The 144,179-nt window shown below is 39.6% G+C and overlaps 4 protein-coding genes across 5 annotated transcripts in view; 3 read left to right on the top strand and 1 right to left on the bottom strand.

Moving 5' to 3' along the window:
* The first annotated feature begins 13,241 nt into the window (after positions 1–13,241).
* Positions 13,242–21,048, top strand: vax1 (ventral anterior homeobox 1). Its single transcript, XM_076743349.1, has 3 exons — positions 13,242–14,198; positions 16,090–16,277; positions 19,898–21,048. The coding sequence occupies exons 1-3, from the start codon at positions 13,985–13,987 to the stop codon at positions 20,441–20,443; spliced, it is 948 nt and encodes a 315-aa protein (XP_076599464.1). The 5' UTR covers positions 13,242–13,984; the 3' UTR covers positions 20,444–21,048.
* A 20,246-nt stretch (positions 21,049–41,294) lies between these two features.
* On the top strand, positions 41,295–80,312 carry atp6v1ba (ATPase, H+ transporting, lysosomal, V1 subunit B, member a). Its single transcript, XM_076742832.1, has 14 exons — positions 41,295–41,520; positions 58,887–58,942; positions 59,180–59,278; positions 59,592–59,685; positions 60,317–60,394; positions 61,465–61,604; positions 66,138–66,239; positions 68,160–68,257; positions 68,453–68,576; positions 72,524–72,674; positions 73,484–73,566; positions 74,591–74,695; positions 74,917–75,046; positions 78,980–80,312. Exons 1-14 carry the CDS (start codon positions 41,412–41,414, stop codon positions 79,120–79,122), a joined length of 1,512 nt encoding a protein of 503 aa, XP_076598947.1. The 5' UTR covers positions 41,295–41,411; the 3' UTR covers positions 79,123–80,312.
* A 970-nt stretch (positions 80,313–81,282) lies between these two features.
* Positions 81,283–114,048, top strand: shtn1 (shootin 1). Its single transcript, XM_076743351.1, is given in 17 exon segments — positions 81,283–81,337; positions 81,742–81,849; positions 83,647–83,699; positions 86,838–86,898; positions 94,466–94,560; positions 102,948–103,107; positions 104,791–104,888; positions 105,953–106,034; positions 106,257–106,351; positions 106,489–106,635; positions 107,645–107,798; positions 107,989–108,103; positions 108,224–108,306; positions 110,328–110,431; positions 112,873–112,923; positions 113,354–113,474; positions 114,017–114,048. Coding segments are annotated over 17 exon segments (1,614 nt in total).
* A 12,235-nt stretch (positions 114,049–126,283) lies between these two features.
* The window catches only part of eno4 (enolase 4), an 18,630-nt gene continuing 734 nt past the window's right edge, over positions 126,284–144,179 (bottom strand). The window contains exons 2-13 of one of the 2 annotated variants that reach the window (XM_076743552.1): positions 141,449–141,577; positions 139,534–139,718; positions 137,341–137,480; positions 133,753–133,922; positions 133,538–133,666; positions 133,217–133,285; positions 132,519–132,683; positions 132,233–132,358; positions 129,796–129,970; positions 128,188–128,249; positions 127,187–127,304; positions 126,284–126,636 (exon numbers count right to left, since the gene is read on the bottom strand). In XM_076743552.1, coding sequence (XP_076599667.1) covers positions 126,506–126,636; positions 127,187–127,304; positions 128,188–128,249; positions 129,796–129,970; positions 132,233–132,358; positions 132,519–132,683; positions 133,217–133,285; positions 133,538–133,666; positions 133,753–133,922; positions 137,341–137,480; positions 139,534–139,718; positions 141,449–141,577 — 1,599 coding nt within the window. In that variant the 3' untranslated portion in view covers positions 126,284–126,505. The remainder of the gene's footprint in view (positions 126,637–127,186; positions 127,305–128,187; positions 128,250–129,795; positions 129,971–132,232; positions 132,359–132,518; positions 132,684–133,216; positions 133,286–133,537; positions 133,667–133,752; positions 133,923–137,340; positions 137,481–139,533; positions 139,719–141,448; positions 141,578–144,179) is intronic. The other variant, XM_076743550.1, reaches the window with a different exon arrangement.

Raw genomic sequence — 144,179 nt, 5'->3', positions numbered from 1 at the left:
TTCTCTGCAGGTTTACTGTCAAACCAGTGACTAATGTTGGTCTTGATGTTCTGAGCCTTTGACCGACCTGAGGAGCATTACCTTCCAAGACCACATGAGGGCCCCAGAGGCTCAATAGTCAGTAATCAAATGATTCTTAAACATTACAGAGCTGTCCAGCAATCTGATTCTGTGTTCCACAAACTTGTGTTTAATGGCCGTTGGCACAAGAACTTTGCCTTCATATGCAAATAAATGACTGACATGTTTTCCAGCATCATAATTTATAGTGGCGAACTGGCCTTTTGATTATGGGCTGGGGGAGCAGCAAATCAGAATATGATAACATGTAAATCCAAGAACATGTCCGCTCATCCATTGATATAGCAAATTAGATGGAGCAAAGGTTCAGTTCTTTAACAAAGTTCCTGTTTTTTTGTTTGTGGTGAGTAAACATTATAACTTGTGTAATGTTGTGATCAGGTAGAAAAGTTAGCATCTGAGTCTGCTCGGTGATTTTAAATACCTTCTTGACACATTTGAGGTATGGTCAGGGTCATCACTACAATCAAGAACACAGATTTTATCTCCTCAGTATTGTGTCTGAAGATTTGTTGGTTTGAATGATCTGATAGGGCTGATTCAGATATTTCCTTCAGACAAAAAAATTAAAATTGTTCAATTGTTTTCAGACAAAAAAAAAAAAAAATGTTCTATCAGTTTTATCTGTTTTTAATATAATGATTCGTCCTCCAGATTTAAATGAAGGCTGTCTGGAGGCTTCAACACAGCATTTAGGGAGATAACATTTACACAAAATGTGACATGAATGAAAACATTTAAAAAGCTTGCTTTTTTTGTGGGGTGGTGCTGAGGTGATCTGGATTCATGACCTCAATGTTTTTAAAATCCTGGCTGCAGCCCTGGTTATGGGATTCTTATTAGAAGAGCTAGGAGAATTAAATGCTAATAATAAGCATAATTGTGACACTGTAAAATGTCTGTCTTATTGATGTCGTCATCTAAACATTAGTTTGACATTCCAGAAATCAGTACATACTGAGGCTGGCACATACACCCAACGATATTGTGCTTCAAAATGTTTTTGTTGCCTCTAACTACACATATTCAGTGGCTGAGGTGGATTTGCAGTGATCAACTATTATTTTGGAATTTCGGTTACAACTTCTGATTATTAGCATTACTGATTAATCTATATATTGGTCTATAAAACACTGAAAAAGAGTGAAAAATATGGCTTGGTGATGCCTTCATATTAACTGTGTTGTCAAACCAAATCAAAGATATTCAGTTTGCAATCATATATATCAGACAAAATCAGCAAATTCTCTGATTTGAGAAGCTAAAACCAAAGGTTTTGATGATTAATTAATTATCAAAATTGTTGCTGATGAATTTTCTGTACATCATCTCTCAATTGACAAATGGTTTCAGCTGTTTGGAATGTGCTTTTCTATAAACTTTCAAAACAGTCATGTGGATTTTATCTTCATCCTTCAATAAACAATGTATGGACATACACATGCTGAATACTGACAGGTCTGAATGAAACATGTAGGCTATTTACACCAGTTTAGTCTAATGGAGATATTTAAACCTTATACAAACTTTGGTTCAGCACATCTGCAAAAAAACAGCTTTTTTTTCTTTTTTTTCTTTTTTTAATACTGGAAGTTTAATGAAGCACCAAGGACATCTTTTATATTGCAGAAGTGAAATGAAAAGGATGTTTTGATTAGACGAGACATTACCAGACTGAATCACTTTACTTTGTTTAGGATGTATGAGAATGTGTGAACACTTTTACTTTTAGGTAAATGATGCACTGGTATAAAAGATCATAAAAGTGATATATCTTTTCGTCCCTCAGTCAAAGTCAGTTACAACCATTGACTGTGACCACTTCTACCTATTCTTCAAGTATGATTCCTTTTCATCTCTCAGTAAGACTGTTATTTTCGCTTTGATCTGAGCAACCTGACATAAAGATAGTTCTTAAAAGTCCCACTGATTGATGAAAACCATCTTGTAAAACGCTTGTCAAAGCTGTTGGTGCAATTGAGAAGCACAAAAACAGACGAGATGAAGGGCTAAAATGTTTTCATGCCTCATTTATTCATCTAGGTATTCGCTGTTGCTTGTATGTGACTACTGTTTTGTTTCGGAATAATGTGCTGCTGTATAACATTATTGATTTTTTTGCTTTGATGTTGAATGTCTGCAAGAAAATAATTGACCACTGACTGTATGACGGTGAAAATATGGTCATGTTTTCATGCACTTGTGGATCTTCCAAGCGCTTTTAATTGTTGTGCTTGTGCAGCCTGTCATCTGTGAGGAGACTGCAGTTCCTATTGCACCTAAATTTGGGTATAAGATACAGTATCTGAATCTCTTTATCTTGCCCACAAATTTCAATACATAAGAGTGAAATGCGCTCTTCCAGACACGGTGGGCCAGTTTTACGCTCTTGCCTGAAATGATCAAAGGGGTGCTGTCACTCATTGTATTTGCCTCTTCCTTTAGATTTGCTGTGCAGCTGTGTTTGCTTAAGCCATACACCACTTCCTCATTAACTGACTTGCAGTGTGCTGTAGATGTTCTGGAGGCATATCATATAGACCTACTGCCTAAAAACGATCAGTCCTCCAACAAATGCAGACAGACACTTTGATTTCATGGAACAGCAGAGGACTCTTAGAAAAATTGTGGATGCTTCATCCAGACGTCTCTGATCTTGGTTCTCCTCTTCCCGGAGACTTTGCCGGTGTTTTCTCCATCTTTGCTTATAACTGTTCTCTCACCATGTGTTGATGGCAATGAGCCGCTTTATCCTCTCTTCAGTGTCTATTGTCCCTTCTGAATGATGTTTCTTGCACTTTGCCTCTTTTGTTTGTGTGGTCTGTCCTCCTTGTGGGTCTTCGTTGTTCAGTGGAGGTTTTTTGGATCCAGGTCTTATTTGCTTGGTGGAGGTTACTCTGTGTCTTCTCTGATACTCCTCATACATATTTGCACATTAAATATATAATATTGTAATTGTTTTGCTCATTGATAACACAACTTCACTACTGTTATTTCTGTCCACTGTGTAGACACGACAAAAAGCTTGTTTTTTTTTTTTTGTGGGGTGGTGCTGAGGTGATTTGGATTCATGACTTCAGTGTTTTTTATAATCTGGCTGTAGTCCTGGTTATGGGATTCTTATTAGAAGAGCTAGGAGAATTAAATGCTAATAATAAGCTCAATTGCGACATTGTAAAATGTCTGCACTATTGATGTCGCCATCTAAACATTACATTATGTGGTTATATAAATGATGTTAACTTCAGCTTCAAGACCTCAGCTCGTATGCAACAGTAGCTGCTAAACTATTGATTTTTCTAAAGATTTTGGTGGCTATGGTTAACTTTGTGTTTACCTTTTACTGAGAGCTGATCATTTTATCATTATCATTTAATATCTAAATGCTATTAAGTCCTGTAAACACATTTGTGCAATAGCTACTAAATTTACTAAAAGCTAGTACTGTCTGGTCATCTCATATTAACAGCACCATTGGTTGCACTAAATTAGTGGTGCCCAACCGTTGTCTACTTGTGACTTCTTGTCCCAAGTTGTATTTAGAATTCTGTTAGTAATGCCAGTCCTATTCTGCATAACAATATTACAAATTTATATTACTGTTGTTATTTATCAAATAATTATTTTGGTTCAGGGTAAGAGTGACATTTTCATTCATTACCAGGAACATGCACACTGTAGTTTATTATGACTGGCACATACACCATCCTGCTGCCCCAAATACTCACTACAGCACCAAATGTGGATTAATCCACTTCTGAATATAGTCCCCAACAAATGCAGTATTTCTGCTGTTTGAGTAACATTTGCTTATGACCACAGTGACCAGCTGTTTTGGGAAATTGTTTAGAATTTTTATAAAAATGTACATTCATGACACATTTTTTAAGATGTGTGTCTTCAGTAGGAACCAATGGGCATTAGAAAGTTACAAAAAGAAGGTACTGAGAGACAGGCTAACATTGGTGGTTTTGGTCTTGCCATGACAGCTGTTGTCAGTATCAAAGATATAAACACCTATCCCTTCAGGGTTAATGCATGTATCTTTTCTCTGGGCTTTCCATAAGTTATTAAACAGGAATAAGTGCAAATAATTTCACCCAAATTATACTGTATCCTTGTAGAAGGGTACCATTTTGTGCTCTCATTCTGAGAGCTTGGTGCAGAGACTGAGAGAGAAATAATACGACAGAGACTAAGAGCTTGAGCGTGACGGGTCCAATGCCAATACATAGTTCCTCACTCCCAACATGCTGGCTTCTTAGAGGTTACTGTTCAACAGCTGTATACTACTTAATTGCTACAGCTCCCAGCAGGAATAATCTGCTGCAATTCTTTACCACCCAATGCAGTTAAGATGAGGTTAAACAGAGAGCAGCGCAGCTTCACAGTCAAGCCTGCAGTGTTTCCAAACACTCCCAAAAGATTTGCCCTGATAAAAAAAAATCCATCTGTGTACTGACAAATGGTGGACTGAGTGGTGAGAGAGAGGAAGAAAACGACTTGATTTATTTTCCAAAGCTTTTATGATGCTTTCCATTGTTCCCCTCACGCTTTCGTCTCGATGCACACTACGGCTGCCAATGGGGACGTAACTGTTGCAGACACAAAGGAACTGCTCAAATTACACCTGTGACAATTACTACAGCAATGTGCTGTCTGCGGGACAAAAGAGTGTTATCTAAAACTACTCACAGTGAATGTACAGAAAAAAAAAATCAAATACTGCTAAGGCTTTGTTGCAGGTTTCAGTCTGTCTGGTATGGCACACTTAAAATTTTGTATTACCAACACAAATTAGTACTACCACGCTGAGATATTTTCTATCTTTAAAGTTACAAAATTATGTGTAGTGTGTTATTAATAAATACAAATGATACCTAAGGTATACATTTGTCACTTTTCTACAGTCATAAAATATCTTTATTCCTGCTCATAAGTTGATGTAATAAGATAAGACAATTTGCTTTGACCTTCATGAATTCCAGCAACTTTGCATAGGCAGCCTAAATCTTCTCAACTCCTTTTGCTAAGCTACAAGATGGAAAACATCAAAAAAAGACAGAAGCCTCTTTGAGAGTTAGATGAGGATGTTACTGGCTGCCACTTAAAACTATAGAACCTAGTTAACCTAGATGTTACACAGAAATATTAAACAAAGTGAAAAAGTGCAAAAAACACTGATTTGGTGGGTCATGTCCAGAAAACTGGACATATCTGGAAAAGCTTAACATTTCTGAAAATGCAGCATTGGTCAGTCATCTGGTGCACAGCCACATCGAAAAAAACAAATGCCTGTTGAGCTTTACCAAACCTGAATGACAGATGCAAAAAATTACAGGAATTTGGCAAGTATTGAATTGTTAGTAACACTACACCTTCAGTGAAACCAGTGGAATTAATTTCCTTCCATATTATTGGATGCCAGGTAGGACAATAGATGCTTGAGACACTGTATTTACATTTTGTCAAGACTGTCCATGAACTAATGTGAAGGGATATGTATGTTTTACTTTCACAAAACACACACTTTATCTAATAATTTGGTGTCTAACCCCACTGATAACAATTTAGCTTTTCATTTCTACTGTTCTCTGTATCAATAAGTCAATCAGTCCATCAATTACAAAGCTATGCAAGCTTTGCAAAGCTTTCTGTAAATATGGCTTCCTTTCTTCCAGTTGTAAATGTTTTCAGTGAGTCCATGGAGTGTGGTTCCTTGTCAACCACTCTAACACAGGTTTCAGTCTGTCTATTACTTATAAAAGGTAAAGACCCCACCAATTGCAGCTCCTATTGTTCAATATCCCTGAAAATACTGGTGAAGGTGTTTGTGACCTGTTTGAAGACAGACTTCATCAGGGGGAGACACTCTGTCTAACATTTGATTGCTTTTGAACATTTTTCACCCTAAACAGACACCTTTTTAAATGCAAAGAAAGCATTCAACTGAGTCCAATGGAGATATTTATTCACAGTACAACAAAAATTTAGTTTTTAGTAATAAGTTCTGTGCACGGATTCATCTTCTGTACTGTTCCCCTGAAACATCCATCTGTACCAATAACACACAGTCAATGCTGCCAGAGGGTTGTCCCCTATCTCCTGCTCTTTTCACACTGGCTATCATGCTTCTGTTAATTGTACTTAAGATCTCCCCTTGTTCTCCATGTTATAAACGTGAAGGAACACAATATAGGATGTCCCTATATGTGGACGATATTTTCATTTATGTGACTGATCCAGTGATAAGCATGCTGGGGATCCTCTCTTTTTGGGAAAACTTTGACTCTATTTGGGGCTACAAATTAGATCCAACTATCTAACATACTTTTCAATCTGGCTAAATCTGCATTCACATATCTCAGAGCTGATGTAATCCACTCTCTGGACTCTCTTCTTAAAGCAAATTTGACCTCTTAATGCCATCTCCTCCCGAAGGTTGAATAATTTACCTCTGTCACTGGTTGGTAAAATACAGTGATATGAACACCTTGCCTAATCCCCATACTTCTTTCAAAGTCTTATTCTCTTCACACCAAAATCCTATTTTGCTCTATAAATCAAGCCATTGCAGCCTTTAAATAGAGCAGCAGGGTCCCTTGGATTGGCAGAGTAGTGCTCCAGAGGAATCAATCTAGGTGGGCTAGCCTAACCTGCCTTTTTGTATTAGTACAGAAACTGACAGTCTGGATGGAACTGATGTCTACTGGAGGCCAAATCCTTCCAATCAACTTTACTTGGCACTTACTAGCTTTAATGTGCCTGTCGCTGTCTCTATCAACATCTCGGCATATGTCCAACCCAATAGTACTTTCTGCTCTTAAAATCTGGTCTCAGGTCTGGCAGCACTTCAAATTTAAAACCTCATTCACACTGGCCCAACTATTTAACAATCATATGTTCCTTCCTCTGTGATAGACTGTGCTTTCCTTTTATCGGATAGAAAGGAAATAAAGTCTATTCACTATTTTCAAGTAAGACACTTTGTTCAAGCCAATTCCCATCTTTTCCACATCTGCCCCCAAACTACCTTGGGACAAATATCTGAAGATTCTGCCCAACCAAAAGGACATAATTTCATGTCATCTTATGACATTGGGCGCAAATATTCCTTTTAGAACAAAATTACCTTGGGAAGCTGAATTGGGGTCAGCATTTACAAATGAGTTCTGGGATGTAGCTGTTAAGAGGATATATTCATCAACATCCTGTGAATCTGGATATTCTGCCCAACCAAAAGGGTAAAATTTCACAAATGCTGTCATTTTTTAGAACAAAATTACATTGGGAAGTGGAATTGGGGTCAAAATAGGACATATTCATCAACATCCTGTGCATGCCTCTGGCTTATACAATCTAAGGTCCTACATTGTACCCACCTTAGTAAGGATTCATCAAGATCTACCTGAATGCGGACGATAGATGTGACTGGAGCAACAACACCCCTGCAGACTTAGCTCATACTCAGCTTGCGTCCGAAACAAAAAAATCTGAGCTTCTATTTTTGTAACCTCATCAAAATTCTAGATATTGATTTGAGAACCAGCATCCTTATTACTCTGTTTAGGGTTCCAGTGGCTCATTGCATGAGCTATACATAAGCTACCTGTTAAGCTAAGATGCAAAGTCAACACTAAACCATATGATGAAACTAGCTAATTTGATACTACAGCTTGTTTCATTGCACCATGGAGACATAAGGTTTGTGTTAGCTAATCTGGCATAAAATCCAAACTGAACAAAATATTGTTGCAGAAGATGACATTTTCACCTCCCATGGTCAATCAGTAAAAAGCACTATTCTTGATGTTGTTTATTACTGTGTTGCTTCTCCCACTTTGCTATACAATAGCAAAGAAGCTAACAGCTAAAAATAGCTCACTTTAATCATCATACAATAACAAAAAGAGTCTGTATAGGACAAAGCATTATAATTAGGTGATAACAATATAACCTCAATCTACAGCGAGTACAAAATAATAATAGTGACATGGAGTGGTGAAACCATCTACTACAACATTTGGTAATACAGCAGTACCCTGTTATTGGGCAGATTAAACTATGATGTGATAACAAACACTTAATGATAATTAACCTACATTAGCAAACTGTTACAAATTAGTAGTTATCAAATAAAAACTTATCTTACCCTACATATTTGCTTGCCAATACTACAGTGTCTGATGTCAAATTAACAGCTTTGCTAGCCTCCTTTATTGCAGTGCAGTAATAATATTGTATATTTGTATATTTAGGTAAAATTAATTATTTTTCAGACTCTCCATACAAAATTCAATGTTACCAGAGACATTATTAGAAGCCATAGACACCAATCTGTTATATTGCCTGATGTTCTCAAAGAACTGCCTGGATTGCTGAGAGTCTCTGTTAAAAAGAGACCTTAGTGTGGGAGAGGGGTCTTTGAAGGGCTTGAGCTGGAATCTTTCATAGCTGCAACATGCACTCAAAAATTTGTGATAACCATGAGCATTAAACGTCTTCCAAGCGAACATGACAGCATTGCAGGAATCCATCGTGGTTGTATGAAACTGACCTGCATTTGTGACTTCTCGTCGAGCTGTGTATCCTTTGCTGTGTTGGCTGCAGTGGAGTATATCCTGTGAGCTCATGCCGCATGCTCAAAAATTCTTGCTAATCTAGTATACATCCATCAATTTCTTGCCGACACAAAATCCACTATGCACTTGAAACGCAATGCATACTCAATTTGACATCATTCTCCATATGACTGGTGTGTTAGTACGCAATTCCATCCATAGGCTTTGTGTGGTATGGTGGAAAAAGTAGTTCCAGGTGACAGGAGTTCAGGATTTCAAAATAAAGGATTCAAAAGTAGATAGCAAAACTGCAGAGTATTTCTTTAACATTAAAAATGACATGAAATGACACAAAAACACCACCAACAACCACCAAAAACAAAGGCCACCTCCCTGAACCTTTTTTGGAGCAAAGTTGGAGGGGATAGGATGAATGCGGACTGGAGGAATGGTGGGATGCACAAACACACAAACAACTCCTTCAGTGACAGTGGCCTATTAACTCAGAGTTAAAACCTAATGTGTAAACTGTAGCAGCTCCGATAAAGGTTAATTGGTAGGGAAGTTTGTTTTCACCATCAGTAACATCATCATCAACCACAAGCACTCAATATTTAGAGTATGAGGTACCAAAGGGAAAAAAGCAGGATAAAAATTCAGGGCTTGCAGAGAAAACCATCAGTGCCCAATCATTTTTAAGCTCAGCTGCCAGTGTAGCCCTCCGCCATAGATGGAAACAAACTCTTTATTTAGAGGGTTCAAGAACAGCTTGCTCTCTTACTGTGGAACATAATCACCACATTTATAAACGTACAGCAGGGCTTTGAATGTAACCATTCATCTTGAGTTACCATGTTGTCGTTCCGACATCAAGGCTTGCCAAGGCCTGCGCTCTCCACAGCAACCTACCTTGTATTGGGGAACCTAAAAGGCTTTGCCACAAAGTGCCAAGTAGCCCTGGGTCCTAATAACAGGACCACAAAGAACCAACTTATTGCAACTGCAGAAGGCAGTAATAGTGCATTAGGCACACAGTCATTTGCTAGTTTGCTTTGACTGTGTTAACTGACTTTTTATATATGTCACAGCAAGAAGAGAAGACATAAAACATAAACATGCTGGCATCTCAGCAGGTCCTGCAACAAAAGTGACCATTTCCTCCCTTAAATTAACTTTGAATTTCACCCCTTGTTCTATTTGACTAGGTAGGGTTTGATTTGATTTCCTGGGACACATTTAGTTCTAACCAGACATTAAAAGTATTAAGAAAACAACTCCAATTTCTGGAACTGAAATACTGAAAACTGGGCAGAGCAGGGTCACATTACAGCACAGCACATTGTTCAGTATTTTGAAGAATGTCACTCAAGCCTGGTTTGTGTTAAAATGATGACTGTAATAGTGGTGATTTGACCACTGCAGAATTCTGTGTGTGTGTGTGTGTGTGTGTGTGTGTGTGTGTGTGTGTGTGTGTGTGTGTTGTCTAGTTTAAATACACACTGAGGAATACTGTATATGAAAGTGTATTACATTATGGAGGGTTTTCTGCAGTCTCTCTGTGTGTGTGTGTGTGTGTGTGTGTGTGTGTGTAAAATTATATATATATATATATATATATATATATATATATATATATATATATATATATATATATATATATTATGTTGGAAAACATCCGTACTGCTGAAAACCCTCCATATAAAAATCCAAAGCTGCAATCCTTTCGAGTTCAACCTCCAACAGGAGAAAAGCCAAGACAGTTTGATTAGAAATTCTACATCTGGTCTGTCACTGGTTCTATATCTACAGATATATGGCATTAGAAGGACGAAACATGATTAAGTACAGTTGGTAACTTAAGAATAGCTACTGGTGTATTCAAATAATAAGTTAAAAACTTCCAAATCACTGAAAGTTAACTCTGTGTGTGGCTCTGTGTTTGGCCCATTTGTGTTTATTTTGTGCAACTGATATTTGTAAGCTTTCCAAAATAGTAACGTTGCTTTATTTGCAGATGACACAAATTTATTTCACAAGAACTGGAAAAAAACATTTGTATAAAATAAAAAAGGAACTGAAACTTCCAAAGATTTTAACAATCTACACATGTAACTCATTTTGAGATTGAATTAAATGCATAGTCTTGGGTAACCACATAAGAAATTCACAAAGAATCATTCTCTCTGTATGCATAACTGTGACTGTCCACACGTTGTTAATGTCGTTATATGCTCATGTCCGTGCTGATCTGTGTAGACATCCATGTGCACCTTGAACTACATGAGTGCCCTCCCTGTATGTTTTGGATTACATCAGGGTCTTTAGAGCCCCTAAGATGTTTAAACTGTTTGTACTAATTACTAACTTTTGTTGTCAAACTATTGAATGGCATCATTGTAAATCCTAGTAAAGGTCACCTCACGTGTCTATAATATTAGAAATCCATCCTTTCAATAAATTAAGCCAATGGTTGACTCAGAATTAACAGTGGGGAACATCCTTCACTATAGTCACTGGGACCACTGTGTTCTTAGACCTAAATCCCCCACATAATCACACTGTCTTGCTTTCGCCAATCGTGAAGTTGTAAATAAGGAAGTATAGTATAACACGATCACTAATTCCTATGTGTACTTAGTTGGAACACACAAAAAGCCTACTTTTTCAAATGTAAAAAGGGTCAGTCAAAAGCATACTAAGCTAAACTAGCCACATTTTACAGCAGCAAACAGTGAAACTCACCACAGCAAAATACCTTAGTACTGTTACTATTGCATCAGCTGGATCTTTTTAGACAAATTAATAAACTGGTAGACTTACATCCTCCTGGCCTGCTGTAGCTGACTGTCCGCCTGTGTTCCACATGCTACCCATGCATTTATACTTTCTGAAGTCAGTCTCTGCAGATTCTCCAAAGACAGCTATTTTAAGAAACAGGTAGCAGACTGACACCAGCTAAAGGCTGTAGGTTTCATATTCAGTCTGTCTAGTGTCATGACTGACAAAAATTTAGCAGCACACCTTCCTCAAGACTGTAAGGATAATGGCTGCTCATGGTGTTAGCCAACAAATTTATGTTGGGATTTTTCCCTTTTCATATGCCTAATTTAAAGCAGTATTAAAATTGATTGGTCTTTACAGCACCAAAAAGGTTCCGGCTAAGATATGAGCCTAAAAGGTAACTTTCTGCTAGTGTAAAGAACATTTTTGTTATGAATGTATGGATCTCAGCTTATAGTGGGTGCCTGGAATAGAAAATTTGGTGGTTGTTTCGGGTGTTTAATATACAATTCACATTTTCTGCAGGATTTGTCACTACAATGCTTGTGCTGGTATGCATCATAGACAAGACTGATATAATGAGGAATGTCCTTTTTAATTCAACTGATATAGCAATTGAAATTCCATAAATAGTTTGATTCTAATCGCTTGAAACACAGTTTTGGTCATTCACCGTGGGAAAATCCATGTGCTGTAAAACAGATTACATTCTGCTATACAGTATACATGCAGTATTCTTTGCACATTGTGGTCATGAGTGTGTGATATTTTGGGGGATCTAGGAACTGAACACATCAGTCTTTTCTCCTCCTCTGCCATTGTGTGCAGCTGAGAGGCCAAGATGCTGCGTCCTCAATCTATTTCCCAGGCTGGGGCTCTGCAGCACAGCTTAAGAAGCCCAGGTCCCCTTTAGTCGCTCCCTTTTTAGCCTCCTTTTTACCTTTCTCAAACAATGGATCCTGCCCCACTCTAAGCAGCAGCCCCCCAAACACTCAGTGAATAAAGTTAGTCCAACATGCAGCCCTTAAACCCACCCCGAGACTGCTGCCGGGCAGCCACACTCGCAGAATTGTTTGTTAATAGTCCAATTAGATAATTGCCATCTTTCACTCCTTTTCCTCTCTGTTTCCCATAAAGGCATGAATGGCACTCAGGGAGGGGGGCAGCTTGAAGAGGGCTTCTGGCCAGCTAAGGTGACAAGAAGGGCAAGAGAATGCTCCTTGCACTAGGCCACAGGTTTGAATTGAATCATTGTGGCCTAATCAATGGTCTTATTGGATTACTGGCCACTGCTGTGTTCAGAGATATTGTTGCACTGACAATGAAAATAGCTAAGAGTTGGTTGGGTGGGTGGGTAGTAGGCTGGAAGGCGAGTGGTGGAGAGAGGTAGGGGCCATTCCAGAGGCATGCATGAGTGAGAGAGACAGTGTAGGTAGCCTAAGCACTAAGGACAAGTTTTGTTCCCCCTTTTTGTCTTTTTCAAATGCGCAGGTTAAGATTATGAGAGCTGAAGGTGGCTTCTGGTGTGCAATCATTTGAATACTGGAGAATGTGGCATTAGCAACCAGGACCTCGCTGGATTGCTCTGCGTAGCTCTCTGAATGATCACAGGACAGCAGGAAACTTACACACAATTCCCGTTAAAGCAGAGCATGGAGTTGATCTAGTGCTCAAACTGGCTGGGTCATTGTCTTCATAAATTCTGATCGACGTGGATTTGTTCATTATCCCGTTCACCTGTCTCTCTCTCTCTCCCTCTCTGTGGCTCTCTCCCAGTTTGTCTTGCCTACAATAGCGTAGTGGTGAGATCCGCACATTGCAGAATACCGTTGATTGGTGAGAGAGCCAAAGGGAAAAGGGGATCAAAGTTCGTTGACATGCTGCGACAATCAGGCGCGCTGTGAAAAGTCGGGGGAAAAAAGTCTGGCTGTTTTCTGCGGACAGAAGAATGAAGCACCCAGGAACTTTTTTCAGGTCTGGAAGAGTCGTACCCCTGTGATTGTGTGCGTTCATCTGGGGTTCAGGGAGGCTTGGTTGCGAGACAAGACCAATCATTTGTCTTGATTCTCTGGGCTGAGAGCAGGCAAACTGAGGGGGACGGGACGAGCAAACCCCTCTATCAAGACCTGATCTATTTCCCCAAACAATTTAGTGTATTCATGAGGTTACGCAAATGTGGAGGCAGCAAAATTACCGTAATCAATTGATACAGCGAGTGCGCATCCATGGCTCTGATTATTTGGAGATCGTCTATCAGCCTGATGTCTATGTAACGAGGAAAGGGGCGCATTGAATTACTGTTGAGTTTCACTGAGAAGTCCATGATCATTGGGCAAGGGAGTTTGGTCAGTGATAATAGGGCTCCTTGGTCGGGCGACGGAAGTATTTCACCAAACATTAGATAGCTGACTCTGCCCTGCTGAAAGGTGCTGTTTTGAAACTAAAACCCACACTGTCCAGACGATCTGTGCGCCGCGTTCTCCGTAATCTCCTTTTTTTTTCACCTGACAAAGGAAAAAAAAGAGGCGGACAAGCTGCAGGTCCAAGAGGATAAACTGAGCATGGAGGTCAGGTACAACCAAGAGCCGGAAGGGATGGGGCTGAAGAATGGACCAAAGAAGGGAAAAGATGACACGGACTCCCAGGGCAGCTTGTCCAAAAGCTTCCTCAAGGAGCAGCAGGGCTCCTTTTCCCCCTCTGGAACCGTGGACAGCTGCGAGAAGAACATGGGGAGCACGGGGGACCCGGACTACTGTCGGAGAATACTAGTCCGAGGTAAGGCTTGTGGTCTTTCTTTTGTTTTGTTTTTTTTTGGAGAACTTGCAGCGTCATACTCAAGAGATTGTCCAGATTAATTTTAGGAAACCGTCTAAAATGGAGTGAGATTACAAGCATTTTGGAATCAGGAATATGAGAGTATCCTCAAGAACAAAGTTGACAAATGAAGCCTTTGTAACATCAGTGGTTGTTGATACAAAAAGAGTAAGCTGACCATTAATCTATTTTATCTTTAAATTAGGAGTCTCACACTTAACTTTCAACTTAATAGCAAAACGTACCCTTAAACAAAAAATCAATTATGATGATGGTTTGCTTCATTTTCATTTATGAAGCCTATTCAAAATAAAGAGGAAGACCCATGGGATTTTTTTTTCCAGTTTCAGTACAATTAGTGTACAGTTACAGGAACATAATATTGTAAGAGAACTAAATGATTTGTCATGAAAAACAGCTAATTGTTATCAAATAAATATATCTTTATTTTTAGGCCATGCTGAATGACCACAGAGATTTGAGATTTTTTTTTTTTTTTTTTTTTTACATTTTGGTAATTTTTTTGTGAACACTATGAGGAGCTAAATCTTTCTTCACATTTCATACTTACAGAATGTTCATGTTAAATGTGCCAATTTTAAATGATTAAAATATTGTTTAAAGTCCCTGAGTCAATTTAAATGTGTGCAAGGTCATGCATTTAAAGAGGAAACGCCTACAGGGTTTATACTTTATGTACTGCAATAAACTTTATAGATAATAAATATTCAAATGATAAATATTACACAGAACACAGAAAAAAGAAAAGATAGGAGTTTGGTTTTTCAGATATTTTATGTCAACAAATCAAATGTGGAATTGTGTGTCTGACTGTCAGTTGCCCAGGGAGTAATTTACGTAATTTCCTTCATGCAGTGTTGGCCCAACACTGTGTATGAAAACAAACTATAAATATAACTTCACCAAAAACAGAGGATTAGTTACGCAAGATTTAATGAAACAGAGCATCATCACAACCTAAAATGGAGGTAAAAGTTTGCCATTGAAATAATTCATTATTAGTGTGTTTGTTAAGAATTAAAATAATGGGGAAAGAATTTCTTACAGCATTGCAGCTACTTTTATTTAACATGATTTGAAATTATAGTCAGTGTAATACTAGCTGTAAAAAATGTCAGCAGACATTGGCTGCATTTGAATATCATTTTGACAGCAACACCCATTGTTGTCACTTCTCTTTTGTGCTGGCATAGGTATAAATTACATGAATGAACTGAAATGGAACCACAAAATATTTTTGTCAATATTTATTAAATATGTTTTTATGTAATCTTCATTTATTTGGTAAACACATTCATAAATACATTGTATACATATAAATATATATTTTCAAAGACTTCTTGATTGAGGTCGTAACAAATAACAATATTTGTTTTTGTTCATGGGATTTAATCTGGGTTGATATATTTCAATTTTATATATTAAAACAGGGTTTGTAAACTCATAGATGTAATACATAATTTTAAACAACATTTGTCTCTAAGTACAGCATGCTGCATTTAGTCCACATACACTTTAAAATGCAAAATAAATAAATAAATAAACACATTAATAAATACATAAAATAAAGTTACATTTAGTAAACAGACTCAGAATATGACTCACAATGAGTTTGTAGCACCTCCACTACTGGGCCACCAATAATAATAATTAATAAGAATCATCATAATAACACTAATAATAATTCAATGTGAATTATGTGAATAATTCACATAATTAGCAAAGTAAATCCAGCCTCCACCTTGGAATATATTGCATTTATCTGCTGTAATTGTTACTCACTTCTGCTCTTCGCCTCAGCGTCGTTAATTTAAAGTGCTCACTGTTGCAGATGCTAAAGGCTCTATCCGAGAGATAATCCTGCCAAAGGGTTTGGATTTGGACCGGCCCAAGCGAACCCGCACCTCCTTCACTGCAGAGCAGCTCTATCGGTTGGAGATGGAGTTTCAGAGGTGCCAGTATGTGGTTGGGAGAGAACGGACAGAACTGGCCCGCCAGCTCAATCTGTCTGAAACTCAGGTCTGTATGGATTTTACTACTACATTTAAAAATTAGGAATTTATTCTGTACAAACTGAAAAATCATCATCATACAAAAAGACATGATAGATGTTTTTCTTTTTTTATTTTTAATAATGTGCAATGTGAATTTAAAGCCATTTCCTTTATGTATTTATGTTTTTACAGCAAATAATACCATATATTTTGACTTAAGATAATCATGTTATGATCTGTTAGAACGTCTTGCTTTTTCACAGAAGAAGGTGAATTTACCCATGTAATCAAATGCATTTCATCTCTAAGCCCTGACACAAATAAATCATTAAGGCTGTTTCAGACAAAGCAGTTTATTTATTTTAAAGGTGCAACCATTTTTTTTACCCATATAATTTAAAGAAGTATACTAGAGATAAGATTTTTGTGTTTTTCAGCTGATCATTATTAAAAACATAGGCCTGTTTGGTCATTAGTCATTAAAAACCTGTAGCTGTTGTTGAGTGTTTGTATTCACAGACCTGTCGGTTAATTAAGAAGTGCTCGCAGCTTCTATTTCAGTATTTTGAATATGAGCGCTGCAGTGACCCACTGGTTTACTTTTGATCATGGATTGCACCTTTAAGGATTTACCTCAGATATATTTTTAACTGTATGCATCCCTTTAGATGTAATCAACTGGACTTTTTAATAAGTCTGACGTTGTGTTGATACAGCTCATGGAGGGTTTGACATTATTGCCTGAAGCTGCTAAAATTAAAGCTGCGATGAGAAAAGGCGCAGACGTCCTTCTCATGTCATATATGTGGGGTCAGCAGTGGGTCATGCAGTGTCCGCTGTGAGTGAACTGCATTTGCACTCTGTCTTTGACACCAGATTCCAAAGCAAATCACCCAGTCGACCTGTGTGATTTGGACTCAAAGGCACTCGTGGTTGTCCGCGTCAAAGTTTTGCTCTATTTTCAGCTGGAGTTTCATTCATCTGTTTATTTATTTTTGAAAATGTGCAAAACGGCTAACGGCGCCATGCGCTTGGTCTTTGGTGCTAATGTGTTGTGGCTTTCAATGTGGCTCTTGCAGACCTCCAATCAAGGTCAACATTTTCTCACAAAATGACACAACTTACAGCTTCAATCTGTTTGTTCAACAAGGTCATTGTTACTTTTATTAGCAGCTGTGTAAATTTAAGTCATTTATTTGCTTTAACTTTTTACATTTTAAATGTTTTCATATTACTAGTTTTCACTTGATAAACACAATAGCTGCTTTTCTTTTTTTCATATGAATTCAAAACAAGTTAATTAAGTGTATGAAGATGTTACTTTGCTCACATAAAGGTAATATAGAAAACAACCTTTGCTCCCTATTGAGGCAGGACAAAGGCTACAGGATTTTCTTCCAGTGTCTGCTTCTTGTCCTGATGAAATGCCTTTTAATGGCAACATGGTGAAATTAACATTTTGTTCCCTGGCACTCACGGGTTGTTACATTAAGGCCATTTGCTGTGTGCACAGCGAATCATCTTTGTTTGAGCTACCAGCTTCACCTTGTTGTTTTCTTTGCACTGAAAATGTAACCTCTAAAATGAACAAAATGTTACTTCTGAGCAGTCTTTATGTCAAAGACAGAAAATATTGGATTGAGCAGCAGGGCTTCTTCTCTGGGCATGAAATGGTTAATAGCCAGTGAAGAGTTAAACCACCTACTGTAGTGAAGGAAAAATATTCAAATGTGATTGGACTAGCAGTGTGATTGAGCTGGTGTCTGGCTGCTGATTGGTACGTGTACAGTTTGTTCCATATGAAAGCACTCAGGTGTGAATACAGGAGACTTACAGGTACAATTCATAGAAAACCCTGTTTGTTTCAGTTTTCACATTAACTCAATTAAGAAGATTACGTGAAACCGAACAATGGATATGACAAAATAACTAAATGGATCTGTTGAACCAGATGACTGATTGATTGAGTGTGTTAAATTACAAGGTTTGTGCTCTTGCTACCGTTTAATAAATTGTATCACCAAGAGTGTATATATATATATTTTTAACCATCCTGAATGAGGGTTTTTTCACTTTATCTGGACACTCTGGACATTTGCTATATACCATACTGTAGATGTTTCCCACAAAATCTGAATCTCTTCATTCAAATTAAGTGGAGCTTTGGAAATCGTTGAATTACATTCTCAGAAACTACAAGAATAACCAATCAGATGCTGTCATTTTCCATACGTTTATATTGTTTATTGGTTTTATTGCTTATTGGTTGTTGCTAATTATGTTGCAAAAATGTGGTATGATGTTATTTATTGAAATATTTATTTAAAACAATGTTAGTAGAGCTTTGGAAATGTTTGCTTCACATTTTCAGAAACTACAAGAATAACCAATCAGATGTTGTCATTTTCCGAGATGTAATTATGGCAGACTTCTGTGAATTTTACAAGGCAGGCTTACAATTTGGGTTTCTTAATTTCTATTGTCTATTCCATGTATTCTGGAAGCGGAATCTACCTTTTCAGGGCCAGGAGGTCCAGTGGTGATAATTAAAAGAAGGTATGGTGGCCATGTTGAACATGGAGGTCAAGAGAATGAAATTTTGCAGGAACAGCAGAATAAACTTTACGTGAATGTGTTGTTCAGGGTTTTCAGCCATTCAACTCTGTTGGTTATCTTGAAGTTTCTATTGTATCCGAACAAAAATAGGAATTATTTTGATGATCAATCAATATGTCATATGTCAGAAAATAGTGTGAAAATGCTGAACTATCAGAAGTTCCCAGAGCTCAAGATGACATCTTGATGTTGGCTGTTTTCCCCAACCTAAAAGTCTGCCAGGATATTCAATTCAGATGCAAAGCAGAGAAAAGCTGACTCATGCAAACATGTTTTTTTTTCTGATAATTGAGTGACACAATCAAACAATTATCAGAATATTGGTGATTAATTTTCTGTCAGACTTAACTAATATTGTCGGCGTTAAATAAATAACATCATACCATATTTTTGCAACATAATCTGCAACAACCAATAAACAAGAGAAATTTTATGTGGTTCATGTGTGAACCTTTTGCAGTGTAACAGGCTACGAAAGTTAACATATGTTTCCATATGAACAGCTTTCTTTGAGCACGTTTTGATGGAATTAATCTCTTGCTTCTCCTCCATGACTGGATGAAATCACTGCACCTTTGGATTAATCACAGTTGATCAATCATTACCTGGTGGACAACTTGTATGTGTGTGTTTTAGCATCTGTGCATATAAGGCTGCTACACATTAGTGTGATCAGAACGTGCATGTGCAATTGGTCGGGGGGTGAACAGACACTTTGCTACTTTTGATTTGAGAACAAAATCATTGGGTAAAAGCTATCAGCTTAATCTGTGAAGACACATTTGTACTGTACACCTCATGGTGCAATTATCTCCAAGTATTGAGATTCCCAGATTATGATCATCTTTTTTACAGCAGGTAACAGTGAATGGGAATAGGAACTGTTTTTCTTAATGTTGTTTTGAGTATTTAGATTCATATTTTTTTATTCCATACCGTAAACGTATAATGATACATGAGCTATATATTACACATTACAGTTAGCATGTGTCTCTAAAGGCTCTTTCTGTCATTTGTGTTCCTCTCCAGGTGAAGGTCTGGTTCCAGAACCGCCGCACGAAGCAGAAGAAGGATCAGGGGAAGGACTCTGAGCTGCGTTCAGTGGTTTCAGAAACAGCTGCAACCTGCAGTGTCCTCAGACTGCTGGAACAAGGTCGGCTGCTGACACCTCCGGGCCTACCGGGCCTCCTGCCCCACTGTGGCAGCGGCACGCTGGGCTCTGCTCTTCGCCCTCCCTCCATGGCCATGGCCAGCAACGGCAGCAGTAGCAGCAGCAGCAGCAGTGGCGGCAGCACCGGCACGGCGGGCAGCAGCCCTCCTCTACCTGCCGTCACCAGCTCAGGAACAGTGGCGGGCCTGCAGAGCTCACAGGCAGCCCACAGCCTCTTCAGCTTTCCCATGCCCTCCTTACTCAGCGGCGTCGCCACCCGCATTTCCTCCAACCCCCTGTCCATGGCTGGCTCGCTTGCTGGCAACCTGCAGGAACTTTCCGCCCGCTACCTGAGCTCCTCTGCTTTTGAGCCTTACTCGCGGACCAATGGCAAAGAATCCATGGACAAGAAAATTCTGGAATGATGCTTTGTTTTTACATAGACGGATTCCTGTTTCCTCTGGACACGTTTTGGCTTTTGCTGTCTTTGTTTTGTTTTGCTCATTCTCTTTCATCTGTCTGTCATGTTCTGTAGCAGTTCATGTATTCCAGTTGCACATCTGGTGCCTTGTACCAGGAAGTAAACAAAGACCTACACAAGCTCATCTAACAAAGACAGGGTGGCAGTTGAAAGATTTTGCACAAAATATCCAGTCCATACAGGACTTTGTTACAGAGATTTAGAGAGACACACTCAGAGGAGATTACTGATATCTTTCAGGTTTCTGTGAAACAAATGTCCTATCTATTAATCCAAAATAACAATATACACAGGTGACCAGGCCACAGGGCAGCCATATTGGCTGCGCCATACAACAAAAGCTCTATTGCTGTAAGAGAAGTGGTACATAATGTATAGCAGGAAGTATAGGACTGGTGACAGAAAGTGTAAAGTGATGGTACCTTTCTGAATTGTGTTTTATTTGATTGTGTTGGGTAGATGCATGTCACTACAGTGAGTAGATGTAGAGAAAGAAAGCGAGATATCAAACACCTGAGCAGCAGTTTGTGAGCCCCAATCAGCAAATCCAAAAAAAAAAAAGAAAAAAAAAAAAAAACTTCAAATGCAGGATTATGAATGAACGAGCAAGGCCGATTTCTCAGCACAGAACTAGGCTGGAAAAAATGTCTCTCTTTGAAGGTCACTGCAAGGCCAGTGTCAGCACCAAACCCCATGCATTTGACGCGTGAATGCAATTTGCTTATGCAGATGCCTCGCAAAAATTTAGCTTACAAAAAGGTCTTTGTGTATCCGTTTGTATTAAGTTTGGACCAAACCAAAACATAATCCAGAGACGGTGTTGTCATACAGAATGATGGTTCAATTGTTCAGTGTTGTTTTTCTCTATGGTTTGGTGGGGATTTTAACATTTTACAGCAGAAGTCTTCACTTTGTGGCATTTTCGTCTTCAAGATGCAGTACCTGATTTTTATTTTTATTTTTTTTTGTCTGTGATTTTAATACCACTGTGAGTTCTCAGAGTTTTGGTGTACAGTTTCTATTCCATGTTGGAGCTAAGCGCAGGAATGAGATGCTGAAAGGGGGGGAGTCCTGAAGAAAAGCTTTTCTGCCTTAGTAAGCCACTTGCTTTGTTGAATACTACAAGGTAACAGGTTTTTCAATCATTAAGACAATATAATAACCTTTCCTCCTGTGTGAAATTTTCGAAATCCACAGCCTTCATAAAAGATGTAGGCAGACTGATGCATGTGGAAACTGAATGGAATTATTGTAGTATAAAAGTACTGGAAATGAGAATTGTACCTTAAAATTGTTATTTTATTGTAAATTATTCACTTCTATAATTAATAGATTATTAGTATATCTGTAAAATAATGAATGAATGAATGTATTAGTGGGGTTGAGGAATCAATCAAAAGCTCTTTGGTGCTGTTGTTGTGAAATATCTTGGAATTTGTGAAATGTGTGGTACAAATGTGCATATATATTATGTATATGGCTACAGACAAAGACAAGCGTGTTTTTAATTTTCCTTTCATACATGTTGCTATGAATTGAGTTGTGATAAATTTCATGACTGTTATACCTCATACATCATGGCCTGATGTGTATGCTCCTGAAAGGGTTTTTTTCCCCCACTGCTCTGGTATTATGACTTATGAGGTAATTGCTACTATTCTTTGACTAAAGTGGAACGATATGCATAACTTTCGGTTAAAAGTCAGACTAATAATAGCCGCAGTACAAACTGGAATGAGAGAAAGGCAAATATATGAGCACTACAATTCAATATTTTCATTTTCAATTAATCTGCTGATTATTTTCTCATTAATGATGCGGCCCATAAAATGTCTATAAAATAGTGAAAAATGCCTGTCCCAGTTTCCAGAGTGACATCTTCAAATGTCTTCTTTTTTTCTGACCAACAGTCCAAGTTCCAAAGATATTCAACTCACAAAGATCTAGACGGGCATTTTCGCTTAAAAAACAGAACTAAACATATGATTCATCAAGTAGCCAAACATCAATGAAATGTCTATTCGTATCACTTCTAGATTCAATATTTGCCAAAATGGTATTGCAACTAGTCTGTGACCGGTGGATAACAGATATGTGAGACAGACAGGTTAAAATTCCACTGGGGATTTCACTTTTTTAAAATATCGTATTTGTCGGCCCGGTGCTTTGTGTCACGTTGATTTCCTCAGTAAAATCACTCAGCTGTATTTATCCAGACGACAGATGATTGAGTTGACCAATATATTGACACCCTCGTGCTCAGTTATTACTGTGAGATCACAACAATAAGCTTTATGAGTAGTAGTGAGTCCTTCATTAACTTTTTTTTGTCCTAAATTGTGCTTCTCAGGCAGGTTGCCCAAATCCTACAATTGGTAGGGGCTGTTGTTGATGTTGCATGTTTTTGGGATAAAAAAAAAACATGTAATTTATATTTTAATTTAGAGTTAATTTCCTCCAAAAAATACACTAGAACTGAACATCAGTTAAAGATAAGGAAGTACAGGAAAGTGTTATTTTTAGTAGTCAGTACCAGGTCTCTGTCCGTTACACTAAATGTGATTGTAAGTTACTGCATTACGACATTTTCCATCAAAATTCTTTCTGTTTATTTTCTTTTTTTTTTTATTTTTTTTTTTTTTAAATTTTGGTTGGAAAATCATTCAAGAAAAGGCCCAATTTCATCATAATGTATAATTTAATAGATTGGTGTAAATGAATACATGCAAGAAATATCATTCACACAATTTAACCAAAAAAGCTTTCAACCACATCTCATGGTCTTAAATATTAGCCTCCATGATGATGAAGACTGTGGTTGAAAGCTCTAGAAAAAGTTAGTAGTTTTAGTAGATTAGTAGATTTAAGATATATCTTTTTTTTTTTTTTGTCAAACTACCTTTTCTAATGTCGATAATGCACAGCATTTGAATATTTTTAAAAAATATTTTTTCAGTTTGTTTAGCTTTTTAGAGGGTTGGTGGGGGGAATACTATACCCACCTAATCTGTACACTTCCTTGGACTGAGGTAAGTGGCTGTGAAAGGACAATCCCTTCTGAAGTGTGTAAAAGGTGCTGGGGGAACCCGGTGTGCCGTGGCAGAGGTGTGCAGTGGGAGAGCTTTACTGGTTCCACCATTAAAAACACAACACCTCCCCTGGACCATGAAAAGACCGAGTCCTCTTTCAAACATGCATAAAAGACAGTGGAAGTGAAAACAACTTGCAAAAAAAAAAAAAAAAAAAAAAAACCCAGAATCTAGTGGTAATTTAATAATCGACAGTCATAAATGAATGGCAACACTAGTTCTCATCAGTATTTGAGGATATGGCCCAGAAGCACTGGTGTAGTAGTGTACCTTAGTGAATTATGATGTGTATCTGCTGATGCCACTGGTGGAAGCACTGTAGTTAAGCATAATTTTGAAGTACTTCACATTCAATTTATGCTACTTTACTTCAGTTCCATGGCATTTTAGAGGCAAATATTGTGCTTTTTATCCATTACAGTTTGACAATCTGACAAGTACACATAATTTACAGATTAAGATTCTACATATAAAACAAATGATCATCTGTAAAAACACGACAGTCAAGATGTTAAGAAAAAAACAAACATGTATCGTTAAAGATTAAATTACCCTACAGTATTTAAGTAGTTAAAGCTTGCACTGCTGTGGCCAGGCCACTCAAATGCATAATGAGTAACGGGTATTTTACTGTTACTACTTAAAGTACTGATTCAATTAAACTAATTAAAGTTTCATTTTGCTGATTATACTTCCATATGTTTACAACAGCAAAAGTTGTTACAGGCCTTTCACATGTACAATGTGGCACTGGAACTGTTACCTAGGCAAAGGATCTAAGCATGTCATCCACCCCTGGCTGTTGCTGTGAATGGACTAAATGGACTTCAGAGCAATATATGAACTTTGGGGAAAGAGAACATATCCCACTACTGCGCACAATGATTTGCAAAGATACAACCACAAGTTTAACCTTGTTTGTAACATTCAGACAATTTTGTGTTCAGGTCTGAGTTTAGTTCTGCCTCTTCTGGCAGACTAATCACAGTAGAAATGCAGGGACTGTCCAGTAAGAGAGAAAACTGAGGCTCTTTTGTGAGCAGACCCAAAGAAACCAATCCTCCCCACTGTGTCTTGGGAATCTCCCCAGAGGAAAAAAAAGGGTCACATTTACGCCTCCTGCCCACTCACCAACCCCCACAGCCACCCCCACCCATTCTCTCCCTTCACCCTAAGTCCAATTAGAAAGAAGGTCGGGTTTTTTGTAAGTGAGGGGTTTTGGTGGGAGTGTGTGTATGTCTGTGTGTGTATGGACGTGCAGGGCTGTCATAGCTGCAGACCACCAACACATTTTCTCCCATCACATGGTCCGGTTTTAAAGCTCTTAGGAGGTGAAAGAAAGGCTACATCCTGCCTTGTTTTCAATATCTGTTTTTTTAGCCTTGTCCTTTTTGTGCCATACGGTAGATCTGGGATTAATGTGCTAACAAGTCTTACTGAAGAAGCGACCCTCTTCTAGCACACTGATCCAGCAACTTTAAGCTCCATAGTGCTACGAATCTGCAGGATTCCCTTGCCTGTGAAAAACCTGCACATCTTAGTCACTGTTTCCTCAAAGAATAATTAATCCCATTACGGAATCAAAGGAGTGAGGGAAGCGGAAACCCCTCAAAAGCAAAGGTTCTACTTGTGTATTCAGCAAAATGCTTAGCATAGCTTGCAAGAACTGCAGTGCATAATGTGTTGAAAAACTACAATATTCAATTGCAATGACAGCACCCTTGCTACTGCATTGGAAAATAGGTTGCAGCTCAGAATAGCATGATATATTCATGTGGCTTTTATGATAGGAAATGGAATCGTGGAGCATTCTGGGGTGGGGTTTGCTTTTTTTTCCCACCAGCCCACTATTCAGCAGTGTTTACTGACCATGTTGAAACAAGTTACACAGAGTTGAACAAGTTGAGACTTCGCTAGATGGGTGGTGATGGTGAAAAGGTGACAGTTGGTGACAGATTTGCTGTTAATGACATCACAATCCCATTCCTTGGGCCTGTCTGAAAGTCCATACTAACATACAATCAGATATGCTAAAATAGTATGAAAGATTTTTTATCATGCCCAAATGTAGTATGAAGAAAATAGTTTGTGAGGTGCACACTATTTCAAGTGAATATTTCAGCATGCAAACATTGGAGAGCATTAACAGCATTCGGGGCAAGAAAGAGGCTAGCTAGTTTGCATCTAATGAGCACTGAACAAGAGCTGAATCAAGAAAAAAGTGATGACAGATTGACCCACCTCAAGTTTACAGTTGTGGAATGTACACTGGTAAAGATCTGGTGACAGACTTTGCCCAGTTAAGGCCCGACACTACCCTCTTATGCCAGGGTCAGGTTACATGACTTTTTTGTCTTCAACAATGGTCATGTCAGATCTAATGATCACAGTGCCATGAGCTCTTGCTGTGTTTTGATCAGGTGACTGGCAAGACTACATGTATGACAATGACCAATCACAGCACGTCTTATTTCACGATTCACCAATTTGAGATGATCTTGTTGTGGCTGACCATTTACTAGCGTTGTGGCCGATCATGAACAACAATCAGGCGTCTATACCCATGTAGTGTGACATGCTGAATGACCTGTCGTGCAGTGTCTGGGATGCCCAACGACACTGCACGACACCCTGACGAAAAGTCTAACATGTCAGAATTTCTTTGTCTTAACACACCTAGTATGACAACTTCCACAACATGCGCCTGAGCATTTACCAATCAGGTGCTCTCTCTCCAGAGTGCATCAGGTAAGCATGGCAAAGAAGAGGAGGAGGGATGCTGAGGTTGCTGCTGTCAGGTGAGACAATGAAAGACAGGAAAAGTACATTGAGTTGTAGCAGCACTACTCCTGTCTATTTGATGTTTCCTTGACGGAGTACCATGAGTGAGTCAGAACAGACAAATGTTTGCACAAAGTAGCGGAAGCACTTCAGCAGCCAGGCAAGGAGCTGCTGTGATGTCATAACATTATTCCCGATCCTAACTGCAGGAATAAGCATATCATCTCTAATTCCAGATCAAACATTAAAGTAGTCTGTTCACTCCAAGACAGCCAAGCCTGCTCCTTGCAGAATGAAAAACTCTGGAAATAAAGTAACTATATGTGAAACTCGTTGTACCTGTCCTAATTAACGGGATGCTACCCAACAGATGTATAAATAATGACCGAATGGGCCAAAGATTACACTGCCTCTTGCATTTGCGTTTAATATTATAACACATCCACAGCCGAGATTTCTTTCTTTTCCAGCATCACACACAATGCTTCAGTAAGTTTGATAAACAGTTGCTTCACTTGCCTCCCTGATGACATCTGAACTCATGCGTGGTCATGAAATAGGACATGCTGTGAATGGTCGAGTGTGTAGTCTTGCCAATCACCCGACCAAGACACGGCAAGAGTTTATGGCACTGCAATCGTTGCTAAAGACAAAAAAATCATGTAGTCTGACAATCAGAGTCATTTTTTTAATGCAACAATAGATTCATATTGAAGACTTCAATGTTATGTAGATTTATATGGTAAAAGATTACCGTGAAACGATCAGCTTATTTACTGTATATTTTAATGATGATGCTTACATTTGGTTCAGTCGATGTGGATTAACTGTGACCAGATAGTGTAGCCTGTTATTTATGAGAAAGGCAAAATGAAGTTGTGTCGTCTCACTCCACTATTAAACCTTACAATTCATACACAAACAGTCTGAGGTCAAAGTGTAAAACAAAGTCACTAAAACAGTGTCACTCTGACAGTTGCATTAGCACCATAGGGTGGGTGGCACGGTGGCACGGTGGCAACACTGTCGCCTCACAGCAAGAAGGTCCCGGGTTCGATTCTCGCTCCACCATGCCTTCGGTGCCTGCTGCTCGTGGCGTGTGGAGTTTGTATGTTCTCCCCGTGTTCACCTGGGGTATCCTCCGTAAAAATATACCCCCACTAAAAACATGCAAGAAGATCACCACCTGACCAATGGTGACGGCGAAGATGGGTCCCCCGGTCGGGCTGCCCACCGCTCCTGGTCTGCCGCGGAGGAGGGACGACCAGGATGGGTTAAAGGCGGAAGTCAAATTTCACCTCGTGTGCAGTGTTCGCATGTGTGTGACAAATTCTTCTTCTTCTTCTATAGACCGCACTACACATTAACCAACAGATGTACAAGTGCCATCCAGTTCTGAGGAAGCTGCTGGTGGTGAAAAGGTGGAAGTGGAGGAGAGGGGAGAGGAGAGGTGATGAGAGGAGATGAGAGGAGAGATGGCACAGTGGTGGCTGCAGTTTAACATTAAGGCTAGTTCCTTTTACATTACTGGAACCTACAAACCTGCTGATTCTGGTAGTGTCACTTCACCTACTGACTGTCATTAGGTGAGCTTTTCTTGTTGTTAAAACACTTTATGTCCATTTCTAGAAATTAATATGATTAGTTACCTTTAAACCAAGCTAGTCTAATAAGTAATTGGGGGATGGGTTACCTTCAAAGTCTATCTTACTCTTCCTCATTTGTTCAATGTTACAAACCCAAGCTTTAAAAAAAAAAAAAAAAAAGCCACGCAAAACTCTCAAGAGATTGACATCACTCACTTCTTACACACATCAAAACCATTCTAGACAAATTATATATCAGAAACTGAGCCAATTCTTTCAGATCTTCATCCCACAATAAAAACATTTTATACACTAATTTTGCAAGACAGTTGACCACAAAAGAAAAGCATATATACAGTATGTATGCTAGCCCCATAGAAAGGACAGACCAGCTTGAGAGGTGACTTATGTTGCACTTATTAAAACTGAACATATTACATTATGTACATGTATTATTACAATTCACTGTATGCACAATATGAACTCATTTAAGCATATAATCTTCTTTTTTTTTGCATGTTTGTCACACAAATGTTTCAGATCATCAAACAAATTTAGATATTAGACAAAGATAACACAAATAAACACAAAATGCAGTTTTTAAATGCAGGTGTTTATCATTAAGGGAAAAAAAATCCAAACCTACATGGCCCTGTGTGAAAAAGTGATTGCCCCCTAAACCAAATAACTGGTTGGGCCACCCTTGGGCAGCAACAACTGCAATCAAGCGTTTGCAATAACTCGCGATGAGTCTTTTACAGTGCTGTGGAGGAATTTTTGGCCCACTCATCTTTGCAGGATTGTTATAATTCAGCCACATTGGAGGGTTTGCAAGCATGAACCACCTCTTTAAGGTCATGCCACGGCATCTCAGTCGGATTCAGGTCAGGACTTTGACTAGGCCACTCCAAAGTCTTCGCCATTCAGAGGTAGACATGCTGGGTAACACTGTCGCCTCACAGCAAAGAGGTCCCGGGTTCGAATCTCGCTGCGGGCACCGGGTGTGTCCTCCACCATGCCTTTGGTGCCTGCTGCTCGAGGAGGGCCTTTCTGTGTGGAGTTTGCATGTTCTCCCCGTGTTCACCTGGGGTATCCTCCGTAAAAATATACCCCCACTAAAAACATGCAAGAAGATCACCACCTGACCAATGGTGATGCCGAAGATGGGTCCCCGGGCGCCGGTCTGGCTGCCCACCGCTCCTGGTCTGCCGCGGAGGAGGGACGACCAGGATGGGTTAAAGGCGGAAGTCAAATTTCACCTCGTGTGCAGTGTTCGCATGTGTGTGACAAATAAAGGGGAATGTCTCCCCCCGATTCTTCTTCTTCTTCTTCTCTTCTTCTTCTTCTGGTGTGCTGCAGAACCCAAGTGCACTTCAGGTTGAAGTCACAAGCAGATGGCCAGGCATTCTCTCTCAGGATTTTTGGGTAGACAGCAGAATTCATGGTCCCATTTACCACAGCAGGTCTTCCAGGTCCTGAAGCAGCAAAACAGCCCCAGACCATCACACTACCACCACCATATTTTACTGTTGGTATGATGTTCCAGATGTAATGGGACACACAACTTCCAAAAAGTTCAACGTTTGTATCATCAGTCCACAGAGTATTTTCCCAAAAGTCTTGGGGATCATCAAGATGTTTTCTGGCAAAACTGAGATGAGCCTTCATGTTCTTTTTGCTCAGCAGTGGTTTTCGACTTGGAACTCTGCCATGCAGGCCATTTTTGCCCAGTCTCTTTCTTATGGTGGAGTTATAAACACTGACCTCAACTTAGGCAAGTGAGGCCTGCAGTTCTTTGGATGCTGTTGTGGGGTCTTTTGTGACCTCTTGGATGAGTCGTTGTTACACTCATGGGGTAATTTTGGTCAGCCAGCCACTGCTGGGAAGGTTTACCACTGTTCCATGTTTTCGCCATTTGTGGATAATGGCTTTCACTGTGGATCGCTGGAGTCCCAAAGCTTTAGAAATGGCTTTATAACCTTTGCAAGACTGACAGATCTCAATTACTTTGTTTCTCATTTGTTCCTGAATTTCGATGGATTGCAGCATGATGTCTAGCTTTTGAGGATCTTTTGGTCTTCTTCACTTTGTCAGGCAGGTCCTGTTAAGTGGTTTCTTGATTGAGAACAGGTGTGGCAATCATCAGGCCTGGGTGTGGCTAGAGAAATTGAACTCAGCTTTCCAAAGATGTGATAAACCGTAGTTAAGCTATGCTTTAACAGAAGGGGTGGGCAATCACTTTTTCACATAGGGCCATGTAGGTTTGTTTTTTTTCCCCTTAGTAACAAACACCTTCATTTAAAAACTACATTTTGTGTTTTGTCATCTGTAGTTGTGTTATTCTCTTCATCTAATATTCAAATTTGTTTGATGATCTGAAGCATTGAAGTGTCACAAACATGCAAAAAAAAAAATAAGAAACCCCACTAAAAACATGCAAGAAGATCACCACATGACTAATGGTGACAAGAAAGAACTGGGTCCCCGGGTGCTGCTGTCTGCTGGCAGCCCACCGCTCCTGGTCTGCCGCGGAGGAATGACTTCCAGGATGGGTTAAATGCAGAAGAATTAATTTCACCTCAGCATGGCAGTGCATGTAGTGTTGTTGTGTCAACCGAAGCATATATATATATATACACAATGTCACTGACAGAACTTGGTCATTCCTTTAGGATTTTTTGACAGTGTGTTGTGTGTTATGAAAGTATTTTGCCCAGCTGCTTTAAGATAACTGACCAACACCCTGAACAAATCATGTTTGTGATTCTGGGTGATTTTTCTGTCAAAGAGTGACTTCAAACATGTTATTGATGACTGAAGTCAGTCTGCATAGTTGGGCCATGGACAAATACTGAAATAAACTTACATATTTTGTGCCAAATACTTTTTTTTTATTTTTGCTGTTTCAAACACCCCTTGATCACCTAGTAAAAAGTAGAAATAATTAGTAATTCAATAAATTTCTTTATTTTCTGTGAAATGAAATGAAACACGACTAATGATAATTAGACTTCTGCTCTCTGTCCATGGTGCTGAAATATGTGCCAAAATGGATGCAATGAAAGGCACGCACTACATGGAAACATTCGACATCATCATATTTGTCAAATCCCATCATCACTGTTAAATCATGTCATATTGTCATACTTTGGCTTTTGTTGAAACCATGCACATGCAGTGTTAATGCAACACATGTCTACATGAACAAAGTTACAATTTCCAAAGTTGCAATTAATCATTTGGAAGACACTTTTATCCAAAGCGACGTACATATGAATTCACACACCGATAGCATAGCATCAGCAGTATTGCAGTTCAGTATCTTGCCCAAGGATACTTCGGCATGTGGTCTGCCGAGGCCAGGGATGGAATCACTGACCTCCTGATTGGTGGACGACTGCTCCACCTCCTGAGCCATAGCCGCCCTGTACTATTAATATTGGTGCCTCATTACATGTCTCTCACTTGTTGCTTCTCTGTTTTCTCTTTTGAACATCCTGTAAGTCTTCATTCAGTGTAATTTGCCAGGAAAGGGGAATGTCTTTCAATTTTTTTGTATTCTGAGCACTTGTTCTTCATAATCACACATTTGTGATTTATTTAGCACAAGGTGGGTGGTGCTGTTTGTCTTATTCTATGTGGTGTCAGAACTTACTAGTTCAAGGTTTTCTAACAACCACATCACCATCCTGTTATAATGTACAACAGCTTTGTAGGGACCACTGCATTGTTTGACCTCAAACAACACATTGGAAAGCCTCTTTCTTATTTGGAAAAAGCCCTTGAACTTTTCACTTTAAGTGAAAAACACTTTTTCTTCTGGAATCTAGGTCACAAATGCAGTTCCAGATTGGAATCAGATTCCTTTTAACAAATTTGTCCAGCACAAGCATCCCTTCAGTTTTGGAATCTTATTTAAATTAGAATTGGAAGAGGTTGCAACATTACACATACATGAGCCAAATGAGCCAAGACTGCAGCATAGAATGTGGCCCCACAGTGATAAAACACAACATTACAGGTATGAATTCAAAAAAGGTTAAAGCAAATATAACTGTTATGCTTTAACAGTTAATGTTAAAGCACAATATCACTACGAATACAGTCAGAAAGTGTCACATACACACCTTAAGTTCACTATCATTAGCTAATATTAGTCATACTAGACAAAGTAAGACTGTATAAATGCAAGTACTCATTTGAGCAAGAGTGTTTTATTTTAACACCAATGAAGAAGAAGAGCTCATAAACAGCAGAACAGGAACAAGCTGTGAACTCTGCATGCCAAAACAAAAACAAACAAGCAAGTTTCTGAGGGCCAGCTAACATGTCAATTTCATGTACTTGCAAATGCATGTACACACATGAGTGTTTTATTGCTTGAACTGAACTTTTCATTTGTATGTGTAGGCAGTGGCGTTGCTAGGGTCTCTAGGGGCTCCAAGCAAGAAATCCCTGGGGCCCCCACCCCACCCGTGCACGCCCCCAAAATTTGTTTTTTGCACAGATAAATGCACAATTTCCGGGACATTTGAGATGAATACTGAAAAAATAGATTAGTGGTTCTCAAAGTGAGGTCCAGGGACCAACAGAGGTCCCTGAAAGCCCAGGCCTATCAATAATCATTGTTGGAAATAAGTGGCCAGGGCCCCCCTAGTCGCCGGGGGCTCCAAGCAACTGCCTGGCTCACCTGTCCACAAGCCCCGCCCCTGCGTGTAAGACTACTTCCTGACACTTTTAATGGCTATAAGTACCACAGTCACCTTTAAGGTATCTATGTGGGTAAAGCTGGGAAATGAAGGTCAGATTTGAAAGCTAAATCAGATTTGCCTGCTGTTCAAAACATTGTCTAAGTCTGTTGCACTTGTAATCTTCAAAACAAGAGTATATGGTGCTTTCAATTACCACAGACTACTTCCCATATGACATGAAAGCCATATGCATAGACATCTCAAAATTGCTGGGCAGTACATAGTTGCTAACCTTAAACACTTAAACACACTAAAAATAAGCCAGGCTACATTTGCTACGACATAGAACACTCAGTCAATGGTAGGCTACATTGTTTTTTGAGTTTATGTATCAACAAGCCATTTAATATAATGACGAACAACTTGACTAACAACAACCAATTTGCTAATGTGTTGGCCTGAAGCCCCAACAGAATGATTTACTGTGTGAGGGACAGAGAATGCAGTTTTTTATCCCTTTATGGTATCCAGGACACTCAGAGCAACTCACAACAATGCTATTAGCATTTAATAATACCATAAAAGATCAGACCAGATAAACCACTGATATTGCACAATTCTGCAAAACTCATGATTGTGTTTTCTCACATTTTCAAACATTATTTTGGTCTACAATACTGCATGGTACAGGGCAGCTGTTTGGAGTCCTGTTTGCGTCCACCTGATGAATGTATTATATGTATTATGTTTTATTCACTGTACATTTTTCTTTGTTTTGGTCCCCATCAAGTTCTGTCCGCTTTTGGTGCTGTTCAGGTAGTGTACAGTATTCATTTTACCAGAGACTATGTTGCAAAGTATTTGATGACAAACTATTTCACAACCTAAACAAGATTAAAACTAAAGAAAAGGCACCTTCCTTTGAAAATGAAAATTAAGATGAAATGTATTACATTTTTCATCAATGAATGAAAATGCTTATGTGAAATATGGACAAATGGACAAATAAATGAATCTCTACAAGCAGATATCTAAATATAAGTGCACAATCTGAAGGCAAGGGAAAAGATTTTGAGTCCTGTTTGTAGAATGAGTAGTACTGACCAACAGTCTGTGTGAAGAGCAAAAGAGGCAAAACACACTGGCCAAAATGTAATGTCAGAGCCCATCGTCTGACGGCGATTTAGCCTTTAATTAGCTTGTTATTCAATTTAACTGCACATATCTGTTCATAGGGATAAGCCAAAATGTCAAGTTGTTTGAAAGTTCAGTTGCTAATCAGATTGTAAACAGTTACCTTCGCTGTTCACTGAAGAGGTAAAGTCAAATTGTCCTAATTTGATATAGGGTAATAAAAGTATTGCTTCACGCAAATACTGTAAGTAACTGCAGCATCAGGGTGGATTAGAAGAAAACATTGGGAGAAAAAGCGGAGTTCATTCATTCATTGAATCTGTCATGGAGACAGGAAAGCAGGCAGAAATGGAGTCTGCCTGGATCGCCAGTCAGTCTTCATTTTCCTTGCAGATTGTACCCGGTGGCAGAAAAAATTGCATAGTGAAAGTAGGGTTTATAGGGGGCCAGCCTTTCTACAGCCACAACATTGCGCAATCAACATTAACTTCAAATTGATATGTTAAAGCTAAAAACAAGTATAATGCAAGTTTAGGCTCCAGAGCATGCCTATGAAGGTTGAGTTGGGGCTTATTTCGAACACAACACTTTCTACTTCTACAACATTTTAGAGACTTAACATTGTACTTATACTCTAATACATTTATGTTAAGTTACTTTGCAGCTTCAGATTAATAATACTCAATATAATCCACAAATAAATTCTGATGTAATATAAGATGATCCTCAGTTTGAAATTCACAAACTACCCAGCGGTACATATAGTAAAAACCTTTACCGGCATTAGCATTAGATTAATTGGTGTGTTAATATGTCAAATCATTATTAAATCATTTGAATTATTCTGAAATGGGCCATTCTGCACCATGAATAATTTTACTTTTTGCAGTGTAAGTATATTTTAATGATAATACTTTTGTACTTTTACTTAAGTAAAGTTTTGAATGTTCGACTTTTACTTGCTACAGAGTATTTCTACACTGTAGTATTGTTACTTTTACTGAAGTAAATATTCTGAGTTCTTCTTCCACTGATTTACAGCATGTATGCATTCATATCCTCCTCATGATTCTATGCTCATAATGACTCACATTCTAATGTTAAGGCATTCACATAAAAATGCACAACAATTGACTATCAATGCATGCCAGCAATTGCTCAGTTTGAGCCAAGACAGAAGTTTGTTCAGTGGTGCAAAATAAACAAGGCAACCAATCGCATTCAACAAAAACATGTTATTTTATAATATATCCATGAATGGGCAGTCTTCAAAAGAAACTCATTGGACTTTTGGGAAAGAGATGGCAGAAAGCAGATCAGGAAAGACACACACAAGTCTTCAGACTAGCCATTACATTCTTCCACCTCAACAGTAGGAAGAAAAGGACATGTGGACAGCTGAGCGCATTGAAGGACATATTAAATACACAGTGAAGTGAGAGTACAAGTCTACAGCTTGGTCCTTGCATATTTGGACACTGGCATGATTTGTTATTTTATCTCTTTACTCCAGTACAGAATCTAAAATTAAATAATGACTTCAGACTTCAATGGGACAAGTTCCTATAAACCAAAGCAAAGGGTCACATTTTGAGCTTGGCTGCAGATTTTTTGAATCTGATGTCCAAATAATAAATAGTCTCATACTAAAGCTGACAGTCTGCACTTGATATATTTCAAACCAATATACTGAAGGGCACAGCCAAAATAACCAAAAATGATGTCATTGTCCAAAATAGAGCTGACCTCTGTATAAATCCCAAATGACCCTTACACCTGTAGGCTCGCCTAACACCTAAACTTCTCCTTCCTCCAATTACAAGAGTTCAGACATTGTGGACATGAGGTGTGTTCTTCACCATCAGGAATCAGAGGTTAATCCCTGCCAAAATTTCAGCAGTTCTCTCTCTCTCTCTCTGTGACCACTGCTGGAGGGGTCCCGTGAGAAACAAGATCCCTAAAAACAACGACATCACAGAAACAATCCACTCTGCATGTTATGGCTCCATCACTTCATCATTTGTTATATCTCAGGTGGCAGGTTAGCTCAGTGCTTTGAGTGACCACACTCTCAACCACACATCCCAGGGGAGCATACAAGGGAATCCTTGACTTGAGTCAGCAGGGATGTACATTCAGTGGCCATTTTATTAGGTACACCTGTGCAGTCTAATGTAATCCAGCAATGTTCAGGGTTTTCCTATGCTAGCATATAATCAATTAAATTATGTTTTAGCATCAAGGTCATAGCTACCGGTTAGTGTTGTACTGAGCTGCATTATATTCGGAGGTGTTTCTAATAACCCCCCCCCCCCCCCCGCAATATTCACCTAGGCAAAGTGGTCCTGCAAAGCTGTTGAGACATATTTGAGTGCAATGCCATCAAGGGTAGGATGGCTTACACAGCACCACATGTAGACTGACTCCACTCATTGGGTGGTATCTAGTGAAATTTTGAACATTTTTTTCATTGTTTCTCTCTTTTGAATTGGCACCACCTCTAGGCAAACTGAGTCATGCCATGCCATCGACCAGCTAACAGCATGCAGGGTGGCCAGACAAGAATGACTTTCAATGCTTGAAATTCAACAATATTTTCCACGTATAGCACGAGCGATGAAAATACTGTCAACATTGAAATGCTTGAAGCCAAACATGAGGAAAAATCTACAGGTTCATGTTACCACAATCAGTTACAATAAGTACCTCCCGCCATACCTTGATATTTTTGTGTTTAAGATGTAACTTAACTCTATATTTTGCATATTGCCCATCCAGTTGGCTACATCTTTATGTTTTAATTAATTTCATTAATTGCACCTTTTGCACCTCCACCTTTACGAAGCCCTACATAGACAATCTTAAGTAACATTAGCCGTCGTTGAATAGTGACCTGGTAGCGCATGTGAGATCTTATAATGCTCACTAACTTAATCCAGATTCAGTTAGCACTGTTGTGAGGTTTACGCTCCCCAGTTTAGACCACCTGGTTTATATTTCTATTTTAAGGACTTGTCAGCTTTATTGCCCAGTTTAAAACAGTTCTTATAAAAGCCATCAAAAAGTCATCAAACAGAATGAGGTGCATTACTTTGATGATTAAATTAGTTATATTACTTACTGTATATTTAACAGGGTAACAGGTAGTCTGTAACCCATTACATTTCAAAAGTAACTTCCCAACAGTGGAAATATCACTATGTTATCCAATGTTTTAGCTTCTCCTCTCAAGCTGAACCCAGAAAGTGAAAAGAATTTTAGTAAACAAGTGAGTCCAGCTTTTGAACGAGTCATTGCTCTGCAGTGGAGAGAACAGGTAGCTGTGGTAATGCTACAGGTGAGCAGGAGCAACAGGAAGAGAGAGAGCAGCTTGGAAATGACTACTTTTTACTGAGGAGACTCAGTCAGTATTACTGCAGCGTAGTCACATCAATACTGTGTATGGGAACAAGTAAACAGTGCCTTTTCCACAAGCCTCGCAGTAGATGAGAATTACACCTGTAACTCAAAAAGCATATGACATACTAAAATAAAAACTACGAGCAACTATTTTCACATAATTTCTAATAATTTTACTCATTTTCCTTATTGAAAATATTGAGTTGTGTAGTTTCAAAGTTGAGGAAAGATTGTGGTTCATGATTAAAAAACAAGTAACCTGTCTAGATCTCCAGATTGCTGCATGACAGTCAGATGTACTACACACACCCCCACCATCCATTTCTCTATACCCTTACTTTCAGCTTTGACACTTAATATAACATAACACATTACATGGACATATGATGTGCACTGTGGAACCACCCAATGTGATTGTTCTTCCTTAAATGTACTGGGCTGAATGTAACATTTATACATCACAACACTGTGTGAGCCTTTTAACAACAACAGCAGCAGAAATACAAAATGAATGCATGAATATTATGACACCTATTTGCCTTGATAGGTGGATCTGAGGAGTTTCAGGGAAATAATGTCCTTTTGAACTGATCATAAAAGACTCTGGGGAAAATATGTATTTCTAAAATGAGGGCACTGCTCCTGTAGGCAGAAGCTCTTCACTTGCATTAATTTGCTATTTTTTGCATGCGGCCTGAAACGTTTGGATGAGCTCTCTAGGGGCTGCCGTCAGCCTCACCATGGCAGTGCTTACCACTTCAATCTGTAGTGCTTTTCCACCATCAGAGAGCTGTGCATGTCTGTATGTGATGTGTGACTGCCAGTGTGGTGGTTGTGCTGGGGCCATGGTTCAAAATCATCTTCAAACAGGCGCTTACAAGCTTTTGTGCAGAACATGCTGCGTCAAATGAGAATGGATCAGAGTTTCAAAAATGAGAAAACAGGAAACTAAGAGATTTTAAGAGGAAAATCTGTGCAATCATGTCATTTTACCTGTCACTCAACAGTTCACTCACCAGGACATTGTGTTGGTGAATGTGTGTGTGTGTGTGTGTGTGTGTGTGTGTGTGTGTGTGTGTGTGTGTGTGTTTGTGTGTGTGTGTGTGTGTGTGTGTGTGTGAGAGAGAGAGAGAGAGAGACACAGAGAATGCACCTATACATTAGATACAGCAAAGGTATCTAGTTATTCAAGTAGCAAATCATTAAGCGTTTCAGTCAAATTTTCAATATCTTGAACATGTCTTGATTCTCAGATAGGGGCGGGGGTGTTTGTTTCCATCATCTGCAGAGAGAACCAGGCTTTATTTCTTTTTTTCCAATTTTATATTAATGTTGGGATCTGGTAAAAGCAGTTTGGGTTATTAGCAGATATTAAGGATAGTTATTGATACAAATAACTGTATTAATTGCGATAAAATTATTAATAAGAATTAATATTGACGTGGCACCACCCTGAGGTCAGGGACCAATAATCAACCTTGGATACAGTCTCACTTAGAATGTCAATGTTGAAAATACTTTTTTAACAGTAAACAGTGAAAGGCTGAATCCAAGTACCGATCCTCACAACCAGCTGTTACCACAACACACATACACAAATAATCACAGACAGCTGCTCTTTAAATGTGCAATAGCAATACTAATCAACAACCAATAATCCTTCAATCAATAAACAACTACTGTCAAACTACAACTGCAACACAAGCAGGTGTAACACAAGCAACTACTCCGCAAGCCTAAAGGCAGTTGTCACAATGAGTGTGAATGAATGTGAAAGTGTGCTTGTGTGGGTGTGTGTGTGTGGCTACATCATGCAAAGTTCAAGAGCGCAAGGCTTGATAAAAAGATGTGAGAAGCACAATGGAGGATGTGTTTACATGTCTTTGAACACAAGGTGGTGGGGTGCAAAACTGAGTTATGCTACTGCTACACTATATACCTTTAAGGTTTAAAGAAAGGCGCTCAAAGTGAAGCAAAAAGAGATCTTAACTGCTGTGTAAAAAGAGTAACTGTCTCTTTATCACACAGAAACCCTGCGTATGAACTCAGCTCAGGGTTCGTCAGCTCTGGCCTTTTAACTGATTAAATGCTCACTGCCTTTACTGTAGTACCAGAAACCAACGCAAAACAAAGCCTAATGGTGTTGGACACACAATCAATGCAATGTGCTAAGCACACAGGAACAAACAGCAAGCACAATGATTGAACAGCAACAACAGGACTTGTTGGTCTGTTCATCTGACAACACAGCAAATCTTTTACAACAGTGAAGCTTTCATTAACATACTATCATTAACCTGTCTCTGACCAGACAAAAGTTTCTTACTTGAGATCGCTTTGGTGGCGATTAACATGTATTTCAGTGGATCTGGTGCGTTCTTCAGCATTTCTTCGAGCTCAGACAGTGACAGGGCTGTTGTGTCGCTTGGTACGGCAGGCTGGTCCTCGTAGGCAGCTGAGGAAACAGAGGAGAGTTGACTTAGTTGAAGTAATGGTGAATCTAAACTTCCCTCTACGGCCAATCTGAGATTGCTGACTACTCAAACAGCTGATCGTTTTGACAATCCAAGCGTATTCAGTGAACACAAACAGTCTATTATTAATTTGAAGTTGCAGAGGAAAGGTGAGGTGGAGCCGGGCACATTAATTCTTTTATCCTTGATGATATCATGGCCCTGTTATAGGGACTCCCCTGAGTTCTGGTGGGTCTCATCCAATGGGATTTTGGATTCAAACTGAATCTTGCAATGAGGTGTGATTTGCAAAGCCTGATGGGATTTTGGCAGTATCTCTTTGTTCTTTATCCTTTACTTTTTACATGCAGGCCTCCTGTTTGTTGTTCATGTGGTGAGGTCTCAACATTAAATCACATTTTGACATATTTTAGAAAGAAGCCTCCCTGTTTTTGGATCGGCTCCCTTTTTAAAATGCTGTTAATGCAACTAACAGCTAATGCTTATTTGCTCTGTATTTACTTGTTGTCATGATAAATTCAGCATCTGGTACATTTTCACACTAACGCTATTCCAACTTGGGACATTGGTTGCATGTCATAACCTTCTTTCCACACATTTCCTGTTGAGGGTGAAATCATCAGTAAGGTATTGTAACATAACAGTTAAGAATCTGTCACCTCATCGTCTCTTTTTAGATCTTGGTCATTTATAACTGTATCTTACCCGGATGAAGGATTCATCTTAAACAGCCTCAGCTAATGTTAGTGGCAGCTAGGCAAGTGGTGGCCACTGTCCATTTTTTTCTTGTGTACTAAGAAACAAGGTATTTCACATGGCAGCTCTTCAACAGAAGAACATATTAAATAACACTAATTAGCTATCTGAAGTTATACTTTCTACTGATCTTCCACATTTATGCAGTTGATCTTATCACCTGTCACAGGTGCACTGTGTAACAAACTGTGTGCAATCATTGCATTAACTGTGGAATAACCTTGCTAGATGCAAGCTAGCCTTGCTATCAAGCTGAGCTTGTGACCATTCATTGTATTCAGGTGTACTGATACAATCACAACTAAGTGTTGCTAACTTTAAAAAATTTAAATAAGCAAAGCTAAACTGTGTATGCCAACTCAACACCAACACCTGGAATTAATTTGAAGTAAATGTAGGCTGACACCTGGCTATGGTAGCTTGTGAAGTGTTGCCCATGTTAGCTAATGGCAATTAGAAGTGAGTTTAGAATAAACATGAACTAAAGCTGGCTACATAAACTACCACAACTGACTTTAGAAAAGTAAAAAAAAATAAAAATAAAAAATAAAAAATAAATAAAATAAAATAAAATAAAATAAAATAAAATAAAATAAAAATAAAAATAAAAATAAAAATCATCAGCTTACCATTGAGTGTGCTTGGAAAACACTGAAAATGAATGGGGTTCACTGCTTGGAGCTATTAGTTGCACTAATTTCTTCATTCTCGGTCTACAGAAGTCTATGAAAGTGTCGCAACTGTAATGCTCAAAGGCGCTGTTAATCCTGGCCATTTTGGGTTTGACGTCGACAGTGTGCGTTCGCTGTGACTGGATGAACAACGTGACCTTCCGTCGCCATCCTAAAAAAAATGCATCGGCTCCATCCCTTCTCTATAGAACATCCGGTTCCTCTGTGTCATATGACCAGCGCTCTGCTGTCATTTTTGTTATTCAGCACCAGTTAGCAAAGCACATCGAATAACTTGAGCTTTTTCAGGTTTTCTTTTCTTTATCCGACGATGGCGACATTGGTGGCAAACAGGGCGATGGACGTCAACGGCTTGGCAGCGGCTGCGAGGACGCACACCCAGGCTGTGACCAGAAATTACATCTCTCAACCCAGGCTAAGTATGTAACGTTAGCATGCTGCAGGAGATAGCTGCCGCTATAGCTAGTGGTTATCAAGGTTGTTGTGCTGCATTCACTGGCAAGCAAACGGTGAGGAATGCGAAACAAACACTTAATAATTGAACATTAAACAAAATACATTTTTTGTTTAATGTCATCTCAATTGGAAACAGACACGTTTTGTATTAAAAGTCAGTATTATGTTCCTGGACCAGGGACCTTGGAGTTGGATGATCGATTTCAATAAGGTTAACTTTTGTTCAAAATTTTAGGAATACTTTCTCTCCCGCAATACTAATATTAATAATAATACTGATATTTCAGTAACAAGCCATAACCCTAAGCCTGGCACTGTTGGTTTGTAACCGTATGCAAAATGTGTGCCAAACTGACAATCTTCAAAAAGAAATCTTCTGTCACAACTTTGGACATAATTTCATTCCTAGTACACGGGAACGCAGCATACGTAAATGTTAGCTAGCTAAGAAGCTACAAATTGGGAATCACGATGTTAAACAAACTAGCTGTTTTTCTTCGCAGGCAGTGAAGTGTGGGATAAGGTTACAATTAAATAGTTTAACTGCCATCACTCTTTTCCTTAAATGATATATGTGTATGTGTTATAAAATTAACTACATTTATGTATTCGCGTCAAGTAGCAGACCAGCTAAGCTAGCATGCTAACTGTAGCTAACTGATGACCAGTCCGGCGCAGAGTCTTTATCCATTTTAGCTACACTTAACCTTAATTGTATTGCATTGTTTTAGCAAGCATACTAAATATAAGTCGTATGTTTCATATTAGACAAATGCATCATTGTCACTGTTGGATGACTTGCGTACAAGCACATCTGAATGTCATTAGCGCAGTGGATTAGCTAATACTGCAGACAGTCAGCTGACTCGCATGGTAGCCAGATGAATGAACGAGACACCGTTCAATTCTGTCTTTTTGTATGTGTTGAGTTGAGATTTGAACATTGAACGTAAGCTGTACTGCCCTTGGATCGTCCGTACTGCCGTAAAATTACTGTGTGGCGCTATAATATATGGTTTACTTCGAAATATTGGTAGCTTCAGTATGTTGAATCATAAACTGATGACACATGGGCTGATCTCTCATGTGACACGATCACATGAGTGTTGCGGCCTGAAGTGTTGATGAGACCAGAGAACCACCAGTTTCTGGCCTGATGGAAAGAAATGTGCTTTTTTGTGCTTTTTTTTAATTTAATTTTTTTTTTTAATTTTAGCCACCGGTGTTGGCAAATCTTAGTGAAGCTGCAGATAGAATACTTCAGAAGATATAAAATCACATTGGTTTACTGACACATTTTCCCATGGTTGTTTGATAGAATCTGTTATTTTAATGTGGCTGTATGTCTTGTGCAGTTAAATTGGAATTTAAATTTAAATCAATCTATGAACATTTGTGATCATGTTATTTTTGTTTGCATGCTTGCTTTGAGTTGCTCATTTTCCAAATATAATGGAGATAAAGGGATAGATGGTGAAGATGGAAGTTAAGCTAGTTTATTTGCTATTATGGCATTCGTTTTATTTTAGGGAAGTAATTAATTTTAATTTTCATATTGGGAAAACTAACATGTTATCTCAGCATTATCCCCATTGTTCAATCAACCGTTTGGTTCATTGAATGTCGGAAAAGCAGTGGAAATGGTCATTCCAATTTCAGAAAGTTGATGTCTTTGAGTGTCTTGTCAAAACCAAAAGATATTCAGTTAACCGTAGGATAAAATCAAAAACGTTGGCAGCAATTCACTTTTGAGAAGCCAGTGAATCATTCACATTTTGTTTAAATAATTCACTGGTTTGATACGTTTTGTGATTCACATGGGTTTTGATGATGCCAGAGTTTTAGATGAATGTCCTGCTTTGGGAATGGTTAAACAATATTCTGTAAAGAAAAGGTGCACTTAATTGTTCCTTAGTTTTCCAAGTCAGATAAAAGAAAGGCATAATTGAACTAGCCTAATCTCCCTTGGTGACCACCATGATTAGTAGTGTTCATGTGGTGGCCTTATTGTTCATTTTTTAGGCCATGCTGATTACATTATTTGAATAAACACAGTGATTTTTTTAAATGGTGGTGTTGTTTGGCACTTTGCTCTGTGTGTTTGATGTTGAGACTTTACGCTTTATGCTGTTGAACATGGACCAATCCATGAAGCCAAGGTGATGGTTTTTTCTTTGTGCAAGTGTCAGATAGGCAAGCACTGGCTAAAAGCCTCTTAGCAAACGAGAAGGAAATGACTTAATGGAGCTCGGGCCGTCTGAGAGCTAAGCATAGAGGATGCAACGTGATAAAACCCTTGTCCTAAAAACATCTAACCATCCTACTTCTGAAATTCTCTAATTTTGTTGGAGCAGAATGGCTCGCCTTTTTTCTCTCATCAAACACATTATTAAACAGCACCAATCCATTCTGTCGATGAGGCAACAATTCAGAGCCAAAAGATGATCTCAGATAACTGTTAAGAAACTTTTTTGTGCTCATGTTTCATTTACAGTATGTGTTGCATGTTGTAAGACTGTGCCGCTGGCCAGAGGAGTTTTTTTTCTTTGATGTCCCTGTTACTGCTTTTATTTGGGACAGACATTCAGATGCCCGCAGGTGTAGTCGATTTTGGTGCAAAACCATAGACTTTACAGAAATAGAAATACATTATATTGAATGCCAGCACTAATGGAAAACACCTGTTTGCCAGGGCCAAGTGTCCAACCCATCGTCGGGCCTGCTCAGCAGGAGAGTAAGACGCTAGTTCAAATGGACTGCCAACCACTATGGATTGCAGAGAGTACACAGCAAGAGCAGGTTTCAGTACTCTTTTTACAGTTTTACAGTAAGTCAGGAATGTAGTAACTTCTGAACTTTTTTTCCAGAGCAGAGTGAGACCATCCTGTTCCTGTTTTAGTTATGACTTCTGCTTTTGTACAATATGTGAATCACGTTTTGTTCCAGACCCCATCCAGCGACAAACAAATTAAATATATGGACCATTTTTTAAAGATGTTTATTTATTTATTTGCTTGAGTCCATTTTCCGGTACAACCACAACTTGTAGGTGCAGGTGTCGAGTCTGCACGGCTTGACTTTTACAACCCTTCTAGACACTGTAATGTTGATTTGCTGCCTGTGTCTAAATGTTTCAGCAGGGTAGTAATGTATGTTCTGAGCAGCTGAATTAAAATCCCTGTTTTCTCCCACCTCCCTTGTAGTCATGCTGCTGTGGTCATCTTGTTACCTGGCTGTGCAGCTGGCCCCATATCCTCACCAACTGCTTCAGATTGTTAAGAATCAAAAAGTTTGGTGTAAGACATGCCCTTTGGATGTGACACCAAAACATTTGCAACATTAACCCACACTAGATTGGACTTCATTTCCCCAAGTCATCTTCAGGCTAAAATGATCATAGTCAGTGGAGTTAAATGGGACTGAGAATGTCTCAGCCTTAAGATGCTTTAAGGAAATGGGGCTTTGGGCTGTAGCCACACTCTGAAAACCTACCTAATCATACACATTTGTGTAAACTAAATTTTCTTACATTTGCCTAAATTAGTTTTTACAATATAGATAAAAGCAGCTGCTTTTTATCTAGATTCAGAACAGGATCATGAGACTGGAGGCATCATTCCATTTTTTTTTTTTTTAACCCTTTACCATTCCCATGAATACCTGTACAGTTAGCTTGAAAGACCTATCCCAGAGAGACCCTAAATTTAATTAAAGTTGTTCTTGAATCATTTGGAGTATATGCATGGTTTGGTCTCTTTTGAAACGCTCTGAAGTTGTATCTGGTTTATTGTCTTTGATTATCACTCTCATTATTATTTGTTTTCTGGCACAATGGCTCCAATTGCCGTGAGCTGGAATGAGTTAGAAACTCCACTCAGTAACTGGAAATGATGCATAGGTGCTTCCAAAGAAATATGAGTTGAATTAGCCATGTGTTTTTGCTGTAATTAAGGCCCAAAAATTTAATTCTGGGTAGGCCTTGCCCCTCATGCTGTAGTTCCGATTGACTTGAAATTGGACATACAATTCCCGCTCTACAAAAAAGTCCACCATGATGGATTTTCCACCATTTTGAAATTTTTGGAAAATGGTCATATGAATAGAACTTGTTGGGTTTTGACTGTATCAACACCAAAATGGGTGTACTGCATTGTGGAACTGAGACACATTTGTACCAAAAAAGAGCAAGATTGGTTAAAAAAACATGACCACTATTAACAAAAAGGCCCTTGCAAGGTGTAGGGTTTAGCACAAAAATGGCTATAACTCATTTGTTGCTGCTTACAGCTTTTATTATTGGTGATTGAACCTCTTGCCTCTGTTGATTGAAAGGGGCTTAAACCTGGAATTGCTGTTTGTGGCTATATTATACTTTTTTTTTTTTTTTACGGATTTATGTGGATTATCAAAGTGTTGTGGACTAAATATTTTACTGGTTTGGATCATCTGGACCTTTTCTAATGTAGCAATACTGTTTTTGTCCAAGTGTTATCAATCAGTGTTACTCTATAAGACTTCAGAAAGTTGCCTCAGTTTTACAATCATTTGTTTGTTGTTGCGTTGATTCTACTTGCTGTTGTGATTGGTGAAAACCAGTTCAAAATCCAATCAAATCACAAGAACCAAAGTTTTCCAATGATATATGACACGAGTATAGACTTAAACGTAATAGTTGTGTACATAGATGGCCACACTTTGACAGCCTAAATATGGCTGTCATAGTGTAAAGAGGTTGGGCAAAAACCTGTACAAAAGCAATGGCTGCCTTTCTCTGTAGTTTCAGCTGTGAAAATTCCGACAAATCTAACATTTGGACTCAAGTGGCTGAGGTTGTAGCAACTGTTTTTGTTAACTGCCTGATTAAAAGAAGAATAAAGGATGACAGATGGATCACCTTTGCAGCTATGTGTAACTATATTAGTTAATGGCTAAATGATGGACAAAATTGAGCTGTAACATGTTTATAAAGACTTTATGGATGGACAATGGACAGGAATTATGTCCATTGAGCCACTGAAAGACTACATTTGAGGCCTCTGCAGGAAGTGTTGAGTTTCATTGACTGAAGCTTAACAGCAACTCAAAAACAACAAAGTGGAATCCTCTGGACGTAATTAGTAAATTAAAATCGTACATTGTTAGAGTAATTTCTGTATTTCGCAAGGCTAAAGGTAAAGATGGAGGAAGTTTAGAGTTGGCATTGATCAGGGAGTGGGAGTTTAGCAGTAAAGGTCTTTCCTTAATACGAGATAGCATTAGATAAAGCCAAGTGAATGCTGATTACACCACTGTGACATAATCAAGCACATTTTCTTAGGCTATAGGAAGGTCCTGCAGAGCCACAGACAACATTATACAACTGTTGTCACAGGCTGAGTAGTACTCTGATGACAAGTACACTGATCATTGTGTCAAATTTGTAGAATGGCCCATTAAACAACACATTTCTGGCAGTGTTATAACCAAATCAAGAATAATATGGCACAGCCAATCTTTGTCACAGTGTGGTTGAAGTAGTATATAGAGACAGAATGTGTCCTTCATTAGACTTGATTTGTTTTAGTATATTACAGAATGAAGACTGGACAGCTGCAGACAACAGTGTCCCCGTTAGGTTAAAGCAAAACTGAAGGGTGCTGTAGGAAATCAGAGATTTTATTCAGTATAGCCAGTTTCCAGGCATGAAACAGCCTATAAGATCACAATGTTGAGATGGTTTTTCACTACCTTATTGACTTGACAGAGCTCTAAGAGAGGCAGCTATTGAAAAGCCACTCTGAAACAGAGCAAGAAAATAAACAAATAAAGAGATTTCTCATCAGACCAAGTCTTTTCTTTTAAGAGGCCTTTGTCTCTCTCATGTCAAATGCGACAAAAGCTATTAGCCCACGAAATGGCTTGTCTTTGTTTTAGTAGTGCATTCTGTCATTTAGTGCTATGAAAAGACATGGAGCAAGGCACTATACTTCTTTGTGAAGATTTAATTAACGGTAATAATGTAGTCACGATAAACAAATGTCTCATCTGTCACTATGAAAGTAATTTCTATAAAATCAATGTTATTTTTGTAACAGTTCTATAATCCACATTCTAATTAGGCTTAAGCAGCTAGCTTGTCAGTAGAAAAAAAGAAACTCCCGTGGGTGTTTGCCATTCTTTTCATGAAAGAACATTAGAATGTAGGCTAAGGATTTGACACCGTTTCTGTCTGTTGCATGAACAGAAACCAATCTACATGAGTAGCACACTTGTTTTGCTGACCGCTCATCATTAATCTCCTGACACTCTAGAATTGGTGGGTCATTTAGAGAAGTGTGTACAGTGTTAGCCCTATAATTGTACAGGCCTGGCGGGCCAATGGGAATCCCTGCCAGATGGAAAAAAGTCTTTTTTTAATGCCAAAAATAACATGAAATATCCATTCTTTCGGAAATCATTGATACATGACACATGATTTGTGTCTGTGGGGGCCTCTGTGAGGCGCTGTTCCGAAACATTCATCGACCTCTGTTTTGTTGCCTGGGAAACTCTTGATGTGATGAGAGTGCCACTACCAGTGCTTTCCTTCTCATTCTGCAGTGGTGTGAGCTAAAGTGTGCTAAAATTTTTGTACGATCATTAATATCCTTTGCTCTCATGTTTCACTGAGGGTGGGATTAGCACATATATAGATATATTTATATACAGTGCTTAACAAATTTATTAGACCACCACCCAAAGTAAGGTTTATACCACAGCTGCCCTAAATTAACAGCATTGGTAATTACCAAAATCATTTTTTATGTTTCTGTAATGGTTAATACACCAATATGTAGAAGCTCTGTAACCGAAATGATATTTTTAATGCTAGAATATAATTATTATTGTTATCCATGAATTTTCTAAATTACTGATTTACAAAAAAGGTAAAGCACATTATTGTGTCTTGATTCATATGTCAAATTATAGTTGTTTACTTGCATTCCTGAACAGAAAAATTAGTTTTAGTGGTTGAATGTTATGCTTGATTAATATCTGACTTCTTAGAGAAGTCCAGTGAGCCGGCTCAAATTTGGGCAGAAGTAGTTGAATTCACTTTGAAATTCCTCATTCCTGTTCAAAATGGTAAAACGTTGAGAGCTCACTGAAAATGAAAGCACTTCACGATGCTGGACGGTCTCTGAGACTAATAGGGAAGGACATAAAGTGTTATCACAGTGTGGTCAAGTATGCTTTGGAGTCAATTGGCAAGACTGGTACTGACAAAATGCGCCAAGGAAGAGGCAGGAAACAAAAGTTAACTGAAGCAGATGTCAGACACCTCAAGACTTTAAGTACTAGAGACAGAAGGAAGACCGCTGCTTCAGGCAGAGATGAATGCTTCTAGGTCAGAGTCTGAGAAAGTCCCCAGAATGACCATAAGCAGACGACTGACAGAACAAGGCTTAAAGGGAAGAATAACTGCTAAGAAGCCATTATCGAGGCCTGCAAACATCCAGTAACGCCTCACATTTGCCAGGGAGCACAAACACTGGACTGTTGATGACTGGAAGAAGGTACTCTGGACAGACGAGTCCAAGTTTGAACTCTTCGGTCAGCATCGTCGTTTTTATATCCGCAGAAAAGCTGGAGAACATTTTGATGCAGATGCATTGCACCCACAGTGAAACCAAGGGGATTCCATTATGGTATGGGGTTCCATTTGTGGAAACGGCGTGGGCAAATTAGTGAAAATCGACAGTATCATGAACAAGACCGTTTACCACAACATCTTAGTGCATCATGAAATCCCTTCTGGACTGAATCTGATTGGGCGCGGGTTCATATACCAACAAGACAATGACCCCAAGCATACTTCAAATCTGAGCAGAGACTATTTGACCAAGAAAAAGGAATCTGGAGTACAGGAACTGATGGACTGGCCAAGTCAAAGTCCGGATTTGAATCCTGTTGAACAAATTTGGGATTTAGTAGATTCAAAGATTGATCGCACAAAAGTTTAATCTAAAGCAAGTCTGTGGGAACAGCTAGAAACTATTTGAACTCAATAACAAAAGAGACTGTCGAAAAGTACATAAAGACAATGCCAGCAAGAATGCAAGCTGTTATCAAGGCCAAAGGAGGCCTAACAAAATATGAAGTTTTTTGGTTATTATGTGTGAAAAAGGACTATTCAGTCATTTCAGTTTGTTATTTGCCAAATAAATAACAATAATATTTTTCGTTTTAAACACGTTTTTGAAAGATTTCTAAAATATTTATGTTTTCTTGTTTTTATGACAGGTGGTCTGATAAATTTGTTAAGCATTATATACACACACACACACACACAGCGGGCGGAGCAGAGGGAAGACAGGTGAAGTGAACATAATGTTTGTTTGTTTTTTTTGTCTGGCCGACACTGAAGCTACGTGAGCAGTTCCCTGGGAGCACGTAGCTGTTTTTCGTAATGATCGATGTAAGAGCTGTGATTTGTGTAAGACGACTCACAGCAACCTTTAGAGCTGTGTTCATCTTTTCAACACTCTTTGCTATTTTTGGGGCAATTGTAGAGTTTCATTCGCATTTTCACATTTTTCATGGATTTGGCCATTTTTCTGGCTCTGGCACAAAAGGCAAGATGACGTCTCCATCCTTAATCCCACTTGCTAACTAGCTGTATTGTACCCGAGCCCTGAAGGTATACCTCTACTTCCGTAGACGCATGCAGAAGGTGTTGAGCTGTGACTGTATTGTTGGAATGGTGGAATGATGTTGAATTGTGATACATAAGGCAATATTATGAGGAAAAGATTGCCATGGACCTGAAATTTCAGTTATGTTAGGCTGCCATGAATGAATGAATGTAGGGGAAACAATAAAATAATCTCATTCACGAGTATTTAGGTTGCATCTCTCAAGCTCGCCCTCAATAATAACTGGGCCTCTCAGGCTCACTACACTACACATTTTGGTCCAGGCGACAGTTGTGAAACTAGAGCCAGACTTGGATACCAAAGGGTATGTAGTTTTACGTGAATCTGGCTGTTTGTACTGTGTTGGTGATATATTCTGAATCAATAGTATTACATGAATTTGGACATCATTATTTTTTTAATATATGAATGCCAATTGGTCCATGTCTTGTTTGTGTAAATTGAGAGAAAGGCTATAACTTTGGGCCTGGTCTTGATGTGGAAATATATTTAAAAGCTTTTTACAATGAATTCCTCGTGTGCCACAGCGTGACTCAACCACAGCAAATGGCTGTAAACTGTTGCTCCTTCAAAGCCCATGCTTCTAGCTATTGTAAACAAAGTACTCCGCCACCTTTTGTAATGAAGCTGTTGTGTTAATGAGCTGCTTTTCTGTATAGACAGCATAAACTACCTGCCAGCAAAAGGCTCTGCAGACACTCTCCTCACAAATGTGCTCCTGGTTCGAGCCTGATTACATTTCCTCACAATCACTGCAGTAAGGAAGGGGGTCCTCTTTATATGGAGTACCAGCATACCTGCAGGGTTAAAAGCCCCTCTTGTTTTGTATGTGTGTCAAAACCAGGAGCAGGACTGTCAACTTGTCAAAACACAGATAGGTTGGCAATTGGTTGGATAGACGTGTGTCTATACTGGCTGCTGTTTATGACCCCACATGATTTTAAAATGCTTTTATTTGGTAGAAAAGTTGTCTGCCATTTGTTAACAAACCATCTGACTTGGCCTTCATCTGTTTTTTGGTTCATTTTAGTTGCACAGAATTTTTTTTTCCAATGATAAAAGCACAAAGCACTTTCTGCAGGTTGAAAACTTAATCTTTGATGTGTTTTTGTGCTTTTGTAGAAACATAGCAATTGTTCTTTTTCACTACACAAATAGGTGGAAAATAGAACAGATTGTCCTGTCTCGAACTCTTGTGGTTAATAGTTTGTGTTATTGTATCACTGTTCTGTCATATCGAATCTTAAGGACAGTGTAGTTGTCAAGGTATGTATAAAAGATGAATGGGTCATTACTCCACTGCATAGCATGCTGTGCACAGTGGTGCAACACTTAAAAGCTCTCGGCTCAGTTAGCATAGCAGTGATTGGGCAGACCACTCCCTCATCTCCCCCCTCTCAGTTTCACAGATTATCAGTCTGGGTGATGGAGGCACTGGCATTTGGTGTGTTGTTATTTAGCTAATGTTTTATGCGTTTTCAAGGTATATTTCTTTGAGTTGTGTGTTATTTATTATTTATTTGCATGGAAATTACATTAATGTTATGCTTAATTTGAAATAGACTGGAGCTTCTTATGCATGAGGTTAGCAACAGTAAATAACGGTAACTAAATGACCTCTGAGCACATTAGCTAACGCTATTTAATGTAATCTACAGTTTTTGATATGGTGACCAGGTGTTAGATATATCAACCACAGTCAGGCACCAGAGAAATGGGATTACAGACCAAATGTTGCTTTTACCCCAGCACAGATTGCCTCATCCATTTTTATGATTCTTTGTTTTCTGATGATCAAGTTTGTCATTAAGTTTTTCTGAAAGTTTCTGATAGTCACAAAAGCCTATGCCTTATTTTTATAGTTAAGGGTTAGTCTATAGTCTAGGTTTGTAAACATTTGTGACATTTCCCTACCATTTGCTATTATTAGCCCAGTTAATCATCATAAAGCTCCCTCCAGATCGCAATAAAAGGAAGGGGAAAGGAAGGAAGAATACAAATTTTATTAACATTTATTTATTCTAATCTCAATTGTGACAATAAACACTTCACTTACAACACAATACATATAACTGTATGCTGTTTTAATGTTGAAAATCTTAATTGCTCAAAAGTCACTATTAGAACCACAGAGTTAAAAGATGAGAGTGAGAACGTTGGATGCTATGGATCTATCTGTTTGCTTTCTTTGGAATATTAATTATACATCATATTATTTTACCTGTAATCTGGAAACCAACCATTTCCATGGTTTGGTCCTAGGTTTTCAATTTGTAATTGCCGTTTCAGAAATGAAGATTTCTGAGTAAAATTAGTAAGAGTAAAACACAGACTCATAACACTGTTCATTCACCATGCATCAGGGAAAAATAGATTTCCTGTGTCACCTGTAATTTTAAATGAGAAAGTCCACAACTTTTAAGTGCATAAGGGCCAGTTCAAGATGGGACATGCCAAACTGGCTGTATGGTAGGAGGAACATTACATCCACACCTTGGGACATCTGTGGTACTGTCTGTTTGACCTTGGTATTATTACTGTCCTGTGATTGCGGTTGAGAATTGTCCATCATAGTGTTTCATATTGCCACCATAATGGGCAGTTAATGAGATTACTACATACCAGTTCCCAGAGTGACCCTGGGCGACTGGGGGCTTCAGGGTAGTTGTCTGCTTTGCCTTTGATGAACAACAGAATCAGATTAGACATCTCCAGTGCCTCAACAGTATGGAACATATTGGCTGTTCCCATCACTGCATAATCCATTCAAGTGTTGGTGAAATTCAAGGTATTCTTGCATCTACTATAGTACCTTGTAGCAAACCCCTAGAGATGCAGATCCACTTTGTCTGTGGCATGTTGAGAAAACCTGTAGTTTGCCAAGTGCAAATAAACCTCAAAGAAGAGGAGACAAAACCAGTTGCCTACGTAGAGAGGTCTTCAGGATTTTTTTTTTTTTTCACATTATGGAATTATCTGGGAAGACAGTAACAGCAGAAATGGCTTCTTCTCCTTGCATTTATATGCAAGGATATTGCCCATTGGCTTTGTTTTGGTGGAAGCATTTCCGGACATGAAATGACAAAATTGTCAAGTTGCACCACAATCTCAAAACATATAATGCAGTTGTATGACACCATACAGGAAAATAGATGTAGTATAAATTATTACAAATTAATTCAAACAAATTACGTGGTAGTTTGATTTTGTTCAAAATTGGTTTTTGGAAAATAGGACTGGCCTCTGATGTATTTATCAACATCTTTTACACTGTTGTCGCTCTGTGAATGGATCTGTCCTTGGCCAGTATGTGTAGGAACGATCACAATGACCAATAACTCTCAACAAACATACTATGGTGTATGAGTGTTGCATTAAGGTAGACTTGGAAAATAAAAGCTGCCCTTGCGATTCTTTTGTGTTTTAACCAGCTGCTGGAAGTGTAGAGTGGAGGATAGATATATTATGACCTGCAGCATAGCTGCACAGATTTGTTTGGTGCCCTGTGGTTAATTGTAAGTAAGTATAGCTTTGATATTAGTGTATAGTTACTTTCAACCATCAACTGTCAAAGTTACAGTGACAACAAGTGACAATAAAGGGCTATAGAGTGAGTCTGAGGATTATAAGTAATTTTATCTTGTTGAGGGCTGGTTGTAGGTTGGAGGCAATTAGCATTCCCATGTCCAGTGGGGTTGTGGGAATCCCTTGAAGTAGAGGCTAAGACATGATTGTGAGGCTGCACATCACAGCAGCCACTGCTTTGTAGCGCTCATTTATTGTCAGAATGATGATGCGCCCCCATCTCCATCCCAGCTCTGACCCCCTCCCACTCCCCTTGAGTTCCCCCCTCTTTCAGCTGGGAAATTGAATTGTGTTGGAATGCTCTGTGCCTCTTTTCTCTGGCACTTGAATGGGCTCTTTAGTATTTCACACCAAGGTGTCCTTCAGGGTGCGAGGTCAGGCTACCAAAACAGCTTCTAGTGGCGGATTAGGACCAATTAACATCTTTGTACACAAAGGGCTCTGGCAGCTGAACAGGCTGCAGGGTGACCCACACTGCCGTTGCATGCCAAGCCAGGGGACTGCTGCACTTGAGCTGAAGTAGCAAAAGAGGGGTGGAGAAAGTTTTCCAAACCTAATGGGAAATGTTGCTACTTCACACCTCATGAACGTATAGCCCATTGAGCAATCGTTATCTCGTGAAATGAGAGCGCAAACCACTTTTTTTTTATCATCACAGTTATACGTAAGAGGGTACCATGAACTGTCGTCTTTCTTTTTTCTTTCACATAATGATGGGCCACTATATAGGGCCAGGGTTAGGCTTTTAATCCCTTTGGAACTCCCCATACAAATATCATTCACACTTCAGACTAAACGGCTAATAAATTTGCTTGCTGTAAGGAATCAACCTTTAAAACACTTAAAAACTATTAGGAAGTAGCAACTGATGATGTACAGCCTGCTTCATTTGACGTTTTCCTCATTATTTCAGGTAGTTGGCCACATTTCATTTAGAGCACAGAAAGTGCAGCAATTTTGATGCAGATACCAATGTCAGCATTTGAGACTGTAAAAGATCAAATAATTATAAATTGGCCTGTAATATTTGTTAAATAAATACTTTTTGATAAAATATTATGACCAGCATATATACTGAGAGACATTTTACAGTAGAAAAATCATTTGCTCAGTGCTCTCTAGTGAACTATGAAATGATGTCACTGTTCCTTAAGTAGAGAATTCTTTGTCATTTCACTAGTGATTGATATAAATGTACCTGCAATAAGATAAACTTGTGCGGCCTGCACAGAGACCTGACAGTAGTTCCACCCAGAACCTTTGGGATGAACTAAAACACCGATTGCAATCAGCCCAACATCAGTGTTGGACTTCACTAATGCTCTTACGGCTGAATTGGAGCAAATCCCGCAGTCATCTTCCAGAATCTGGTGGAAAGACTGACACCAGAAGAGTACAATTTTCAGTTCGCAAGAGCCTTAATTTCAATAGTAACATGAGGAATGTTGTGACAAGCTGTAAGTGTACTGAAAGTTCGGTCGCCAACTGTTGCTTAATGCTATTGCCTCAAAATTGTGGCATGATAGTTAGGTATTTCCTCCAAATCTCATTTGCTTAATTTCTTTGTCCAAAGAGTAAACTGTTGATGATCTTTTTTTCTGGATAGCTTTGTTTGTATGTTCATATATTATGCCGTGGTTGTAAAATATGGCTTGATGGACACAGTGAATGAGAGAAGCAAAGTTAGTCTAAATTTTGAAAGATTACATTTACCTCCTTACTTCACTGTTACCAAACATCTACCATTAAGATACAGTAGATTTATAGATGTTTAAAAGAATTATGTAGCCCAATTTTCCCTCCATCATTATTATTATAGTTAATAGCCATATGTATCTCTTTTGAGACTTGTGTGCAATTTGTAGACTAAGTGCAGCTGTTAAGCCCTTTTATAAACTTGGCCATCATGGACAATCTGCCATTTGAGAGGAAAAAACAGAACGTTGTGAAAATGTGCTGGAATTTTCATAAAAGCATGTTTTTTTTGTTGTTGTTTTTTTGCAAGAGGATATATTTGTGTATGGGGAAATGTCTGGGGTCTAAGCATAAAGATGTCTGTCATCATCATAATAAGAATGAATAATTCTCGGAGCAGTTTTGCTTCCCAAAGATATGAATTTATTTTATCTGTAGATTTGCTCCCTGTGCAGTTTGCTGTTTTTTTTATGTCTTAAGCTCGGCTGCATTGGTTCCAACCTGTCGGGCAACATTGGTGTGGGCTTTACAGATGAACTCTCCTGTTGAGGTTCATTTTATATTGCAATTAGGGTTTTCCCATATCATAACGTTCACAATAATATAGTAATCAAATTCATAAAGAATGCTGATAACTGCACTGCTACTGACTGACATCAACAACAAGCTTTGCTGAAAGCCAAGGTAACATGGTTTGGTCACAAAAGACCAGATGCACAACAAATCACCGTAATATGTAAGAAGTGCAAGAAGACTGTGCCAACAGAAGAGGGCAATACAACAAACTTCTTTCACCACCCCACTACCACTTAAACCAAAAGAATGTTTCAGTATCATCACCAGATCATCGAGAATATGATTATCGCAGAAATACCCTGAAACCACTTTAGGGCCATATCATCCATATCATTACACTATTAATATATATTCTAATATAGTACGTTTTCTGGGATTTGGAGAAGCTCTTGGTAAAAATGTCTCTTTTGGCCAGTCTAGCAAATCAACATACTTCATTGATTCAAAAACCTAAATCTGTGAAGTGGTCTTAGTCATTGATATTGCGAAATTGCCCACAAAGGCAGAAAGAGCAGAAAGTATAAACAGTATAGCAAAATCTGTGGTAGCTCACACATTTATACTGTCTCATAGTGTCATTTTGCCTAAAACCTAACCCAACCTAAGACATGTAGTAGATATTCATTTGGAACGAAATTGAATGAGAAGAGGATGAGCAAGTGATCACATTCAGTTTTCTCTATGTTCAACACAGAGCCCCAGCTTTTTTGGAATTGGGGTTGTATAATATTAGTGCAGTTGTTGTAGTTGTAGTGCACGTTACTGAATCCCCCTGTAGTGCTTTCCGCGTCTTTTCGGCAAATGAGGAAAGCAAAGGTTATCTATAAACAGCAGTTGCCCCCCACCCCCACTGCAGAGCAAGGTCTTGCAGAGCGGAGAAATGTGTGTGAGAACTTGAGTCATTCAGCAGAATCTGGGCCCTGAGGAAGGAACTGAGATAAAGGCTGTTTAGAGTAAAACTCTTTTTATTTTGGAGAGGAAAATTTATTTTTTTGTATCTGTGGTGCCCTTGGTTTTTATCATCACACTTGAGCCATCTTTTCTCTTGCTCCCTCAATAGTCTCTGACCCACCCTCCCATCACCATCTCCCACTCTACCCTCAACACACACACACACACACACACACACACACACACACACACTTGTCTGGCTAATAGAGGGTGAAATGCAGGTGTGTGTGGGAAGTGGCTGCAATACTGTAGCACATTGACAGGTTATTTTGCTGGCCTCTGCCTAATTAGTGGCATAGTGGATGCACCCTGCTAAGCTTTAGTGCTTTATGTTCGTACCAGTCTGCTCTAATTTCCGTGCGTCTTTGATATCAGCCCAGAGATTGACGGTTCGCACATAAAGAGGAACACCAGACCACGGTAGAAGTCCCAGTGGAAACAATGCCGCCACCTTCAGTAACCACCCCCAACCCCTCCAGTCCCATGTCTTTGCATTTTACCCCCCAGGTCTGCAGATGTACAGGGGGACGAGATGGGGGGGCGGGGGGGAGTGTCACTGGATTTCTTGTAAACTCAACATACATCGGCCTCCATGCCAGCAGAGCGAACGTTATTGCTCCATTCACAGAAAGGAATTTCTGTATGTCTCTGCGGATCTTCTGATGGTTACCAGTCACGACTGTCTTTTGTTTTGCAGCGGACCTGAAAGTAGCTCTGCTTTTCAGAAGAGAAATTGGACCTGTTGAAACATTGTCTGTGTTTTGATTATTGCTCTCAGAGCACACTTTCAGTATTGATGTTTATGATGAGCTACTAAGGTACTCAGCCTACGTTTTCAAAAACATACCTTTCTTGGTCAAGATGTCTACCCTCCTCTTTGTCTGGTGGTAATTGTGCTTCCATTCGTTAATTGCTTTCATCAGACTTTTTCCTCACATGTTGAACCCACATCTCCAGCGTCAACAGAATAAACTAAACTACTAAATACTAAAGTATATCCAGATGTGGCAAATGTACCTCTCATATGACATTCTTTTAAAGAAGGAATCACAAAGAAAGCGTTTGGTGTGAGGTGGATTGCTGATGAAAAATGCAGACTTCACTGTGGATTAATTATTGCAGGTGCTTTATAAAACATGTGCACATGAAATTTGTGTCACATTTTTCACAACCTTTTTCAGTTAGCCTAATTTGTGTTTGTGTGGGACTGCTGTTCTTGTGATTTGGTCATTGTTAAGATATTTGTCAGCATTTTTATAAACATCCTCAGTGCCTTTGGCAAGAAATTACCTCTAATTTATGAGATGGAGATGATGGAACTTTAAGCACATATGATGATGCAAATTGCTGTTTCATCTTATTGATAATGAAAGAAATACACAGGTGCTGAAGTTCAGGGAAAAGGCAGTGTGCATAGTTTTTGGCGATGTATTTAATGTGTAGTTTTCTTTGTGGTCTGGTGTGTACTTTCAGTACATCTTGCTGCTGTTATTATTGTTTGATGTTGAGGAAGGCCACGGGCTATTTCCACTAACCACGTGCCTATGTAATTGTACTCATCACACGTGAACATAAGTGAATTTCATGCATTTTTTCCTGACATTTGCCTGCCTTTGACATTTGGGCCTGGAAGTGCATGAAAGCTGTTTAAATCTCACCGTGAAAGGTCAGCTTATGATTATTAACAGCGTTGCCTGTGAGGAAGTGTACTTATTTCCATGTAGATTGGCGTCTTTCAGCTGCACAAAGAAATGTGAATATTGTCAGTATTGCCTGCATTATTTTCCTGTCCTGTGGCCTGTTGAAATAAAGGAATGAATGAACCATGTAGCTTTCCTCTCTTTCAGCCTACTCTACTGTGTCAGGTGTAAATGGGCCCTTGGTGATCCTGGATAATGTGAAGGTGAGATTGCGTGGATGAAACTTCACATCAATGAATGAGTTTGCATATTACATTTTCTTATATTTGCCTATTATAGAAATCCATTTTAAAACTGGATTGGCAACACTTCTACTGTATTGTAAAATAAGAGTTTTCAGGTTCCAAATACTCAAATTTGCAAGTGTACCCTCATGTTAATGATATAAATCTAGTTTTTGGGTGGCTGTAGTGAAACTGTGTCAAATCTCTTTGATCTAGTTCCCCAGATATGCTGAGATTGTTCACCTGACCCTGCCCGATGGCACCAAGAGGAGCGGGCAGGTCCTGGAGGTGATCGGAAGCAAGGCAGTTGTCCAGGTGAGAAACAGAACTCATGACTACTAACCAACGTGGAAGTGATTGCACTTGTTTTGAGAGTCTGGCTGCTATAAAAACTGACAAACACCTGAGCAACATTTGCTAATATGTGTGTGTACCTGTTCAATATTAACATGCTACCGTTACCATTGTAAGCATGTTAACAGGCTTACATGAACATGTAGCTCAAGTATAGCCTCACAGAGCTGTTAGAGCGGCCGTCCACTGTTAGTCTCGACTTGTTACTAACCATGGCGGAGAAACATGAACATTTTTTTTTTATCCTAATGGCTTTTCATGTCTGTCTGTTCAGGTGTTTGAGGGAACATCAGGCATCGATGCCAAAAAGACGGCGTGCGAGTTCACTGGTGATATCCTGCGCACTCCAGTGTCAGAGGACATGCTGGGTATGACTAACCTGATTTTACATCCAGATTTAGTTAGAATACTAAGTCATAACCCTAATTAGTCCACAGCTCTGGGTGTTTTTACATCCACACACTTTCCCTTTCATCCTTCTATCTGTGTAACACAAAGATGAAAATTTGAAAGCATGTTGAATGCTGTTTAAAGTTAAACTGCATTTTCCTTCAATATGCTTATTTTACTTACATTTTCAGTAAATGGTAAAAGCAAAACGGCACTGAATCAAACCTTTTTCGCAATGTTCTTGAATGTCTCAATCAGTGTGATTATCTCGGTACAGCACAAGGTTACATATGTTTGAATAGCTGTAGAAAGTAAGTCTGCTTTTGTTTTTGAAGTATCATTAATCATGTCCATGAATTTATAATTACTTGTACTTGTTACTTGTAGACTCAACAAGAGCCATCAGAGCCACTCTTATCTGTTTAGAGTCTGACACAAAACAGAATAGATCAGATGTGGTTGGAAGTGTCATCTAATGAATTTCATTTTATCTGAGTTTCTTCGTAATTATCTTTGAATTCAACTTCCAGATAAACCAAATAGTTGTTATTTATCAAATGATAGGCTTGATATCTACTTGGCTCAAAGGAGAAAATCTTCCTCTTTCAGGGCGAGTGTTCAATGGCTCAGGAAAACCCATCGACCGTGGGCCCAGTGTTCTGGCTGAGGACTACCTGGACATCATGGGTACGACACAGTGAAGTGCTGAAAAATCATTTTGGTATCGTAAGACCTGTGCGCACACATACTGTAGCTATAGGCCTTGTCCACTTCCTTCATTACTGCAGTTAGGAGGAACATGAGGAAATTTAAAATTCAAGTTATACGTATTAGTCACATAGAATTGGCATGAATGCATCAAGGTAGTTCCACATGTTTCAACTATTGCTTTTATCGGTCATACTTTCAAAAATATTCAGTGTTGTTAATAATAATGTTTTTAATGTTCCACATCTTGTGTACATCTTGGGCCGTATTCAACCTTTAAATCCTACTCATACTTTTCAAAATATTCTACTTTGTCTGACTTGGTTACGATGGAAGTGAATGAGAGAAACCTTCAAACCCATTCATCTTCAAGCTCTTCCAACTCATTCAAACACTCAGGTCAAAACCTCAGTGATAAACAGGTCAGCACACTTGGGACTTTGCAACAGGAATTCAACTTTTTCATATCTTCCATTTGGCTGAAGTTTCTCTCACTTTTTCCCAGTGTTCCAACCAGTTATCCTCCTTAAGATGCTTCTTCATACAGATTACAGCCAGCACTGTAATGTAGCTCCCAGCTCACACTATGTGTTGCATCCTTCATCCCCGGCCCACTGTTCCATCTCTTCACACTCTTTCAGCTGCTTCTTCATACAGATTGAAGGCAGCTCTCCAGTGTAGAGCCAGCTTCTATCTTCATCTAGCATTCACACTGCAATTTCTGGTTTCTCCCACACTTTCCTTTCAATCAGTTACATTGCTAGTAATTAGAATGTTCTTGCTTATATTCAGGTTGTTAAGATTTATTGCTCCTTATTAAATTCTAATTTTTATCTTCTACATTATTTACCCTACAGACCTTGTTCCTAAACTATGACCTAAAAAAATTGACATTGACAACAACCCCTCTCAGCAGTTAAACATTATCAGCTTCACAAACAGCTGTAGACACTATTAAGGTGTAGGATATTCCACCTGTCGCCTGTATGATGAGCAGGGAAGTGTGTCCTTGTTTTTCTTGGGGTTTTAAGCCTTTTCTGTGTTTTCAGGTCAGCCCATCAATCCTCAGTGCCGTATCTACCCAGAGGAGATGATTCAGACTGGCATCTCAGCCATCGATGGCATGAACAGCATTGCCCGAGGACAGAAGATCCCAATTTTTTCTGCTGCTGGGTTGCCCCACAATGAGGTGAGACCGCCAACCTTATTGATTTCATCAGGTACACAAAAATCCCTCTGCTGCTGAATGCCAACAAAATGGTTTCTGAAGTTCCTTAATATCAATACGCAAAACAAATAGAAATGAGAACAATAAAATAATATCAAATATCTCAGTTCCTTTTCTCTAATCATTCCAGATTAATGCTTGATATTGCAATGTGAAAGAAAGGCTTCCAACTCAATCCCTGAGTGGTAATCAGTAGTAGTGGGAAATAAATCTAAGTGAACTCCAATGATTTTACACATCAGTGTGTGTTTTCAGATGTTGTGTAGTACTGCTGCATGTGTGGAAAAATGCAGTAGTTGTATAAAGCCTTTAGTGTCTCACGTGATGAGGACATTTGAGGCTGAAGACTAGACATTTAAAAAGGTAAAGAATGTGTGGAGTTAAGCTGAAAACAAACTGCCATCGTAGTGCTGTAGTACCTCATATGCTGCCCTTGGCACCGATAGGAACAGGAAGACCACACGCCACACGGGACAGCGACATGCCATGGGAGCAGAGGAGGTGCTGCTACAGGAGGGAGCAAGTGGAATTTAATTTATGCTTTTTTGCTTTGTAGTTACAGGCACAAGTGAAACTGTTAAAACTACAGTGAAAAACAAGCAACAAACATTGTATTGAAGTACAACACAACTTTTTCTATGAGAAAAAAAAACAATGCGTTTTTCAAGGGCAGAGAGGCCGGACAATGGCGTGAAGTATCATCAGGCGGTGTGTTGATGAGTGCCGGTGCACGCCTAGCCACTGCCAGTGTGGGCTTGTCTATAGACAATAATAGGACCAGCTGTTTTGACGTGCCAGTCGACGGCGGTGTATTTTGGCGTCTGTAGTCCAATCCTCATCTCAGCTTGAGGCTCACGGCTCAAGGCTGCATTAGCTGCTGTTAGAATAATACACCATGTCTGTCACAAGTCTGATAATGTTAAGTGCTGCACTGCTGACTGACTGACTGCACCTTCCAGTACTGTCTGAACTTTGCTGTTAGATGGTCATAAGGTATTTCTCTTTTTATAGTGTATAATAGGTCAAATGTAGTGGTATCACATCCATTGTAGACTTCAGTCTCGAGAAATGTTTTAGTAAAAGCATCAACTGTTAAGTGTCATTGTGCAGTGATATTCAACAAGTGTCATATCACTGCAAGCAGTAATCCATCATGCAGAGGAGTCAGGCATGGTCATTTCTCCCCTGACACTACATAGTTAAAGACATGATTGCAGCAAAGATGGCAATAGTTTTTCTTGATAATCATTTCTTAAGCATTTGACAAACTCGACTCCTTAGCTATTCCTCAAACTAACAGCCAAAATACAGCGGGCACAGGTGCAGTGCTTCAGGTGAGTAGCAGCTTGCGCAGGTGTGCACGCCTTGCATTGTCAGTGTAGCAGCTTCAGTTGATTACAGTGGATCTGCTCTGCTGTGGGGATGCTTCTGCAGACGTGTAGCGCTGTGTACGTGCCCCATTTTTCAGCTGTAACTGGATGTATGTGTTGCCAAGGTCAAGAATGAAGCTCTATGTTCAATTTGCCACCTGGAGTGGCAAAGTCTTAAGATAAAAGCTTCGGGATAATTTGCTGTTTATTCCTGTGGCAGAATCAGTGGAAATAGTTAACATTGATGAGTCAGGTCATGTGTGTCAACTGTTTCCCTCAGTGTCACATGACACTCGACAGTTTGACTTCTGCTTTCTTTCCTGTGTTTTTCATGCCTCACAATGGAAATTCATGACTCGGGTGTCCTACATAAGCAAGACAAGTGTTTTGCATGCCTGAATATCTCATGATGTCTAAAAGCAGGTTGAGTGAAGTAAAACATTCAAAGTTAACAGGTTAGTGCCATGATGATAGTCACTTGCCAACATTTACATTTAAATGACAGCAACATTTAAAAACTGAGCAAAAGTCTCCCTCATCAGAAATATGGAAATGGTACTTCACCCTGAAAGGAAAGCAAACTTCACCAGCGTCATGTTTGTGCAGCACACTGGGCTCTGGCTTTTGCTCGTGTCTCTTTTAATCATTGTGACAGACAGCTGTGCAGCCCACACGGCTTTATTGTGGCTGAGTGGAAATTAAACCAACTAGATCAGGTCATACTAAAAGAAGGTGAGTGATCTGTTATTTCCAGCTTGATGGAGGTATTTGTCACAGCACCCTGGTTTAAGTAGGAGAGCTTTGGAAATGGTCCCAAGGCAAAAAAAAAAAAAAAAAGGTTTTTTTCATTCATTCATGAGAATGAAATATACAATTGGCACAAAGACAACTCCATTGTATTTGGGGAAACAGTATTGATTGATTCAATCTATTGAAGCACTCCAGTGCAATTGAGGTTTCTTGAGTGACAAGCCATTGGCTGTTCTTGATGCTCTTAAGATAAAAAAGAGGATTTAGAAAGCAATGTTGGCCCCTGTATTCTTCTTTTCACTCCTACAGTCCTTTACATGTCAATGCTCAGGGACAACATTCAGTGTTATTACTGTGTGACATTGTCAGACAGTAATAACGTTGTATTTCTTCATGTATCTTGGGAGATTCTTTTGATATACACTAAAACCTTGTTTTGCTGTTGTTGTTATAGCCAAAGGTGTAGCAGCTTGACACTAGGCTGTGTTTAAACTTTGGTGAGAATTTGATTGATTTTTGTTTCCCAATTGCGAGAAACTGGTAGGTGGGAGCAGTTACAGCATATACAGTAATAAATGATTAAAATAAATGAGAGTTTCTGGAGTGTTGGATATTAAATCATCATTTACTGTTTTGACTGAGGACTTTAACAGTTATGCTTTTCTTCTCTCTAACCTCGTAGAACTACAAGAAAATGGAAATATTCTTCTCATTGCAAACGTTGAGACCTGTACTGCCTGAACAACCCCCCCAAAACCCACTGTTTTATGAAGTAGTTTATTTATCTTTTTTTTTCTTTTTCTTTTTTTTTTTTTTTTTGGACTACTGTGCTTTCAAAAATGTACCATGGAACCAGGGACATCGCTGTTCCAGGAAAGCTTTATTTGAGATTCCTAAGTTATTCTATGAAATAAACCTCAGTTAGCTCCATCAGTTTTCTTGCACTGTAGATTTTGCATTTTACTGTCTGAGACAAATTTAAATTTAAAATGTAGGGAGGCCTGAAAAAAGAGAAAAAGCCTTTACTGTTATGGTTCAGTCTCACCGCTCTCAGCAAACCAATTTCCAGAAACAGTCGTCAGCTTTTGTCAGTGTGAAACCCACTGTACACTACCTGCTCAGTTAGCAACGAGCTGCTGAACATAGCGGAGTGTTCAACAGCCAGATTCATGTTTCTTAGGAATTGGTGAAAACCAAAACAGAGTTAAAAGAAGCGTGATTCCATTCATCAGGTGGACACAAACACAAGTTACAATTGTATGCAAAGGTTGCTCTGTGTCTTTTACATGTATAATTAGACAGCTGTTTGCTAATATGTTCATCATGAAACCTTCATAAGATGATAACTGTGTGTTTACACCCTGTTCCATTGCACCCAAATGGCTAAAAACAATCAGTTCACGCAGCTTAAATATCTTGAGTGGCCCAAACTATGAGGCTCCAAAGGCTTTACTTTAACTAGCACTGTAGTGAAAAATGACCGAGCAAAGCTGTCATAGCATCAGTTTCTTTAATCAGTTATTGTACTATGAGCATAAACACAGCCGTCAACCCAAATCTCATCCGCGCTGTAAACATTCACGATCAAAAGGGTTCCTCTGCAGGACCAGCCACACAAACACGGCGTGTGTTGTCCGCCTAATGATGACCCGCTTTTCGTGCCGTCCGGATGGTGTGAAAACTTGGCTTGTTGTTTCATTAAGCACATGCCACAGAGGTCACTGGTGGTAGTTTCCTCTATGGGCCAGGTGCCTGAACTCGGGTGCACGGAGAGGTCAGGCTGGATCAACACAGTGGCCGTGACATTATGTGATGAGCGTGAAATTCCTCTTTCATTCCACAGATTCATGAAGTATCACACAGAGTAAGTCATCTGTATGAAGCCTTTAAACTGAATGCTTTTTAAAGCACGCTTTGATATTCTGTTTTTGCCGTTTTGTTGAATACTTTCATGAAAGGACTAAAACTGAAAATGATTTGATCGACTGCAAAGTGTTGTCTGTGTATAAGGACTCACCTTGAAGCTCATTGGTTCCTTCTGATGATATTCATGTGTAGTTTGATTTTTAAATAAAGCCGAATCATTTCCTTAAACAGCTGGCTTCTGTACTTTTTAGCAAACACTGCTCAAACTTTATCTACTAATATCTTATCTTATCCATAGAACTCCATCATTGTCCATTATTGTGCACTGAGTGACATGTACGTCCCTTCATGACCAGGAACGTCACATGCTGGAGTGCGTTTGGAGAGGAACCAGTGGGCCTGAGCTGAGAGCCTCAAACAGTACTCTGAGATGGACGAACACATTGCTGACTGTGTGTGACCTCTTACCTGTCTTCATTTCTATATCTTTATGTTTTCTTGCTCCCAGATTGCCGCTCAGATCTGTCGCCAGGCCGGCCTGGTGCAGAAGTCCAAGGATGTGATGGACTACAGTGCTGAGAACTTTGCCATTGTCTTTGCAGCCATGGGGGTAAGCAGACAAACTGCAGCCTTTAGCGTGCACTTGTTCCACCCTGCCACCCCACCCCCATTCCCACCCCCCCCATTTGTGACTCTAATCCCCCTCTTAACCCCGACGCCCTGACGTGACACTCTGTCCCCTCTCTCCCGCCCTGCTTTCTGTCTTTTATTCGCCAGGTGATTTAACCTCTATGTCCCTCCTGTTACTTCTGCATCTCTGAGCATATCCCCTGGCCATGTAGACAGGTTACTAATTCAGCAGGCCCTTTAACGCTGTCCTCCCCGCAGTATCAAGTTCTCTCCTCCTCAGCTGCTCCTCCTGTCTGCAGTAATGCCTTGATTGTGACAGGTTGACCTCTACAAAACACACACACACTTGCTTCACTTGCTAAAGGCTAATCCTTCCCTGTTCCACCAATTCACGTCCCATTGTGGTTAGTCTAGCAGGAGTTGAAAAGCAGTGTTAGTAGGGATTTACACGAGTCGACACATAGACATGCATTTTTTAAAGGATAATTCAGAGGACATAGTGCACAGAGTAACAGCAATGCATCTGTTTAAAGGTAAAATCTAAGTTAAAACACGGTATAAGACTTGTATTGAGCTAAGAGCTCCTATTGAATGAGTCCTTATGCATTTAAAAGATAGTTTTAGAGTTTGTCTGGGTCTTAATCCTGAGAGAAAAAATCCATGTCTTAGTCTGTTTATTATTTTCAATCTTACTGACAAATACTCTACATCAAAGACAAACCATGAACATTTTTGTCTAGTTTTATCAAGACTGTTGATGGATGAAATGTGTTGTGAGGATTTGCTGCTGTACTTCAGCTGCTTTCAGACATGCACCTCTTCTGTAAAATCGTTTTTGCATGCCAGTCTCATGTCTGAACAACCACTGCAGTCAACTTCACATAGATGTCGTGTGGACAGACATGAGAACCTTCCTGTAACATTTTGAACAAGTCTCGAAAACGATGAAATGCCAACTGCAAGGATGACATTATGAATACCCAGCAAAGCACTGAGCCTGTTGGCAAATAGGAACAAATGAGAGTCCCAACTTAACATCTTGCACTGTGGGACATTATGAAACAGGCAGCAGAAGAGGAGGTGAGTGTTCCTCACACCCATCATGGTCATTAGTGCTGTAACGATTCTGCAAACCCACGATTCGATTTGACTTTAGATTTTAAAGTCACAATTAGATTTTTTTGCCAGCATTGATGACTCTAGACTATCAAGTCTTGATCTGTAATTTCTAATGTTTTATTTTTTTCCCCCTCCCATCAGACAGTAGGCAGGGGTGGAGACAAAAAAAAAAATCCTGGGAGAATTGCAGATCCTAAAAAAATGTATCATTTCAATCGATTTTTCATTCATAAGCAAAATGGTGTCACCCCGAATGGTTATTCATTTAAGAGTAGGATCACAAGTTTATCTATAAAAAGATGCTGCTATTTCTGTAACACAGGAGTTTTCAAAGTCTGACACTATGTGCCCCCCTCTATGAGTAGCTGTCACCGGATTACTCTGATGCTGGAGAACATAAAAAGAGTGATGGTAGTGGTACCCTCAGGAAACATCTACACTCCTCCAACTGTTGACCATGTTGGTGCGCGGGCCAAACTACAATAACCAGCCTGCCATTGTTCTTACAACAGACGCATGCACCTGGCAGTGTGACCTCTCACAGTGTCTTCACCTCGTGTTTCTCCCTGTGTCCTCCCTCGCACAGTGTCTTCACCTCATGTCTCTCCCTGTGTGTCCCCCCTTCAGCTCTCACATCCCTCAGGGGAGGCGGCCATCACAGTTTCAAAAACTTTGCTGTAGCACATAGATGAAGGTGGCTTGTGCTTGATCTTTGTCAGAATGGATCAGCATCTTTCACCTGCAGTGCTTCGGTCATTGACTGGTATCTTTTGTCTCACAGGTCAATATGGAAACTGCTCGCTTCTTCAAGTCGGATTTTGAGGAGAATGGCTCCATGGACAACGTCTGCCTTTTCCTGAACCTGGCCAACGACCCCACGTAAGATGCAGACACGGTGTCAACGAGTGATACCACTACCGCTTAATCGCAGTTGTTGTGTGCTTTACTGAATTCATGCATTATGATTAACCATTCACAATTATTAATTCTGAATAGATTCTAGGGGTCAATTCAGACTTCATGTTATCTTATGTGTACAGTAGAATAAGTTTCTTTTTGTCTGTGACCAATCAGCATCGAGCGTATCATCACCCCTCGCTTGGCGCTGACTTCAGCAGAGTACCTGGCCTACCAGTGTGAGAAGCACGTCCTGGTCATCCTGACGGACATGAGCTCCTATGCTGAGGCTCTCAGAGAGGTACAATGACAGTTCATCACTCTTTGACATACTGGTTACACGATGCAGTTAAATCTGCTCGCTGTGATATAGTCTCATTAAAAAATAAATAGATAGAAGAATTTCCCGACTGTGCTTTTGTAGGGGACTGTTTCGAGCGGTGGATTAATCCACATTTGGTGCTCTGGTGAGCATTTGGGGGCAGCAGAATGCTGTATGTGTGTTCATGGTACTGAGGTGCATTTGCTATTATATTATTATTTTTATTTTTTTATGTGAAGTGTCTTTGAGTGTCCTGAAAAGCGCTGTATTATAATAATAATAATAATAATAATAATAATAATAATAATAATAATAATCTTGTATGCCAGGCTTTAATAAACAGTACTTGTTAGTAGATACATGCAGCGTTGGTTTTTTCATAGGATTTGTGGTCAATAAGAAAAAATCTTGAATATCACCAGGTTTATAGTATCCTTTAATGTATTACTGTTGTGCGTTGTACCAAAACTTCTACTGTATGTGTGTACTTTGGACCATTTATCATCATTAGAAATTTAGTGTATCTGCCTTACTATCTCTGCTCTGTTATTTAATAACACTGTATAAGTACCACGTGCCCAGTGTATTCAGTCTTATTTTTAGAAGGGTATAGTACATATTGAATCCTCTCTGAAGACTCCATAAGCAATTGAAGCCTCAAACCATGTGGTAGCGTGTAACACACCGACATTAAATTCTCTGCAGCATTAGCACAAAGGTGATAGACTCACTAAATTCATGTGCTCCTTGCTGAAAGGGAGGGTAGTGTGTCCTTCATTCTTGCAGGAAATACCTTAACTTCATTATTGTATGCTTGGCTTTAAAAGGAAACGGGCCCCTTCCCCACCCCTCTACCCACTGCCCTCCTTTCTCCTCGTGGTGTGGAGTCAGGCCTTCTTGACTCACTCTTTTGTGTTACTGTAATAATCCCTTTATGTTGTACAGTTTGCTGTCTCAATATGCTGGCAGCACAATGCAGGTTTTTAAATAGTGCATGTGCATATGTGTTTTCCCTTCGTGGAGTCGCTGTCCATAACCTTGGCACATGTACGCTGCACCAATAGTCAGCAAAGACTCAGGCAGCTTGATGGGTATTTCAGCGTGTACAAAGACCCAGGAGGACATTAACATTTAACTTTAGTTCCCATTCACGCATGTGAAGGTTGAGTTTTGCATTGAATCTACAGTTCACAAGTGCTTAGCCTGCCCATCAACCTTTGAATCCAAGGATGAATAGAACGCATTTTCTTTCCCTCTTGCTCTGAATTCACTTGACTTTGGGAACAAGGATTTGCTTTTGGTCATTTTTGTGAAGGGCCTGAAAACAGAAAGGCAACATTTCCAACCAGCTGTTTGCCTCTTCTGAAAGATACTGAAGGAGTTAGCATCACTTGACTCTCCAACAGTAAATGGATTTAGTAGATTTTTTTGTTTACGAGGAAGAGTGTATCAAAGCGCACTGGAAGATTAAGTCGTACTGTGCATGAGATTAAATAGAAAGAATATTTATTTCTATGGTTTGAAATGAATCATACTCCCCTTTACAACTGCTGTATCCCAAAGATCTGTTGGGAAACATTAAAGACATTTTTTTTTCCAAGGATGGGGAAGGCATGACCTTCCGTACTCTGCCTCTGATTGACCGTTAAACCAAACCATCCCAGCCAACAAAGGCCAGTCAGAGGTAGAGCAGGGCGGGTCTTGACTCTGAATGACATTGAACTGCAGAGCAAACACAGTGAAGCAGCTCAAGTAAACGACTGTATGCCCGTTACCGTGAGTGCAATGAAACCTTTACGAGTAAAAAGCCAGTACTTCATCAAAACTCTATCAAAGCAGATAAAGTGTGGAAAGAGATATTTTCATTTACTTGGCCTGCAGTCTGCCATCCACTGTGAGTGTTTTCTACAACCACAGCCTGCTGGTTAGCTAATTGTTTTGAACGAGCTGAAACGAAAGCTGTCATATGTCGCCAAACTGTTCAGCTTAGTTTGACACATAGAATTTGGCTTGGATAGCAGCCCCCCTTCCTCTACCAGTGGTACCTGCAGACAGTGCGTCACATCAGCAGCAGAGGGAGGAGGACAAAGGACAGCAGGAAGGACTTTTAAATCAGAGTCCCTGAATCATTGTTGCAGTGATGTACAGTTTACCACAGTGTCAGAAACAGAAACGGCCTCACTGGAGCTGCTGAGCTGCTGTTGTCTGCACCACAGTCTGGTGCTGCTGAATTGAGACGACTAATTCAGTACAAGGACTTTGGGACAAGGGCTCAAATTTCAATACAAATTAAAGTTTTGCTAGTTTTATTTATTCTTGCCTGATTTATTTTGTAGAACTTTGGAGATTTTGCTTATTTATTTAAATTTGCAGTTAACTTGCTCCCTGCACGTATTTAAGATCCTTTCTAAGTCACCTTTTGCACCATTTAATTAAACATATGCATAAAGGCAGTGAAACAAAGTTTCGTTTTGGAGCAGCTGGTATTCTCAGTGGAAGAAATGTTCAGATATTTTACTTAAGCAGTACCACATGGTACAAATTCTCCTGCTTTCAAAATTGTTCATAAAATTACAGAAGTATGAGCATCAAAATACACAAAAAAAAATACAAGTGAAAATGCAGTATGGCCGGTTTCAGAATAGTGTGTTATATTACTGCATTATAAATACTGATGCATTAATGTGTACATTTTAAATGTCATCATTTTAATTACTTTGTATACTGCTAGGAAGCTTAATCTTTGCTAATACATCATCATTTTTTAGTTGATATGTATTTTATGGTAATAACCTGAATGTGCAAAATAACTAGTCACTAAAGTTATCAAATATATAAAGTGGGGAAAAAGTACAGGTTACTCAAAAATGTAGTGGAGTGTAAAATTGCAGAAAATGGAAATGCAATCAGAATTGTACTTAAGTAGAGTACTTGAGTAAATGCACAATCCACCACTGGTTATTCTAAATTTCTGCTCTTCATTCCAAACTGTACATATTTAAGTTTTACATGAGTAAAGACTTTGAAGACGAGGACTGACCGATGTTGAACACGATGCTATCTCACGTAATAAGTCTGGCTGGAGTTCCTGCAGTGTAAACCTCCCCACGCCGAAGTAGTGACAAGCTAATGCTACCCTAAACTGAGGACAGGCACTCCTGAGTTCAGAGTAATGATGACTTTTATGTGTCAGTTCATGTTCCATCCCTGAATGAGGCTTTTCCTAACATACTGCTGTAGCTAGTAGGCTAGTTTGCCAAGCATGCTAGCATTCATGCCTGACAGTCCAGCTAATAAACATACTGTACAATCCATTGCCAACAATGTTACCCTTATTTTTGTGGTTTTGAAAAATGTTAAAACAAACCACAACCTCCAAACTGTGTGTACAGCGAGTGTCACATCTACATGAATCCAGAGCGCACTACTTCGTTGTGCTAAGCTGTGTTGGATGTCATCGGGAGCGGTCTAGCAAACCGTTATCAGCAGCAGTTCCCCTTAGCTTTACAGAGCTCCTTATCTCAGTGCATTGTTTCAGTTTTCTGTTTCCACCAACAGGAGTGGAAAAGATCAGATAAATCCACTGTACACTGCCCATCCAGCATGAAACGGTAGACAAATTTAACATTTGGCAAATAAGGAGCCACATATGTTTCTTAGGAGGTGGTGGAGACCAAAGACAGAGCTATTAGAGTGAATTCTGGACTTCCCTTCATCAAGACGACTCAAGCACAGCTCCAAATGAATGCTAATGCTGCTATGTGTCTGCTGTTATTTGTTGTTAGACAATCGTTTGCTGCAAAAATTACTAAAATGTAACAGATGAAATGAATGTAAATGCATATTAACCACCTCGTGTCTTTTCGCTTGTTCTTCTTGCTGCTCTCATGTCATCCTCCCACTCACCACCCACTCTTCATCTGTAGGTCTCTGCTGCCCGAGAGGAAGTGCCCGGCCGTCGAGGCTTTCCTGGTTACATGTACACAGATCTGGCCACCATCTACGAACGTGCTGGACGAGTGGAGGGCAGAAACGGCTCCATCACCCAGATCCCCATCCTCACCATGCCCAATGATGGTAAGAGCAGCAGAGCAAAAGCTTTGAGCTGGACCAAAATGACGACTTCCCACTTAACTGTTCCAAAGTCCCGCCCCCCTCGATGTTGGTAGCTCTGACAAGCTTGACAAAAAGAAACATAGAGACAGTGGTTTACCTGTGTGCTGCACATAGCATAAATATAAGAGGAAAGGTTGGCCAAGGTTCTGCTTGGCACCAGGCTTGCTCAGCTGCTATTGGAGCACAGAGTAAAGAGGATGGGGATGTAGGAAGGGCCAGTTGTCAGTCTTGAAGGGGACATAGACATGAATTATGAGCATATGTAGTTCATGCATTCGAAGCAATGCTTTTCTCTGTCCTTAAATTACTAAATCTCTCTGCAAGTAATTGTTTGAATTACTGCATTAGGCATCTCAAATAGACTGAGGAGACATCTTTGATGCCTGCAGTTACCATAGCAACATGTATGAAGAGCCTACTCCTATCTGGCCGAACAGGAGTCCCCCATTACAACATCGCAGTGATGATTGTGTCAGCTTTTGCTGCACACTGCTGGTCTTCCCAAGGGCTCTTGATTGAGAATAACGGTCTTTTAAATGGGACGCTCACAGAAATTCTCTCTATTTTTGTCCTATGTTTCACATTATTTTAATTCCTGCAGCTCAGAATGATTTGAATAGTGCCTCAATTGTAGATGATCTTCAGTTTGAATGTAAACTCCACTGAGATATTATATGTCGTGTTTACACTAATTGTACTGCAGTATGTAACAAATACATGATTATGTGTTCAATGTGTTGTGACTGAATACGTTTGTGTGCCTCTAACAGACATCACCCATCCAATTCCTGATCTGACTGGATACATCACAGAGGGTCAGGTCTACGTTGACAGACAGCTGCACAACAGACAGGTATTTATCAGTCATTTCTTTAAACAACATTCATCCAGCTTTGGCCAGAAAGCTGGAACTCATGTTTGGGTTAGTCAGTGTTTGCTAATCCTCTGGCCAGCTCAATATGTTTTACACAATACAGATCTCTACAAAGTTACACAGGCTGTGTGTCCACAGGCCTCACAGTTTGAAAACCTACATGATTACCAGCTGTAGGTCATGTTTCTGTTTCATATCTTTCCTTCTGTCCACATGCGCACACTGTCCCCCTAAATCTGTATGTTTAAAACTCAATCTAAATTAATTCCCAACTCTAATAGTAAGGGTCAGTTCATGCCGTACTCATCATACTACGCATTATAACCAATCTGATAAGTGAATGGAACCTTGCGTTGAGAAACCCAGTTGGGGGAGGAAGGTCAGCTGACATACCTTGATGCATTCAGATTGGCCGCTGACATGGATTTGACCTGTGTCACTGTGTCAGTTGTGAATGCCGATGCACAGATAAACAAGCCCAAAACTCTGTTCATGTGAGATCCGTCTCTACGCCACATCGTGCTCTGTTCTGCTGCAGTATAAAAATCTGTCCAAACACACTGTCACACCTCAGAAAGAAAACTAAAATAACCTGGGTTGAGTTAATTTCTTTTACTAATCTAAATGAATTTTGCAGGGCTGGACTTCACTGTGCTGACCACCTCCATGCACTTGTTAAACACAGTGCAGGGGAACAAAGTGCTGCTGGGCAATATTTAGCACAAGGCTCAGTGTTTCCTGACTTGTGCACAATTTAAGCCTTGGTCAGAATTTTCCATTCATTATGACATAAAGCTTGTCAGCTAAATCACTCTTATGATTGTTGCTCCTCATTGAAAATATCAGTGGAGAGTGAAAAGTGGAATGCCGTCCTCTGAAGGGCTGATCCTGAGTAGACCTCTCTTGTTTTTTTGTTGTTGTTGTAGTATCCACTATAGTTACAATGAAATAGAAATAGCCTTAACAATACATGTAATCCAGCAGTCTCCTCCTTGTCTTCCAGATCTACCCGCCCATCAATGTGCTGCCCTCACTGTCCCGTCTGATGAAGTCAGCCATCGGTGAAGGGATGACCAGGAAGGACCATGCTGATGTTTCCAACCAGCTGGTAACAAATCTCACCTATTGTGCCTAAGTACTGCATCCTGTGACCTGGACAGAAAGTTTTTCCTTCATAATAAAGTCTGAGTGACAGTTTTGTAAATAACTAAAGGCATTGACATGGATAATATATGGAGAGGGCTGTGATGGTATACAGCTGACATTTATTTTGTAAGCATCGTATGAAGTGTCGCCATTATTACTATTAATATCTCTTCTTGTCTCCAGTATGCCTGTTATGCCATTGGTAAGGATGTCCAGGCCATGAAGGCTGTAGTAGGAGAGGAGGCCCTCACCTCTGATGATCTGCTCTACCTCGAGTTCCTCCAGAAGTTTGAGAAGAACTTCATTGCTCAGGGTAAGAAGATACTAAAGGAACAATTCACAGATGTTCAACCTAATCTCCGTGCATTACTCATGCTGTAATATGATGCCGTCCTTCATGATAGCGAAGGTGCAAGTGGTGGCTGGCAACCACAGCTAATGTGGGATGTTCATTGTTTCATCTGCCTTTTCACACTTAGCTGATGACTCTATTGACAGAAAATTAATTACCTGTTTTTGTAATTTATTAATCATGTAATGAATTTATCTATCAATAATATCAAACTTTCTCTGGTTCCTGCTTCTCAAATGTGAGAGTTTGGTGCTTTTTTTTTCTTTATACTTTTGCAAACTGAATATCTTTTGGTCTGTTGGTCAGAAGCATTCAATGTGAAGCCATCACCTCGGGGCCTGCAAATATGATGGGCATTTTTCACTGTTTTACAACATTTTACAGACCAAGTGATCCAAATAAATAATAATCAATAATTCAAAATCATTGTTAGCTGCAGCTCTTAGGTATTGTAATTGAATACCTACAAGTAATTCCTAAAAATGGTTGCGCACTGCCAGCTCTCCTGCACAAGCTGTGAACTCATGCAGTGTGGGAGCAGGACAGATCTGATTCAGTGGTTAGTCACTGTACCACATATAGATGTCTAGAACCGGTTGGACTGTTCACTGCTATTACATAGCTGGCTGTGAAACTGGAATTTCAATACACAGAACAAACTGTTCAGTATGGAGGAAAGTGAATGAACGACACATACGGAAGCTTTCCTCCACAGTGATTATGATGGAAAGTCAGAAGTGGGAATGAAGGCAGTACAAGAGAGTTCTTGTGATTTATTTATAAAAAGTTATAAAAAGCTTTAATGATTATAAAAATCAAAATTTACTAAGCAAATGAATATGGGAGTGAAAAGATGCATGGCGGCCGCTGCCTCCCATCTGGTCTCTAACAATGACACTCTGTGGCCTTGAAGTCCTGTGTGTGATTCAGTTTTCTTGCATAGTCTCAGACGACCTTTACTTCACTGAAAATGTGTTTGCACTACGGTCACTACATTTGCTTTGCCTTTCTCTCAAGTACTCACCCTTATTGCTCAGGGTAATTTCCTTTGTTTTCAAGTACTACATATTGTGCTCGGTACTGTTTAAAGTAAAATCACGCTCTTTACATGTTTTATTATCTCATAGAAATAAGATCAGAATACATGTAAAATGGTGGTCCAGAATAGCAAGGAAACGAACCAATGGTAGAACAGTGCTTCAGGCTTCTGAGTAGTTTTACTCATGTATTATGGTATATTGCTTTGAAAAATGGCGGTTGAAGTGGTATTCACATTGTATTTCTGAGTTAAGCTTGTCCCTGGAAAATATTGATCTGTGTAGGTTCCCTGTTGCAAAGCTGGCCATTTTCTTCTCTCCCTCTTTTCTTCAAAGTGCCTAAACAATGCTCAGTGTTGAGATGGTTTTATCGTCTTGGTGGATACTGTACATACAGAGCTGTGTTTTCTCTTTTGATTCATGATGGATTCCACAGGAGAATAGTTGTTGTAGCAAGACAAGATGGGAAATGGAGAGAGAAATATTTTTAGATTCCCCCTCCAACAGTATATAGTGAAAAGAATAGTAAGAATACAGCTGGGTTCAGAAGGGGGACCAGATCTCAGGTCAGAGATTAAGAAATAAGTAGTTAAGACTACTGCAAATTACCACCAATTTGAACAATTCCACATATCTTCAAATTTAGCAGAATATTTATTAATAGTCAAGATGTAATTGAGTCCAGTCAGAAATTGCTTTTTGACTTTTTAGCTGTTTTCTTAGAAAGCTGCAATTTCCTTTCCAATGGACCAGAAGCATCCCAATGCGCTGCCTCTGCTCAGCCATCTTACATTGCTGTGCATCACTGGGTCATTTGTACATGCCTCATCCTCCTTCAGGAATTCCCTCAGCAGGCGATGCTGATAGGATGTTAATGCCTGAAGGAAGTCGATGAGGTTCGTCATTGTATTAACTGCCTCTGCCATCCTTCTGACAGAACAGTGCGATGGATGATACAGTAGCAATCAAGGAGGCCAGGTTGTCCTCTTTCATCCAGGCCGCAGCCCCCGCTCTCTTCATACCAATGCACCATCTCATGTGACTGAGACCAGACCTGTTTCAGATCTGTGCTCCTCTTTCTCAGCATGTCCTTTATTGTTCTCTCCTCATGTATGTGTCTCATGGTGTTACACCCAACAGATCCTCACAGAGCTACATCTACTCCACCCACACCAACAACTGAGCATTATCACCTACATCTGTGGTTACTTGGCATGTCCTCACTCTTCTGTGGATACATTTGCTCCGTCTCATAATGATGCTTCACATTGCTGCTTTTGATTAATCCACCCTTTTGGAATATGAGACATGCTGGATTAGAACTGGCTGCCGGAAGAATGGGTGGACTATATTGGCATATTGATCTTTAAAATGTCAGTTTTCTTCATCTACTCGTATTTTGGAGGAAACCATCAGGTCATCTCTCTTTGTCTACGCATGGTAAACAACCAATTTCATTGGTTCAGTTGACCGACTCCGTTACTCTATTATTATTATGTATTATTATTATTAGCTTTGACCGCAGTCTGTAGCCACGTCAGAGCAAAAACAAAAGAAAACTATGAAGATTACTACTTACTCATAGGTCCGCATAGAACCATCACTTGGTCTGGGTCAGGACTGTGGCAGGTGAAAACAGTAAAAAACCAAATATAATCAGGCAAAATAGAATGATATGAGAATTAAAACTCTTGATGAAATGAAATGAAATGAAATACAAATGGACAAAAGCAATAGAACAGAAATACAGTTAGTGCCATCACATGTAAGCTCGGATAACCATGTTCTCACTCCAGCTGATTGTGTACACGAGCTGACCCATGATATTGACCCAAAAAAAGCAAATGTTTGTTTTCCAAAATGTTTAAGTTGTTCATTAAGTTAAAAAAATCAAAATAGACTACAAAATGAATTAATTTCGTGCTTTCTCTGTACAAGATCTATCAGTCCATGTTTAATAGTTGTTGGAATATTTCAGTTTGGACTGAACAGGTGGATTGAACAACGGACCAACAGAGCATGGATAACATGTTGTTAGCATGCCTAACAACTTAAATAACATTCAGTTTGCTGCTTTAATCCTGTCATTCTGAACTGGACCTGCTGGCTAAGATTTTATGTAATGTCCCCTTCATATATTTCTTCTTGTATTGCAATGAAGTCATAGATATTTAGATGCATCTATGCAAAGATTCCATGTCCTGTTACACTGAGCATCACATTCAGTCTTCAGGTTCAGTTCTGTGTCTTCCACCTGATGTTGGTAGTTACAAGTGAGTTACTGCTTGTCAGATGCTAACCTGACCATGACAAATGAAAAGAAAATGAAATCTTAAAATCTTAAATTGTATCCTTTTGATGAGTCGATGACATCATGTTGCAAACAGTTGGAGAGCTCGCTCTCATCACAATAAAAGCTCTTGGTTTGTTGGCCTTGAAAGGCAAACAGAATTGACTGTACTGTATGTCTTGGGCTTTCTCAGTATTTGCAAGTAGCAATACAAGTGGGATCACTTAATCATCCCATTTTTCTATTTTTGATGACTCACCAAACCTAAAGGAAAAAAAATGCCCATGATTAGAGCCAAGAATAAAGTGAATGTGAATGGCTTATCAGGTGGACAGAACCGTTTTATGTGATAATATGTCAGTGTTGTGTACAAAACAATTGGTCAAAATTTCAATTACTGCAGCTCCAACACTGCAATTATGGGAATCGTTTTCCTTACAGTCCATTTTCAAGAAGATTGTAGCTTGGTGTGTACAGTGGAGAATGTGTATGAATGAGACAGCCCCTGTTGGATGTGTGTCTTTGGATACTAACCAGCAGTGTTGGTGGTCCCTCTGTCTCCCTCAGGCCCGTACGACAACAGGACAGTGTATGAAACTCTGGACATCGGCTGGCAGCTGCTACGAATCTTCCCCAAGGAGATGCTCAAGAGGATTCCTCAGAGCACCCTGGCTGAATTTTACCCAAGGGAGTCTGCTGCCCGTCACTGAGGCACACTAAGGGATGCTCTGGTTCTAGCCCCGCTCACCTTTCTACCCACCATCCTCCTCTTCTTGTCTTCCTTTCCCTCATCTCAGCCTACAGCCCTGCCCTTGGAGGGGCTCGGAGACCAGTGCTGTCGAGCCTTCACCCATCTCAAACTTCACCTCCTCCTTCTCCACTGTTCTTATTTCCACCAGTCCATCTTCTTCTCATTAATCAGCTCACCCCAACACCACCCCCATTTCCCTACCCCAAATGAGAACAGGGCAATAATAACCCCTTCTGTAGATGTACTGTAGTGTATCCGTGTCCAGAAGTTGTGTATGGAAAGTGTCTGTTGTTGTAATGTCTACCCTTGATTGCAAAAACGTGAACATATCCTTGAAATTATAGATCAGTCCTTATTTATTGGGGTGTTACTGCTGGGTATCCCTCTTGTTTTTATAACTAAATGCTATGTAATGTCCATTTCTCACTAAAAGCAAGAGGTTTCCAACTGAAGAAAGATGTGTGTGCGTGTGTATATATATATATATAAAAAAATCTATAGGGGGGTTATCAAAATAACAAAGTCCCTGAAATACAGTACCTGTGCATCCAGTAGCAGTAGGTGAAGCTCATTAAGTTGGGTTTTTATTGAGACTGGCAGAAAGGTTGATTCAGCCTGTCATTTTCTAAACTACAAAGTACCCTTTGAATGAATGTTTGCTGAACAACACAAAGTCAGCTCCACAAACTGAACATCACCATTCACCTGAGGGTGATTTCATAGTTGTTTCTCTTATCCACTGCCCAGTTATTGTTTAATGATAGGTACCTGCCGTATTTCTTTCATGCCGGTGACCTAAAGTTGGCCATCAGGCAAGTCTTCTGATGTCAGCATTCTCAAGATGATGAGGAAAGCATCCCGAGTGAACAGAGGAACGCGGGACACGAGCAGAGCTTAGAGGTTTACGGTGTGTCGTCCCCAGTAGTTTCACTCTTTCTTCCCTCTTGCTTCTTCTACCTACTCTGGAAACTATACAGTGGATGTTTACATTATTTGTGTTTTGCTGTTTGATTTGTGTTGCGAAAAATGAGTGTAGAAGAGTATATTAAACATTCCCATCTGTCTGCAGAAACTAATTCTCTGTTGTGAAACTATAATGGTTTTGTGTGTTTGTGTCCACAAATAAATTAAGTATACCGTTGTCTCATCTTTAAACGCTTGTCATTCATCACGTGTTCCCTTAGAATGTCTACATTCATGTGATAGCAGCTGAATACATGTGTAGATATTCAGAGAGTGTCAGGGCAGGTGTTTTCTGTTCCACTGTTCCACATAATCTGGTGATAAATGTTGGAATTGCAGAAAAGGTGCCACCTGAAAAAATGGCCTCAGCCACACTAAGCAGCTCAGAAAATCTGATATGAAATGTTGCGTGTTATTCCCTAAAATGTTTGTCACTGAACGCTGAAGTTTCAGAAAAAGGTCACTGGTGTTGAAGGAGCAGCTGTCACATTGTCTCAGGGGTGTTTTAGGGCACAGTTTTGTGAGGTGACAGTAAACGCATGTCCAACTTTTGGAACTCGATCCACCCTTGCCGTGGCTGTACAGAAACATAATGCTCGACAGACACCATTATCAGCTTGGGTTGTCTGCCAGCTGTACTTTGTAGAACAAAAAGCTGAGGTTCAGATGTCCACTTAGTCAGCTAACTTCTCTGAGCTTTCACTCACAGCTCGCAGTCTTCATTCAGTGACAGGAAGTGGCTCACCTGCCACTGAAATCTTTTCAAAGCTTGGAAGACAATTGTTAAGATTAGATTTGTTTTAAACAGTGTTTGAATAATGAAGCTTTACTTTATCTTTGTATATTCTTTATTTCCTCCTCCAAAATAAAAGTCAACTTCACTTCCAGAAGAAATACACACAACTATCTAAATGCAGTGTCAAATGGAGGCTTTACACTCAGTTTCTGAGTATACTGAAATCTGCTGTAGTAACTGTATGTATTCTTTTGTGTACTCTTGGAAAAGCAGCAGGATGTCTCGTGAATGCTGTCTGTGTGCCTTTTATTTGGAGTTCACTGTATGCGTGGAGGGTAGTTCGCGCGCGAGAGAATCTACCTGACAGGTGTGTCGCGAGGAGGCACTTCCTGTTGAACTTCGGCTCAAGATTTTCTCGCTATGGCTGCAGAGGAGCTGGATAAAATTCAAGTCATCTCAGACCTGTCAAGCCAAGGTACGTCAGTGTGCTGTGAGCCGTCGGCCGTGTGAAGGTGCTGGTGGGAGTTTTGTCCGCGTGACCGCTGACAGCTCTGCTGTCTGACGGTCCTCTGCTCCCGGGCTGAGAGCCATGAGCGCGATGTAGACATTAAGAATCCAGGAGTATTTTAGCGCCAGTTACTAGCTGGTAAAACTAGCCCACACCGCTCGAGCAGCATTCACTGTGAAAGACTGAAAGACAATTTGATGAAAAACGACACACAGGTGTTTGTAAAGCCTGTTGGAGGATAACAGTCTCCGTCCTGAGGGTCCTGAACTGTATGTTGGACAGAACTTTGGTCACACTTTGACACTCAGGCCTAATTATGTCTAACTTATGGTTGATGTTCACTAACCTCAGCTCAATTCGCTCGTTCCCAGCTCGTAGGGTTTTAGTTTTCCTGGCCAAAGTCCGTGTCCGGCATGAGGACATGGCTTTGACTCCTTATCCTCAGGGCCGGTTAAACTTCCACAGGGCCAGAGGGCAGAGTGAGCTGCCGGCCCCCTCACCCCCCTTTCTGTCCCACGCTGTGGTCTGCTCTGTGGTAACTTGACTAAACACAAAATAATTTAATGTAAGATAAAGACGGCTTTAAAACTAGATGAGCTGGGCTGTCATTAATAAGTCAAACCCTCCTGAAGGCCCGTCCTCATGTCAGTGGATATCATGCTGTAAGTTGGTCGTGCATATTACTGTTTTATGCCCAGCTGGTAATCCAGCCCTGTGTATACCACAGAACGACAGTGACAAGCCTTCAGGACACACTGCAGAGCAATGCCTGTTAAGATATCACTGCATAGCCTTAATGGCCCATATTAATACAGTATAGTGGCTTAAGGCTCGTTACATTTCATGTCTTGCATGTAGTTTTTCTATTAGAAATTCTTTTAGAAAGAAGTACAGTTGCTGCCGCTCGGCTGATCTGACGTGTGGATGAAATTCTGATGTAAATATGTATTTTGGTAAAGCTTTCAAGTTGTTAATGTGTCCCTTATTTCATAACAAGCAAAGTATACAAAGACAGATAATGAACTCAAAAAAGTGCACGAACAATCTGAGCTCCCACTCAGCAGCTGATTGTCTGATGGCAGAAGCGAAGAAAATGTAAAGAGGTAAATAAAGAACTTGTCAGCCATTATTTTTGATGTACTTTGCAGAAGCCTGCCACTTCACTAGAGTACTGCTGGTCAACCTACTGTACTACTACTGTGTTTAGATGTGGCAAAATGTGAGTCAGTATGAACTACAGACACCAATTTGAGTTTGCCTTGCACAATCTTTAAGATAATGCAAGTGTTGCATTCAAAGTCACTTGGCTCCTTGTTGCTGGAGCGATATATTATCAGATTAGCTGTGAAGTAACTGCAGCATTTTTGTGAAATATGATGGTTAATCTACTTTTTTTTTAGCATATATACAATAACATAGTAGTATATGATGTTGTGGTTTAATAGAACTGCTGTATATTTCCTATCCTCGCAGTGGGTTTGGGAAAAAGGTTAGTCAGTTTCTCCCTCTTCTCATCTGTCTGACAAGCATACTGTATATCCCAGAACACCAGACTGTTCCTTCACAAAGCCCCTGATTCACAACTTACCTCACTGCAAGAAAAGAGCATCCTTAGTCAGTTTCCTGTTCTGTAATTCCTGAACGTCACAAGGAGCAAGTGGAGGCTGAATTTGGTAACCGATTAGCGTGTGTTGTTCCATGGGAAAAATAACTTGTACATTATGACTGTTCAACATCACCCCCTTGTGAATTTGACTTCTCTTAGCAGTGTGTGTTTGTGTTGGATGCAGCATTAGGCACCTAAAGGGTCCATATTTACTAAGGCAACTACAGCATAACTATACAACCCATGTTATAGTAGAAAGCAGGTGAAGCCTTCTTTATTTCTCTGTAAGGGACAGTCATAGTCATTATTTGACTTCTACATGGTTATCGTACAAAAAAAGTATTTTCTATGCTTTGGTCTCCTAGCTGTACTTAACAAAGCTTATTTTGGCTTGCAGATTATCTGTTAATCCATATTTATTATAGGCAGTTCCCCTTACTATTGTAGTTACGCCCAAGGCAAATATTCAGACAGAGTGTTGCTATATTCAACATAGTCAGGTGGCGCAGGACATAAGCTGCACCAGTCACTGAATGAGAAGTTATCACATGCTGGAGAAGTTCCCACTTTTTTTAAACGGGATGATGTGAACTCTGTGTTCTTCATTGACATTTCCTTCATTGTGATTAACTGATGAAAATGGCTTACTGGCATCCTTTGCTTCCTACAGCTCTGCAGGAGTACGAGGGTCTGCAGAGGAAACATGAGACAGCAACCATGGAGGTACGTGTTGATGTTTGGCAGGGTTACACACACATGTTGTATGCCTGGCTCTGTTTTGACCATCTCAATAGGAATCATGTCATTTAGTGTAATTACAGTAGCAGCAGTGATACTGATAGTTGTATGTTGTGGAAGCAGCAGCACTTTAGGGTCAATACAGTAAACGTAGTAGTTGTCCCAGAGGGTGAAGTAGCTGTATTGATTGAAGGAGCAGCAGAGTCAGCAGAAGCAGAAATAATTCTAATAGCAATAGTAGCAGCTTACTGTTAGCCATGACAATTTGTCTAGGTACTGTTTGAGTAAGAGACTGTCTACAAGAAAAATAACAGCATTTGCCTGTAACTAAGGTGGAAGGAGTGTGACATCGTTACTTCAGTGCAGGAACGAGGTTGGGATGGATAGGTCGACGTGCTGACTTTGACACTGGGGCCCCCTGTTTGTTTCTCCTACCAATAGTTGATTTGGTTTCCTTTAACCATGACCAAGATCTGTCCTTGAACTAAACACTCTGTTTTCGTCCTAAACCTAACCAAATCCTGACCATAGCAGCATTTAAGGCGAAACAGTGAAAAGGTTACAAAAAAGTAAGACTTTAATACTTGTCAGGTACTTAACTGGTACCGGCATCAGAAGCTCATATTAGGTGACCCCAGTTAGGGCGAAGTGCCAAAACTGACTACTTTAGAGCCCTGACTGAAATGAGTCCCAGCATTAAATGTCTGGTCACATTTATACTTTCTTTTCTTACTCTTTCATTAAATATTTTTTAGACTGTAACTGAATTTAGTGCATTTCTATTGTTAAATAGGTTGTAGAATAATAAGTTCATATTCTACATTCATGACTAACCATGTTTAATGTAAGCAGTCCTTATATCAAGCAAGGGAATATTTCAGCCAAATACATATATATTATGTCCCATGGGTTAAAAGTTGACCATGTGAGGATGGTTGGACATATTGATCCAATCTGGCAGCTTCACCTGGTTCACCAAGCTCACTTCTCTCACCTCATGTCTGGACTGTATGTTAGCTGTTGTTGCACATAGCACTGGTGCTACAGGTTGAAAGTTTTTTAGCACTGGCCATAAAATTGTACCACCAGTATAAAATGTCTGTTACCATCTCTAAAATCAACTACAAGTAGTGCAGTTAATCACTTAAACAGGTGTGTGACTGGAAATGGACACTGATGTTGCATACAGGGCACCACCCAAACCTAAACCAGAAATGTTTTCTGACTAACATTTTCTGTATTTGCCTGTAGTGGGAAATTGCAGGAACGTAACGCCTCTTTCCATACAAAAATCCATGTATTACACTTCAAATGAGCAGCACAGATCTCAGTTAATTCTTATCATACATAAAAAATCAATGAAATTAAATTCCACTGCTGATACACTGAATATACTGGATAAGTTTTGGATGATTAGATTAGCAAAATATGAAGATGTCTAAATGTAATTAAAAACAGAATTATGAAGCCTGACAGAAATATACTTAATCTTTTATCTTTAGTGTTTGTTATAATTGTGCCTTTTATATTTGATTAAGTCTTCATTTATGTCCCAAAGTAAAAACCAAATTATATCATGGTAGTCAGCTTTCATGCAGGAAAGCTGGCAATATAGAGGAAGTTAACTGAAGTTAATCTCAAATATTATATTACAGAAGTAAGACTGTTACTATCTACATAAGATAAAGCGTTTTGGAATGAAAACATGCATGCTTAATTTCAGCAAGTATCCTGTATCATAAATAAATATCTGGGATTTGAAACAAAACAAAACTGAATTGGTCGAAAATTCAGCAAGTTATAATGATTTTTATTGTGCACAGACGTCCTGCCTGCCTTCACAGGCTTAGTACATGTATTAGGAGGTGCAGCTTAAATGTATGAATGTGGCAGCCGTTCCATAGGAAATCTGGGAATTGTTGTTGGATGTTTGGACTGTACACAGCCGGCGATGTGATTTTCAAAACTTTGTGTCTTACCTTATGCAATGTTCGAAGCCTTTTGCTGTTACGGTGACGAATGATGTAACGTGTTTACAATCAGCTTTGCAGTTTTATCGTATCCAGCATAATAACGATAACAAACCACCGCACACAGACACATACACACACAGGACTTCCATCATAATCAGTGCCGGCTGACCACGGCCAGCGGGTTCTCTGGCATCCACTCGGGTATAATGCATAATGGCACACTGTTAAACAGACCCAGGAGGACAGTAATAGAACGGGGCCTGACCCAGACTCAACCGATCAAACAAAGTGTAGGTCCAAACCTGTATGGGTCTTGGGTTTATGAACAACTGTAAAGTGACAGTGTGAGCCCACATTTTCCTCATATGCCATGGGCCTGTTACTTTGACAGCATTGCCTGTTCATCTTAGAGATGTCTCTATGTAAATAACCATAATTCATTTGTTTGTTCATTCATGCAGCATATAAACAGTTGTTGTTGTGTATGAAAAATGTAGCACTTTCTGTGACTTCCAATTTCCAATCACCACCCCCTTCCTTAGATCACACCCAAACTTTGCCTTCATTTATATCAACTACACACCTGCTCATGATGACAGACACACACGCACACACACACAGACTCACCAGGTGAAACAGTACCAGGCATGCTGTAGAGGCCCATAATAATGGCAATTTGCATATATGTTCATGGGTATTAAAGGGTATTATTAAATTTAAACACACAAATGATTTGACATGACAGAAATGTTTGCACTGCTCTCCAGACTGGTTTTAATCTTAATGTGACTGCAGCCAAATAGAGCTGCACAGCGCTAAACGTGTGCTGATTGTTTTTAGACAGTTTAATTTCAGATACATGTTCAAATGGGCTTTTTAAAATGTATTAGAAATTGAACAGAGTTTTCTTCTTTCTCTTAAAATAATATTTGGAAGCACCAGGGTCACTTTTTGGTGTCAGTAATTATATTTCCTCACCTGCCCATCAGCTCTACCTGTGGTTTATCTTTCAATACCTTTTAACACATTTTCCTTACATTAAGACATGCAGTCTCTGCATTGTGTTGTTACACAGGCAAACAGGTTTGAAGCTGATTGAAACAACAATGAGCCTGTGTTAAAGCATCTCTCTCTGTGTCTCTTACATCAGTGCAAGAGGCTGGAGGAGGAGAGAGACGAGGCCATCAAGAAGCTCAATGAGTTCCAGCAAGGTAAGTTTATGTTTCCTGAGTCAGTACATGGCCAGAAGGTGAGATTAAGGCAGACATATTTTCATTTTACAAGCAAGCTTTAATTCATGGATGTATCTGTATAATTTGATACAATATGGCAGCGTCAGTGGCCAACCACACTGCAACAAAAAATCCCATGCAGCCCTGAAATCCTCTCCATAGACTGCCATTCTAAAGGTTATATCTACAGTATAAAACATCATCTCAATGTCAAGTCTATGAGACCAACATGGACACAGGCATGGATAAAGACAAGATTGCACATGTACTGTGGGCACTGTGTATATTGTGTGCTGCACACTGTGGATGCTGTGTAGAATATAAAAAGAATAAACTTTTTTTTTTTGCTTAATGTGAACGGTAAACAGCTTTCATTGGGAACCATCTTGGAACACAGTGTCCAGTTCTCACAATACATACACTCAACCAAGAGCCACAGAGCTACAGTTTTTGGCAGATTTGCTAAGCATCAAAATTGAGTGACTAAGAGTGTGTTCAAGATACAGTAGAGGTGATAATCAAAATGTCAGTAGCCATGATTTCATACGTGGAGGACCATTGCATTCACTAATCTACCTATTTGTGTCTTAATAGCCTTAGACGGTGACTAACTATCTCACTGTCGTATCCGTAAGACGGCTCATCCTTATTTATACATCAGATGCCTTTGTATCACAATTGTGGCACTGAAAACCTTTAACAAATTCCTTAAAGAAAACTCAGTGGCCAATATCTTAAAACCAAAATTGCAAAGTAAATAAAACAGCGGAGCAGTTTATTTAATACATATTTTCCCACATATTATTGTTTAAAGGGGCAAGGTCAGTTAGCCACAGGGAGTACTACTCCATCTGAAAACAGTTACAGAATGTTTCCTGGGATCTGTCACTTTACTTCCATGTGTATTTGGGTTTAATGTATTTACATTTAATTGTATTTCCGCATCTTACTTTCTTGAAACATATGCAACAGCTGCGTGTCTGTCGGTGGAACACACTGATAGCTTATTGTCATTTCTTAACATATTCAGTCAGTATGGCAAAATGCATCTACCCTCAGATCGAGCGAGTGCAAGCTATTTGGGAGTTTTGCTTTTTCATTTTGAGCAATCACTGATTTTATTATAATATCTAACATTGCTTGTTTATTAGACTCGGACCAGCAGCCTCTGAACACTAACAGAATATGGAATCAGGGTTTCCTTTATCTGATCATCACCACCTTTAAACGGAAAAATAAACATCATTCAAAAATCAAAAAATCAACATGTTTAAAGCTGTCCTGTCATAATGTCTGATGAAAATAATTCTCTAGTTAGATATGCTAGAATAGTAGAAAGATGAACCAAGACGGTTTTGATGAACTTTTGAATAATGTGTGCTTTACAAGTTTGGTGGCTTTCGCAAGAGCGATATAGCAGCTGTTTATGGTTAACTCTTTAACAAAACGGTATCTCTGTGGGGAACCTTTCCATAATGTTGTGAGACACGTAGAATAACAATCTTAGCCTGACAGTCGCACAAACACTTTAATTTTTTTTTTTTTACATTGACGGAGCACAAATGCCCGGAGGATTACATTGTAGCCTATTTCATGGTTGCGGGTTGCAGCTCAATGCTGGACCATTTTCAAAAATTGTTTTCCTCAGACACTTGGACAGAAAAACATGGGAAAATGGGATCCATAAACACAAATAATATTTGACCGGAATTTCTCCCATTGTCCAGGACATTGAAATCTTCCAGGACATGCTCACCGGCACCAATTTATTCACTGTGGAATCCATCACACCTTAATAGAATGAATTTGAATGCCAAATTACTTGGTTTAACACATTTTTATTGTTCATAGAATGAAGGATTGTCAAATATCACTTCATGAGGCTGTTCTCAACACACAGATCACAGGCAATGAACGTGGCATTTCATATTTCTCGCAGCTATAGCAGTTTTCAAGCAGCAGTTGGGGACCCATAGGTTTATACATATTTGTTCTTGATGCATTTAGTATTGCTTGAAATGTAATGAAATGAAGTTTGCGGGATTCCCAGGGTGGGAATTCATTTCTTAACAAGACTTTTATCATTTGCAGGAATTGCAAGACTCCCAAATGGCACAGGTAGCTGCTGGAAATTTATATAATGCTTAGTTGTTCATAATATGACAGCCACCAGGAGTTCTTCCACCCTTGCTTTTTCCCTGCCCTCTATTTGAGATCTGACAGCCATTACTCAAGACCTTTTTTGAGACTTCTTTTATTTGACTACTGTTTTTTATTTGAGGACATATGCTAGGTTAAAACCTAGTATATGGGCTGTGTATGGTCAATGTGCTCCCAAGGTCGCAATTGAGGGCTGTCTGCAACTCGCTGTAAAGCTTTGTTTATGGTTGCATGATGACATCACCTTTGGCATTCACAGCGCTGCAGTGGTGTTAGTGTGTTGAGCACATAGGCTCGGCAAGACGTCGCATGGTCACGCTCCAAGGACTGTTTGTGCCTATTCATTTAGAAAGAGCAACAGCTAATGGGGAAACTCAAACATTCAACCAACCAATAACAGAACTCCATCACTCAGTCAATGGTGTCACTTCAACAGACTCTATTTTGTGTCAAACCATGTCAAAAACTGATTGTTACTCTAGTATTTTTTACCTTGATTAAATGTTCCTCTGAAATAAAATGTAATGAGCACAAACACATACAAACAATGTCTGTTCTGCTGCTACTTTATTAATGGTATTGTTTTCCTCTGCCAATCAATGATACTTATCAATCATTTTTATGGCGACATTTTTTTAATTTATATCCTAAAATTCTAATCAAATGGCAAGAAAACATTGATAGACAAAAATAAAAAATGATATTAGGAAATTTAGGAACATACAGTACATTCAGAAAGCGATGTATCATTCTGCCTACCAATACCTATACGATCTAATTTATGACAACATATGCATTGATAAGAGAACATGTGTTCAGTTGTAATAAACATATGTTGTTTTCAAAATGATCACAGCAATACAAATATATGAACCAGTACACAGATAATGGCACTGGAATAGCACTGTCGCTGCTCCAGCATTTATCACAAATCTGTTTCCAAACACTACAAATATGTTTCAAATGTTTTGGCCCACCATTCAATTTTCCAAAATGATTTTCCTTATGGATTGAATGCTTTGCTATGACCACTTTAGTGAAGACAGAATTTGAAATAGGGCACCACATGTCAAAAGATAGAGCAAATAGTTTGTCTTTGTAACGGTGACAGTTGTGTGGATTTTCATCTGAATAAATCTGGCCTGTGCTCATGTATTCAGCGATTCTCCAGCCAAAACACATATTGTGTTTGACTTCCGCGTTAATAGAGGCTGCCTCACTGTGCCAAGCAGCTGCATATTAGGACCTATTTCGTGATTTCATAGCTCTTAGAAAATTGCTCCTATTCACAACGAAACGGCTGGGGATGGGGCGTCAGGGTTGGGTTGGGGGGGGGGTGCTGGGGGGGTAGTGGGAGGACGGGAGAAAAAGCCCCCAACACACAATCATGCCTTTTCAATTGCCGATGGCAAGGTTGATGACAACATGACCATTGTGTTATAATGATAACACCACAAAGGCATCTGCCCCCCTCATCAAGGCTTCACAGCGGCTGCAGATACAATTTAATTCACTGCTCCGTTGGCGGCGCTGATACCATTATGCAGCACGTCGGCACAGGGGTAATCACTGTCTTTCCTGAGAGGAGGATGAAAAAAGACAGGCACAAAAAAGAGAGGAGAAAAAAGATGGAGTGATGATGATGGGGAGGCCGAAACTTACAATTAAGACTGCCAATTCTGATGTGTCAGAACCCCCCGTTGACTCGTGCTCATACACTTTCAACACTTCCACCGCTGTTTATTTACCATGGCTACCAGTAATTATAATTAACATGTCATTTAGTTCAAGGCGTCCTTTCGTAGGTTGCTGAGTGTGGCCACGGCATTATGGAGACAGACAGAGAGGAACGGAGAAGAGGCCGAGGATGAAAACTGGCAGCTAAATGCTATTGAATGACTGATGTGGAGGGTGCCAGAGGAGCGCGGATATTGCCCGCCGCTGGCGTTCATCAAGGTCTTAATTAGGTGTCACTAGGGGAAGGAATTGCACACAGCAATGGCACTAATACTTAATTTCTTCGTCGCTCAACCACAATGTTTAATTAGATAAGTGGTGGGGAATTCTTGTGTAGGGTGTTTTGTGATTTGGAATTTGACTATCTACAACTACCTAATATTTTTCATATCAACAGCGGGTTAAATGACTGTGTGTAATGTGAAAAGTGTCACTCGTAATGAGTCCACAGAGAATCATCTCCAACTTTGCAATTCACCTCAGATCTATGAAACTTTTTAGCCTATTTTATTTCATTGTTCTGGCTTTTCACTCATAAACTTTGTTTTCATCATCCTGATTCCTGGCAGCAGCAGGCAGCTGTTTGTAGTGCTGATAAACACACTGCACACTACCTGTCAGGACCAAACAGCAGCCAAACAAAGCGTACACCTAGCTGGTGAACATAGTGGAGCATTTAGCAGCTAAAGAGCCAGATATTTTTCTCAGGAGTTGGTGAAGGCCAAAAATGGAACAAAGAGGACAGTGAATATTTGATTTTCATTCATCCAGTCATGTGATTCCAAATGGATGATAATGTTGCTCTGTGTCTGTCAAATGTATAAGCAGTCACTTGTTTGCTAAAGGCCCTGGTATACTTGAAAGGTTCATGGAGGTGGAGAATGGACAGCAGCTAGCAAAACAGTTTCAGTTCAAAGTATACTTAATCTCTTGTTTTTTGCAGTTTTTGACATGATCACATGATCTTCTGGGGATTTCTCAGTTGTCTTGGAACTGTCGATGTACCATTATTTGGAGCACTTTGATAGCGCCATCTGCTAATGAAAGCATTGTGACATGGTCAAAAGCTTCATAATAAATGAGAAAGTGGTCCTTAAAATAAGATTGTTTTATCAAAAGAAGTAAGATTAAAGATTAGACTAGGTTGAACTTTCAGGATTCTGTTTCTGCGTATTGAACAAACATGTTCTTTTTTTAGAAATATACAGTTGTAGATGTAAATTTAGTTTCTATATCTGCTTGATTAAAACATCCTTCAGTGTTTTATGAAATAGAAATACTGTCTTCATCATCATGTGCCTTTGTAGTGCAACCCTTTTGTTGCTGTTGTTGCTAGTTTAGCAAAGAATTAAGATTGGAAGGCAAATGTTTCTGCTCAGCCTGGGAGAGTACAACAGCGCAAAAAAGCCCACATGCACTCCAAACTATTATTCATAGTCATACTGTAAAGTTGCTTCCTGCATGTATTCAGTCTATGCTCAATGCACATTGGTTCTGCATGGTGAAAATGAAAAGGTAGGGAAACTTATCTGAATTAAAGACACATTGTTAATGAGTTCACTTCCTTTTGAATTGATGTCATAATTATGCACATAGGTCACTCACCATTGTGGCTACTCAGATAGCAGACACAATAACAAGGAGAAACATACTTCAGTGTCAAGTGTTACGGCACTCTTATCTCAGTTAATTGCAAAATGAAATGAGAAGTCACAGGTATGCTCCCACTCATTTAAAAAATCCTAATCATGTTCTTTGTTTCCTTAAAGGCATTTTGATCAGGTTGAATGGCCATGAGTTGACTTTTTAAGTTTGTATTGACATGAATGTAGTCATTCAGTAGAATTTTAAATGCTGCTTTTCATATTTTATTAACATTGTCAACTCAATGAAGGCTACTGACTAGTGGGCTTCTTTGCTAAAGGGCACAAATTGTAAGAAGAACATGTATCATTTCCTTGTCTGTGTCAGTCCGTGAGTCTGTTGCTTTGTCAGTTGTCGGCAGTAACGGTCACAAGAATGCTGTTGAGTTGTGTTAGAGTTGTAAGATGCAGGGTTTCTGTCAGTCAGGATGTCTTGGCCTCTGCTGCTGCTTCTATTTTGGCTGTTCTTTTTAAGATCTTCCTCCAGTACCACCTTTATGAATGTGTAATACTGAATCACAGGAGTACATACAAGCCCAAGAAATACAGCAGTATATCCACTTGCCATGACTAAACAGCACTGCCCACTGCAGCTTGAAAAGACCATACGTAACAGGCTAATTATGGTAATGTCAAGATAAAGTTTCATAAACATTAATATGCAGACAGAGGAGTTTCAGTTGGTTTATGGTGTTTTGATTGGCCAAATGTGAAACAGATGTAATGGGTCTTAACAAGGTGACATTTGTTAGCGAGTCAGGCTTCTATTTTCAATGTTCAGTACATTTCTGCTGCCTTGTTTTTTCTTAAATAACATGGTTAGAAACATTGACTTTGTCCCTATTGGTAGTGGAATGCAAGCGTGAGCATATTTACTATTAAGTATTGTACTTCAGTACAGTTTTGAGGTATTTGTACTTCACTTGAGTATTTCCATTTTATGCTGTTTTATACTTCTGCACTACATTTTAGAGGGCATTATTTCACTTTTTACTCCTCTACATTTATTTGATAGATATATTTAGTTCTTAATGCATCCAGATTTACATACACAACCTATGATGAGCTTTAAAAATTCTGTGTTGCTGTAGAATCATTTACCCAGCAGTATATCAAGTGGTCAAAATAAGCTCCAGCTCATCCTATTAACAACAATAAATTCTGACTTATTGCAAGAATATAAGTGGTTAAATAACTAAATGTATAATAATGAAACATGCACAGGTACTTTTTTTGGGAACACTTTGTATTTTTACTTGAATGGAGGACTTTTATTTCCTCTTGCCTATGGATTGTGGGTGTTGTTGCTGTACAGATTGTAAATTCCTTTGAATGTGTTGAATGAATTGTTATTGTGGCCAAAGCATATTACTATATTACTATATACAATGCTTTTACTCCTGAATACTTCTTCCATTACTGGCCCGTATAAACTGTACAATAGCAGTGATTATAGAGTCATTTTACATCATACTTTGCAAGTTTTGTTTCAAAGAATCTCGCTTTTTAAAAACAGTACTACAACACTAATGATGTCTCTGTGTGTAACTCTGTCCCCTCAGAATTATGTTTGTGTGCTACTAATTTGCAGCGGCAAATACCATTTGAAAGAAATATGATGGTGCCCAGATTATGTTTTTCTGAACATAAAGACAGAACATTTCTAACATATTTACAGAAAGTTTAGACTGAAGAGATCTGAAAAATGTTGACTCAAGGTGTATTTGATTTGTAATTCCTGCAATACCCAGTCATGGAAACTAAAGCAGCATTAATGTTTTTTAGTTAGGGATAAAAATGTCTCGCAGTGAGATCTTGGGCCATTATTTTGGATTGACAACCAAAGTTTTTACTACACTCTCATGATTGTCAGCTATCGTCTAGGACATCCCAAAATGCCACAATAAATAGGGACTTTAACACATTCAGTGCTTCTCACTATATTACAAAATAGAGGTGACGTTGTTTATCATTTTCTTTGTTTTTAATTGTATTTTTTTTCTTAGTTTCCGAGAGGGTCATTGAAGAGGTCAGTGCCATTCAGGAGAACCTGGAGATCGAGAGGACATGTAGAGAAAGTGCTGAAGCCCTGGCCTCCAAGGTACACTTCATTTTTAAACAAATAGTGTCAACAGTACTGCTCAAAGACAATGAACCAGCAGGCTATCATACCATCTGTATTATTTTTACTGTATGTTACTGACACTGCAGGGCAGGAATTATACCGAGGCTAAACGGACAGTGTCGTGGATACCCTGTGGTGTGTCTGTCATGGCCCTTCTACCACACAACCACTTTGGCATGTCCTGTTTTGAACGGTTCAGTCCTTAAAAGAAAACTGCAAATTTCCTCATTTGAAACTACATGTGATGCAGGAAATAAACAAACTTGTGTGTCTCCATCATCACGCTGGAGAAGATTTCTCCCACTGTGGAAACATTAACAGTTAACCCACAAGTTAACAGGTAACGTTATGTGATAAGCACGAGCAGCTGAACACTGGCCAGTGTAAATATTAATACACGTGTGCTTTAAAGTTTCAAAGAATATTGCTGCTTGGTGTTAGTTAACTACGAACACACAGAGTTTATTAACTGCTGTGAGATGTGATTTACCACTGAGTTGTATACGGCATTCAGTAATATTGAATTTCCAGTGATGTTGGTGGGTATGTGTACTGCATTAAAACCTGTTAAGGACACAGTGAACTCACTCTTGACATGTTCAGGGGACGCACTCATTTTTTCCCTGATGCTACACAGTGAATGAACAGTGTTAGGAGTCTGTGTTTCATTCGGTGTGTATCTGATCCACCAATCAGCATCGATTTTAGTGACAAATGTTCGTTTTTTAAACGGTTTTCCTCTCATTTCCTTAATCATCTCCAACTAAGCACAATTAACCAACAAAGGCTGGTACAGAGTTGATCCAACAAAATCCCAAATCTGTAAGGTTTGAATGGAAGTACAGTTGATTATTCTGGATTATATTGATGCCGAACTGACAAGAAGACTGTCAACATATGAAGCCTTTTATCTCATGTTTCTAGAGTAACGTGTTTCTGCAGACGTGTCAGGAATTGTTAATATGTCACGTTTCTCAAAGGGAGTTTGGTGGAATATTTTCCCCGATCAGCACAGGGAGCTTCAGTTTAATTCAAATACTGCTGAATAATTTGAACGTTTTGTCACCACCACAGAAACACATGGTAACTGCTAAAGTATGATACGGTTGTCTCATACTTATTTACTGTGGTTAGTTATTGGTTTGATTAACAGTTTACAGTCTAATACTGTGTGTTTGTATTGATTAATGATGGTGGCTGAGCAGGCTAATTATCAGCTAATTGTACTCAGTATCCTTATTGGCATTTTTCCTTTTTTTAGCTTCCCTTTTCTAAGTAACATTATATCATACTAATATTTCTCTGTATATTAAGACTTCCTGTTTCTGTCAGCTGCTGTGTGTCTGCAGTGTATCTAAAGACTTGTATGCCCTCAGACCCAAATGTTAATAGTTGTTTTAAGTGTTGAAACTTGTTCAGATGAATCTTGATCACCCTTAGCCCATTTATAGACTTTCTTTTGTCATTAAAATATAAAAATGACAAGTCACACCAGTTGTCAAAGCCAAACATTCAGGTTACAGTTTTAATGAACTCAGTGACACCTGATTGTTGATTGGATACTGTTTTGTCTTCATAATATGTAATTATCACATTACAACTGGTTTTGGCCATGATGCCCCATTACATTGTATTTTTCAAAGGCCAAGTGGTGTTGCCCTAAAAATGACCTAATTCCAGGCCTACGTTGTCTAAAAAGCTGGTATTTAAGTTGTAAATAAAGTTCCAAAAAAAAAGGACCAAGAAAATTGTATCATATATTGATTAAAACAAAAGAGGAATACTGTCATCAAAATAGTGGGATCTGTTGATTTAGGACACGTTTGACTAAATACTGTAAATACCATAGTATCAAATCAGCTATTTAAGATTTCTCTTTGGTCAGTGTATTTCAGTAACTGGCACTTTGACACATTCAATCTGTATGTTGCAATCAAAAGCACTCTGTGGTCCTCCAGTTCTGCTGCTGTCCCCATATCTTAGTGTCTAAAATTGCATTGAATTCTTTTGATTCAGAGCACACGTTTTTGGAGTCCTTGCTAAAATGCGAGTTGTGATTGAGAGTGGGGGAGCCTGGCACATAGTGATTTTGCAGCCCACTGGTGTTGAGCTTATCACTGTAATCATTTCTCATTCAATTTCTGGACAAAAGCCCTCACGCTCCACCTGGTTGGACCAGATTTTGGGCAGTGGGAGGCTGAGGGAGAATTATGGTGAAGGTCGACTTTTAGGCTTTTTTTCTTGCCGTTTCTTGGCCTTCAGTCTTCCTCTTTCCTTTGGGTTGTTTTTCATCCTCATCGTACAGGGTTGACAAGTAAGATTTTTACTCCCTCAAATGACCATCAGGTATCTAGGTATCTATGTTGACTGGGTTGTTGATCAATACTATTTGCTTGAAGATTCTTTGGTTGGCTGTTGAGATTTCTGGCTTTGAAAAACTTCATCTTTTGCTCTCGAGACACTACCTATACCTGCTACTCATCTTCTGACTTTGCCTGCTATTCGTTGCTGCAATTCATTTTACATTTTGTCAAGGTTAAGAGGCTTAATCTTTAAACTAAGAAATAACAAGTGACAGTACTGTTCTTCTTATTATTATTCCAGTATTCAGCATGATGATATATTGCATCTGTTCAAGAGGTTTCTGTTGAATCACTGCTCTAACTCTATAGTTTATTATCAGCATTGAAGAAATGTGCCCTCTTTTTTTTTTAGTATCATTTGCAGGCTACTGTAACATAAGGGGTGTCATTGAATGGTGACTATAAGCCATTAATATGGCCTCATAATGATGGGCTCCAGTGTAAGATTTTTTTATAGGCAGGACTCACGTCAAGATATGCGTACGATCAGGCAAATGCATACAGATGTTGAAATGTCTAGGTAAGGCTTTATCGTTGTTGATTGTCTTTGGTGTGTATCTCTGTGGTGTGAAGCAGTGTGTGAGGATACAGGATTTTAGGACAATACAGTTTTATTGTTCTATTCACCGAAATTCGTTTGATTCCTTACTGGATTACTTGATAACTTCATTGTGATTGTGAGGCTCTATGGCTGCCACGAACAACAAGTTTAATGATAGCAATATTATAAGAGGCTATACCAGCAGCTAATAGCTTATCTTTACAGCTTGAGGACGGAATAGAGCAAAACACATGCAACACTTAAAATACAACATTATTTCTTACAAACTTCCTTGAGTTATAAAAAAAAATGATCACAGGTTGGCACAGCAGCCATTCTGAAACTTCAGCCTGCCTGAATGGCCTCCTGACCTACTAGTCGACAGGCAGTTCAGTCAGTTTAGCCCAAATTATGCACACTGATAATGTCGGTGGAAATGTGTTTTGTGGAATTCAATTGTGAACCATCTGATGTATATGAGCTTTAGAAATTCTTCAAAAACACCATATTAGTACCATGTTTATGGAGGTGCTAGTGTAGACAAAGACAAACCAAACAGAAAGCAACAATGTTGTGCCCTGCTCTGTCAAAGCATAAATCAGACTCTGCAAATCACTGTTAACCTTTAACCTTTAGGAGAGAGAAGGTGGCCTCAAGTTGACAGAGGTGTGACAAGCATTGTCTCTCATATTTTTAGCAGTTCAAATTCCTCTATTCTCAGTGAAAATGAGAGTCAGCGCCTCCTTCCTGAGAAAACATTGACTGCTGAGCATTGCCTGGTGTTCCTTTATCAGGCACAAGCTCAAGATCCATCTGTCAGTATAATGTCTGAAGAATTTACGTGCAATTACATGAACTTACTAAATATAATACAAACCTCTGACCTCTAATTTTGACTCCTTTTCAAATATACAGTAATTGTCCTGTGGATAATTCATGACTCCAGAGCCCTCACCTCCTGTCCCACTCCCCGACATGTGTGTAAAACAAGGTTTTTAATACAGACAAGTCCAGAAAACAGAGTGAATGGTCCAGATATGAAGCAGATGTTCATCTATCTGACCAGTCTTGTACATGCTGCATTTATGGCCAAATGAGCTTTTGTGACCATTGTTCCAAAATAAATGTTCTAAAAATGAACATAAACAGATCTTCTTTAAAAACAGAAAAAAGCATTAATGAACGCACCGAAGGATTCACAAATATGTTTTGAATAAATGGAGTTGCAATCCAAGGATTTAAAAGTATTCATAGTTTTCATCAGAAACATTCTTGGATGTTGTTGTGTTTATGTACAAACTTATGTACAAACCTGCATTGCTTGTCAGGTGTGAGTTGCACATGGCTCATTCTATTCCAACCAGTCACTTAAGTGTAGATTTGAGGGTCATTTAATGTGATCACATAACATTACATCCATATACACAATATGCAATATCATACACCATCGTACACATTTAGAGATGCAAGATGGTGGCAGCAGAGATGTGTCTCACAAGCCCGAATGTGACATCTACTGTATGCATTTATGTGGTTACATCTACCAGCTGGTTGGCCTCAACATGGAGGCTGGTAGCTGCTACGTGATAACACATATGAATGTTTGCCAGGTTAGTTAGCTAATGCAATTACTATTTGGCAGATGCTTTTAAGCAATGTACATATGAACACTGATGGCACAGCATCAGGGGCAGTTTTGGGGATCAGTATCTTGCCCAAGGATACTTTGGCATGTGGACTGCCAAGGCCAGGGATCGAACCACCAACCTCCTGATTGGCCTCCTCCTGAGCTACAACTGCCCCAATAGTAATAATAGATGATCCTAGGTTGGCTATCAGCATTATACAGATAACTTGTCAGTTAACACTAGTGTTAAATGCCACATCACTAACTTAGCAGGCGTTCATAATTCAAACATATTTAATGATGCACGACACAAGACGTATCAGACTCCTGGCAGCTGTTTGACGTTTGTTCTCTTTTTTGTTCTAATTCATAATTGCAGAGTGCGCAGATGTCACGCTACTGTGATCACATTAAATGATCTCCTCACATCTACACTTACAGGGTTTGGCTGAAACAGAGGGGGACATCTGATTAGCTGCACATAATTCCCCGTTTAAAGAAATTCATTTGTGAATCAAGCCACGTCAAGGGATTCTCAAAAAGCTTCCCGACGAATGCAGCGAAATTCACACCTGACAAGCAGTGTGTCAGCGCAGGTTCAACAGTCTGTGTATGAACATAACAACATCCATTTTTGACGAAAAATGCACATACTTCTAAACACGTGTTTTTGTTGATTTCTGATATGTTTATTTAAAGTAAGAAATGTGTGTATGTGCAGCAGCAATTCATTTGTGAACTTTTTTGTTTCATATGTGGATTTGTTTTATGTTTCTATACAACAATGAATATTTTTGAGTGAATCGAAAAATATATATGTATGGCGAAATACATTTGTGAATCTTTCTGTGGGCATTCATTAATATAGAGACATGTCTGACTGCTTGGACTTACAGAGCTGACCAAATGTGCCACACATTTTCACTGTAGTACTTTCTTTGTCATTGTCTTTATGGATGCACATGTGCAGGTTTGGGAATTTCAGGGTGTGCAAAGTGAATATTTAGCAACTGATGACAGAATCAAATGTGATGAATTGCCGTTGCCTTGAAATGTGGGAGAGATGATTTTGTGTCACATTTCTTTTCTTACTGACTCAGTGCAAGAATTGGTTTCAGAAAAGATAATGTATCAGGCGACTGTCCACTGAACAGGGCAGGCTAAGAGGCCGCAATAAACTAGCCCACTGCAGGTCTGACAGCAGGAATTAATCTATTTGTTCTTAAGAATATACCGACTAAAAGCTTGCGCCGTGGCAGTCTAAGTGACTACTCTCTGTCAGGCTTTATTTGATGTCTTTTGCTTCTGCTCACAGCTTCCTTCCTCCTCTTCTTCCTTGATATAAAACAATGCCCATAACTCGACACTCCCTGAGCCTGCCTTGCTAATATAGCAGCGTGTATGAGCACTCACTGTGGGGAGCCGACAGACAGATAGTTCTTAATAAGCCATTTCCGAGAATATATCCATACATCAACTATTCACTTACCTCAGCTGAAAGCCAGCACATCTCTTCACAATTAATCCATAAGTACTTTGAATAGAATAAGGTTGGGATAAGTGACATTACCTTTTTGAATGGTGTTGACCTTTCAATAGTATTTCAGCAGTATTGTAAAGTCACAATTCCTACGCTCTGAGGGTGTTAACATCAGCTTATTACTCATTTACATTTAAATCGAGCCCAAAATACGTGAGGAGGTGTTCCCAGAGGAGAACCGACAAATTGAACTCTTTATTAATTTCCTTGTACCTCATGATGGTAATTTTGCATACCTAATATTTACAAGGCCACTTTGAAAGAAGCTCAAGTTCAGAGCAATTCCTTAACTCCTCTGCATTTTGCGGAGGGTGTGAGCGGCTGACGAGTCCAGCCAGAAAATGGTTTGGATGCTTAATGTTTTTGTGTTGATATATGATCAAAAGTAAGATGAAGGGGCCGTGACTTTGTAATGGTGACCCCCAGAGAGTGCTGGCCCGATGCCATGTCAGCTTTGATTTATCTCAGTCTGTAATTTGTACATTTACATGTAAAATGTACATTTCTCATGAATTGTAGATTATTATCAAAAGAATGTGATTCCATGTTATGTATTATTGATTGCATTTCAGAAACAAGATGCTGCATCATCAAAGGATGGAATTGGTGCAATCTGCTCCCACCAGGATGCCATTAATAAATGTTTCTTTTATGGCTCGCCTTTTCCATTTCTCTTCTTTTTCCTCCTCTTCAGGCACTTTTCTTCCTTTGGATGACATCAAGAAACATTTGTAATTGGCATCCATCTCCTTCCCATACGCTTCATTCATGTTTTACTTAGTAATGGTCTACTTAATTGACACATGTGACCATCCTGATGATTGAACTTTTAGAAATGGATTGGCTATTGTGGCAGTTTAGTATGCATGCTTCATGTAGAACTTCAAAGAAAAATGCCATATAAGAATATGTGTTAGAAGTGATAATCACACAACATGATGCACAAAAATGCAAGATGCAAATACATGTCGCGTCAGAAAACTGTGATTACATCTAAAAGGAGAGATATTCACTGCCTATTTCTTTGTCTGCTTGTGCTCCTCTAATGATGTCTGTTTTTTCACACCTTATCATTGCTTTTGCATGCGTCCTGCCATTATGACTGATTGCAGGGCCAGAGAAAAGAGGAAATCAACAACATCTCATCTGCCCTGGCTGGTGCTCTGCTACCTTATTTCTTTGCCTGTTTCCCCACTATCTTAATACAAAGCATGCTTGTCACTCTATGCAGATTTGAAAAATGAAGGCGCTTTAGATGCAGGCACTGTCACTTTGTTGGATTCATGTCATGTTTTAGGGAATACATGCTGAATATGCCATAAGTTATGCATTCAGAAGTTGTTTCTATGGCTGCACCTTGTAATCTCATATTGAGGTTTGGTGAGTGTATTCATCCGCTCAAGTGTAACTGCGGCATTTACACTTAAGTGTTATTGTCATGGCTGTGTTGTTGGACTATTGTAGCTGCTGTTGAGCAAATTCTCTGTGAAATTATTCTCCCCTAAAAGCAGCCTACTTTTTGAAAAGTTTAGTGTTACTGCTTGTTTGAATCACATTTGTTGCTTAATCATGTCCAACAGATTTTTGTTAGAAGCCTTACATAAGTAAGTTGTCATTTCCCGTATTTTTTCGAACATACCACCTTCATGTAATTTCAAGGTTCAAATAGTATTTAATACTATGTGTCATAGCATTAGATGTGAATTTGCATAACATTTTAAATACTCTTTGTGAGTCCCTTTCTGAATTCAAGGCATATTTCTAATACAGTTTTTGCATGGGAGGGTACAATGCGTCTTAGGTTCTGATGCACCTTTTTGCCTCCTTTCATGGCCTGTTTAAACAGGGAACCAACAACGGTACTCAGTTGGACAGAACTCTCATGTGAAAATGCTCCATACTAATTACTAGTCTCCCACTTGGAGCACTGGTGCTCTTTGGATAAGAAGTATTTTGTAAAATAATAATAATAATAATAATAATAATAATAATAATGACAAAAAGAAAATTCCTTGGCTTATTGCAAATCATGCCTTTATTAAGGACAGAGATGTCAGTTTAGTGTGTTTGGAGCTTACATTTAGGATGATTTAAATAGAGTTAATGCTTTCTAAGGTGCTTTATTTGAACACTTTTATTTGATAATTTTTGTATGATTAACTATAAAAATGAGTGATTCCTTGCCCAGAAATTTGACCTTACAATACATGTCGCATAATATATCCTGAGACTTAATAAAAGATTACCGTTTGCACATCCTTTTATCTTTCTCTCTGTGTCTCCTCACTGTAGCTGAACCGTCAGAACCGCTCTTTGAAGAGGAAAAGCATGATGCTGCTGTCCCACCTCAGCCCAGACACCATCACTGAGATCAACATTGATGAGGAGAGTGAAGAGCTGCATGCATCTGATGAGGTCTGCCTCGACCCCCAGTGCCAGACCACCATTTCAGGTACAAGAAGTCTCTAACTTCACGGTTTCAATTGTGATGCATGTCACAAAATTAGCAGCGAGAAACAGAAACAGCTAAACTATTTCAGGCATTGTTGTCAAAGGTTAGAGAAGGTAACGGTACAGTTTGACAGCACAGCTCCTGCCTTTATCACAATCTGGTACCAGTCATTGATAATAGGTGTCATACCCAAACTCTCATGTCCTGCATGACAGTTCAACATACACATTTGGTCACTTGTATGCATTTCTTAATCCAAATTTCAGGCCTTAGTTCTTCATTGGATTTTACTTCTTTTCGAAGTAAAATCTTAATGAATTTTACCTGATGCCTAAACACTTATTTAATGAATAAATCAGCCCATCAGTGACCATCAGTGTGCAGGATTCTCTGTCATTGTTTTTGATTCCTTGGTAATCGTGACTGAAGTGTAATACTTCACAGTTCACAGCAGCGTCAGTTGATAATTGTTTCAGTCAAATTATATGTTGTAAAAGAATATCTACAACATAGTGGGACAAAAAAATTACTCATTTGTAAACAAAGCAGTGCATTGCATATGCATAAAGTATGTAACAAGTAACTACGTAGTGAGCTAGTGAAGTACTTTCTATCTCATCCAGCTGTCCCTGGGAAATGTCACGGTCAGTTCCTTTAGGCAACCAGTAATTATATCCCGGGTGATAATGGATTCATACATGATGCTTTCCTCCTCATGTTTTTCAAAGCCGCTGGCATTAAAATGGGGAGATAATCATGTCATTTGCAAATGATATACTCAGATGCAGAAGATGATTGAATACAGGAATAAGTTGACTTGCTCAAAGATTGTGGGCTTATTATGTTGAAAATTCATAATTGTATGTTAATGGACAGCTAGTCAAAGCACTTCCTGTCATACTTTCACCCTACACATACCACTATTAGCATGTAAAAGTTTAGACTGAATATGATCAAAGAACATGTTTAAATTTTGAGCTGAGCACATCACAGGCAAGGTCCAAGGAAGGTCCTACCATTGAAGTGAAATTCTTCATCTGTCGACACATTTTTTTAGCATGTTCATTTAATGTGAGAATTTTATCCATCAAAATACTTGTCCTACTTAACAAAGGGCATTCCATCTCTCCCCAAAAACAATCTTAGGTGTCAGCGACCTTTTTCTGCTTAAGTACCCTCCTAAATGTCTCAGCCTGGTCCTGCTACTTTGTATTAACAGATTTTAATCTTTGTGTAATTTCAAAGATTTCAGAGCAGAAGTGTTTCTCAGATTTCTTGGGCACAGAAATTCCTTAATTTTATGAAGTGAACACGTGAAGAAGGTGACTGACATTACTTTCTCGTAACTTTTTTTTCCCCACAGTATTTTCATACACATCACATTTAGTTTGGAAACACATATCACAAAGAAATAAATGTATGGCTTATGCAGTATATTATCCTGTGTTCTCAGTTTTCACTGCTGTTCTGGGGTAAACACATTTGAAATACATATTACATATTCAGTTACTGTGATATGACTGGTATGTCCTCAACATTGCATTAAGGCCAGTCAAACTAACATTGGTTGCACCAGCCGAGCATTTACTCCAATGCAAATACACTTAATACAATACACTCACACAATATGATGTGTGTGAGAAAGAAGACTGTGTGACACTGCTTTGATTTTCTTTGCTCTAGAGCTACAAAGTCAGTTGGAGTTAACACTTAAGGAGAAAAATCAAGCAGTCGAGGATCTTGAAGCAGTAAGAGAACAACTGAAGCAAACCAGAGAAGAAGTAAGTTGGCAATTTTTTTTGTGTGTGTTTTACACTGATACGTGGATGCCATGTAGGACACTTCTTCTTCTTCTGTGGAGTTTTACAGCAGTTGGCATCCATGGAATTTGCATTACCATTGAAAAGTATTCACAGTGTCCACCCAAAGTGATCCCACTCACAACGTGGTCCGTTCTATAACCCAGACCTAATTTTGTCATTTCTCTCCACTCTTAACTGCTTCAGCTGTCAATGAATATTAAAAATTTGAATTAATATTCAAATTGCAAAAAAAAATACATACATTCAATTGCGAAAATTAATATTTGATAGTGGGGAAAATAGCAGCACTGCCATGGCGGCTGCACTGTACAAAAGCAGAAGTTCTGTTGTCCAGTAATTAATGTTGTTTTTTAACTGGGAAAATCTGTTTAAGTGCGACATATTTAAACCACTTCAGTCATAATGTTCAGTGAAAATAATTCCCAAGTCTGATGTGAAAATATCTGTGATTGTTGGAGCAGTAAAAAGACGAACCAAGACGGGCGTTGAGTTTTGTTGGATGTTTTAAAATTTTTTTAAATGACTGTTTCTGTGAATGGAGTCTGGTGGTTTAGGTGGGAGCGATATAATGGCTGTTTCTGGTTAAACAAAACAGATTTTACTCATTAACAAAAAGGTCTGTCTCTGTAGGGATCCTTTCCGTAATAGTATCAGACACTTAGAGTAACAATTTGAGCCTGTCAATGACAAAACAAACACTTTTGTAGTGGACGCACGTTGAGAGTACACACACACTGCTGTTTGGTGGCTTCTGGCTGCAGCACTCCAGCTCATTACTGAAAAAACTTCAAAAATTGTTGTCCCATTAGTTACTTGGGCACAAAAACATGTGGAAATAAGGTCTATAAACACATAATATCTTACTTCAATGTCCCAAATACCGGACATGTGGACCGGCACCAATTGGAAACGCTGCATCCAACATTACTTTCATTGATTGAAAATGAAATATAACTCATGAGCATAAGCATTTTTTTTATCTCTGTATTGTTTCTCTACTTTGTCTCTTCTTACATCTGCAGCTGCTGAAAGAGAAACAGGACAACACCATTTTAAGTGCTGAGACAGTGGAGCAAAAGAAACTCCTGGGGAAATATAACAGAGGTATGAGGGCAGGACCTGCAGTTAACGAGGTCTTCATTTTTAGAAACGTTGTCACTATTAATCTAATATGAAAAATGGATACTAATCATGAGCATGGTTATATTTGCTCACAGTAGTTACACCAAAGTATCACAAGTAATTGATTGCTTGTACAGTGTAAACTACATGTTGCACTTAACTGGCGAAATGGACGAATTGCCCAGTGTGGAAATCTTTGTCCAGTGTCTCAGTTTGCTGTGGAGGAATTCGAGGCCTTACAGGACACCTTGGACCTGGAGAGGAACCTGAGGACAGAGGCTGAGAACTTTGCCAGAGTGGTTTGTTTTTTACAGTAGCCCTCAAGATTTCTCTCTCATTCCGTGGATAATTTCCATTATGCTGTTTTGTCCTTTGCAATAATGTGTCCTGACTCGTTTCATATGGGGAAATATTTTCCTTGTGGTCCTTTCTTCAGATGGTGGTTGAGCAAAAGCAGCTGAAGAGACAGAGTCAGATCTTGATGCAGAGCTCCTCACCCAGTCAAGCTCTCCAGGAAGCCCTCAGCCTGGTCGCCAAGCTGACCAAGGATCTGGAGACTCAGAGGCTGGAGCACCAGAACCAGGTCTGTGTACACAACTCATGCACACACTAGACTCATTTATGGATCTAACATCACACAAGGAGTTGGGCTTAAGTTTGGAGTTAAGTCTAGCTATGAGATGTCCATATTTGTCTCCCCATGAATAAGCATTTGTTATTTGGGTACATTGGGTACTCAGGAGGCCCAGGTTGTACCTGTAACATGGTAGACTTCAACACCAACTGTGACAGTCAACCAAAAGACTTTTGAGTTATTCATTGACGCTTTGCTCGTTAGAAACACAAAAATAGTTCAAAGAAAAGAAAATGAATACATATGTAAGCCATCCCTCTGCTTTACACCTGTAATGCTTCTAATCCAGATACATCAAAACAAGAATTATTTATCTGGTTAATTACATAGGGGGAAAAATTCCTGGTAAATTATCGCGGGTCATGACAGTTAAAGCTAGGGGACATGACCTGCCAGATTAATAATTAAAAGCAGCAGTGTAGCCTCCAGCTCCCTCCCACCTCCTCTGGCACTGATGGAAAACAATTAGAGCTGAGTGGGATCATTGATCTCTCCTGGTGCCGGGGTGGAGGTGAGCCATACCCTTCATTTGAGGAACAATTCATACACTGGTTAAGGAACTGGGGTCGGGGAGCAGATGACTGAGTGTCAACTGGCAGCTGCTCAATGCTACTTATCAGAAATCATCACCACAGGAGCCGCAGCCACCACAGCCAACACAATGCTGCGTAGCTGACGTAGAACACAGACATTTAGTTTATCATTGCTCCCATTTTTCCCATTTTGTCTTTTTAAGTGAATAAGAAGGGAATGTCCTTTTAAGGAATATGTTCAGTGCATGTACAGTATGAGGCAACAGCACAGACCTTAAGAAGCTCCTTATGGGTTAATCATGCTGAATGAAACTTTATAAAGTTATAAGCAATAAGACCAAGACTGTACAGGCCCTTTGTGGTAAAAACAGGCATCTAGAGCATGCTGTAACAATGAGAGTGTGTTGTGGTTCGTACATCCTCAGATAAAGCAGATCGAGGACAGGCTGAGGAGCTGTGAGGCTGAGAAGGAGCTGACGGCACTGAGGCGTAAACTGGAACTCATGGAGGAGGAGACAAGGAATTACAGTGACAAATGCACCAAGGCTGAGGTGGAATGCAAGGATCTGCGGTTTACAGGTGCAAACATATCTGAAACTGTATGACATTACTCTGTACACTATAGAGCACGATGTAGACTCAATCAAGTGTCATCGTTTATCAGCCTGGAGGACTCTTATGTGTTCTTCTTCTTGTCTTGGTGTTTTCTGTTTTGGTGATGTTGCTGTGTGTGTGTGTGTGCTGTAACTGGATGTGTTTCACTGGCCAGTTGAGGAGCTCCAGAAGAGGCTGCAGGCAGCTACCAACCAGCCCCCACCACCTCCACCTCCACCTCCCCCACCTCCTCCACCTCCTCCAGCCCCTCAGACCTCCAACCCACTCAGGTTTGATCACACATCGTATGCTCTTTGAATCATCAGCTGGTGAAGTCTTTGGTTTGTTTGTTTTTTTTTTTTACTTTGATCTGTGATCCAGCTGATCTCCATCTGTGCCTTCCCCTGTAGTTCCCTGTTATCACTGATCCGAAGAAGAAGAGACATTAGTACTGACATCCCGCTGGAGGTTCAGGACTCTGCCAAGGCACCAGGTACACACACCAAACATCCACAAAATATGCATTATTAAACCTGCTTATACCATGGTACAGGAGAGCTGCCAGGTGTTGATGCATACAGTGTAATCTGATGGAGGTCTTTCTTTGTGCCAGTATGAATATAATATACTGTACACAGTTAATTCTTCACCAGCAGCAGTTTTGTTACCAAGAGTTTGCCGTTCCTCCAACACAAGCACAAACATCTCCAGACAAACTAAAGGAACAACAATGTTTTCTTTCATAAATACACTCATTTTTAATGTGATGGCGATATTGAGGATGAAATGGAAGAAAATATGAAAAAACACTCAGTAAAATAGAGAACAATAGTTCTTCTGCATACCTGCTCAACTGAGGGACTTTTCCAATAGGCCTGGTGTGACGCTCTGCTGGGTTTGACCCAGCTGACTGTCCCTTTGGTCTGTGATCCAGTCACCAATAACTATAGCTCAATAAACAAGAAAAACCTGTGCAGCATTTAGTATTTCATCATTGTACAGATGGATGTAATAATATACTCTATGAATAGAAAAGTGGTGCATGAGTAAGATGACTGAGGAGTCGTTCCTGTCTTCATGAAAAAAAAAAAGGATTTGAGATGGTCATTGTTCAACTTGAAATGACTTGCTTTAGCATGCAGTATTACTGCTGATTTAATGTAACATTAAATTTCATTGTGTTCCAATAAAAGATCTTTGTACAGTATTCCAAGTGATGACAATGGAAGAAATGCTGTATGAATGTCCATATCCTGGAACTCATGCTCTCTCAGAATTCAAACATTCAGCGCATCTTTTCTTTCTCTGTGTGATCTATGTTCATTTTGTATTTTATTCTCCTCAGGGCTGCTATTTCTCATGCATGTCAGTGTAAGAGAACTAGTCTTGAATCCTATTTTTGCCTTTCAAATTTGATCCTTTTCACCTTTTCCTTTGCAAATCAATGTCACTTTTGTGTAGAAGGACAAATGTTGTAGCAAGTGGTGCATGAGAAATTCAAACTCAGATTTCCAGCATCAGCCTATTAGGTCAACCTGTTAAATTCTTCAATTTGTCCAAACAAAAGGGACGCCTTGACTTCTTGGAGCAGGTAGGACATTCTGAACAGGCTATACTGTGTCCTCATTTCGTTAAACAGTTTGAATATATGAGGCCTGAATTGGGCACTATGCAGAGGGTATTTGTTGGAATTACAGACAGGGCTGAATAGGTGGCACCCAAGGATCTTCGACTCTGACACCTGAATAATAGTCTCTTTCTGAGCACTTTAGAGGAAAATATTTTCCTATCACTTTAACACAAAATCGTTTTTGTGTGACATTTTAAAGACATCCTCCTGACAATAGTTCCATTGTGTATGCCACTGAATGTTCTGTGTTAGAAAATTAAATATTCACATTTCTTTGCCAATGAGCTGCATTATTGTGGAATTTGATTTTTGGTCCCATCTTTTGTGAACTTGAGAAACTCTTATCCTCTCAGAACTTTTGGGTGAGAAATTGCTGAATAGTGTTAAAGTTGAAATTCATTCCAGAAAAATTTGGATGACCTCACACACTACAAAGGCTCTGAACTCTACAGGTGTATTTTGAATACTGCGAAATAAGCGGTCACAGCAGTGACTGTTAATTGTTCCATTACTATAGCCAAATCCAACTTCAAATAAGATTCACACTTATTCAGTTCAGTCAATATTTGTGGCATAATTAAAAGGAAAAACCTGGAGTTTCGCCAACAAAACCTTAATTGATTGGTCCTCGGGGCTTGTTTCATTTTTAAGCTTTTGCATCCAAATGAGCTATATTTCAAGTGCAGGGCTAATGATGTCTGTGAATTACACTGTGCCTCGTACAGCTCAAAATCATTTAAACTCATTTTGGTTCTTGGCACTGTTTCCCAGCCAGAGTCCCATATAGTATCAGTGAAGCTGTTGAACAGATGAAAAAGATAACAAAAGCCAAGCATGGTGATGAAATCTTTGTCTCTCTTGCTTGTTGTGTGTGTCACTTGCAGAGGTGGACGTCAAGCAGCTGGCTGTGGAAGAAATGATGCAAAGGATCAAGAAAGGCGTTCAACTCCGACCTGTCAGCCAGTCGCCTAATAGGACCAGGAGACGGGTAACTTAAATGTTGTATTACACTGACAATATCTGTGACCTGCTGTTTTGTTTGGTTTTTACATTTAAAGCCAGTCCATGAAAGCTTTTAACTTCTACTTTCATGGCAGTGAACTGTCAGTAATGGCCTATAACCTTGTGGCGCTGTGTGTTCTCCCATTTGTGCTGGCACACACCTCCACGAGCTGGGTGTGGTGACCTTGATGTGGGTGTGTTATGAATATTCCACCTACTCTAGTCTCCACTATGGTTGTCACATTTTCAAAAAATCAACTAATGTGTAGCTTGTTTGAATGCAGCCCATGTAGACTAGTCCTGAACTACTTTGTAGAATCTGATCATTTGCCTCATAACTTATTGGATGGCTTATGCATTTTAAAGACAGCAAATAGTTTTATTAAGTTTTCCACTGATAGTGTCAAATCTAAAATGCTTCTTAATATTTCTTCTCATGACTTCTTATTACGCTTTGACGTTTCCCTTTTCCATTCTGCACAGCCATTTTATCCGTTTTGTGTTTGCAAACCACATCCAAAGGCAGGCCTGTTGAGGCCGACGGGCCATGCAGTACGTCACCTCTGCTGGAGTGCGAGGCACACTCTGTTGGGCTTATACCCTGTGAATTTTGAATATACATCATTAGAGATTTTTAACAACATCTTAATATTAGCTTGAATCTTTTATAACAAGTGGCAGTCCTACACTTCATGTTATCTGGAGAGCTTCTGTATGGGACACACAGTGGCTAAGATAATTCCTCCAAACTAAAATTTCTCTAAACCAAGATGGCCGACAGGAAACCAGGAACACTGAGCAGCTCGGGAATGTCTTGCCTATCCCTCTGTAGTAGGAGACCCTGGCAGAAAAATAGAAATTGGTAATATCTCTTAACAACTAAGGAGTAAGACCATTGTTAATGCTCTGACCACTGAATTAGAACATCATGCACAGCCGACCATATTTCGACTACTGTTAATACTATTACTGTGACTTTGTTGGTCTTGAAAATGCTTCATCTGCTGTAACATTCAGGCTGTAAATCAATCAATACTCTTCAGTGAATGAATCATAGAAGAGAGACTTAGTGAACTAATGTACAAGTCAGTAAAGCTGAAGAGACTACACTGCTGAATTACATCTGCAAGAGAGTATTTTTAGAGACATGGACAGTTTTTTTTGGAAGTTACTTTGTCGAAAATTGAAAAAAAAAATACAGTTGAATAGGGGGAGGTGGGGGGGGGTCAAGAGTGAGGAGCTGAATGAGGGAGGGAAGGGAGAGGCTGAGGACTATGTTCAAATATGTCAACACATTAGTTTAATAGAATGAAAAACATATATTATTTTATAGCTTCATAATGATTTTATTCATTTATTTCAATCAAATGAAAAGTAACGCATGCTGTCCACCCCAATGGACATGTGGAAAACGTTAAAAAGTTCATGTTTTTCCATGTCTAAAGAGGAACGCTTGGGAATAAAGTGACTCTCTCATGACAAAGAGATACAAAGGCAATGATGGAGGGAGATCTCTGCCAGCAGCTGGAGGTCAGTATTAGCTTGGTTAGGCTGATGGATCTTAGTGGTGAACTGACATTTGAGAGATAAACTTGTGTTAAACTGTGATGAGGATCATAGGATCAGGAGCTGAGGGGGCTGATAGGCACAGCTCACGTTTGACACATTCCTCCCCGCGGCTGGTCCTTCCCACACACACACACAGGCGGTTGTGTTGGCAGTTGAAAAATCTGCTGGAACACAGGAAGTGATGTGTATTCCATTCACTCTTTGTTTGGACAAAGCACAAGAAGAATTAGTTCATCAGACAGACAAAGAAGAGAATGGCTCGAAAAGTCCAGTGCAAACCGTAGAGACGTCTCACAGTGAATACTCAACAGTGAAGACACAGAGAAGACATTAAACGAAGTGCATGTGTGAGGCGCTGTCGTGATTGTGGCAGTAAATGTGTTGTCGTCTTTGCTGAAAACACCAAACTAAACCACTGGCTGCAGACGGCCAGTGTTATCAGGCCTAAATGATTTTTTTGTACATTGTATTGTTCAGTGCTCTTAAATCCAACAGTGTGTGGGATTATCTAGGAGCTGCTTGTTTTGATAAAACATGACATATGGCCAAGACATCTTTTAGTCTGTGTGTTCCTCCGCCACAACAACTCGGCCAAATTAGGTAGCATTAGGACCTGCTCTACGATGTAATTATAAGTAATGAGGATGGGAAAATTGACGTGACTCAAAATGATTGTGTGTTTACACATTTGCTTCTTCTAGAAAGCATACATCCTCGTGCTTGCCTACAGTGTCTCGTCTCTGTGGTAAGAGGGGCAGTTTAGCCTCTAAGTGCTGAATGAGGAAAAATAAGTATAATGTGTCAGGCTGCTGTTTATTTACCAAGCCTATCTTTTCCCTCCTATTTTCCTTTTAGCAGATGGAGAGGCTGCCCTCTAATTCTGCCTATCAGGAACTTAAAGGAATCATGGTAATGGGACTTTAAAACAATCAAGTGTTCTTACACATCACATTTTACTGTTGAACTTTCAGTGTGTTTACACAAGAGGAGAGCCTTTGTTTTGTGCATTGTACAAGGATGTGCTCACACCAGAATTTAATGCTGAATTCTAATAGAAAAGTAGTTAGATATTTGACAGTCGGAAGGCACCAGTGCCTCATTTAAAGAGCTAAAGGCGGTATTTACAGACTAGTCATACATGATGAAGAATAGCAGAGTCAATGAGCACATGTTCTGTTACTGTTGTACTGTTAATTATGCATCCACTCCAGTTAAAGTCCAAGTAAGGACACAGTTAAAATGAGATCTACTCATTTCGAGCTGTTATGGTTGCTTTGAGCAGGCTGTCTGTATGGAGTGTCCAGTATGTACAGCCTGTGTTTTTGTTGAAATTATCCAGGAGAAATTCAATAGAACCTCCCCCCAACCAAAGGCAGCGTGTCCGTCAACAAACCGCGACGAGGAGCTGCAGAGGGTCCTGCTGAGACGGAGGGATGCACTGGAGTCCTAACACCATGCCAGTAAGTTTCATCTCCTTCACTTCCTTCTGTGGGCCGTAAAGAAGCTCTCTCTGAGGAGAGACATGACATAATCTGTGCTGCTTATTCATCTATGGGAGATGTCTGTTTGGTCTCTCAGTAGTTCCTTATGTGTTGATTTTATCATAGCCTTCTTTAAGCAGCTCACAGGTCTGTGTCATTGGCACAAAGAAAGACACACAGTGCAGAATATTAATCACTGTGATGACTGATCTGCTTCACCAAATGTAAAGCATCAGTTAGTATCATATTCTGGAGTCCCTGAAAATGTTTGGCCCTTGTTGAAAAGATGGTTTAGTTTTGTGACAGATGTTGAAGTTCAGACTGGAGGATGAATCACTTTCTGTGACTCTGTTTGGTGCCCTGCTGTGTTAAACTGTCACATTTATGTATGAAATGACTGAAGCAACATACTGTAACACCATCATGTCGCTTCAATATGGCCTCAGTCTCAGCATAGTCCTTCTTACCTGCTGTGGTGGGAGTCACAAGAGACAGCAGCGAGTGTTTGTGCCTTTGTGCAGGTCTCCATCCCATCCTGTCCCCTGCAGCGTGAAGGGTGCACCAGGCTGAGGTCAGCCCTGACATCACGTTCATCCTGTATGGAGTGACTGTGGCCGGAGGAAAATCACATGATGCTCAATCAGTGTCCAGCCGTTCATGATACTGTGCAAAGCATTTAAAATAATCATTTCACTGTTCAGGGGGAATTTCGGCATCATAGAAAAGAAAGATCAGAGCAGACATCCTGATTGTGAATGAAGTTACACAGCGTGTGGAATGAGAGTGATTTAATCTAAGGCCATTTCATTTCAGTGACACGAAGAATGTAAATTCCACACCACCTTTTCAGTGTTCTTTCAGCTCTTTTTTGAATACTGACGTAAAGCCCAGTTTATTGTTTGCACTGTGAGGAACAGTGATGGGTTTTGCAGCCTTGAGCTTTTTCCAAAGCAAAGTGTGTCTCTCAATTGTTGTGTCTAGACCAGTGTTGACCTTGTAGCCTCCCAGTGAGAAATGACAGGCCACTGTGGCACACTTTGTTTCCACTGTTCCCCTCACTCAGTCGTACTCACACCCCCAACTTTCTTCAGCGACCAGTTTATGTAAGACACTGCCTCCACGGTGCAGGTTGAACCGCCTGTTCTGCTTTAGAAAGGACATCAGTCTTTGGCCGTGGCACTTTAGCCATAACTCTAGGGACAAACACTTTTAGATGCTTTTCAGTGTTAGCTGGCATTTAACAGAGCTGCTTAAAAACACACTGACTGCATTAGTGTAGGTGTGTTGAATCAGTGTGATGTTGGTTTATTCCAGGACCTAATGTGTGAGGTGTGAAGTCACAGATGTGATTAATATTAATTTTACAATCCAGTGCATGTCTTTTTGCTGTGGAGGAACCAAAGACAGACAGATGAAGCTGGTCTTGGTAAAACTTCCACTCCTCATACAAGTTTTTGAGGGGATTTTTCTGTGAATCAACAACGCTGTCACCTAGAAATGATGCTTATATACCACTGATTTCAAACAACATATAGAGAAATCTAATGCAGTCCTGATTACAATTTAATCATCATAATGAGGGAACACTTTGATTAGATTCATCTGTCAAGTCACCAAATGTTGATACTGAGCGTATAGTATGTCCAGGTTAGACCTAATGTTCCAGCTGTCTCTTCTCTGTAAAAGGAACTCCATTGTGATTTACTAATTGTGAGTAACAAACATGTGTGATGTACTTTCCTTTGTGATTGAAATCTGAGTCAAAATGTAACAACCTGTTTCATAGCTGCACTGCATTCTGGTCTGCTGAGGCTACTGTCGGTGGAGAAATCTCTACAATGGATTTCTCCCCGTGTGACCTTTGTGTTGGAAACTCCTGTCTTTGTGTTCAGTTCTGAGTAAATGAAGCTGCAATCTGATTTTCAGAATGATATGATAAACAAAATCACAAGACTGAAAAACCACAGGACATTTCACCGAGTCCAGAAATGCAAAATACTTCACCACTGGCTGTTTTGTAACAGTGTTAAAGTGTCTTAGGTGGATTAAGTGGATTTTCCCTTTAAGCCTCAGTCAGATGAGGGTGTTAGTCAGGTATGGAGCAGAAGATCAGCCTGTGCTCTTTGAAAATCACAATGACTGTGCTGGTGATTTACCCACAATGGTGGGCTGCTCGCGTGTTGTTTTGTTTTCCCTCAACACCTGCCCAGACACTTCCTTGAGTGAGGGATTGAAACATGAGAGCTGTGAACTGTGGGTGATGTCCGTATCTATTGTGTGCTGCTGTTAATTAAAGCTTAGGCTTCGTTTAGCACTAAGGTGCAATTTCCAGCTCCCAATCCCCCCTAACAGTGTGGAGGAAATGTCATTGTGCCTCAAAGTCTTTCCTCAGAGCAGATTCATCAGCAACAGGCTTCAAAGACTCCACTCTGTCTTCCACACGTTCACTCATTCCTCACTCCACTCAACCAAATGTGGCAGGGGAAGTCACACTCTAATTTTATTGAGTCACAACAGTGGACCTCATAGAAACAGGAAATGGTCTGTGAGGAGATTGGATAAACTAATCTGTGCAGAGAGCATATTTGGCTTTTCCTCTCTTTTCTCATGACAAAAGGGCAAAGAGGGTGTGTGCATTATGTTGGACAACGTCCACAGGGTAGGGTGTCAGTGAGCGGTGGAGCTGCTTGAGTAGGAGTCAGATTAAAAAAGAGAAAGCCTTTGTTTTGATTTATGTCTCTGCCTCCTCGTGTCCCCGTGTCTAATGAAGTTCTTGTAGTTGAGCTCTTCCTGGCACAGCTCAGCATATGCCAACATACAATATAGTCTTTGATTCAGAGGTGGAGTGACGCCAGTCTTGTCTTCCTCTTCCTTCCCTCAGCAGAAACAAAGTCAATGACCAGCTCAATTCCTTCCTCCTTCCTTCCATCTGCTCCAGCCACCGGACTCACTGATGTTGATTGATGGACAGTACACACGCTGCTGATCGAGGCAAAACATGTAATTACACAAACCACGCTGTGTCCTTTTCTTCCCTCGGCCTGTCCTCCGCTGCCATTCTCAGCTTCTCCGTCTTTTCCCTCGTCATCGGCTGATACAATATAACGTTTTGTTGTTTTTGTATTTTTGTCCCTTCAGGGACCAGCAATTAGGGAGGTCCTTTTAGTGTGTCTGGGAAACACTTAATTTGACCTATTTTGTTAGTCATTTCATTTATTTTCCAAACACAGTAATTGCCTGCCAGGGAGCCTCAGCAGAGACCCTGCCGTGTGTCCGGCCTCAGTTTGCGTCTGCACATTTCATTGATTAGAGGTTGTCTTCACTCCCCGACATTTCCAGCCACAGTAAGCTGTCAGCAAACCAAGAAACCAAATTGAATGAAACTGGAAGAATTAGCAGCTGGAGAACACTTGTTATTTCATTTATTTGCCACATGAACATGTGAAATTTGAAGGAAATAAAGTAATTGTATTGAATAGAAATAACCTAAAAATAGAACTTCAATTAAACTTAAGTGAAAGTGGCACACAAAAGAACAAAGGAACAGACGTATAATGGTAGGTTTTGTTTCGTCTTGTGTCGAAATTTTCATTTCCAGCCTCAAGAAGTCAAACAGAACTATTGTCGTGTCAGCAGGGCTGTGCCTGCCAGATTCAGTCTGATTAATGGAAAAGAGCTGTGAATAAGGGATAACTTGCTTGACAGGCTCATTGGTGCAGCTGTATGTGGCTGGTATACAAGGCACTTGTGAAGCTCCTCCATTCCTCACTGGATACAAACTGCCTTTTTCTCTGTGCCGCGGGCCGAGCGGATGCTCTCCTGTTTTTATACACTGACAATCATTTCCTCGAGGAACTGAGGAGCCACGAGAGGGGTCAGTGCTGACCAGTTAAGGGGCCCTTACCTCACACACAAACAGACAGGAGGCAGGCTTTGTCAGACAATGCTGACATGGCTCTGTGTGTGTGCTTTCTGGCATTTGTCCTCCCACAACTTTTGTAGCCTTTTATTATCCAGATCTGTTAAAGGACAGAGCTCCCACTAGTCAAATGAACACAATAAATGCAACAACACAATTTTTTTATCTGACTCTTAATTCGATCTGATGATATATTGTTTAAGTGTTGTCCTTTGTAAGTATATGATTTGAAGCAATGTTTCATAATACTCTTATGTTCTTCATTAAAGTCAGTATGAAGGAGTGTGATGGATGAGCATGTCTTTTAGAGCAATGAATATTGAATTAAAATAATTTCATTAAAAAACTTTTTTCTTTATTTTGTCATTTGATTTGAAGTGGACAGTTTCATCTCTGCTATTATTCAAATATAATCATCTGGAAATTCAAATTCATTGACATAAAGAAAACCCAGCAAACACGCCCTCTGCCCGTGTGGGCAGCCCACTGTGGGCCCTGTAACAATTGTGAATTGTGGGGTCTGTGTGGGGTGCCCACATAAAGCAGAGTGGGGCCCACTGTGGGCCAGAAACATACCCACTGGATGTACCCACACTACAAACAATCCTGTCAGGGCGCCAGTGAATGTCTGCTTTAGAAAACATGTATCATTTTCTCCTTCTGGTCCTTCATCATCTCTGCCTCTGGCTTTGCAGAGCCACATTTTGATTGAAGCTTCCACTTCTGATTCTATGGCCTGGCTGCTTTTAGTCACAGCAGCTAGTGAGAAAGAGAATAATAACTAAAATGTAAACTAACAAATGTAATAACAAAGGTTGTCCATGTGCAAAGTATAGTAACCATGATGGCTTCATCCATCCCCCTCAGGACAAAATAAATGGAAGAAAATGTAAATTACTCTTCGTATGCTACTGCTGTTAATCTCAGAAACCTGTCAATCTTTTGTTACACTTTTTGGAAATTCTAAGTGTATTAATGTGACCTAGTCAGAACTCCAATGCTTTCATCTCACCTGACTGCGTTCCTTTTTCTATGTGACCAGTTAGAGTTTCCTCTGCACCCATCCAGTCATAAATGTAGACTCAGGGTCCAGGACATACAGGAGGCACACAAGATGAAAGAGGCACCATCCACTGTGATGAAACAGAGTACTGCTTTGTGTAATACATTATCTGCAATCAGAGGTAATACATAATTCAGTAATAGAGTTGAAGTCCAACTCTCTCCTAGGTCTAAAACAAATGAGTCCTTAGCCTGTGAGTGTAAACCATAGATATATACACACAGATATCATATTGACTGCTGCTGTTTATTGGTGCTATGTGTTACCACAGGTGTCACATTGGTGAGGGGAAGCTGTGCCTCCTATTGCATTTAAGTTTTAACAAGGACTGCAAGAATGTCTGTCCACATTTAAAATCATAACTCGCTTTCAAGAAGTTTGGTTTGTTACAAATGGCAGATGTAATTATGAGATGATACCTGATTAAATTAAAAATGCTGGTTTGCATACCACCATACTTTATCTTATGTAGATGATAACAGTAATTGTTCTATAATATAATATTTTAGGTGCACTGCAGCAGCTCGTCATCAACAGACTGGAGTAGGAGACAAACTTCCCTTTTAAGTTATTGAGGGCTTGGATTGTTATCTGAGAATGCAAAACTACATAATACTGTAGTGATGTCACATTGTAACAACAAGTTGCCGTTGCGAGATCTCCAGTAATAGTATACTTTACTAGTGAAGATGTTTAATGTTATATACAGATTGGCATATACATGAGTATATTTTAACAAACATATTTTTGATTGATTTTGATGGTGAAGTTGGTTTGTGTCATGTGCACAGGTGAATGAGGACATATCGTAAAGTGATGTTTGACTCAAGAGTGGTGAAATGTTTGATAATTGAGTAGAGTGTGAGATGCACACTGAAGCTAATTGTGATGTTAATTGAAAGCTGTTGGTGTCATGCACAGATTTACCGGTGCTTGTTCTCCTTCTCCCAGGGTGTTTGGGTAAGAGTTCCCCAGGGGCTGGCACACCTTTTGTCAGTTCTTGGAGGGCAGCGACAAGCAGGTAGTGGCTAGAGGGGAGTTTGGTGTGATTGTTTAAATGTATTTATTTGTGTAAGATATTTATTTGTATTTATTGAGTATGTGTGGGCGTTTAGATAATTATAAAGACTGTTTATTTTTGATGATGGGTTTATGTAAGGATTTATTGAATATTTATGCATGTAGATATCTGTGTTGGTCCCTGTAAATGGTATGTGCCAGCAGACACCCTTATATAAAGAGCAGTCTGTGTGAGTTTTTTGGGGGGGGGCAGAACTGGTATATCAGGTATGATCGAAAATAAAAGTTCCTCATTTGCCTCCTTCAATTGCTCACTCAACCTAACAAGTGGTGTCAGAAGGGAAGGCTGGACAGCACATTGAGGAGAGCACAATGCCCAGGGGTACTCCAAAGGCAGAGCACCATGAAGAACCAGATAAAGGAAGAACCTGTTGCTTCAGCTGACCAGCAGGGGGCCACAGCAGCAAGCAGCTCTACTGAACTGGAGGAAATGACAGTCCTGGTGAAGTCTCTTGTCTGCTGCCAACCACCTAGAGATGAACAGATGGAAAGAGAGTCCACATGCCAAGAGTAAAGATGGAGAATGCAGCACCATTTAATGCAGATACAAACACAAATGAAAGAATTGAGACATGAATATGAGAACAGAACTGAGAACTGTGATAGAAATGATAAGGATATGAAAAATCCAGGGAGGATTATCAGACAAGACAGCTAGCAGAATGAGCCACCACCACCACGAAAGGCATCGCACATCCACATAGAGCCAAAGTTGATACCACTCTCTCCTGAAGATGGCATCGAACACTATTTGACTACTTTTAAGAGAATGGCCACTGGTGCCGTTGGCCAAAGAAAGAGTTGACTGTTCAACTTGTCCCTCTGCTCACAGGTAAGGCACACAGTGCTTATGTTCTATGTTAAGATGCCACCTACGAAAGATTGGCACCTACGAAAGAAGATTTCTATATGTTCATTTGAAGGACATGTTCAACAAATGGGCTAAGTCTGAGATCTCAACTGTGAAAAAAATTATGAGCTGTTGATTCTAGAGTAGTTTTTGAGGATGGTGAGCCTGGAGCTGGAGGTCTGGATCTGTGAACATGACCCAAAGTCTGCAGAAGAGGCTGTCCAGCTTGCTTCCTGTCAGCCCCAATGGCTACTTTCCTAGACACAGTAAATCCAATGGGGATGACAGGGGTGGTCAAGCTCAGGGTAGACCTTATTCCAGTGGCAAACAGTTCTCTCCCAGTAAGCTGAACACTAGAAAGTCTCTCTCCAGCTCTAGGCAAGAGCCACGCTGATATCAGTGTAATGATCACACTCAGAACACATGTCCTGCAAACAATCAGAGTAAGCCATCTCTTTTATGTTCAGTTGTCATACCTTCTCACCCAGTCCTTGCACAGGAAGAAGTGCACACTGTGCTGGTGTTAGTAAATGGTCAGTATTTTAGGAGGCCCTCTTAAACTCTGCCAGCTTTCACTTAGTTGTTCTGTCCAGGATTGTTCCTACACAACTGTGGGGTTAGACCACTTCCAACATTAGGCGTGTTCATGGTGATAAGAAAGTATATCCCACAGCTGAATTTTATGTTACTGTAGGTGGTTAGACTCCTGCCAGTAGCTTTAGTGCCCAGACTACCTTATCCAGTTATTCTTGATAATGATGTCCCCACACTACCGTTGTTAATACAGCAGGCCATAGATAATAACCAGGTCATTGGTAGGGGACAAGGAGAGGGCACTGTTGAGGCACCAATTCAGGAAGTTAAGCTGCACCACCTAGGTCCTCAACCTGCAGTTAAGCATGTTATGGTTACAAGTAGGGCTCAGAAGGCAAGAAATACCCTTGAGGTGTTTCCTTTTTTTACCATACTGATTTGGAAGCAAGTACAGTAAAGCAGCTGAAGTCCAGAGCTCAAGGAGGGAGGGAGGGAAGCAGTTTTGGCTACTACCAGGGAACTTGATAAGAAAGCAATGAAGCCCTGCCAAACCTTAGATTTTCATATTGCCTCTGACATAGCAGCGCTGCAGCAAGCTGATCCAACACTAAAGATCTGGTGGCAGAGAGTGAGAAGCAAGGCAGAGCAGACTGTTTAGATGATGCTACCTATGTGGTTCAGAATGGCATTTTCTACCAACACCAGGGTAAGGTTGAAGCCTTAGCTTTGCCACAGAGCCTTACAAGCAAGTTGATGGAGCTAGGTCACTCCATCCTCTGGTCAGGCCACCTAGCATTCCAGAAATCCCTCAACAGGATTGCCAGTAGGTTTGTTTGGCTGGGCATATACACCCATGTCAAGGATTTTTGTACTTCATGTGAAATGCAAGCTAACTTCAGCTAGGGGAGTAGCCTGTTCCTAGCTTCAGCCATTGGCTCTCATTGAAACACTATTTGACAGAATAGGCATGGATGTAGTGGGGCACCTTGAAAGAAGTTCCTCAGGCAAGAACATGATGTGGAAATTTGTTTCCTCGCAGGCTCTGATTGGGACCAATGACTGCCCTACCTATTTTTTGCATACCATAAGTACCACAGGCTTCAACAGGATTCTCGCCCTTCAAGCTTCTCTATGATTGCCAAATGAGGGGACCACTGAATGTCCTGAAGGAGAGCTGGGTTTGCAACTCTGATCCAGCATAAGGTCCACCTGAAGGAAGGTGCTACTGCCCACCAGAAGTGCTCCGGGAATCCACATTTGGTGCCAAAGCTAAAGAAGGAGATTGAGCTGATGCTGCAACAGGGAATAATTCATACTTTGACAGGCATGTGGGGCAGGCCTATTGTGTTGGTCCCTAAAAAAGATGGTTCATCTAGGTTCTGCCTATTTCACTGCAGTCTCAAAGTTTTAATCCTACCTAATGCCCCTCATTGATGACTGGGGCAGTCCACATTAACCTCCACGCTTGACCTGAGCAAGGGGTATTGGCAGCTGGCCCTAGTATCTGAGACCAAGGAGCTGACAGTGTACAGAACACCCTATGACATGTTTCAGTTCAATGTGATGCTGTTTGGTCTCCAGGGGGTGCCAGCAACATTTGGATCCAACTCACGGATCAAGTGTTGCGAGACATGCCACACTTTGCAGCCACCTACATGGATAATGTCGTCATCTTCAGTCAGACCTGGGAGGAGCATGTTGCTCACCTTCGTCAAGTGCTCCACCTGATCAAGACAGCTGGGTTTACCATCAACCCAGGCAAGTGTGCTTTTGCATGCAAGCAGGTGCCTGGGACATGTCATCAGACAGGGGATGGTCAATCCTCAAGTGGGGAAGGTGGATGCCATCCACTCATATCCTGTGCCCACCACCAAGAAGGTGTGCGAATTTGTGGGACTGGTGGGGTGGAACAGCAAGTTTATACCCCACTTTTCAGAGAGGGCAGAAGTCCCAACTGATCTCACCAAGGCTTCAGCCCCAAACAAAGTGAAATGGAATGAAAAGTGTGACAATGCCTTCAAGCATCTCAAGGGTGCCCTTACATGCGAGTCTGTTCTCAAAAGTTCTGCAGTACTGCTGCAGGAGACAGAGGGAGACAGGTGTCCAGCGCTATTCCTGAGCTGTAAACTCCTGGATCAGGAGATGAGATACTCCACAGAAGAGAAGGAGTTTCTGGCCATGAAGTGGGCCATTGAGTCACTGAGATACTATTTACTGGGACATCACTTTTTCCTTGAGACAGATCATCATGTTCTGCAGTGGTTGAACCAGATGAGGTATCTAAAACTCGCAGGGTGGTACCCGTCCCTGCAACTGTGTGACTTCCCGGTCCGGTGGCAGACTGTTTCTCCCAGGTGTTCACAGCATTTCACCTTGAACCAGGTATCTGATTCTGATGACGTAATTGTAGTCACTTAATCTAGGAACCAGTTAACCCAATCCTTGTTGCTTAAATATTTCAAAGCAAGTTGTTGCCTAGTGGTGATTTTAGGATTCACTGTGTCCCCATGTCTAAATGGATCCAGTAAGGCTGCATCCATAGATCTTAATGGTTGAGAGGGCACATACCAGGTCAGCAGATCAGCAATGTAATTAGTGACAGACCATTAAAAGAATGCAATCAAATTTTCAATTTGAAATGTAACAGGGAGCCAATGTAGGGAGGCAAACACAGGGGTGATGTGAGCATGCTTCTGTGTTCCAGTAATGAGTTGAGCAGCAGCATTTTGTACCAACTGGGGACAGTAGAGGGAGCCCTGGTTGACCCCTGAGCAAAGCGGATTGCAATAATCAAGAATAGATAAAAAAATGTACAACTTTTTGTAGATCAACAATTGATAAAAATAACCTAATTTTAGAGATTAACTTGAGCTGGAAGAAACATGACTGAACAACACTTTCACTTGATCATCAAAACAGAGCTCAGCATCAAATATTACCCCTAGATTTCTAGCAGCCTGCATTTATAATTTGAGAGACCATCAGGATTAGCACCAAAGGAGTTGATGGAATTTGGGGGACAGAACAGAATGACGTCAGACTTATTATTAAATTTATAATTTATGGACATTTTGCGACATCCAGGATTTGCCTTAGAGGGGCAGAATGTGAGATTAACTAGGCTGCTAAGATCTGTGGGTTTTAACAGCATGTATAAAAGTGTAATCTGCATAAAAATGGTAAAACACACAATGGTTTTGAATAACCTCGCCAAAATTAGAAGGGAGCCAAGAACTGAGTCTTGAGGGACACCACAATTCAACTCAGCTGTCAAATAAGAAGAGTTACCCAGAGTGACAGAAAAAGCTGTGTTCGACATATGTGTAATAAGTTCAGAGCTAAACTCAAAGTGTGATGTGTGATCAACTGTGTCAAGACCAGCGCTTAAATCTGAAAACTAATATATTGTTAGTATCTTCCATTGTCATTCAGGTTTTCTGCAGCTTGTTAAGGGTTTGAGTGTGATGGTTCAGCCAGCGGAGGGTATTTGATTTTAGTTTCCTGATTTTTCCTGATGGTGTAATTGGGTCAAGGACGGATAGGCACTGATTGTTAAATGTCTGTGAAGTGTGGAGGCTGAGGATTCTGCTGAAAACACCACCTTCCAGAGGCTAGTGTGGGAATAGGTCCAGAAAGAAGAGCAGACTTTTTGCATTTAAAGAACTAAAAAGTTCATTAAAGTCCCTTTTGGTCAGTTCAGACTGTTGGCAAGCTATATGTTTTTCCCACATGGACAATCAATTTGATAATAGAGGACAGGAATGGCCTGGGAGTTTGTCTAAGATGATGGGAAGCATGGCTCCAGGGAGTCAGTGGGTGGTTGCGTTGAAGAAGTGGGTATTTCTGATTATGGAGTCCCCGACTATTAATGTGAAAGGGGACAAGGAGATGATGCCATGTCATGGCAGGATGATGCACGATGTGTTGGGGTAGCCAACTGTGTATGGGGTGTCTGGGCAGGCAAGTGTTGTGTTAGAACAATGACATCAGAAGGATTCCTTGGCAGCTCAGGTCAAGGAAGATGTCCAGAACATCTGAGCACAGCCTCCTCCAGGATCCTATAGTGGGGAGAGGAGGTTGCTGTTTGGCATGAAGTTTGGTGATTAGGTTTCACTGCAAAGCTGCAGTGTCAGCAGACACCGTTTTCATTGATGGGTCCAGGTTGGGATGAGTAGGAGCTGCAGGACCATCAACTGGGTGGGCATGAGGGTCATCAGACAGGGCCGTGAAGCAGTTGGAGATTCTTAGGCTGGGTGGTGAGGCAGCCCCACAGAGCCTCTCTTGTGATCACGGACTACCATTTCAGGCAAGGACAACTGATGGTTAGGTATCAAGCAAGAAGAGGGGTGTGGACAGGTGGAAGGGTCTTTTTTCTCATCAGAGAGCTTTTGAATATCCTACATAAGGTCAGTGATCATTTTGTTTGCATCTGTGAGTAGCATGCCATCCTCACAGGGCATAATTGTTTGGTTAGCTAGCCACCAGGCTAACGACAAGCCTTGGCAAAGCCCATAAATGAACAAAGTGTAACTAAAACAAGTAGAGATGTCTCGAAGTCCAACGGAGTCATGCTAAAATGATAAAAGACTTGTAAAACCCATATGAGCAATTGCGATCAGTGGATTAAAATGTTAGAAATAAACTTTAGAAGTGTCTGACAATGCTAAAAGCAAGCCATGGCAGCCATCTTCCCACTATGCAATTGGTGAAAATTGACATCTATGTGACTAGAAAGCAAAGAGGGCAGTATGATGATGATCATACTGCCCTACTATCTTTTATCCTTTTTGATAAAAGCATTTGAGCTTCCCTCCCTGAGCGTGACATCAGAGAATGGCCGCCGTGTGAAGCACCAAGTAACTTCTTTGGTTATGGAACATAGTCAACGTTCAGGTCTACTTGAGAGAGAAATGAGGAATTGGGAAACACCTAATACTCAGCTGAGAAATGGTGTAACTTAATCACTCACTCAGTCAGGGACAGACTTGTGCATTTATATGGCTTGTCACTGCTGTGCTTAGGTCCAGACACAAATATACAAGTGGGTGAATGTATTCTGTGTTTTCCAACCTTGGCAATTTCAATGTTAAGAACTTAATACTTGTCTTTTCTGGCAAAAAAAAAAAGTACGGTAAGTAAGTACAGTAATATAAACATTATTAATTTAAAACATGATTTAAATAGCAGTGATCACATGGAATAATGACCTCCACCACTGGATCTCGTCTGTTGCCATCATGGTGAATACTGGATGCTCATGAGTGCTGCTATGTTTGGAGATGATCAGCTGTGACCTGAAAGCTGAGCTTGTGTAAGGAACACTGTACAGCACCTGATAATATGAGGGTTTTCAAAACTGTTTTATTCAAGGTCATGTTTACCCACTTAACATCTCTCTCAATAGGTTCATATTGGTTTTTAAACCAGTTTTTTTTTTTTTTAAACAAGACTGTAACATTAGTTTAATTCACCTTGTTTAGAATCAGCTCTGAGTAAGTGATAACAGCAGAACTAAATTATTAAAGTCAGATATAATGTGGAAGCTCTGACACAGCCCTGAAGACTTATATTTTCTTGATGGAAACAGAAGCTGTGACCTGTGAGCAGGCTGTGTCAGACAGAGTACTCTCTGCAGTAGTGGACTGCTCCTGTGGTTTTTCACTGAACAGTGGAGGGGGGTGCTTCTCCTTGGAGACTGTGGATGAGAGAAAATAATGAAATAAAGTGAATGGACAAAAGCTGGTTCATAGATGCCTCAAACAACTGGACTGGAATGACGTTTCTGCTGCTGCAGCTGAAGCACACTGAGCCTTTCTCTCCACCTCCGCACACTCTAGGCTTCAGCATCGAGTATCAACACAAACATTAAACACCAATAAGCATGTTAAATAAACTTTTTATGATGGGAAATGATAACACATAGACACACTCATCTCTCATTAGCCCTCCAGTGTCCCTGCCTGCTTTTTGGAAATGATGGATGGGAAAGTAGTTGTCCCTGTGTGTAATTAGGAGGCCAATTAACAGATCCAAGGGAGGGGTTTTCATTCTTCCACTCACACACACAAATACACATTTGTATGATTCCTCACACACAGTTTCCTTTCACATCCAACACAGAGAGAGGGAGAGATGTGTTCTCAAGCCCAGGCATTACTACCCCTCTCTCCGTGGCTTTGTCTGGTCTCCTCTTTCTCTGTCTGGCTAAAGAAAAAAAAGACAAGGGAGGAGTATAAAAAACCTACCCAGGATTCCCTGTTGGGCCAGTTCTTCCTCTATAGAAATCAGCCGGTTGTATTTAGTCATCCTCTCAGCACCGCGCAGACCTCCCAGTTTGATATAGTCCAGGCCCAGACCCACAGCCTGAAGGAGGAGAAGAAGAGCAGCACACTGTGACTCAGAAACTGGTGCTCAGGAAAGATATGTGATGCCACCAAGGGGAGGGAGACAGAAACCAGGACTTTGTCTCTGGGGTTACACTGATGAGTTTGCTCTGCAGATAGGAGGTTGGGAGTTGGGTCCAATCACAGTTGAGAATGCTGACCTTGGGGTGGAGGGGATAGGGGTGTGATAGAGAATTATGTGGAAATGAAGGCAGCTAAATGTTTAAGTTGGATTACAAAGTTCCTCACACATTGGACTTCATGTTATTATAGGTATTTACATTGCTGGTGACTTGGGCTGCATCTAATGGTTACTTTCATTCACAATGTATCTCTATATTATTTTCTCAATGATATGTTTGCTACATAAACGGTCAGTTAATAGAGAAAAATCACCACCACAACTTCCCAGAGACCAAGCGGACATATTCATATTGCTTGATAATCAGTATCCAGTAGATATTCAGTTCACTATCATAGAAGACTAAGAAAAGGGTCCAATATTCACTCTGAGGAGCTGGGATCAATGTCTTTTTGGTATTTCGGCTTAAAACAATGAATTAGTGGGGCTGGTGTTGTTGAACGTGATGTTTTCAACAATTTCATTCTTCAGAAACTCATTCAATGTCTTGTTGCCATTTGGCGAAGTTGTGGGGAAAGAACACAATCATGGTTAAATGTGTCATGCTATCACTACAACACCTGCTGCTGGACCTGAGAAACAGTAGATTGTGACTCTCAGAGCACATAACACATCATCACTGCAGATGGCTGCTGCTGACTGTTAAACCAAAAGAAAGTGCTGAAGAGATACAGAACTGCTCTGATCAGAAAAATGTCATGAGGCTGGAAATAAGACTTACTATGTCGGACAGAGAGTCATCACTGCAGGGCTCATTGCATGTTGTTCCCATTAACACTGAACCTGGCAGGTCAACAGGTGAAGACACACACAAAGACACGTCATTTGTATTGATAGCAATCAACCATAGAAGCAGCATTTCACAGATGAAAAACCATTGGGACAAACTGATAAAGTCTTAGTTCAGGTCATGAAGTCACAGTTCAACATGTATCAGCTGTTTGATTCACGTTTCACCATCAGATGTTTGGCTGCCAGGTGACAAGAAATGTGCAGTCATATTCATGCTGGTGTACAGCACAGCCGTTCTAACATGACACTTCTTACTGTTTCACTCTGCTGATACCACCATGCAGTGCTGTTTGCAGCTGCAGCTGGTATTTGCAGGTATTTTTGCTTTAACTAAGATTTATTGTTAATTTATGGTGGATTTGTCCTCCTACCAGAATCCTTGTTGCTGCTCTGATCCTTTGAGAGCTCCCTCAAACAGCAGATCCCTTTCCACCAAATCTACTTGTACAACTCTTTGCTATAAATGCTCAATTCCTTGACATGTCTCTGTCCTGTGTCGAGTAGAAGACAAACACCCCAACGTGAACAAAGTCACCCATGCTCCTGCTTGTGAGGTTGGCTGGGTCATTAGTGAGTAATGGGACAGAAGTATTAAGTATTAAACAATATTGGAGTGACATTATGACTGTTTGGAATGTACAGCTGGACAATGGAGAACTTGATTTCTGTGTTTACTCGTTCACAAGGCTGTGTTAGGAAATTGAATTTGCAGCTGGGCGGAAGGCCAAAATGATATTATCATTCTTACAAGCCTCATACGCTGAGAAATCTGTTACTTTCATGCAGTTATTACCAGTGAGTCTACTGAGTTAGATTCATCTTCTGTCAACCACAAGTGCTTCTAGAATATATGAAGGCCTTCCCTTTCAGCGGGTTCTACCTACAGTAAATGCAGCTCATGTTAACGTGGCTTAAACATCTGTTTTTCAATCAGGACACTCTCATCAAGGTTTTAAAACTATTGCACCATTTGCGGCAATAACATTCATTGGAGTGTCTCTCCAAGCAAACCCATACAAGCATAAACCAGACGTCTCTCTGACCTCACGATCCACGCTGCCACAACAGAGACAGCATGTGTATTAAATTTAAATATGTGCAAATTGCAAAAGTTTTATTTTGAATACAGGAGGAGGATGGGGAGGTGCAGGGAGTGAAAGTACTGAGGAGCAGCGGTTGAAGCAAAAGGATAAAGTGATCTATACAGAAAGAGTGAACACTAACTTTAACTATGGACTGCCCGGTTGGTCACAAATATTGAAGTGTAGAGTATGGAAAATACTTCTCAAAAGATTGTAAAGGGACTTTCATGCTTGATTGAACTATCTGCTCCTTTCCAGCATATTTCATGAACTGCACTGATTGACTTTCTAAATAGAGTCAGAAAGTCAAACAATTCTGTGTCTATGTTGTATTTGTCCTCCAGTTGAGTTGAATGGTATTTTACCAATTAACAACGGAGTGGAGGAATGGTGCTGCCATCTTTCTTACACAGCAGTGATTGTGTTTCTCTACCACACCTGAGTGAATCTGCTACCTTGGTGCTCTGATGTGATGCGGATCATATCGCTGACCGTTGTCTCATGGATATGTTTTAAGATGTGACCTCTGACTCCTCGAAGGGGTGGAACCCTTGACTTGTAGGTGATGTCAGAAAGCAGCGAACATGAGTGTCCAATCACATTCCTCAGCTTCTCCCACTGGTCTATGTCCTTACAGAGCACAAGCACCCATACACAAGAACAAGGATACACATTTGAGTGAAGAACATAGTCAACTTCACAAACACATAAACAAGTGTCTGTCTCGGGCATGTGTGTATGTAAGCTCAGAGTGCCATGGTTTGGGGGTTTTTAGATTAGTTATTTCCTGTTTTATGTTGACATAGTTTCTCCTCATGTGTCATGTTTTGTGTTACTCTTGTCTTTATGTCTTTTCCCACCTGCTTCCAGTATCACCTGTGTTTCATTAATTAGCCTCTTGTGTATTTAGTCCACGTGTTTTCTCTTTTTCAGGCATCAGGTCATCTGTGTTCATGATTAGAGTTCCTTGTCAGCCTTCCTGCCTGTTTTCTTCTTTCAGTCTGTTAATAGTTTAGTAACCTGCACTTCTCCTGTGTTTTTATGGAGCACTCTTCCACCTGCTCCCGTAGTTTTTGTTACTGCCTGTTTTGTGTTTTTGGAATCATCTTGTGTGTTATTAAAGGCTCACTTTTTGTGTCTACCTGCAGACCAGAGTGTCGTGTATTTGGATCCTGTTATATTACCAACACTTCACGCAGGCCTATAGAACGAAGCAGGGTTTTGGGTTAGTGTGGTAAATTCAGATTTAATCCTTGATTTTCAGGGTTAAAATGGTGGTTCGGGGGTGTACCGGGGTACATCACAATGTAACTGCATAGCTAGCCTGCTCCAGAGCAAGTTATATTCAAGATAATACGTCAATGTGTATTAAAGCGTTGCCTACTGATCAGCCAATTCTCTTGGTAAATGGCATCACCATTGGTACAAGATCCCATGGAGCGAGGATAGTGAGAGTGTTGAGAGAATAGCAAAATTTGGCTTCCCCAATGATTATTTATAGAAGAGACATTGTTTTTGTATGACCGGTATCATCCTATGACTGAGACTCATTGATTTCCTCCTAAGTCTGTCTGATACAGCCTGGGTTGCAGCTGATAGAATAAGGCTACAATTGTAATACATGCCATAAGGATACATGTAAATAATACAATTCAATGGAATACACAAATGTAATTATGGTCAGATCTACTTATGCCCTAATGATGGCACAGTGATATTAGTGATAAGCCTATTCAATTACACATTCACACAGTCAGCAATTTTTTTATTTTTATTTTTTTATTTTTTTATGCAAGCTGTCCATCCTGCATTTGGAAGCTGCAACAGTGTTTTTAGCACAGATTGCGTTTTACTTCTTCGTGTTTGTCTAATATTCCATATGCTTGTTGTAAAATACGCTGTTCTGCTGCAAGCACACTTGTTCATGTTTGCAACTGGCAATATTCTGCAACTTAGATTGGGAAAACCTTTCTGAGTTGATAACCATCATGTGACTGCTTAATGATGGTGATTATTAGGCTTAGACAAAACAGATAAAGAAAGCATTTCCTGGATATGCTGAACTTGCTTTGTAGTACAGGCCCAAGGTCCCTTTAATTATGTTGTGTTAGGTTGAACTTTTGGTTTCTTTCATTGCTTGGTTGACCCTACTTTAATTTTTGGAGCTTATTTTTCTAGTTTCTTATATTAGGATTTATTTACTTTTATCATTTCCTAACATCATGTCTACCTTTTTCTTTTTGCCTTTTTGGCTTGGTCCCTGACAGCTCCATGACAGACGATTGGCAAGTCTACATGTGCAACTATGGCCATGGATGCCCTGAAACAAAGTTGTCACATGTCAACCTGTCAGAAGGTTAGCTCAATGTTAACTTCTGGTTGAAAGTTTTCAGGTTTCACCTGTCAATCATAGGGTTCAACAAGTACTACAACATTTTGGGAAGAAATATGCCATTCTTTGACCACAATTAAATATTCTACATTTACTACTGTTAGGGTTGATAATTTGTCAATCCCAATATTTTTTTTAAAGAGTAAAACTACTTATATACAACTCAATTTTAAAGATTTACATCCTCAGTGGGAGCCAAAGGGCCGGGGCTGAGAGCCCCAGTATACAAGAGTATGTAAGTCAGAAAGTACTGAGAGACAGACAAAGACATTGTTGGTTTTGTTCTTTTCATGGGATTTGTTAAAAAGAAAAACATAAAATGACACAACCTTTAACTTTAACTTAAAAGCCATCACATAACAACAGAAGAAACACAAGATGAAACACGTACAATGTATAAACAATATTGTTCATACCATATAAACAAAGTTGTCTATATATACATGAACATCGACATGTTGGCAAAAGAATAGTATGGTAATGGCATGTTTTGAACTTACCTCTCTCCTAAAGGGATCGATTAAGGCCACCACTGCTGGGTATTTGCTGATGAGGGTATGATAAATATCCACTAATTCATCTGGAGACTTCAAAACTCCTGTTGCAATTTCATACTTTCCTTTAGACTGAGAACAAGAAAAATGAAATTCTCTTCACTTCCTGTTGTTTCTTTCAGCTGTGCCTATACTGTATTTGAATGTAAACTGACCTCTATGGCCATATGTATATATATTTGATTTAAATGACCACACCTTGGCTCACATAAAGCCAGTGACTACAACTTACATAGTCCATGAGCTCAGGGGCAGCACAGGTTACTGCTAAATGGATCTCTTTTCCCAGTGCCAGTCCAATGTTAGTGCAGGCTTCTGTGATCAGATCCAGAGGTTGCTCAGGTCGCTCGAAGTTCACAGCAGGCGCTCCACTGTCACACAGTACTGCCTGAGTGGCCTCAGAGCAAAGACACAACATCTATGTATTGTGCTTTTACACATCGAACTGTAAGAAATGCATTTGCCTACAATATTCTTTACACCCCTCCTCTTTGGATGTGTCTGTTGAAAGGTATTGTACAACAATACATGTGTATTTATTAATATAGGTTTGAATAAGATGGTTGTCAATGCAAGATTATTTGAGGATGAGTGTGTTCCACTCAGTCTCTATGAATATAAGTGCTAGGGGTCATTGAACAATGCAGGACATAACACATACAAATGCTGTTCTAAGGAAAATGTAAATAGAAGTACTGAATGCTTTAATAAGCATTTCAACATACCCCCCAACCTGCATACCTCAGTTAATTTGAAGCTGAAGCCATGAAAATCAAATAGAAATCACCTTTTTTGTGTATATCTTTTAGGAAAACTCAGTAACAGAAAAAGCTTCGAATCCTGCCTCCACCTTTTACATTCTGTGCTCTCATAAAGCCTTTGTGAACTCAGTTCCTATTCTTACAGTGAATAAATTGCAGTGTCCCTCACCCCAGTTTTTGTTGAAGTGTTTATTATTCTCATCATCTCCTTCTGTAACTCAAGGGTCATTCTGATGATCTGTTGAAGAAGTTCACAGTTCAGCATGTTTAATAGATGCTATAGTGAAAACTGAATATAGAAAAACTGAGGTGCCATACCAATAATATACCACATAGTAGCAACAAAGGAAGCAAAGGAACTTCCACAATGAACACTAACTTTATAGAATGAATAAGTCTATACCAACAGCCAGCTCTTAGAAGAAGTGGACCAAAGGCAGACAGAACATGTAGCAGCTACACAGAAATGTGACTGAAGAGTGGCGAGTACTTCTTTGACTCGTTGTCCCGCTTTGGGGATCAGGATGACTTCCTCCAGTAAACCCAGTTTTCCAGGAGAATTCTTTCCACAGCTCAACAAAGTTACCAAGGAGACAGGGATGTGAAACTGTGTCGGAGCCTGAGCAAAAATATTTAAAACATCATGACATGTTAGTCCCCCTGGAGTTATTGTGTGTATATGTGTTTGTGCTTGTGCAGTCTAACCTTTCTGTTCTTCAGAGCTGCTATGTATTTGTAGAGAGGGATACCCTGTATTTGAGCTCCAGCTTTGGCCACAGCCAGAGACACTGAGCCGATGGCCAAGCTCCCAGGCAGAACTGGTTCGAGTGGCTCTGCTGGAGGAAATTGCTTCTCCGCAGTGTTGCTCTTTTTGCCTGTGATACAAGCCAAAAAAAGAGTTAAAAGCTATGAATATATTCATATATTCATGTGACCAAAGGAGTTTGGATACACATTTGGGCTTTCACATGATGGCCTTTTACAGAGCAACTTAAAATGAGCAATAGAAAATAAGACAAGAGAAGATTTACTGATATCATGCAGGGAAACACAAGTGTCACAGCAGCAAAGCAAAGTATAGAACTGATGTATAGCATAAATCCATCCATACATCAGCTATACCTGCTTTTTCTTTAGGGGGTCGTAGGGGGGCTGGAGTTGACCCCAGCTGTCACTGAGTGAGAGGTGGGTCACACCCGGGAGAAGGGTCTCTTTGTATAAACATGGCTGACACACAGAGACAGATAACCATTCATACTCACAGCCAATGTATAGTCGCCAGCTAACCTAACCTGCATTTTTTTGGACTGTGGGGGGAAACCAGAGAAAACTCATGCCGGTTGTTGGTAGATCATGCAAACTCCACACAAGAAGAACCAGCCAGCTGGTTGATTAGAGGCCAGAGCCTTTTTGTTTTGAGGCAACAGTTACAATCACTGCACATTGTATATTGCACTTTAGAGTAGCAGATTGTATATTGTATGAAAGGTAAGTAACCTTTAAAAACCTTTAAAAACTACTAGACAGAGAGACAGAGAGAGACAGGCAGACAGACAGACAGACAGACACAAAAAGATATAAAGAACAAACTGAAAATAAATCTGCATGTATTGATACAATTTTGGGAGTCTATTTGTATACAAGGGCCTTGATTTTATAAAGGCTGTGCATGAAATGTCAGAAACACTGTTCTCTGTGCATAATGAGTGGAATACTGCCAAATAATGAGTGGAAAGTTGTCTTAGAATGAAAGGAAAGCTGCCTAATAACAGTGGTCCAAAAACGAAGACTCCTTGTGCCTGTCATGGTCATGCACATCGAAATTATATCTCACTCTCAAGTTTTGATGCCATATAATTAATTTGTTGGCAGGGTCATGAAAATCAAAAGACTCACTAACTCTCCATTAACACTTTCTAACACCTTAGTTGGTTTAACATATTAAAGCATAAGCATAGTGTTGTTATTATTTTTATTTTTATCAAGAAAATCCATGAAGGGATCAAAGCCAAAAGTAAGTGAATTATTGTCTGTGAAGCCTAAAAGAGCCACATGGAGTTTGTTCCTCTGTGTCAGTGTTTACACCGCTGTGCTACTTTGACCAGCTGAAAGGAACTACAGCAGCCTGTTTTATCAAGAGCAGGTAATGGAATAAGCCACCCATGGTGTGGCACTTTTATGTGTTAATAATAGTTCAACAATGGAGCTTTCCAGGAATAAGATATATCAGGCTTTGAACATGCAGACAGTACGTGTTTGCTGGACACACACATACTGTTGTTTTTAGTTTTTTTGTGGGATTCATAGAAATAGACTGAACAAGCATTTTTATCTCAAATGCAATTTATTTGCTGTAACATTAATCCACTGACTCCAGCTTCCACCATAAAAGTTCTTTCTAATAGGAGTTTTTTTGTCATCTGATCCACAACCTTGATTTCAAACAAGTGATATTGTGTTTAACATAAATTAAACAGAATGTGACACTTTGCTAATCCCTTTTGACATATACTCAACTGAAAACATTCCACAGGTTCATAGGTAACAGGTGATAGTGTTATGATTGGGTATGAAAGGGTTTCACAAGCAAGGATGGAATGCAGTTCACCACTTTGTGAACACATGACTGTATAAAGGATATTACTACATGGGCTCAGGATCATTTTGTAAAACCACTGTCGGTAAACACTTCATTTGGAAGTTATTGCATTCTGTTTTTACTTACGTTTTATACAGTGTCCCAACTATTTTAGACTCAGGGTTGTAGATCAGGTGACAAAAGAAAGAGCTCCGGAAGCCAGAGTCAGTGGATTAATGTTTGAGCAAATAATTTGTATTTGACATTATGTGCTTGCTCATTCTATTCATATGCTTAGGTCCATCTTATTTACAGTAATTTCTATGTGAATGAGAACAAAACTGGCAGAAGTTCTAAGATGAAGCGTCTGAGGCATGACGTGCAGATTTCTCTTGCAAACTGGTCTTAGTGATGATATCAATGAAAGTAGGGGTAGAGAAAAAACAAACAATGGTTTAACCTAGAAATCAGAGAGGACAATTTATTCATCATTTCATCTCAAGATCTCAGTATTGAAAACAAACACTTTTAGTAGAGGCACATTGATAATGCGCAATTTACATTGCAGCAATTTTGTGGTTGCTCACATTCAATACTGAAACTTAAAAAATTGTCTCCATTAGTCACTTAGAGATAAAAAAGACAGGAAAACGGGGTTCATAATCAGATAATTAGTGATTGGAATTGCTCCCATTTGTCTGGGACATTGAAATCTTCCAGGACATGTGGACTTGCACCGACTGGAAACTCGATATGTAGGTCAAGCTGAAACGAGCATATACTTCAACAACAGGGTACAGGACATTATTTTATTTGATTTTTTTTGTAAGGTGTGAGGATGTAAATCTTTTAAAAGAAGTTTCTGTTGTAATAATATACAAGTAGTATGTCTTTTGATGTACTGGTTTGCCCTCTTGCAGACATAATGCGTAAAAATATATATTTGAGTGGTTTGAACGTATGTGTTTTTTTAGAGGGAATACTCCACTTGCCTAGTGTTTCTAAACTAGTTTGTGGGGATGTGCTAACAGTGATGAAAAAGACCAATCTCAAGAGTTATAACAGTTTCAAACATGCTAAACTGGATGAGCTGCAAGGACAAATGCTCTTCTGAGGAGTTTGGATGCAAGCAGCTTTCACAAGACCACATTCTGACAGAGACAGGGTTATGCAGGGACGTTTTGTGGTAATGGGTGAGAAGCTGAAACTTCATTCCACTTCATTCCACTCTGTTCCACTCGAGACTGACTGACCCAAACTTTGAAAACCAGCTGCGAGTTGCATCGTCAGATGCCTCACCAATGAGAAGCCGTGCAGTCAACACAGAGGTTAGAGTGATATCTGTATTCAATAATTTTGTATATGCCAAAGCCACCCTGATACAATTGCTGGCCCACCTCCCAAGTGACCAAATACATAATAAGCCTCTTATTAGGCACTGCCCAATCACCAGGTTGGTTGGTATGACAGAGAGCTCATGTTGTATGACACCAAACATTATGTTGTAACTGACTTCTGATGTGTTTAAGCATCATGAAAAAAACATCTATATAATTCATTTTTCTCTACTGGAGAGCTCCAGGGTCACTTTGTGGGAAAGACACACAACCTTGTTCAGTATTTGGCTGCTGGTGCAGATTTTAGAATTGGATAACTTATGATATTGATATCAAACATTAAGCAGTATACTCTGACATGACTTGTCACTATCCTACCTTTATCAACACTCTTCTTGTCTTTGGTCTGTGCAGGTGGTGGAGAAGGAATGACCACCTCAGACTCGCGGGGTGAATGACTCTCCTCTTTCTTGTTACAGTTGTCTTTCTCCTCCAGGTAGCGGGCCATGAAGAAACTGCTGCACAATTACAGAACAGAACATTTTGGGTTGCGAAAACAACAAGCTCTAACAAAGGCTGTTCAGTAACGATGGTCTTCATGGGGCGAAATTAAATAAAACAACAAATTAATGTGTTATGTGTGTAGGTACTAGGGCTGTCAAAATGGGCCAAAAAGGACATTTCAATATTTCTTCTAAAAAAAAAATCACAAGACTACTACTTGTATACTATTATAACAAAAACTTCTTTTCAAAGCTCTACATACCTCTACATTAGAAAATCATACCTTATACCATGCTGTTGAATTATTGGCTTGTTTCAGCTTGACCTATATATCATTTTTAATCAGTGAAAGTGACGCTCTCAACAAATCCACCAGACTCCATTCACAAAAACAGTAATTTTATCATTGTAAAACACTTCATTCAAAAGAGAAATAATAAATAAAACCTTCTTGGTTCATCTTTTCACTATTTCAACAATCATCACTAACTCTGGATTGGTTGAAATACATTTTCATAATAAATTATTTTCACTGGACATTAGAACTGGAGTGATAAACATGTCGGACTTAAACCGGGTTTAAAAAAAAAAAGTTAATTATTGGACAAAAGGAACTCTGGATTTGTGACTCCTGTCTGTCATTCAGTGCATGACTGCAGCACTGTTTTTTTTTTATTTCATAATTTAATTTAATTTTAATTTTCACACTGTTTTATCTTTTATTTATTTATTTCAATTTGAATATAAATTTGAATATCGAATATTTGTTGACAGCCTTAATAGGTACTGAGCTCCAAAGTACTTGTGACACTTCACACATCATCTGGAACACAGGTGATCTCCACTGATGGTTGATGACCTCACTTCATGTACTGACATCTGCAGTGAGCAGTGAGGTTGTTACTCTCTATAGAGCCAGTGTTTGGTTTGTCCATTCTCAGCTGCTGTAGAAACATGGCAGTGCAACTTGGAGGGGACCCGTTCCCCCTGTAGATAAAGGGGTAATTCTAAGGTAATGAATACACAACAATTCTTATTTTGAGGTGAGGATAAACTAATTAAAACACAGCTTTGAATAAAAAGAAAGAATTAAAATATCCATTTCTATGCAGATGACAGAGTATTGTCTGCATGTATGTGGAATGTTCTTCAGGGGTTCTTCAGGGTTCTTCAACGTCAAACTTGTGTTTTACTCTCAGGAATTATTATTATTATCATTATTATTATTGTTAGTGTTGTTGTTGTTGTTGTTGTTATTGATGCATAGTAACTCACTGAACCCTTCATGTGGGTCATGAGACATAATGCAAAAGTAACCAATGAGAGGAGCTCAGTGCATCATGATGATAGGATGATGATAGGCTGTGACAATAGGCAAACAAGGGCAAAGCATTATTCTCTGCATGACCCCACTCCAGGAGGTCAGCACACAGCAAACTAAATGTGTCTTCATTGAATCCTAATGCACAAAATGACACTACTTATTAATTTATGCTTGTTTGTTTTTTCACCTTGTAATTTGTCATTTAGAGGACTGAAATCCAGATTAATGTGCACAACTATCTAGTTGTGCTTCATGACTTCCAACATATCTAGTGTACATCTATAAACCAATGGCAAAGTATTTTAAATGATATTCTTAGAGATGTGATACTGGGCCGTTTCATCCTGGAGTCCTGGAACCAGGAACGTACTCTCCCAGCATGTGTTTTGAATGTACTGTAATGCTTAATCAGTAAGTGGCCCAATGAACAGATCCATGAAATTTGACCATTTTAAGTATTTGGTATCTTCCAATTTATTGTCAGGGTGTAAAAGCTTCTCCAGCAGCATTTACAACAAAAGATACCAAAATGTTCCACTTAAATTACTTCGGACCAGTAACTTTGAAAGAAAGTGTAGACAATATGAAATGTACAGTAATTATTATTACTAAAAGAAAAAGCTCAAATTGATCTGTGGAGTATGATGAGCATGAGCATCAAAGGTGTCAGAGCTTTTTTAATTTCAACACCCCCTCCAGAGATGAAACCCTCCATATTGACTTGAAAAACATTTGAATACTACCTGAGTAAATGGTCGACTTCTGATTGGTCACAGGGGTTTTGGACCTTCAGCATGTTGTTCAGAGGTTCATTGATCCACTGGACAGCAGTCATCACATGGACAGCCCTCTCCTGACTCTTTGCTTTCAAGTCCAGTAAAGTTTCCTTCGGCCCAAAGTGGCTGGAGATGGCAGCTGAGGACATACTCTGAAAACCAAGAGAGGGGAAAAAGTTAAGATAAGTAAGATAAGCCTTTATTAATCCCACAGAGAGGAAATGTGTAGTGTTACAACAGCAAAGGGGATAGTGCAATAGTAAGAAGCCTAAAAACAAACTATTTACTGCAAAATTGTCACTTGTTATGAATGACATGGTTGGCGGGCAGCAGGCCCCCCAGCTTTCAACATCCTTCCAACCTCACACGAATAGTGTACATGCATGTTTGTGCTGAAGCACATTAGAATTAGTATTTTTTTCCCATGCACAGCCAGCCAGACCTGGTCTCAGGTCGTGATAAGCTGAATCATTTCTGCTGCTGCGCTCTTGACACAGTAACCTCCACCTGGCCTACAGCAGTGTGGTTGGACAAAGGAGGAAATTAGTTAATATTTGCTATTTCCACATCATCTCTCCTTATCCACAACATCTTTCCCTCTCCACCCCCTTCTTCTCACAGACCACTCGCACTGCTTCTTCCTGTCATTACACATAATCGTTAATGATGAAGACAATGGGCCCCTCCATAATCCTAGAGCACAGCTGTGTCCAGTTTACTTGATGAAAAAACAAAAACTTGATTCTTTGTTTGAAAAGAAATGATTAAAGCAGCACCCCTGACGTGTTTGGTTTGTACCGGATTGACTGCCTTTGGATCCTGCGTGTAATGTCTCTTTTAGAGAATGAAATTCAAGGAAACAATATTCTTTCTTCAGATAATTTGCTCAAACAGGCAATAAATTAGGGAGGATGGGGCACATGATAATTGTTATGTCACTGCTTGTCTTTGTGGTGCATGACAGGAAATTTTGGGAGGTGAGCAGGCATGCTAGAAGGGACCTAGGTTGCATGCCAACTACATGATTAACATTATGATTTTGACTAGTTGCCATTAAGACAACTGAACCGATAAGATTCTTACATAAAACTCCATCTTCAAAAACACCATATCACTGATATGCTGCTCAGGAACAGATGAAGGGGGAAATCAGACAAATTCTTTATCTTTGTTTAGATAAATGTCACTTAAAATGACTTTATTTTAGAATAGATTTTTCTGAAATTAGTTAATATTACTGTGCTTTTATTTTATCTTTTAATTCTATTGATCAAATCTCATTTATTTATATTTAACACATTATGAAATGCATTTTCTGTATAAAAACATTATTTTAATTATTATTATTATTTGTCTTTGGTACAAAGGAACTGGTCTCCTCTTGCTGACAATGACTACTTAATTATAGCACTAACTAGTACTATTGAGGAATAGAGTTGACACATGCTCGTTCATAGGCCCTAGGTGTGTGCCATCAGTAACCTCACCGTGACCTCGGTTCATGGTGTCACATCTCATTTTTCTGGCTTTTGTGATACTGTAAAAACTGAAATGGCAAGGGCCAAGGGTCATGGTGTGACTGCTACCTTCCTCTAGCCTGCAGCTGCCTCTTCACATCAGAGCCTACTGCATGTTGGAGGAGGCCCCTAACTGTCATGTCAAACCATCAGCACATCACTAATGAATCACATCTCCTTTGTTAAACCTTTATTTGTTCAATCTTTACGCTTAATGCATACACTGAACTGAATATCCATGATTGTCAGCCACAGTCCAAGCATTTTCGAAAACAGTGAATTTCAACAGCTGTATTGGACTCGTTCTGAATTTTACAAGGAAAGGTTTGCAGCCAAAAAGAAAAAATGTGACTCATGAATTTTACCTTTTCTTCGTTGCAGATGATGCAGAAGACTTCTGTTTCAATGGATAGCTGTCCTGCTGCATCATAAACCTCCCTTCCCTTCAGTCTACTGATCCTTGGTGGTGCAGAGAGATTTGTAAAGTAATTTGCCTAAAATGACAGACAATGGTAAAAAAAAAAAAAAAAAAAAAAAAAAAAAAAAAAAAAGGGGGAAATTTTCTCCTGAACTTTAGAACTTTGAAATTATTTGACATTATCTGATTCAATCAGCCTTTGAGCCAGAGTGTCATCATTAAAGGCTAATTTCAGAACTTGCCCTTGATTAGCAAGCACCTAATGATAGCAATTTGCAGAGAAATTTAGAAACATCACATGGAGATGTTTTTAAAACTGCTACACAGATAAACATTTACCTTATGAATATACACATATACTAAAATAATAAAGCAATTATTATATATAGCTCAAATACTTTTCAGTGTTACATTCAGGGACAACGTACAAAAAGTATGTTTAACTCCTCATTCACCAAAGATGTCCATACACACACACACACACACACACACACACACACACACACACAGAGTATTAACTCTGTTTTTCTCGATCTATTATTATTTTTCATGTGCAATATAACATCAACATCGAATTAAAACACAAAAAATATATCTAAAAATTGAGTCTGAAATTTATTGTGAAATTTACTATTACAATATTTTTCAGACATTCTGAATTTTTGAGAGTTACCACACCTAAATATACCCAAATTCTGTCACTATGCTTCCCTTAAATATTTCTTGCTCTTAGCCATTTAAGGTCCAGTGTGTAGGCTTTAGTGGCCTCTAGCAGAGAGGTTACAGACTACAGTCAGCTGAAATCCCCCCTCCACCCCTCCAGACCAAGGGTGTCAGAGATCTGTGGTTTCCTTCAAGTAATGTAAAAACGCTAAAGGCCCTCTGTAGAGCCAGTGTTTGGTTTGTCCGTTCTGGGCTACAGCAGAAACATGGCGAACTCTCTGTAGGAGGACACACTCCATCAGTCTATATTAAAAGCTCAGATTAAGTTAATGATGACACATTCCTTATTTCCAGGTGATTATACACTATTTACAACATAAATAAAAATATTATATCCCATTTTTGCCAATAGAGCCCCGTAAATCCTACACACTGAACCTTTAAAACCAACATTTGCACACAAAATGGACCTTGAGGTAAAATGAGTAAATGGTAAATGGCTGCATTTATATAGCACTTCTATCCAAAGCCCTTTACAATTTGCCTCTCATTCACATACACACACCCACTCACACACAGATGGCAGTGAGCTACCACACGAGGTGCTGGCCTGACCATTGGGAACAATTTGGGGTTCAGCGTCTTGCCCACTTGCACATGTACAGAGGAGGAGCTGGGGATCGCATCCCCCAACCCTATGATCATTGGAAGACCTATTCTACCTCCTAAGCCACAGCCATGAGTGTGAAATGAGTGTGGTGGTGTCAATTTTATTACACATGAAGCAACATGGAGATCTATGTTGGATTGTATCTATTATGTCTTCCAAAACCTGTTGAATGATTTTTTGTTTTGATCATAAATAAACTGAATAAATTCAAGATTAACCTCTGGTCCCCTCAATGCCTCAAAGCCTATTCATAAGAATGCATAAACTCACCTAAATGTTATAAGGTGAAAATAGAATCCTAGAAAATGGTCATAATTTTCACAACAATTTTCCCTGAAAAACACTAAACAGTGTTAAGTGGAAACATAGTTCCTGAAAAATTTTGTCCCATGTTAAGTATAAGAAAAAAGCCTTCCACGATTAAGTACTGAGGTTTCCATGACAACTACTCTGACACCCTGAAGCACAGTGAGCTTCCATCGAGGTGATCTGTGTTGCATTTGAAGCCAACAACCCCCAAAATGTTTGACAAAGTGAATGTCAATGTAAAATACTTAATTTCTCTTAAAATCCAAAAAATCCATCTACATTCATATGACCTGAAAAACAATTCCTGGCAAATTTTACTTCAAAGCTATTATGCTATACACACTGAGTGAGATGACTAGAGCTCAGTTATGTGATCTTCACCAGTATATGCTCTTTAGGTAATATGCGTGTAGGTTTTTAAGGAAAGACAAGAGACTGCTATCAGGAGGCATTCTTCATGTCACATCCATTGATGTCTATAGCATTCTGTAAGGCTACACACTGATTAGCAGTGTTAGCAGGATTTTTTAGAATTGTCCCACTTGTAAGGGCCACATTTAACATATCTGATATAAAGCTGTAAAAATAGACGGTCGGTAAGTTTACAGCTTACATTTACCTATTTTGTTTGTCTCTCTTTGTTGACGGGTTACACACAAATTTTGTGCCTTCATTTGCTCTGTTTTGATATTTCAGATAGAGACCAATTAAGAAGGGGAAATTTGAGTAAACATTTATTTATTTATTTATTTGTCGTAACTTCATTGCATTAATCTTCTTTCAGTGCTATTGGACTAAACTTTCTGTCAGGCTGACTTCTTCTCCACCAGGCCTTTTTCACAGCAGACATTTTGACATCTCACAGCAGGAAAACTGCAGGTGGAAGTAATAACATTAATAGAGGCCATATTCCATTCAGGTTTACTAGTTCCAAGGACACTTAATTGAACTGAGCCATCATCAGCATCATTAATACTCCTGTGTTTGTTCTGTTAGGACCACTCAACATGTCTGCTGTGAAAAAGGTCTATTGGAC

This window comes from Chaetodon auriga, chromosome 11 (assembly GCF_051107435.1).
Source record: "Chaetodon auriga isolate fChaAug3 chromosome 11, fChaAug3.hap1, whole genome shotgun sequence".
In the NCBI taxonomy this organism is placed as follows: Eukaryota; Metazoa; Chordata; class Actinopteri; order Chaetodontiformes; family Chaetodontidae; genus Chaetodon; species Chaetodon auriga.
The sequence above is the reverse complement of the archived record's forward strand: the minus strand, read 5'-3'. Positions and strand labels throughout refer to the sequence as shown.

What these genes read in the sequence shown, in the direction of transcription:
- vax1 (XM_076743349.1), top strand. Translation starts at nt 13,985, where the DNA reads ATGGAGGTCAGGTACAACCAAGAGCCGGAAGGGATGGGGCTGAAGAAT. An exon ending in TCGGAGAATACTAGTCCGAG is followed by an intron (nt 14,199 to 16,089) that starts GTAAGGCTTGTG and finishes TCACTGTTGCAG; the next exon opens with ATGCTAAAGGCTCTATCCGA. An exon ending in TCAATCTGTCTGAAACTCAG is followed by an intron (nt 16,278 to 19,897) that starts GTCTGTATGGAT and finishes GTTCCTCTCCAG; the next exon opens with GTGAAGGTCTGGTTCCAGAA.
- atp6v1ba (XM_076742832.1), top strand. Translation starts at nt 41,412, where the DNA reads ATGGCGACATTGGTGGCAAACAGGGCGATGGACGTCAACGGCTTGGCA. An exon ending in ATGCTGAGGCTCTCAGAGAG is followed by an intron (nt 68,577 to 72,523) that starts GTACAATGACAG and finishes CTTCATCTGTAG; the next exon opens with GTCTCTGCTGCCCGAGAGGA. An exon ending in CCTCACCATGCCCAATGATG is followed by an intron (nt 72,675 to 73,483) that starts GTAAGAGCAGCA and finishes TGCCTCTAACAG; the next exon opens with ACATCACCCATCCAATTCCT.